The following is a 121,896-nucleotide window of genomic DNA, read 5'->3' on the forward strand; positions in this document are numbered from 1 at the left end:
GCCCTCTGGAGGTCATTCCTCCATCCTAACCCCTCGCAGTGGTCAGTTAGCTCAGACTAACACCCATTGCTTTCCTTTTCTTTGGCGAAATGTCTGGCTTGGGGAGAAGATGCTTGGCTGAGTCTTGTAAAAATCTGTCCAAGAATGGAAACACGTGGAGGGCTTCTCAGCGCCCTCCCACAACATCAAGAGAAAGGGAGGAGGTGACAGCCCCCTCCACCCCCACCCCGCCCCCTCGCGGGGCCCCAGCTGTCTGTCTGCGTCAAATGTTCTGAGCAGAGGTTGGGGGCTTCAGCTCCCCACACAAAGAGAGTTCAGAGCTGTCAGTACCTTTCCCACGATACACTAGGTGCTGAGGAGCAGGTGATAATTGTAGCTCTGTCACCCTTGTCACCTCTGAGCTGGCTGGTTTTTTTTTTTTCTTTCTTTCTAAAAACAAATGTTGTGCTGCCGGGAAATCAAAGTTGGAGTTTCAGTTGAGGAAATACCCATATGCAGACCGCTGCTCTTTCCGCAGAAACCCAGATAGCAAAACACTTCCTCCGAGATTTCTGGCTTGGCCTCCCTATCAGGGGAGAGAGGCCGAGGGTGAGTGCTTCCCAGGGGATGAGCTGGTCCCACAGCCACCTGGGGTGTCAGAGCACCCCCCCAATGGAAAACTCCCTTCACCTATTGATCTTCCTTCCATGCTTTGGAGAAAACACACAAGAACTCTCCACCTTCCTCCCCACTGAGACCTTTCTCATCTCTGAGGGACTCTTTCAGGCTCTGACCCTGCACTCTCCCCTCCAACTTAGCTGCTCCCTGCTCTTCTGACCCTTGCTGTGGAAGGACTCCATTGCTATTCCTCCCTGTCCTCAGGACACACTGTGGTGTAACTGTGAATGTCTGTGTTAAATGAGACTCAAACATCCCAGAAGCACGTACTCAGATTTTCACATTCAGATTCACACACACGAATGCAAACCGAAACAGTCTCCGGTAAGGAGCAGATGCAGGTGTCCATAGTAATAAGATCCCAAGGTAATGGGGCATTTTACTTCGTGTCATGCACTGTGTGAAGCATTTACCTGCATTATTTCATTTAGTCCTCGTACACCCTATGAGATGCCATCCCACCATTTTACAAGTAAGAAAAATACAGCTGAAAGATGATAGGGATCTGAGTCTCAGAGCTAATGAAGTCTTGAGAAAACACTGGAATCCATGTCTGTTTATCTCCAAAACCAATGCGTTCACCACTCCTCTATATTGTTTTACGTAAAATTGCACATAAACTCCAATATAGTTCTTCTTAGAACCACACAGATTCAAAATATACAAACATGCACAGGTAGAGATCCAAGGGAGTCCCTTGCAAGTTGTCATATAGACAAATCAAAATTCCTGACCAAAAACATTCCCCACGGAAATATCATTTCCCAGCCCCAGTTGCTTAATCAATCTTATTTACAACTACATTTCCTTGCAAGAACTATCCTTGCAGGAAAAAGCAGCAAACATTCAATACCTTCATGGTTTGCCTCAGCAATTTAACCTCTCAGAAAGCAGGGGTTGGGGCCTGGGTGCGGCATCTATTTTGAACCTAATTCTGCTCCAACGAGAGTGAACTGCCTGGTGAAGGAACAGGGAGAAAAATTCTGAGCCATAGTAGCTGGGTCATCTCACGGGTCATGCTATTCATGGGGGGCGGAAAGCTGGGCATGGTCTGACATGTACCTCAGACTTGATGAAGGCAGATTGCAAAAACCTTTGCAGGAAAGAGGCTGGTCCCATGACTTCACACGCTCCGGGAAGACAGCTGTGGGGGGTTGACTTTCAAAAATGAAATTCTGACAATCCAATTGCAAATGACTCCGAATGGGAGAAATGCAGTTGTGCAGGATGAATACAGAAGAGTGACACAAGCCCTTAAGTATAATGTCAGCAAGGCGGAAGCCAGCGTGAGCCAAGGATGATGACAGAAAAGGCCTTCCTGGGTAGAGTCAGAGCCATGAGAACAGAGAAGGGCTAGATGCACCTCTCAAGTGCCGGCTGTATGACCTTGGGGAATTTTCCGAACCTCTCGGAACCTCAGTTTCCCGGTCCATAAGATGGGAATAATAGTTCTTCTGCTGCAGGTATGTTGAGAGGATTACAGGGAAGGGTGCATTAGAATCAGACAGACAGACAAAACCTAGCACAGAGGAAAGTTCTCAGAAAGTATCTGTTGTCGGGTCCCTCCTGTTGTCCTCGAACTAGTGACTTAAAATGAACAAAAGCAGCACTCTTCAGCCTGCACTGCCTCCATCTTCTGTCAAGGACACAAGTCCTCAGCTTAGAACATCTAGAATGAATCCACACAGCATGCAGATCGTTGAAATGAGGTTATGCCTCTTGACCCAGAATTCTATTCCATGGCTTGAGGATGACATGCAGAGTGTTCCCTTGTTGTTGGGAACCCTCCAAGAGTCCCCTAAGATAAGGGACAAAAGGCATGCCTGCCTGCCACATAGCAAGCACTCGACTGAAATTTGTTAATGTTGTTGCAAGGGGCAAGAAACAAGCAAATGCCTAGATCTTTGTAAAGGGCCGGAAGATGTGCCTGAGGTCCATGCCAGGACAAACTCCAGATCTGCTCATTAAACAGGTGGCTTTTGTGTCTTCAGGAAAAGCTGCCGTGATCCCCAGCATGGGTCCATCAAGAACCCGTCACGCCTGACATACCTGGTTTTCTTTCCTGATAGAGTTGTTAGATGAACAGCCGAAAAGGGCAGTATCTTTGAGTGGGACTTGGATGATAACGCAGTCAGGGGCTTGGTAACTGATGGAGTGACCGTGTCCAAAGACAGCAGATTAGCTGGGTCAGTACCAACCTGGAGTCCTGTTCTCACTGGCCAGGGAGAACACAGATGGATGCTGACCAGCTGGGGAGGAAACCCGGAGCGCCAGTCCATTTGTCGGTGAGCAGTCGGGATCCAGCTCCATTGCACCAGCTGAATCCCGGGACAAAAAAAAAACAGTGTTGTTTCCATAAAATCTTTTCTTTCGTCAGACTCCAGAGTCACCTGAGCCAGAAGCTTCTGCCCCTCACTCATTCCCTGAATCCATCCACTTGCCAAATTCACAGGTTTTAACTCCTAAATTGTTCTCAGAATTTTTCTCTACTTTCAATCCCAACTATCCTTGACCAAATGCAGGCCCTTGTCAGCCAAGGGTTTGGAATCTGGTCGGAGAGAGCTATGTTCAAATCCCAGTTGATGCTGGTGGCTATGTGATCTTGGGCAAGTTATTTCATCATTCAAAATTTTGGTTTCCTTGTAGGTAACACGAGGATAATAATAATACCCACCTCAAGGGTTGTTGCAAGATTTCTGAGATGACTGCTTGCAGAGCACCCAGCACTGTGCCTGGCATAGACTCGGTAAACCTCAGTTAATATTGCTGGACAGTTGTGATGACCTCCCAGCCGGTCTCTCTACCACCGGCCCCACCTCCCCAGCATTATCTGCCTCTTATCAGGAGGGTGGTCAGATCCAGAACCCATCAGTGATTCTGCCCAGAGTAAACACTGTTACACACACGTGCACACACACGTGCACAGGCACACACGGGCATGTCACACTCATACACACACCGCTCACACACTCAGCATTGCCCCAGGACAAAGTCCCTGTCTGGTACATAAGCACCCTCTTGACTTTTCTAAGCTGCAATGATAACTGCCCACTGTTTCCCTAGCACAGGAGGATGTTTCCCACCTTGAAGCTTTTGAGAGAGCCTTTCCCTCTGCCTGGAACACACTTGCCCTCTGATCTACCCAGGGACCTTCAACTTGTCCATGAAAATCCAAGCAAGTGTCTGCCCTCTATGGAGTCCTCCAGGACCTCTCGAGGTGCCCTACACTCTTTATGCCTAGTAGAGACATCTAGGAGCCTTCCCACCCTCCCCTGCAAAACGCTGCTTAAAATAGCAACTCTTAGGGGTGTCTTCATGAGAACTGAGGGAGATAAAATACTCAGCACGTCTAGGAGAGTGGACCGTAAGAATGCTGACAGGGCTCGAACCTTCCCCTTGAAGGTGGTGGGCGGAACTGGGATGCTCACTGTCTAAGGGGAGAGAGCGGGGACTTAGAACATGAGCCCTAATAATGATAAATAACCAAGGAAGTGAGCAAGTCAGTCATTCTCTCAAGGCCCCTTCTTCCCGCAATGCATGCGGGCACCGTTTGGCCAGGAGTTATACCAATAGTCACACATGGTTTCTGGCAAGGGAGGAAGTCACTTTCTCGATCTCATGGATGCCCCGCATTCCAGTAAGACAAAGATGATCACCCCACTCCTATCCCCAGCTCATGGAGGGGAGGAGAGAATGGGGTGTGGGGGTTAGATGCTCCGATGGTGCCCCAGCCTGTCACCTGCAGCACCTGCTTTCACTGAGGCTTAACCCACTTATGTACTCTGCTTCCTGAGGACCCCGACAGCCGCATGGACCAGCCAGAGATGTGTGCTCACTGCTCACCATGGCAGAGCGACACCCACCAGAGAGCCTGGGCCATCCCCAGCAGAGAAGCCTGGCCTCTGTCCCACATGCCCGGGGGACATTCCATAGCTGTCTCTGCCCCAGGTTGCCAGGGCTTCTGCCTCCTTCATACCCGCGGACAAGACCAGGGCTTTGAAAACCACAGAAGGAATGGACATCTTTCATTTCAGGGCCATGAGACCCAGTGCTGCCAGGCCAGGCACCAGCTTAGGCAAGGTAGGAAAAGAAATCAGACTTCATCCAAATGAAAGGCAGGAAAAGTCACCCGTTAACCCAGAGAGCGGACATACTGCAGACAGGGAGCACAGAGGCACGAGAGTGAGAGACTCCTCCAGAATAAACCACGGACACGTCTGCCACTCAGGGCAGGACAGCTGGGAGCCCGAGACTTGTTTCTGTAAAGCTACTATGCCCAAAGCAAAAGCCTGGGTCCACCAGAGAGGCCAGGACAGCTCCGGAGGTGCCCATGACCGCCCAGGGCCAGAAGGCTCATCCTGGGTCCTAACCCAGACGGGGGTAGGGCAGCAGGCCAGACCCTCGGAATCTAGCAGTGAGCAGGGCCTGCTGGCCTAACACCACCTCCAAGCAAGATCAACCTGGGTGGGGGTTCAGCCAAGCCCGCAAGGCTTGGGATACCTACTTGATGAACTTGACAGCTTTTGAAATATACTGAGTTTTCCATCTTTGCTCCGTCATTCTTCTTTGCAAACGTGTCAGCCGGTATAGGCCAAGCTAAGGATGAAAATGTTTCTCCCTCTGGGTGATCAAAGCCCCCATAGAGCCAGGTGAGGTCACGAAAGTCCAGCCAGAGACTGGTTTAATCGATGCTTCCTGAGCACCCACCTGTTTGCCGAGCCCTGTTCCACGCACAAAGGAGAACCCGTAAGCAGGGCAGAAGGGGCCCCCGCTCTCACGGACCTAACATCCAGAGGGAGGGAAGCAAACAGTACAGTGCTCAACAAATACTATGAAGTGAATTCAGAGTGATCAGGGCGTCCAAGGGTGGCTGTGGGCACCTCTCTAAGAAGGGAAGGGGGTGCCTTTGAGCTGCGAGAATAGAAGCCAGTGTTGTAAAGCCCTAGGGCGAAGGAACAGCAAACACAAAAGCCCCAAAATGGGCCCAGGCTTGGCCAGCTGGAGGAACAGTCAGAGGTGAGTGTGGTTGCACCTGGGGAACGTGGGGGGCAGGGGCAGGATGCGAGGTGGGCAGGCAGGCTCGGCTGGCAAACGGAGCCCCAGGGGGACCTCACCTCTCCGATGTACCCCGGTGCCTCGCTGGCTTCGTGGCTCGGAATGCGTGTGTAATAAACACTTGCCGAACGAGCAACCACGTGAGAGTCTGCTCCCGTCGATGATGAACAGAGCGAGGCAGATGGAAGCGATTGCAGGGGGCTTTCCCATGGTGGACCCCCTCCCACCCTCCAGGTCCCCCTGTGCTCCCCCACATGGTTCTCCTGGCAGGGACCCACCACCAAAGTGGAAAGGGACAGACTAAAATGAAGGTCTTTGGGTTGGGATGTCCTAGAGCTGACTTCCGTCCCTCTTCTTTACAGAAAACATGAGCTTCTGGGATGTGGAGACCAACCCCTATATGGAAAAATGGGAATTTTCCATTTAAGCTACCAGCCAGACTTACTTCCCCATAAAGTTGCATTTGGCACCCAGGGACTCCCAAGCCCTGTTGTTGTCTGGAACTTGTGATGAGTTTACCCCAAGGACCCAGGCTGGGTCTCGGGGCTTCTGGACTGCTGATGCTGGTGACCAGTGGCTCTGCTGTGCAGAGGATTTTGTTTTTTAAGGAGAGGTTTTTAAGCTTTGCTTCCATTTGTCTCGTGGCAGGACTGAGCTGAAGAGTTCAACTGGGATCGATAAACGTGTATCAGCCTGGCTATCTAGTGCCAGGCACTGGCCTGGCCCGGGGATTTGAGGCCAAATTAGGAGCAATCTAGAGCAGAAGAGAGCCACATCAACAGGACACAAAAGCCCCGTTAACAGTCTCGCACTGATCGATAAATGCCTGGGGCTCTTCTCCCACAGAGCCACGGAGTGGGATGTGAGTGAGGATTTCACTCCTGCTCTCCCACGCTGGCTTCTTGATCTTTTGTTTGTTTTCTTCCATGGCCAGAACACACAGACAATGAAGTCTGGAATTCTGAAAGCTTGTGGTTCCCAACAGGAGGATGGACCGTGGAAGCATTATGCTTGATAATAACACCCTCCAAATCTCTGGTGCCTGTAAGACGGCGGGCCTCTGGAAGGTCAGACTGTTCAAGCCAAATGCTTTTCAGGGACCAACCCAGCATCCATGACGATGCTTTTGGAAGAACGGAAACGGCCTGTTTCCCCCAAAGACTTAATGCAGGGGTGAGGGAGAGTGCAATTTGCTCAGCCTGTCTTCAGCCATTGATGAAGCCTCAAGCAGATTCGTACAAACTCAAGGGGACTCACCCAGCTTTAGGAGTCTCAGCCATCTGTTCCTGCCTCCCGTGGCCCCATACAGTCTGTGGTCCCAGAATTGGATCATCCAGCCAAACCTCACAAGCCTGCACCCACCATATGAAGGCCCCGGGGAAGTGCCCAGCCTCTCTTGGGATGACCATGGCATTCGGCACCCAGGGCTCCACCTTGGAACTCTCTCCCCTCTCTCCTTTCTGGCTCCCATAGATAGTGAACTTTTCTAGACCTCTGCTCCCTGCACTTGAACTGAAGCTTTCCTGATTTAAAAGTACCATGAATACAAGAAATTCAATAATTCAACAATCAGCAGTTATTCATTCTCTGTCTGCCAAGGGCCATTCTTCTACACACTTGGACTGATTTGAATAAATTAAACAAACTTTAGAGCATGTGGAAATTACTGAAACTTACAAAGAAGAAAAAAATTAAAATATGATCCATTCGGCAATGATCTAGGAACAATGCGGTTAACATTTGTAGTATATTCTTTTCCAGACATTTTTCTATATATTTTTAATACAGTTGAGATCGTAGTGTAAACCTAATTTTGTGTCATGATTGACTCGGTCCATTCGGACTGACAGAACAAAAACACCATAGAAATACAGTTCTGGAGGCTGGAAGTCCTAGATCAAGGCACCAGCAGATTCAGGGTCAGGTGAGAGCCCGCTTCCTGGTCTTCTTGCTGTGTCCTCACGTAGCAGGAGTGGCAAGGGGGCTCTCTGAGGCATAAAGGCACTAATCCCATTCCTGAGGGCTCCACCCTCAGAACCTAATTACTCCCAAAGACCCCACCTCCTAATAGCATCACATTGGACACTAGGATTTCAACAAGTGAATTTAGGGGGAGGGAGACACAAATACTCAGTCCATCCTAGTGATTTTTAAATATAACACTACATCATGACCGTTTTTTCTCTTTTAGGGTTGCCAAATTTAGCAAACAAAAAACCAGGACATCCAGTTAAAATTAAACTGGAGACATAATGAATAAAGTTTTAGTATAAGTATGTCCCAAATACTGCATGGGACATGCTTAAACTACACAGTTATTATTCATTGTGTTTCTGAAATTAAAATTTAACTGCTGTCCTGTATTTTTATCTGGCAACACTCTGGTTAAAAATTCACAAAAGACTTTTTTTTCTTTTGGCCTCATTTTTGCCATTAACCTCCTTCCCTCCTTCTGCTCAGAATGTACCGATCTTGAACAGGTCACCTGCACCTACCACGGAGCCTGCTCCTGCCTAGACACCCATGCCCCATACTTGACTTCTCACTCACTGATCGAGAGGCCTCCCATCCACCCTACCTAAACACTCTCCATCTCTTCCCATCCCTCTTAACCGGACTAGTTTTCTTCATGGTATTTATCCCCCACATAACATTATGTATTTGTTTATCATCTGGCTCCATCTATGAAGGTAAAAGATGCTTGAGAACAGGGACTTCATCTGTTTAGTTGGTTTTTCTTTTGTTTTCCTGCCATACCCCAGTGTGTAGAACAACACCCACTCGATACATATATGTTAAGTGGGTGGATACATGTGTATATGTGTGTGTATCTGGTTATGGATTCCATTCTATTGAACGATGGTTAACTCTTGAACCATTACCATATTGATTTAATTATTCTAGCTTCGAGAGTTTTTTGTTGTGATGGTTTTGGTTTTTAATATCTGTTAGAGAGGCGCCTGGGTGGCTCAGTCATTAAGCGTCTGCCTTCGGCTCAGGTCATGATCCCAAGGGTCCTGGGATCGAGCCCCGCATTGGGCTCCCTGCTCCGTGGGAAACCTGCTTCTCCCTCTCCCATTCCCCCTGCTTGTGTTCCCTCTCTCTCTCTGTCTCTCTTTCTCTCTGTCAAATAAATAAGTAAAATCTTAAAAAGAAAAAAATCTGATAGAGCCAGGCCTCTCACTAACCTTATTTTACACTTTTTATCCTTGGTCATTTTCAACTGATCGTTCTTCTATCTAACTTATCTCTAAGTTTAGAGGCATGAAAACGGCAAACGATTATAGAGCACTCGTTCTGTGCGTGATAAATGAGTAAGAAGTCACCTGAATATCAGGCTTGAGTATCCAGGCAAAAGGAGGCTCTGTGGCAGTTGTAGGTGACCTGTGTAAGCAACTAACCCCTGAGGCAAGTACTGTATTTATCCCCACTTTGCAGATGAGCAAACTGAGGCATAAGGAACTACTTCAAGGTCAGCAGAGCTGATATTTGAAGCCAGGCTGGCTCCAGAGACCATTCTCTGAACCACCATTCTGTGCCACCACAATGAATTGTTATTGTTCAGGTACAGTTAAATCCAACAGATCTCGTTGTCTGAAACCTGGCGCTGGGTGGTTAGGGCAGGGAGTTAGAGGTCCAGGCGTGATAAAGGAGGGGACTGTGGGCTGTGGGCTCTGGATTGGCTGGTTTGCACTGGAAAGACAGACTCACAAGCAATCTGTAGGAATAGGCTAACTCCTTTCCCCGTCTCCCACCACCTCCCCCAGAAGAAAACAACTGTTTGTCCTTCTGATTCACATTGTTTTAAATCTGCTTGGCAATTTAGGAAGAATGGCCTCTTTATGACAGTCTTCCTATCCAGGAACATAGTATACCTCTCCATTTATTCAAGTTCTTTTTATAAACTTTCAGTAAAGTTTTGTACTGTTATTTATATGAATCCTCACTCCTTTGTTATAGGTATTCCAGATATTTTATGGGTTTTGTTGCTATAACAAACAGGATTTGTCTCTATATTTCCTAATTTGTTTTTATAGATATCTAGGAGCTACATGTTTTTACAGCTTTATTGAGAGATAATTGGGATCTAATAAACTGCACATATTAAGGTGAAAATTTAATATGTTTGACCAATGTAGACACCCATGAAATGATCACCACAATTAGGACAATGAACATATCTATTATCCCCCAAATTTCCTGATGCCTTTTTGCAATCTCTCCCTCCCAGCCCTTCACCCCACGAACAGGCAACCACTAGTCTGCTCGCTGTCCATTTTTGTACTGTATTTTCAGCTACTAAATTGTCATACTACTTTTCATAGTTTTTCAACTTATTCTGTAGAGTTTTCTAGTACACAAACAGACCACTGATACATGATAACGATTTTATTTCCTACTTTCCACATTTACATCACCTAATTCTAGCCCCGGCATAGTATATCAGCAAGAATTCCCAAAACAATGCCAAACCCCATCAGGGACTCTTGCATCATTTCCGACTTTCACCGGAATGACTACAGTGTTGTATCATTGATGCAATGGTAAATCCATTGCAACCCGGAACCAGGCATCAAAACACAGACAGTGAGCTCTGTGACCAGGTGGCATCGTCTTTCTAAGCCAGGATCCGTCCACACACTAGCCCTGTCTCCTGCCTTGTCAAGTCCAACCCACTTTAATGACTCCCTCCTCGGCAGCTGGTAGCAGCATCACTCACACTAGAGCAGGATCACTCTACCTGTCTTTCTCCACTACCAGACTGAGAACTAAAGCAGAAATTGTGTCTTTTTCATCTTATTAAGCAAAACGCCTCGCACATACTAGATACTTCACAAATGTTTATTAAATTAAACTGAAATAATGTTTACCTAAAAGCATGGCTCCCAAACCTGGATCTACATTAGAATCACCTTAGCAAATTAGTGGAGGGGAAAGCAAAAATATATATAAATATATATATTTTAAAACAGATTTTTTAAATTAGTAAATGAATAATTTTTTTAAAAGACTGTGTTTTCCCATGTCTCATCCCATACCCCATAAATTGGAATCTCTCGCCTGGTCCTAAAACCCTGGAATTTGTATTTTTAATAAGCTCCCTGATGATTCTTAACCAGCCAGCCTTGCACAGGCTGATGATCAGTTTGGAGAACCATTGTTTTTAAGTAATAAAAACAAGCTGGGAGCAAAGATCCCTTATATTATAACATGTTGGTGCTAAAGGAATTCTAAAGAGCTAGTCCACTCCTGCATTGTGCAGTGGGCAAAACCTCCAAAAAGTAAAGTGCTTTGCCTAGCACATTTTTGGTCACCCTGGCTCATCCCAGACAAAAGCTGGGACCCAGAGGGTCTGTCTCCACCTTCCCCCTTGACCTCCCCAGAATTCCATCTCGTCCTTGGCAGAAATGAATGTCTCACCCCAGCCTATGTAGCAACGAGCAGCAGGGACAACCAGGGAAAGCATGTTGGAGAACAATTACTTGGGGAGGTTATGAAGACTATAAACCAAACCAAAATTTTCAGCCAAATGCTTGGATCTGAGTTCTGAAATAATTCAAACTCTTCAGATAGTTATAAACAAACACGAAGCCAGACAGCAGGCAATAATCCTCCGGGCCACCTCTGTCGGATGCATTATTTATAAGGTGGGAAATATATTTTGTGCATTTTTTTTCCTTTATAGACATTCAATAAAAACCGCAAGGGCAAACAAAGCAGTTCCTACCACTTGCTCTTCCAACACCGTCAGGCGCCCGTCACCCACGGACTCAGGTCCCTGGGTCCTCCCCCGGGAAGACATCTCCCAGGCCTGACCTCCACGGAGAGTGTGCCTGAGTACTGCTCAGCCAGCGGGAAAGCCCTCAGGCCAGGAGAGGAAGTTGTGGACCATCTGGTGCAGCCCGGGGACTTTACAGAGAAGAAAAGTGAAGTTCGGAGAGGGAAAGCAATGTGCCAACAGCCACCAGCATGGTGGGGCGAAGCTGAGACCAGGACAGTCTTGGGCTTCAGGTAGTGCTCTTGCCACTTTGAAAACTGCACGCTGAATTTTGTTCACCTTATTCCTGGGGAAAAGTCTTTGTGTCTCATCAGATTTACAAAGAGGTCCATGCGCCTCACCTTCTGGAAGTGTCCAAGTCCCCACCACCCCATGACCGCCCTCTCCTCTCTCACTGCTTCTATTCAGCTTCCATCGCCTATCTCCTGCCTTCGTGCAGCACCTTCCTGTATGTTGGCTGCCTCTGGCTGTGATCTGGGCTCTTTCTACCATGCAAACCTATGTCACTGCCCTGCCTATAGGACCACAGTATATCCTGGGAGGTCCTCCACAACCTGGCCCTTTTCTGGCTCCCCAGCCTCAAAACTCACTATTTTGCTGCTCTGCCCCCCTCTGACCCCACAATTGAGGGATGACAGGCGAGCAACCCCCCTTGGCAAAATGATTCCCATCCTAGCAGGTTGGGGCTCGTGCTCAGGTCTGTCCTGCCCTGACCTCCGGCCCGCGCCTTCTCTCCCGGCTGAGGCTGTCCACTCGTCCTTGTCAGCTTTCAGCCCCAGTTAGAGGCACTTGGGTTGCTGGACTCTTTGCCACGTTTGAAATTGGGCCATAAAAATGGGAGCTGATGACGAGTGCTTTAGAAAGACCAAACGTCGTGAAGCCTCTCCCTGCCTCAGCAGGGAGATTTGAACCCCCATCTCTTTGGCATGAAAACACCATCTCTGGATGACAAAACAGTGTCCCACACCAGTGAGGAAGGTCCCTTCATCTCTGTCTTGACCCTCAATAGATACTTCTTAGGTGCTTCTTTAAACCCACGGAAGACCCACCCACTCCTGCCGTAGACGTACGCTCGCTCTAGCAATGGGAGTCTGTTGGGATTCATCCTAGTACTTAGAATTCAACTCTCATGTGTTAAGCATCAATTTTGCCTCAGCCAATGTGCCAAGTGCTCAGATAGGAGCAGAAATCAAACACAGCACCCAATTGTTAGCTATCAGGGAAATGCAAATGAAAACAGTGGAAGACTCTTCACACCCACTGAGATGGCTGTAATAAAAAGGACAGTAAGTATTGGTGAGGATGTAGACAAATCGGAGCCCTAACACACCACTGTGAGGATGTAAAATGCTTTGGAAAACAGTCTGACAGTTCCTCAAATGATTAAATACAGTTACTCTCCGACCCACTGCCAGGTATCTACTGAAGAAGAATGAAAACTCATGTCCACATAAACATGTGCACGTCACTGTTCTTAGCAGCATGATTCCTAATAACCAAAAAGCAGAAACAACCCAATGTCCAACAACTGACAAATACACAAATAGATGGGCTGTATCCACACAATGTAATATTATTCAGCAATAAAAAAGGTGCGAAGCATCGATACATGTGACAACATGAATGAAAAACATTACGCTAAGTGAAAGAAGCCAGACCCAGAGGGCACATATTGTGTCGTTCCATTGATATGAAATGTCTAGAATAGACGAATTTAAAGAAACAGAAAGTAGATGAACAGTGCCCCAAGGCTGGGGGCTTGGGGCGGGTGGAAGTTCGCTGGGCAGAAATGAGTGACTGCTTGCTAATAGGCTCGGGGTTTCTTTGAAGGGAGTGATGAAAATATTCTAAAATTGGTTGTAATGACGGTTATACACCGTGAAGGTACTAAAAACTCCCAAACTGTACACCTCAAATGGGTCAATGGGTGGCATGTAATTACTCTCAATAAACTGGTTATAAAAACAGCCAAACACAGCTTCTGCTCTTCACACGAGACCTCTAGGGTAACCAACTTGCCCTGGTTTGCCTGGGACTTGCCCAGTTTTAGGATGGAAAGCCCCACATCCGGGGAAACCCCTCGGTCCCAGACAAACCAGGACGATAGGTGCCCCCCGCCCCGGGATTGCCCCTACCCACCCGTCGTAGGGACGCCGGGCAGAGGACAGGGCAAAGGCCCCACGTGCAGGTGCCGGTGCGCCAAAGCCAGATGGCAAAATGACACCTACAAGGAAGGAGCTGGGAGGCTGAGCAGGTGCTCCTCAGCAGGGTGGGGGTGAATCCCAAGAGACTCCCATTGCTAGAGGGAGCATGAGTCTACGGCAGGAGCAGGTGGGTCTTCCATGGGTTTAAGGAAGCACCTTAGAAGTATCTATTGAGGGTCAAGACAGAGATGAAGGGACCTGGGCTGACAGAGCGGACCCCACAGGACACCGGTCACCCAAAGTGCTGTCAGCCCTTCTGAAGTGGCTTGGCACCTCTAACAGCTCAGCCAAGCTGCCTGCAAGGGAGGCTTTCCAGACAGCAGATCTGAGAGGCTTCACGACGTTTGGTCTTTCTAAAGCACTCGTCATCAGCTCCCATTTTTATGGCCCAATTTCAAACGTGACAAAGAGTCCAGCAACCCAAGTGCCTCTAACTGGGGCTGAAAGCTGACAAGGACGAGTGGACAGCCTCAGCCGGGAGAGAAGGCGCGGGCCGGAGGTCAGGGCAGGACAGACCTGAGCACGAGCCCCAACCTGCTAGGATGGGAATCATTTTGCCAAGGGGAGGTTGCTCGCCTGTCATCCCTCAGCAAACAGACCGTTTCCCCTGCTAACCTCACACTGTCTTGCTGCGAGGAGCAAGCCTTTCTCACCAGCACTTAAAAAATAGCTCGCAGTTTACTCTGCACACACGACAGCCAGAATTGTTTTAAAACATAAGTCGGTGAATTTCACAGCCTTGCTCAAAACCTTCCTTAGGCTTCCTACCGCCTTTAGAATAGAACCTCAAGACCTCCCCATGGCCCCTCGTGGCCCTGAAGAATCCAAACCCTGACTGCTCCTCCAACATCATGTCTGAGGCCCTCCCCTCCCTCCTTCTGCCCCCCAACACCCTGGCCCACGAGCTCTTCTTCAAACAGCAAGCTTTTGCTTCAGGGCCTTTGCACATGCTGCCTCTTTGACTCGGGATATGATTCCCCCAGATATGCCTGTGTCTCTCTCCCTTACTCCCTTCAGGTCTTACTCCAATGTCACCCCCTTAAAGAGGACTTCCCAGAATATCTTATTAAATAAATGGCACCCTTCTGTTTCTCTCTCTCTCTCCCTTTCCCGTGCATTATTTTTCTTCATTGCATTTGTCATTATATTAAATACCTGTTTGGTTATTTGTCTCCCTCCCTCCAAAAGAGCTAAGGTCTATGAGAGCAGGGACGCTGTTTTGTTTACTGCTGTAACCCCAGGACCCAGAATAATGCCTGCTATATGACAGGTATTCAAATAACATTTATCGAATGACCACTGTTATTCACTCTCCTGTATGAGGTGCTAATCAATCCACCTCCACTTCCCAGAGGAAGCAAGAGAGCTGGAGAAAGATTATGTGACTAGTCCACAGTCATGGAACTAGTAAATGGCAGATCTAGAACATGAACCACAATCTCTCTGAAGCCAACCCTATGTTCTTTCAATGATACCACGTTGTCTCACTTCTGAAGCAGTCCTTTGTGGAACTGCGTGGGCAGGGAGCTTAAAAAGAGCAGAGACTCCTCGGAGAAATAAGGAACCTGCCACCCTCGTGCCCCGCCCCCAGCTCGCAGCTGATGTTTCGTGACACTGAGGCTGGGGCAACACCAGCTAGAAACATTTATCGATTCCAAAGTCAAGTGTGCTCTAAGTGCGGTTATTAAGGCAACCACATCCGAGAATCAAAGTCGCTGGTGACAAGAAAAAGTTACAACAAATCTCAAGGTGACAGCGATCATACTATGCAGGGCTTAAATCCTTTTGGGGAGAAGGCTGGAAAGTAATGGAGAAGTGACCAGACCATTAGTTTAAGTTCCACAGCCAAGGTCGATTCATGGCCTCACATGAAACTTGAAAGAAGTTCCAGAAAATCAGTGAGCTATTTGTTATTAAACAGGGCAGTGAACATGGTGTGGGTGTTCCACAGAAGATTCAGAGCATCAGGAGTGTAAAGGTCTCAGAGTTCAGCTAGGCAAGAAAGGGCGAACTGGTTCTATAAAGGGGCAGATAGTAACTATTTCAGGCTTGCGAGCTTTACTGTCTCAGCAGCTGCTCACCTCCCCTGGTGTGGCCCAAAAAGCAGGCACAGACAATATGTAAACAAAGGAGCATGGCTGGGTTCCAATAAAACTTTATTCACAAAAACAACGGTGGGCCAAATCTGGCCCGCAGGCTGTGCCCGTTCGCCAAGTGCCAATCTAGACCAATTGGCTTCTGTGACAAATGCAGAAACTAAAACATGGAGAGATGAGGTGACTGGCACAGCCCGTTATGAATGAAGGAAAAGAGTTAGAAAGTCATTCCAGGGGCGCCTGGGTGGCTCAGTTGGTTAAGCATCCAACTCTTGGTTTCAGCTCAGGTCATGATCTCAGAGTCGCGAGATCGAGCCCCACGGCGGGCTCCATGCTCAGCGTGGAGTCTGCTTAAGATTCTCTCCCTCTCCCCTCCTTCCCCTTCTGCCTCTCGCCCCACCCATGCTCACTCTTGCTCTCCCTAAAATAAATCAATAAATAAAATCTTTTAAAAAAGAAAGTCATTCCACATTCATTCAACAAATATTTATTGAGCATGTATTACATATCAGGCTATGTTAAACCTAGGAGAAGAAATGGTGCAGAAAACAGCAGAAGGGCTCCCTGCACCCTCTCCCCCAGACCTCACATTCCGATACAGGAGCAGACAGTAAAACAGATGCCTGGGTGAGATCGTGTGGGACCACGACGAGGGTATTAACACGATAAACACAGCGTAGTAAGTCAGCAGGCAGCTTGGCGCATGGGGCAAGTGAGGGGAAGGCAACTAAATTGGTTTCAAGGAAGACAGTTGAGCCCAGACCTAATAAATGGCCACCCCTGGGAAGACCCCATCTATTCAGCCACCACCTTATATAAACACTCATTTACTTCTTATAGCCCTGTGGTTACAGATGGGCAAACCGAGGCAAACAGGGCTGAGAAGCTTGCTCACAGAGTGGCCTGCAAGGATTTCCAAGCCAGACCTGTCTGGCACCAAAGGCTGGACTCTTCCTTTCACAGCAGATGACTTAGGAATCCCCTCAGGAATTTTTAAGACATCCCAGTCTCACATGTGTGGTTTGGGGCCCGACTGTGTATTAAACGCAGATTTAATGTTAACACGTATTATGGCATCAAAACCTGCTTGGATGACTTGATGTTGGAAATGACGATACTTTGCACTTGAAAAATTAAACTGGCTCATTTTAAAAAAATTTTTTCACACTTTGTTTCTCAACAAGATAGAAGTTTCTCGAGCTCTGCAAACAAAACCTTCGTGAATAATATTTATCCCCAACAAATGAAAAGCCAGAATGAAATGCGTGCTTTCTTCTTCATACTGGTTCCCGAAGTACTGGAGACGCTCAAAGCGCTCTGACAGAATTTTGATTAGCTCCAGGCGGCTTGCTGACTTGATCAAGAAGGCCACGAGGCAAGTAGTTCTCATGGTCTTCTGCAATTCCTGCTCGAGTGTTCCTTAGGCAGCCGTCTTCAGCCAGTGGTCCTGTTGGAGCCCACGCTACAAAGCACGACCACTGGTGGGATGGCTTCCTCGTGGGGGCGGGGGGGGGTGCTCATGTCCACCTGCGCAGCTGCAGGACGGGCCACTGCACACGCTCGCTCCAACTGCACCCCACGCACCGACTGTTCCTCCTAGAGGGAAAAGGATGTTTAAGTCATCATTCTGTTCGTTGACTGTTATGAGCCAGAAATGGACACCGGGGCCTTTAATGCCCCTGCACCCAGGTGCGGGCCCAGACCCAGGGGGAGGCAAGTGAGGGAAGGGGGTCCCCGCCCTTGGGGCCCACCCTGTACTTGCAGGATCCTGGCGGTAGGGACCTCCTTCTATCTTGCACCCTACCCGCCTCACACCCTTCATCCTGCCGCCTACAAGTGCACGTGCACACGCACACACACATGCACACTCTCATATGCACACACATATACACATTAACTCAACCTTGCCCCAGGTCAGCTGTTAGGAAATGCTGCACCTCACCCACCAGCTCCTAGAACCACCCAAAGCAGACCTGCATTTCATCTGCCGCCCTGCGGGGTGGTTTGTGCCAATGGCGGTACTGCTGCTCAGCTTGCGGGGCCCGCCCCCATTCTGTGTCTCTCTGATATTGGGTCTGAGGTCCCTTCTTTTATGATACCATGGGTTATAACAAAAAATGTTTTCTTTTTCTTTTTCATGAAATTGTTTTTTTTTTTTTCTTTCTTCTTGCAGAAAGAAAAGAACGTTCGGAGGAAAACACAAATGGCAGACATCACTGATTGCTGAAACCCCCAAAGGCTGCAACCAGTTTTTGAGTTCTGGAGCTCGTAAGTCAGAAGGGTTCCCAGGGGTCCACCGGTCCAGCCGGTCATGGCCACGCAGGGGCCTCACCGGGCTGAGTACAAGAAGACCCTCGGGCAGACGGAGCCAGACAACCTGGGGCTGCTGCCCGCTCATCACAGGATCCTGGCAAGTGTGGCCAACATGCAGGAACTAATATCTACCCTCTGTCCTGTACAGGGGGCTCGGAAGACCTAAATAAAGTAATTTATGCAACAGTACTTAAAAAAAAGTCTTGGGGCACCGGGGTGGCTCAGTCAGTTAAGCCTCCGACTCTTGGTTTTGGCTCAGGTCATGATCTCAGGGTCATGAGATTGAGCCCCACATCGGGCTCCTCGCTGGGCATGAAGTCTGCTTAAGATTGTCTCTCCCTCTCCCTCTGCCCACCTCCCCCCACCTCTCTCTCCCTCTCTAAATAAATAAATAAACAAACAAATAAATAATTTTAAAAGTCTTGAATGCCACAAAATGAAAGAAAAAATTGAACATCGCTAGGAGTAGTAAAACTTTAGAAGCCCTTCACTACCATCCCAACATATAGCCAACCATGTGGAGAAAGTTTATCCGCACTCCTAATTAGCTTCTCCTACTGCACATCTTTTTTGTCTTCTGGAAGCAGATAAAACCATATTCCAATCCTGATGTCACCATTGTTAGCTTTGTGACCTCAGACGAGTCACCTAACCTCTCTGAGCACCTGCTTCCTTATCTGTAGAATAAGGATGTGATATCTACCTCGATGGGCCGGTACCAGGGCTGAGTGAATCAGCGCAGGGCACCCTGGATGTCTCAAGGAATTGTATCATTAAGAAACAGTTTTATTACAAAAACAAAACTTCAGAGTTACTAAAATCCATTTCAACCTCTTGTTCTTCCCCGGAATCAACACCCCTGTTGCCTCTAACCGTCCCCAGTTCTCCATTCCCTGTCTTTTACACTAGGGATTCTTAAACTCTTTGTGGGTTCATGGCCTTATTGAGAATCTGATAAAAATTTCAGACCCTCGCCACCAAAAATTTGTGCACAATTTCAAGAAGTTTAGGAACCTTCTGAAACCCATCCACATGCCCCTCCCCCAGCCAGAAAGTCCATGGATCCTAGCTGGAAACCTCAGGTTTAAGAATTCCCTTACTCTACCCCTCCCCACTAACTTGTAGGCAGTGCTCCAGGAACAGCATTTTCTGGCAGGCTCTGGTTTCTGCGAGGGGCCTGCCTGCCCTCAGATACACATTTTTGGCAGGCCCCAGGATCTGGAGGAGCCTGGGATTTGGGCAGAAATTATCAAGCTGAGGAGAAATGCACTGCAGCACAGCCTGAGTCTGGCAGAAAAAAGGCCCAATTACCAATCTCAGACTTTCAAAATGTCAGGCCCAGCTTATAGGAAATCTTTCACAGTTAAGAGGCATTAATAGCACCGAAGGGACAAAGCTGAGTTAGAGGCAGGAAACACCGGGCTGGCCCAGGGGCTTGCCATTACGGGTCCCCTGACAAAATTGCAAACACCCCCATGGGCACGTCTGGGAGCCCTCTTCATGTGCCAACGCTGTCCCCCAACCCTTAATGGTAAGGTCCACATCCCTTCTGCACACACATCTCGAGGGCAGGCTCCTACTGCCTCTGGCCATGACCACCGTGAACCTCGGTCACCTGGAGCCCCCAGTTAGCCATATTATGAGTCCAGAGAGGGGCCCAGGAGAGGCGTCTGAAAGCAGACAGAGGCCTGGGTGGGCATCCAGCATCTGCACTGCTTCCTTCACAAGCCTCAGAAGGTCACTTCACCTTTCTGAGTCCAAAACCTCATCCATGGAGGCTGGATAATTCCCACCTCTTGGGGTTGTGTGCACATTTGGTGAGGGAGATTCTAGGAAGCCCTCCGTGCATGGCGCGATTCACTGGTATTTTTGCACCTGTTAATACTGCCCACAGGAAAAGGGATTGCAGCAATCCTGCCATTGCACCAAACATGCGGTAAGAGCCTACTGTGTGTAGTTGCAACTGGCAGTAAGACGCACGCAGGATCGAAAGGAGAAGAAACCACTTTCAGATCTTTAAATCTCCATTTCCACCAACTGTGGTGATGCTATTTGTCTTTGCAGATCTCCAAGGAACTCGGTCTCGCAGGGAATATTTGGCTGGTTGCTCCATGGTTGGGAGAATACAACCAGCTTGGAGGGAAAATTCCACAGTTAGACTTTATGTTCATTCACACTGGCCTTTGCCCTAGTAAATCCCAATTAGTGAGATTTGTCTATAAGGGAAGAAACCCAATTGACTCACTGCCTGTGAACCAGAAGATTTAACAGCTGTTTTAGTTAAGCTTTGCAATCCTGCTAGGTAGGTGTCATAATCCTCTTCTATGAGAGGAGACATTCGGCTTAAGGGAGGTCCAGGGAACATTCTTTTTGTTTACAAGGAGACTTCTGGACTTTCAACACAAGCCACCATGATGCTCCACACAGCACTGCCTCAAACCACCTTCAACCTGCAAAGCACTAGTAAGAACTGGGGTGAGCTCAGGCCGGTTCGAAGCAGCCGAGTGAGGGGACGGGAGAGGAAGGAAGGGGGGGACACTCCTCTACCTCAGGGGTCCTGTTAAAGAGAAATTGCATCAGACTCTTCCTAAACATAGAAAGAAAGACTTGAATCTAGTTACTGCATGAGAGGGGAGAGGCTGAGCACTGTTCCAAATCCAACAGGGCCTTCTGGGGACTTGTGGCCAACAGGCAGGGCAAGAGGGAGGGTGGACAGTCACTAACAGGAACTTGGTGAGGTATCAAAGATGGAGGTGGTCGGGAGAAACTTGAGCACACATCAAGGGTCGGGGCCGGGGTAGGGGGTGGTGGAGGGGGTGTTCCTCCCTGAACTGGCTGGGAAGGGTTCTTGCTAAAATTGCACTCACTCAAGCAGGCCAAAGACAGAGCCAAAAACAAGGCCTAGTTGAAAGAAGGCTTAGCAGAGCCCAGCTAGAGCTTGGCTGAGGAGCGAGTCCTTGTCAGTCCAATATGGCAGCCTGCAAAAATGGCCACCCTTCTCCATGCCTTCTCATGTCTGGGCCTTCTGTAATGGGACTCTACAGCAACTCCCTTTAGGATGTTGGCATCAATCGCCCCATCCTTTGAATCTGGGCTGGACTTATGACCCGTTTCAGCCAAAAGACAATAGTGGAAGCCACAGAGTGCCAGTTCTGAGCCTAGATCCTTCTTTCTCCTCTATGGAGGTGCCATGTGAACAAGCATAGGTTGGACTTATGGATGGCTGAGGAAATAAGGCCCAGCCCTCACACACCCCGTTCCTTGCCCTGCAACATCCCCCAGAGGCTGAGCCACTCTCCTGAGCTCCTCTCCTTGGCCCATGGGTCTCCTGGAGACCCATGAGTGGGCCCAGCGGCAACCAGAGGAACTGCCTAGCAGACCCCAGCCCAAAGTGCTAACCTGGAGAATTATGAACTAAATAAATGATTATTGTTTTAAGCCATGAATTTGGGGGCTGTTATGAGGCAAGATAATTGGTACAATTTCAAACATATCCACAAATTGGAAGCATTTGAGGAGCTTTAAAAAATATAGTGGCCTGGGCTTGCCCCTACTCCCTGCAGAGCTTCTCATTTCTTTGGCCCAGAGCTGACCTCAGCATCAAGAGCCTTACAGGCTCCCCGAGGGATCTCAGTGTGTGGCTCGGATTGAGCAGCACTGCCCTGGGTCCTCTGGCCTGGGCCGTCCAGGTGTGTGGAGGAGACAAGAGAGGTACACAGGTCACTAATGACTTGAGCCGGCATGAGAGCCAAAGGGCTATGGATCAGAAGCAGTGCTTCTCAAATCTTACTGTGCATACGAATCCTCTTGTGAAAGTAGAGAGTCTGATTCAACAGATGTGGGGCAGGGCCTAAGAGTCTGCATTTCTAACCCACTCCCCAATGACGCTGACACTACTGTCTGTGAGCCATACTTTAGCTGGTCTGGGAGAGCCTGCTGGGACTCACTCCTTCCCATCACTCTTCAGATGCTTGGCAGCCACTTCTGAGCTGAACTTTCTCACAGGTACTACTGTGGTCTAGAGGAGAGGAAACTCCAAATAATGAGATTTGGGGCAGGCTGTCCCCCAACCCCTGAGGTGCATAGGCAGGCCCTAGGGCTCTTCTTGGTTCTGTCAGACTCCCATGGAATCAGTTCTAGGGTACGGGCCTCTGTCAAATCCAAAGAAGGGCACTATATTCACTTGCTGGGGCTGCCAGAACCCAGTACCACAGGCTGGGAGGCTTACACAACAGAAATGTATTTCCTTACAACCGTGGAGGCTGGAAGTCCAGGATCGAGGTGTCCGCAGGGCTGGCTTCTTCTGAGGCCTCTCCCCTTGGCTCACAGAGGTTGTTTTCTCTCTGTGTCCTCACATGGTCTTCCCTCTGTACGTGTCTGTGTTCTGATCTCTTCTTACAAGGACACCAGTCATATTGTATTAGGACCCACACCAGTGACCTCACTGCAATTTAATTACCTCTTTAAAGACCCTATCTTCAAATAGAGTCAGAATTCTAGGGGTTAGGATTTCAACATATGAATTTTGGGGGGAACAAAATTCAGCCTCTAAGAGGTACCTAACTTTTCTCTTCCCTCCTGTGTGGAACCAGCAACGTGGGCATCTTTAGCTAGCTCCAGTCCTGCCCAGCAGAGCCTGGGATGGGTGGCAGGTACGGGTTCTGAAGACTTTCAAGGGCAAACCAAGCCCTTGAAAGTGGGAGAAAGGCCGGTGTGGCCAGAGTGTGTATAAAATACCTGGAGAAAAATGGCATTTTCTTTCAGAACCACCATACGATAGCGTGGATCTATAGTATGGAAATCTCAGTCTAAGCAAACCAAATGCCTGATGTCCTCAAGTTGAACTAGGAAAATGGTCAAGGGATGATCAGAAAGCACCCAGGACCATACCAGGAAACCACAGAACAGTTTGGATGAGGGCTCCTGGACAAACTCGGGGCTTTGCCTCCAAACATCTTACCGACCTGGTTAACCTCTGAGTCTCGTCTCCTCCCGTATAACACGAGGTTGGTTCCATCTCCTTCGCGGGGTTTGGTGAAGATGAAGTGATGGGATGTGTGTGACTAGAGCCAGATTTATCGGCGCGTCAGTGGGCCAGTGTTCCCAGGCTCTGTCCTTCTTTCTCCACCTCCTCGGCCCCCACCTACCTTGGAGAATTTTGCTCAGCATTTCCTCAGCCCTGGTCTGAGAGAGCTCTGTCTCTGCCCACCCATTGTCTGGATTTTTGCATGGCAGTTAGGACTAATGGAGGGAGAGAGAGTCTGCACCAGAGAGGGAGAAGGCAGCGCGACAGGTTCTCGCCCACTGGGCCAGCCCCAGGCCGGTCCTCCACGGCGGAGACCCGGCATACCGGGCAGAGGAGAAGCAAAACCCGATGTGAGAGAGGTTAAATCTATCGGCCTGGTAAAGATCTCAGGCCGAGGAGAGGCAAGGCAGGGGAAAGTGCAGCAAAAACACTGACGTCTCAGGGAACACTCTGGAATATTTGCCAAGTGAGAGCTTCTAAGGGGGGCCACAGAGTGTGGGTGAAGGAAAGGGGAACAGTGGCAGATTTTACTGTGGCTTGATTCTATCACTTGATGCTGTTTGAGAAATGCCAGTAAACACTGGGATTCCCGTTTAATTACTTTTGTCCGCTAGAATTTGCTTCTTACAATGTGACTCAATGCAGAGACTGGAGAACATGAAGCCCTGGGTTTTATATGGGCGAGATCTGTCCGCATCCATATCCTAGCCACCTGAACATCTATCTCCTCTCCTTGTGCTCAGTTTATGCTATTTCATAAATAGCAATTTATAACTGTTATTATTAGCCACTTGCCAATGCTCTGGGCCCAACATCCACATCCTTCTGAGAAATGACCCAATGTTCTGGAACTCTCCCATCCCCCCATCTCCCCAGTCCTGGTCCTGCTCCAGACTCACCGATAGGATGACTGGGGGAAAGACCACCAGGGCTGGTTAGCAGCTGTCTGAGCCTCCTGAACAAACCAGGAACTATAGACTCTAGGCCAGAGGCTCTCTCTAGCGCAGGAACTCTAAATGATACGCCCCTGAGCACAGTGGAGCTGTTGGCGAGTCCACAGATCCAAAGGCACACCAAGCATGGCCCGTGGGCTAAAAAAATATGCTGTCACAAAGATAAGCTATTTTTGAAATGTATGTGCTGTACTAGATTCACAGTACTTTCTGCTATTCTTTATATATATATATTTGGTTTATTTATTTGAGAGAGAGAGAGAGTGCAAGCAGGGGGAGGGGCAGAGAGAGCGAGAATCCTCAAGCAGACTCCATGCTGAGCAGGGAGCCCCATGCAGGGCTCCATCCAGGACCCCGAGATCATGACCTGAGCAGAAATCAAGAGTTGGCCGCTCAACCAACTAAGCCACCCAGGCGCCCCTCTGCTAGTTTATCTTCTCCATTAACGTCCACTCTCACACAACTTCTGTTGTGTGAAGGGAGACCCTAAATATTTTTTTGATGTAAAATAGTTCTCATAACCAAAAAATGTTAGCAATCTCCAATTTAGAATCCTTTAAGGCAGGAGATGTGCCTTCTGTGGGCTCTGGAACTTTCCAGCCCTCGCCTGGCAAATAGCACCTGAATTTTGTTCTGTGAGTTAATAACAAGCATCTCTCCAGAGACTCACAGCACCTTGAGGCCAAGTGGGGAAGCACTGATGTCCCGAGGGAAGGAGACATCCCTGCCCGACCACCTTGCCGCGTCTCTGGGCACTTCCTCAGGGCTGGCCTCCTTCTAGCTCCGGCTCTGACACCAACTAATATTGGTGTTGCCATGCACACAGCTCATCTCTCCAGTCAGGGACTCAGTCTCGTGACTGAATGGTGAGGAGGTGTCCTTAGATGGTCTCAGAGGCCCCTTCCCGTGTCGAGCTTCTTGTCAGCTCTGCACAGGTGGGCATGAGGAGGACAGGGCACTTTTCCAGGTTCAAGCCCACAAGGAAAGCACTCTCAAAGCAGTGTGAACAAGTGCAAAGTGGTGACCAAACCCTGATACCGGACAAGCGTACTGAGGGGAGGGACGAAGGGAGCAGAGAGCGTGGGTGGTGGTGTGGCCAAGGAGGGCTTCCTGGGGGCAATGCCCTGGGTCCTAGAGAACTTGTCTGCTGAGGAGCAGGACAGAGAACTCTCTTGGTGCCAGACGGGCTCAGATTACATATGACGCATGTGAATTTAAGTTTTCATCCCAAAAGCCACATTATAAAAAATTCCTTCTTCTTTGCCATTATGCAAATCATCTTGGTACCTAGTGATTGCATTTGCATGTGAAGAGGGATGCTGTGTTTGTACCTAATGTATTTGCATGTGCATTTTAATTAATCCACTTGCTGGTGCTGGTGATTAGAGAGGTAAGTATGGAAGTAGGACTCTCTCCTGCTAATAGAATTTGGCACCTCCAGAGGAGGCTGAGTGCCGTCTGCCTGGGCTGTCTGGCCCCACCTGAGGACAGGGCAGAGCTGCAGAGAGCAGGTGAGCTCTTGGGAAGCTACCTTCTGTGAGGAGAAGAGCTCCTTTACCTTCACACCACCATGTTTTCACTTCCATCCGGCTTGGCCAAGGCCACGAGAAGCCATCACGCGGTCTGCATACTGGCAACAGGGCTCCTCTATCTGGAAGAAAGCCTCAAGGTGGTCAACTCTCCCCTTTGCTCTTTGCAGGTAGAGTTAATATTATGTGTGATTTGCATCTAACATTTAAATGTACTCATGAAACTCCAGAAGACACAGCACTGCCTCACAGCCCAGTCTCTGGTAACAGCTCCAGCAGCTTCGGAGGAACACGGACTTCCACGGAACGGAACAGAACTTCCTAAAACACATTGTATCCAGCTACAAGGTGTTTTGCATACCGAGGAAGCAGGTGACTTCTCTGCTGGCTGTCCCCGGTGAGCAGAGGAGACTGGGCACAGTGGTGAGGGAGCCCTGGGACTGGGGGCGGGTTCCCCCAGTCCTGGCTGACCTCAGACTCAGAACTCTAAATGTGTCTTTTGCAGCTGATGATTTTTTTGTTTGTTGGTGTTTGTGTTTTTTCATTGCCTCAAGATCTGCATGTGGAAAGATGAATGAGACTGACCACCAGCTTGACGCCAGGGACTAGGCCTCAGTCTTTGTTTTTTTTTTTTAAGATTTTATTTATTTATTTGAGAGCGAGAGCTCTCTCCCTGCAGGAGCAGGGGGCCGGGGGGGGGGGGAGCAGCAGAGGGAGAGGAAGAAGCAGGTTCTCACTGAGCAGGGAGCTGGATGAGGGGCTCAATCCAGGACCCTGAGATCATGACCTGAGCAGATGGCAACCGCATAACCAACTGAGCCCCCCAGGAGCCCCTAGGCCTCAGTTCTTAAGGCCTCAGTTGCGTGAGTTCCCTTTCATCCATGAGGACCACCTAAGATTCCCTACCGGTGTACTTTTCCAGGAATTGGGGAAAACAGGGGAGCCAGATCTGGAGCTCCAAGTAAACAAACTGCAAAAGATTGTTAATATACATTTGATACATCTGGTGTGATAGTAAACAAGGCTAAATATATATTTGAAAAGAGACTCGAGTCAGCATTTTTTAAATAAGACAGAGTCCTGGCATACGAAGTATATGACTGCAAGAAGATTCAGAGATGGATAGACAGTAGATGACAGACAGACAGACAGATGATAGAAGAGAGAGGTAGATAGATAACAGAGAGATAGTTAATAGATTGATAACAGTCAATAGATAATAAGTAGATAACAGATAGTTAATAGATCAATGATTGATAATAGATTGATGACAGATGACAGGTGATAGATTGATAGATGATTTGAAAAGAAAGAGGCTCTTACTATTCATTCAGAAGAATAAAGAGGGAGAGAAACAAACATTACAGTGTCTGTCACGTGAGTATTTACATTTACCTGAGCTCTGGCTGGAGAACCCACGACTCTGTCCTTGGCTCCCATATCAACTCAATCCACGCTGAATCCCTTGGGCATCTCTCCCATTCCCCCAACTTTAAATCCCATCCCAGCGCCGTGCCTCCCAAACTGATGTCTCCAGCCCAGCTCATTCTTCTGAGCCCCAGACTCATAGCCAGCTGCCTTCCAACACCTCCCCTTGGGCGTCTAGTCGGTCTCCCAAGGTAACGTGTCCAAAACAGTACTTCTGATCCCACCCCACAAACCTACACCAGGCCCACAGTCTCCCACCTCTCATTCTTCCAATTGCTCAAGCCAAAAACTTTGGTACCACCCTTAACTTCCCTCACCCTCCCACTCCCCACCCTGCCAGGAAACCCTATACAGCCTGGCTTCCAACCCTATCCAGAGCCCAACCCCCTCTCCAGCAACTCCACTACGGGCAAGTGGGCCAAGCCCCAACATCTCTCGCTTGGATTATTGCGGATGCTTCCAACTGGCATCACCGTTTCCCCCCATATTCCCGTAGAGAATATTCTCAGCAGAACACCTAGGGTAGTCCTGCTAAACGTCCGCCGGCCCCTGCCCCGCTTTTGCCGTAGCCTATCTCTCACCGGTACTGGAACGTAAGCTCTGCAGGGCAGAAATTATGGTCCACGTTTCTGCACGCCCAGAACCATCCTTGCGATGCAGTAGGCAATCAGAACATCTATGCTGGGTGAATAAACAGGTATTTCACTGGGCAGGGAATGCCCCCAAAGTGTTTTAGATACATTTTTGTATTTAATAACTCTATCCCTATGTATCGACGAGAACACTGAGAGTCAGAAATTAAGCAGCTGGCCTAGGGTGTCACATTTGATAGGTCATAGGGTCAGAATTTGCAGAGAGGCCTGACTCCCGATGTCAGATAGCAAGCCCAGTTCCCGAACAAAAAGAGACTTTCCTCAGAAATTTCACACACCTTGGCGAGGGATGTGACCCAGTGCTCACAGCTCCATTCCAGGTGCATAACTAAAGGGATAGAGGATCTCTCCTCTCTAAGGCGGGTCCGAGGGGTTTGGCTGTGGGTGGACATGGCCCTTTGGGTCTGCCCCTTCAACAGGTGAGCTACATCAGCTCAGGGCCCAGGAATGGGTCAAATGTGATATGAGTCCACCTTCACCAGGGGAGTCGCGGCGTGAGTAATGCCTAAACACTGCTCAACTGTTTGAGGAGGGAGGGAAGAAGACTTTAAATGCCAGGGCCTCTGTCTCAGAACCCCAAACTTCTACCCCAGTGTGATTAAAAGAATCAAATTAAGGTTTATTCCAGACAGGAAAGTCACCACTATCTTGGCAGCTCCTAAAATAAGTAATTACTATGCTTCTAGCCCATGACACGATCTCCTTTGGCCTTCACAGCATCCCTAAAAAGGGATGGTCTTAGTGTCTCTATGGAAGTAGAAGGTCAGAAAGATTAAATAATATGCCTAAGAATAAGACATTAACAGATGGAAGGGCTGGGTTCAAACCCAGGTCTCTGAACCCCAAGTTCACATTGCACACATGGCCCCACCTTTCAGGCAGTTCCAGGGATAAAGAGGTAAATGCAGCTGGACACTAAGACCCTCCAGACACTAAGCTCAGTGAGGCAAGAGCAAGCCCAGACCTCACTCAAGGGGCCAGGGAGGCAGGTGAGGATGGGGTGGAGGGAAGGTCTTCAGGACATGCACAGCGAGAGGTGAGGGCTAAATTAGTACACTAGCCTTCTTGCACCTCCCTGGGAGGGGCCCGTCCTTGACCTTCAGCTCGATTCCCCCAGCCTCCAGCCCAAGCCATTGTTGGCTTCCAGCACATCGGTTACAACTGCTAACTGGCCCGTGCCCCAGGCGGGTACAAACGCTGGGAGAGTTGGGGTGCTCATGTCAAGAGGTTTCGTGGAGAAGCAGCATCTGGGGAGGATCCTGAAGTATCGGTAGGATGTTTACAGGCCTTAATGGGTATGCAAAGGGGCAATTTCAGGCAGGAGCATGGATGCCAGGGGCAGGAAAGCCTGGGTATGTCCGCAGGAGGGCGAGTGGCCCCATGTGGCTAAACTGAGACCACAAGAGGAAAATAAGGGGACAGTAGGGGCCATAGTGCTCAAGGCCACAGGAGACCCCAGCCGCTTCTGGATAAGTGGGTGCTACGATCCAAGCCATATTTTCTGGAGATTAACCTGGTGGCATCCAATAAGGTGGACTGGAAGGGAAGGAGCCAAGAGGCTTGACAGGACAGTGGCAGCAAGACACAGAAAAAGGAATGGATGTGATAGATACTTTGTTCCATTCCTCAGAGGTTCCCAGCTCCCTCTTGCCTTAGGGGACCAGCACAGACATTTTTCTCTGTCTGGGAACTTCCACACGTGACTCACCCTGCCTTGTCCCACCGATCACAATCTCTGCCTAGAAGTGGGTCCCCAACTTCCAAGACTAGTCCAGGCCCCCACTTTATACCCTCCTTTTACTTTTTTGCTACTTGAGGTGCGAGGCTGTGGCTGTGGGGCCATCCCGCCCGCCGGCCCTGGTCCGCGCCCCGCCGCCCCCCACGTGGGCCAGGTGGCCACAGATGCCCCCAGCTGTGACACCAAAGACTCTGCCGGGCTCCCTCCTTGCTGCTTCCAGAGGCAAGTGGTTGGGAGTTCTTTAGACTTCCATACCGCTTTGAGAGGTGCCACGTCCAGGGATGGGGAGAGTGGGCAGCCTGGAAGCTGGGCGTGTTTGGGGGGAGGCACCTGCTCTCCCCATGGACTCCCGGCCGCCTCTGGGGCAGCCCCTCACCTGCCGAGCACTGCGGTCCCCGCAGGGCAGGCTCGCAGGAGTGTTTGTCAGGCCTCCGAAGTGATTGACTTCTAAGGAGAGGTTCGGCAGCTCAGGCAAGCACTCCTGGCTCACAGTGTATTGTGAGTAAAAGAAAAGAAATAACAGGTACTCTTCAAGTGTGGGAGCTGAAAAAGACGCTAATTAAACGTCAGGGCTGGAGTCTAACCCACGTGAATCTACTTCTATTCTGGAGTCGCACTCCTTCTCCGCCCAAAGCCGGGCTCCAGAGCGCCGGGCCTGGGCGGCAAGCTCAACCGGGAGCCCGGGCCAGGGCGAGGGCCGGGGCTGCTGGGGGCCGCTCGGGGCGGCCTGGCCTCGCGGGTCCTCCTCCTCACGCAGAACCCAAACCCGGCCGTGCTGAGGGGCCACAGGGACCTGAGGAACTGGTGAAAGCCACCAGGCAGCCCAGGCTTCTTCCTCATGTCCAGAGCAGAGCAAAGAAGGGGCCAGAGGGGAAGGACCCTTTGTCGGTGTGGGGATGGGAGGGCGCTTGTCTTAACTTCCGTGTGAAGAAGGGGATTTGCAGGCGGATGGCCCAGGGGCCCAGCCCACACACAGCTCTTTGTACTGCCCTTTTGCATTCCTGTCCCTCTTCAAGCCCCCCCAACCCCCCACGGAGAGCGTCCCGGCCCTGTGGAGGTTTTGCTAACATGCTCTGGCTGGAGAGGCCAGCAGATAGGGCGCTCAGGGCTCCAGACCCGTGTGAAGGCCCTCACCACTCCAGCAGGGCCCGGAGCGCTGGGGGCCTGCTCTCCTCCAGTCCGTCCCAGGAGCCCCCATTACCCCTGCCACCACATGGGAAGGAGGAGGGGGTCCCCTCCCCATCCCCTGCCCCACCTACGTCTCGAGGCGCAGGGCTTGTGATGATAATAATAATAATCCCCAACCCCAGCGCCGGGTCCCTCCTTAGCAGCTTTCCCAAAGTGCTTTTCCCAGCCCTTAGTGCTGCTAATCATCATCACTGCCCTGTGAGGACAGATCCACATTCCTGCAGAGCAGCTAAGAAAACGGGGGGCCCAGAGGTGATGTGACTTGCCTGAGGTCAAACAGCAGAACTTGGCGGAGCTGGGACTCCTTCTCCTCGGCTCTCTTTGACCCAAGCCTCCAGTGCTTGGCCGTGCGGTTGGGGGAATGTGCCCTCCGGCAACCCTGGCACACCGGATTCTCCCAGCCCAGGCAGCCTGAGCCTCACACCAAGCACCTCTGCCCAGGCCTGCAAACCCCTCCTCCCGCCAGAGAAGCCGGGCAGGCCCGCTGGGGGCTGAGCCGCCAGGTTGAGGGTCAGAGAGAAGCTCAAGGAGTGAGCTCTTAAAAACCGAAATCCTTATTTTAATCATCCATTTTAACGCATGCTAACCACTTCTCTATTTTTTCCTCCTACCATCCAGAGGCACAGGAGGAGGGGAGGAGGGGTAAGGATGAGGAGGAATGAATGAAAGGCGGACAAATCCCCCCACTGGAAGCCGCCGCATAAACCACTTATTATTAACAGAGGCCCCGAGAGAGGCTTGTTTTTAATATGGTTTGGATTAAGCAGAGAGAAGGAACACGGGCTCCCACACACACCTGGGTGTGATTAAATCAGCCGCGCAGGCTGCTGGCCTCCCCGCCCCACCCCCGGGGCCCCAGGCTCGGGTCATCAACGGGGCTGGGAAGGGGTCCAGCAGCCTCTGCACAAGGGCGTGGAGTCCAGCCCACCTCGGAGGCCCCTGGAGGCCCAGCTCACTCATGCGTGACCGGGACCCATCAGGCCACCTTCCAGAGCAGCCACCAATAATCACCACCCAGGGGTCCTCTCAAAATGGATGTTCTGTGTTCTCTGCAGACAAGAAAGAACACTTAACCAGGAACCTAGTCCCTGCCACTCCACTAACTGGGTGAAATGACACTTGCTCTGACAGGGTTGGTCTGCCAGCCCCCTAAGGACCCATCCAGCTGTGACATTTCATCAGCCAGGAAGCAGGCATCTTTCAAACCCTGCCATCAGCTGCATGCAATGTGATGTCTCCCACCCCTCCCCGCCAGGTACCTGCAGGGCACCCAGCATCTCAAGGCATCTTACACATGTTCGTTAAATTAATAAATAAAGGACCTGAGCAGACTGAAAGTTCTTTGTGTTTAACTGGGCTTTATGCTTTTATTTCAACGCCTTCCCCCTTTGGGGTCCTCGGTGGATATGGCATATCCTGGTTACTGAACAGTCCTAGAGAAGGGGATGAGGTGCCAGGTCAGAGGAGGGCTTAAATATATGGCTTGCATTTATATATATATATTCAGGGACGGTGCTTGAAATACTTAACAACTGCATGGGCACTAAACCAATCAAAACAGATGTTCGCTCTTAACATTCAGTACCTTCTCACCAGTGAGGTTTGGACGCCTGTAGCAACAAGGGTGACTGTAGACACAGGAGGTGTTTACTACATGGCCTGAAGTGAAGGATCTTCTCAGGAGAAATCACAAGCTGGCAGAGCCCTAAGAAATGGGTTCTGACATTGTCATTGCCCGTGGAGGTTACCATGTCTCTCATTATGCAAGACTGTATGCTCGTCCAGCAGGTGTTCATTCTCTAAAGCCCCCACCCCCATGGGAGCAGACACCTTCCACACCTTGGATGGCGGGCTTGGCCACGTGACTTGCTGTGGTCAATGGCATCTGAATGGATGTGGCATACAGGTCCAAAGCTTCTAGAAGGGCTGTTCATGTATGGCAGCCTTCTTGAGCTTCTGCTCTCTACCATGAAAACAAAATGTGCCGCAGTTTGGAGACTCCTTCAGCCTCGTCCTGGGATGAGAAAATACATGGGGCAGACCTGAATAAGGGTCAGAGCCCAGAGCCAAGCACAGCCAGGGCCAGCAGACCCACAGCGGACCTGCAGACCCACAGGTGAGAACAAAATGCTCGTCGTTGTAAGCCATTAGGTTTAAGGGTTATTATAATAGCAAAAGCTGACTCACACCCACACGTCCCTGATTCTTGGCAGCTCCCATCCAAATGTGATCTGAATGTTATTGTTCAGGGCATCATAAAGTGGAGAAATTGATGGGCTTTGAAGTCAGATAGACCTGAGTGCTAATTCTGGCTCTGTCACTTAGCTGTGTGATGTTAAGCGAGTGACTTTAGCTCTCAGAACCCCAATTCCTTCCTCCATAAAGGGAGACTGGCAGAAACCACCTCAGAGGATTGTTATCAGCATTACATATGAAAAATGTGTGTGCATATGTGTTTGGAAGCACTTCCCCTCATGTCTATAAGTCTTGGTGTCTTCAGCTGTAGCAAGTAGATACTGAACCAGGTGATCTCTCAGAGCCAGGTGCAAAGTGATTCATTCATTCATCCATCCAACCATCCACCCACCCACCTATCCATCCATCTAAAGCTAGGCTCTGAGTAGCCTTTCCATGCAAGCACTGGGCTGGGCCACAGGGACACAAAACTAACAAAGACAGATGCGGTCCCTAGCCTCACAGAACCCAGCTCGACCCTCTACCTCTAAGCTGAACTCACTACTAAAGCTAAGAGCTTACATCTCATGAAGGACACAGACATTGGGCGGCTCCTTAGGTATTTAAATGTACATACAGAGGGCTATGGAAGCATGCAACTGGGGACCTGACCTCGTCTGGAGGCAGGCAAGGCTCCCTTGAAGAAGAGATTAGAGGTGAACACTGAGGGGTGACAGAAATCAACCAGGTGAAGGGCAGGTGAGGGAAGAGCGTTGAGGCAGAGGGAACAGCATGTTCAAAATCCAGCACAGCTGGAAAAGAGTATGTGAAGAGGGGAGGGGAGGCCAGAGGCAGATCCTGCAGGCCTTCAAGCCATGTTGAAGACGTTGGGCTTGCGTCCTAAGCAAACTTCGGGAGCCCTGATTCTAAGCCCTTATTCTAAGCCAGGCACAGCCAGGCTTGCTATTGGAAAAGATCCCTCTGAAACACTTAAAACAGAAGGATTCAGAAGGGATGGAAATGAAAGCTCAACATGGAGTTCTGAACAGACTTACCTCTGTTTCTCCCCTAATGTGAGTAAAAGGTGACAGTGAACAGATGAAAAAAGGCATAAAACCACAGTAAAGAGAACAGAAAGGAGATGAAAGCAGGCAAGAGATAACAAACAGAATTTTGGCAGTTAGGGGGGAAATGGTGGAAGGAGCACAGAGAAACTTAGCTGACGACAAACCGCGGGGTCTGACTTCCAGCACGGAGGGCCGCGGAGTGGAGAAGGCAGACACAGAGCTGCTTTCATGCACAGGATCCCAGAAAGGCTCAGGAAGGGGAGGCACCAAGGAGTTCCCAGGCAGGGGGTGGCTGTGGCCGAAAACCATGGCATCGGCCCAAAGTCTGTATAAGCAGCAGTCAGGCCCCCGACCCCACTATCGCCAGGCAGAAAGCAGGGTTAGGTTCTGGAGAGGGAGACCCAGACCCTGAAGGTAAACAGGATGGTCTGTATGTTAAGTGGTGAGACCCCCCCCTTCCCTGGCCCTCCTTCCCCACCTAGCTCCCACAGGTGGGCAGGGAGGTACATTTCCCCACCCCATCCCACCACCCGGGGCCGGAGACAGACACACTCCTCTTTGCACAAACTGACTGGTCAAGAGAAACAATACTGTCATGGCAGAGGGAGGGGGGGAGTCCTCACAAAGCAGCCTGCTCCCTGCCCAGTGACCTCCCACGGAAACCCACCATCGGGCCAGAACTTCCGGTCCACATTATAATACCTCACTCTTAGCAACTAACTGAAGACCAATATGAAGCACAGCATCAAACTAACAGAAAAACAGCTTCAAAGAAAGTGAATCGAGGTAGCAGAGAACATTCCCCAGTATTGTAGTTAATATCCTCACAGAGGTGAAAGGAAGCTGTGGCATCCATGGAAATTAGAACAGGATGCAGAAAAAAAAATTTTTTTAAGTGTGGTGGGGAGGAGATTTGGGAGACAAAAATATATATGTAATAGCATGAATTTAAAAAACTGAGAGAAGGATTAGAAGGTAAAGATAAAAACATTTTTTAGATAGAAGAATAATAAGATACAAAGAGTGAGGAAAGAGAGAATTATTAGAGGGTTTGTCCTGGAGATCAAGTATCCGATAATATGAGTTTTGGAAAGAGAGAACAAAAGGGAGGAAGCTGTCCAAAAGTATACTATCGTGCAAGTTAACTTCCTAGAGCTGAAGAAGATGTTTCCACATAGTAAGGTCCAATCATCAAGAACCCAGCATAACTTGCTATGACGAACAGCGAGTGAGGTACAGAAATGTTGAATCAGTATATTCTACACCTGAAACTAATATCACTGTGTGTTAACTATACCAAAATTATAAAAATAAAACAATAAAAATAAAGAACCCAGCACGATGCAAGACAATGGATGGATCTCCAAGCACATTACTATAGTCAGGATACTAGGTGTGAACATGTGATCTAGAGGCATCCAGATTGGCAGGATGGGAGATGAGGAAGTTGGGGTCACATCCAAAGGATCCAGGATCAGAACAAATTCTCAGCAATACTGGAAGCTAGAACACAATGGTCCTTCAAACTCTAAGGGAAAATTACATCAAAGGCAGGATTCTCTATCTAGCCAAACTATCAATCAACTGTGGAGGTAGAATAAGGACATTTTCAGAGATGAAAATCTTCCAGAGTTTGATCGTCCATGTACCTCTTCTCAGAACACTATTGGAAAATGGCTGTACCAAAATGAGAATAAACAAGAACGAAGCCAGAAGACAGGGGATCCGACACGGGAGAAAAATGAAAGGGGTCCCCAGCGGGTGGCAGAGGGAGCCCCCAAAATGACAGTCTGGGCAGCAGGCTAAGGGGGTGACCGTTCTGGATCAGAACACGGGGCCAGGACCCTCCAGGAAGATATTAGTGGAGTTTTTAACACACTGGGACAAGAATTATACTCCCATCAGAGAGTTGGGGGTAAATTATTGATAAATACAGAGAAAACTATGCAAAAGAGCAAGGAGGTCAGTAGTAACTGTAGAAAAAAACCAGAAAGCTGTACAAGAAAGGAAATGTAGCTATGATTCAATGCATGGCTCAACTCTAGCTAATATTGATACAGTCACAATAACATAAACATTACAGATTTATTTAGTTTCCAAAATTGTAATATAACTGTATTAGCAGAATTGAGAGGGGAAGTGGGGAAGAATAGAGTGAAGGAAATAAATCCACATCTTCCATGGTGGGAAGTCAATAGATTGTAGCTAAAACTGACTGCGTTATTTAGAAACATACAGAGGCACCTGGGTGGCTCAGTCAGTTAAGTGTCTGACTCTTGATCTCAGCTCAGGTCTTGATCTCAGGGTCTTGAGTTCAAGCCCCACATGCGGCTCCATGCTGGGTGTGGAGCCTACTTAAAAAAAAAAAAAGAAGAAGAAGAAGGAAAGAAAAAGAAAAAAAAGGAATATAGAGACAATGCCAGAAAAGCTAAAAGGATTCAAAGTGATTGCCTGGTCTGAGTACAGAAGCTGTGATAGAAAGGACTAGGGAATTTTGTAAATATGTATTTTAAAATATAAGCCCCACAGAATGTTTGCCATTTATGTCTATATATTTCTACGTATTCCCATGTGTTCCCATAAAAAACCTAAATGAAAGGGAAAAAGCAACACAGTAAGTAGCTCCACTGAGCATCTCATAAATAGACAACTACAAATGGTTAAAACAACTGAATGAATGTTCAAGAATGGGGGTGCCTGGGTGGCTCAGTCGGTTGAGCATCCAGCTCTTGATTTTGGCTTAGGTCATGACTTGGGGTCGTGGGGGTCAAGCCCCACATCCGGCTCCGCACTCAGTGGGGAGTCTGCTTGAGATTCTCCCTCTCCCTCTGCCCCTCCTCCTGCTCATGCTCTCTCTCTCTCAAATAAATAAATAAATCTTAAAAAAAAAGAATGTTCAAGAATGTTCAAGTATTTGTAGCTTGGGATTGCTTTTGCAGTGACATTAGGACACATGGATACCAAAATTGTGGTATCTCAGCTTTCAGAAGGAGATAAAGATGATGTGCTCTGGAAAATTGGGATAAATGACTCAGAACATTATCTCTAATGATGGAGAAGAAAACCATAATCTTGAAAACGCATGCAAAGGGTTTGAGCAAAATGATTTCATAAAATAATGAGGGTGGAGGAAACTGCATTTCTAAATTAAGATTTTATATAAAGTATGAGTTTAAACATGCATATGCAAGTGAACTAATTGGTAAATTAAGTTTGAAAAATCCTAAATAAAAATATGCAGGAATATGAAGAAAGGCAAGTGCCAAGTCACATGGGGCAAATGTATATTTGAAGTGGAAAGCAGGGCGAAGGTATCAAAACCAAACAAGTTCTCTTACAGAAAGGGTACAATTCCCCATGAAGGTCTAACTGTCCTGAATATTGGTGCACCAATAATATAACGTCGAAATTCATAAAATAAAAACCAAAACTTTGAAGGAGAAATGGAAACTCATCTGTGTAATAATACTCCCTATCTGCAAGGGTGTGGGGGCAACAAGTCCTCAGATACAGTGCTGATGGAGAGGATGTTCTATGAAGGGCAATTTGCAAAATGTATCAAATCACCAGGACACAGACATATCTTTGGCCCAGAAATTCTATTCCTACGAATTTACCCTATAGATAGAATTGCGCATCGTGAGAGGCCCCTACAAGAACAGCCACTGTAGCCTTATGGGTAATGACAACATAGGGAGAATCATCTGAATCCTGTCTGACTCAAAGGGTGGTCAATGGACCAGAAGCAGCAGCATTCCCCAGGAGCGTGTCAAAAATGCAGAGTCTCAGGTCCCAGCCCAGAACTGCCGAGCCAGGGTCTGCACAAGATCACCAGATGATTCATATGTTCTTTCAAGTTTGAGAAACACTTGTCTGACTATCCACCAATAGGAAGCTGATGCAATAAATTATAGTGCATCCATAAAATGAAATTTTATATCCAATCATTAGAAAATAAAGAACATTTCTTAAGTGCTGAAGAACAGTCCACAAGATACACTGTTGAAATGGGGTGGCGGGGGTAGCATGGGGCAGAACAGCAGGGTAATATGCTACCATTTGTATGGGGAAAATTATTTTTAAAATGTATTACACAGCTATGACCTAATTGGTGCCCCGGACTCTCGTCCTGCCCCAGTTAGGTTAGTATTTTTCCTCCTTCTCATTCCCTGGTAAGCATGGTCAGCACTGAATGTTCATTTTCGTCTTACTCAGCTCCTGGAGGAGACGGTTAAAGACAGGAACTGGAAGAGAGAATCTCCATCATCCCCAGGCCCCATGGAAAAAAAACAACACAACAAATTTTGAAAAAGAAACAGCGGCCCAAAGCAGCCCTGATCTTGCTCATATTTCATATACTTGTCTGATGCCCATGCAGGACTTAGAGATGGGATGGCTCCACAGGCCAGAGCCCTCCCCAAACTCATCCCAAACTCATTCTCTCTCTCTCTCTCTCTCACACACACTTTTGGGCGTCCCCCCCCCCACCAAACAGTCCCAGACTGTTGTGCACCAGCCCCTCCCCACACCCAGACATACCACGTCCACACAGGAGGCCCAGTCGGAGCCCCAGAGAGATCGGCGTGTCAAAGTAGACATTTGTCACTTGCAATTATCTGCTCCTGTGGTCCATAGTCATTTTGTAAGTGACGCACTAACAGCCCCTAAGAGCTGGCTCGGAGGCAGATATTGATTAGGCCTCAGGGTGCAGGCCCTCCCCACGTGGCTCATGGCTAAGCTCTGAAACCGGTGAGCAGCCCCCTGCGGATGGAAGGAGGGTGGAAGGAGAGTAACAGGTGATTAATGGCACCATTTGCTTCCCCTTTTAGCCAAGTGATTGGTAGGAAGGAAAGGTAAAGTGGCCCGGCCATCATCACTTCCCGGCCTGGTAATCGATGCCATGGACAAATCTGTGCCTGTTCCCCAGCAACCCACATCTTGCCTGCCTATGAGTGACAAGAAACTTAATCTTGGGGGTCTGAGGAAGTGAGTTCCTGTAAACTTTTGGTCTCACAGATTCTATGAGCAAGGAACTCGAACAGGGAACAGCTTGAATGGCTTCTCTATGCTCTATGACGTCTGGGGCCCCATCTGAGAAACTCAACCAGCTGGGGTTGGCACAAACAACCCTAGGGCTGGGATAAATCACTGGAGGCTTCTTCACTCTCATGTCCAGTACCTGGGCTGGGGTGACCGGAAGGCTGCGCCCAGCTAGGGTTACTAGCCAGGTGCCGGCAGGGGCTGCCTCATCTGGCATAGGTTGCCTCCAGCATGGTAGCTGGGATCCAGGAGGGAGCACCTCCAGGGGGAGTATCCAGAGACTGAATGTTCTGAGAGAACCAGGCAGAAGCTGCGTGCCCTCTGGTGACTCTCAGAAGTCTCAGAGCAGCTCTTCCTCTGTATTCTGTGGGCCAAAGCGGTCACAATCCCACACAGAGTCAAGGGGAGGGGACAGAGACGCCATCATCGAGGGGAAGCTACAGAGACTTCCCATATACACTCTGCCTCTCACGTGCACTGTCTCCCCGTTCTCAACAGCCCCCACCAGAACGGCGCATTCGTGACCAAGGATGAACCTGCACTCACTCAACACAATCACCCAACGTCCACAGTTTACCTTAGGGCTCACTCTTGGTGTTGCACATTCTATGGGTTTGGACAAGTGTGTAATGACACGTATCCACCATTATAGCCTCATACAGAGTATTTTTCCTCTGTGTTCCACCTATTCATCCCAGCCCTGCCCCTATCCCCTTGGCAACCACTGATCTTTTTACTACCTCCAGAGGTAGGCCTTTTCCAGATGTCATAGAGTTGCAATCACACAGTAGGTGGCCTTTTCAGATTTTGCCTTTTTTCATTTAGTAATATGCAATTAGAGTTCCTTCCTATCTTTTCAATGGCTGGGTAGCTCATTTCTTTTTAGCACGGAATAATAAATATTTCATTGTCTGGATGGACCACGGTTTATTTATCCACTCACCTAGTGAAGATCATCACGGTTGCTTCCAAGTTTGGGCAATTGTGAATAAAGCTGCTATAAATGTACATGTGGGGGCGCCTGGGTGGCTCACTTGGTTAAGCGTCTGCCTTCGGCTCAGGTCATGATCCCAGGGTCCTGGGATCGAGCCCTGCATTGGGCTCCCTGCTTGGCGGGAAGCCTGCTTCTCCCTCTCCCTCTGCCCCTGCTTGTGTTCCTGCTCTCATTATCTCTCTCTCTCTGTCAAATAAATAAATAAAATCTTAAAAAAAAAAATGTCCATGGGCGCCTGGGTGGCTCAGTTGGTTAAGCGACTGCCTTCAGCTCAGGTCATGATCCTGGAGTCCCGGGATCGAGTCCCACATCGGGCTCCCTGCTCAGCAGGGAGTCTGCTTCTCCCTCTGACCCTCCCCCCTCTCATGTGCTCTCTCTCCATTCTCACTCTCTCAAATAAATAAATAAATAAAATCTTTAAAAAAAATGTCCATGTGCAGGTTTTTGTGTGGTTATTTTTTCTTAACCACCTCACGTGGGGTCTTCTAAAAAGGGCCCTTCTAGAGCAGCTATATAAATTAGCTGGTACTCTAAAAAATATAAGGCAGGGAACTAAAATATAAACTGAAGAGTTTAAAATAGTTGAATTAGACTGAACCTTTCCTTGAAGCATTCAGCTCTGGATATAAGCTTCCTCATGGCTTCTAAGGCTACAGACTCAAGGAGACTCAGTTTACTCATCTGTAAAAGGGCAAATAGAACTTTCTCTTTCTACCTAGAAGTTGTTAAAATCACTGGGGGAAAATGCATTTGAAAGCATATTAACTACAGAGCACTGCCAGATGGGTGGCAATTTTTGTGTGCTTCTTCTCATCAATCTCAGCAAAGGATTTGGTGTCAATGACATTTTAGCCAAGGAAATTCAAGAGGGTGTTCGGTCTGAGTGGGCATGTGGGGCAGGGGCAGGGCAGGCCAAGCCAGGAAGGGATGGGACAGGCCTGTCATCAGGGCTCCTGGACTTTGATATCGGGAAGGCAAGAGCATCCCTTTCTCCCTGAATTCCAGAATCTCAGAGGTAGATATGTTAGCTTCTAGTTTCCTGGTCCCAAGGGAAGAATTGGTCTTGGACCACAATCCCTTATGAGAGAAGAGAGTCAGGGCAGAGCTGGAATGTGGACAGAAATGGACCATTGGAGAACTTAGAGAGGAAGAGGAGATCAAATGGAGAGAGAGGCTTCAAACTTTCAGGAAAACGTTATTAGGATTTTGGAGCACTGAGGGGGCTAACTCTGGGTTTTGAGAGAGGAGACCAGCAAAAGTCATCTTCAGAACCATCCTCTGTGTACTTGGGAGGCTCACAAGTTGGCACCAGGCTGTCCATTCTTCATTGTCTCAGTTCCCTCCGCATACAGACTTCCCATGGCCAACCTGCCTAGTGACCTTGCCCTCAGCCAAAGCTTGGGGGTGGGGGGCAGGACACATGGTCACACAGCAAGAAGGCTGAACCTTGACCTTGGGTGAGTTCCAAGGGGCTCTTGGGACTCAGTTTCCTCATAGTCAAGATCCTTTCAACCTCTAAGATCTGATGAAACTAATCAATGGATGACCTTTCCTCCACTCAACAAACTGTTATTGATCATATTCAGTGTGGACTGGGTGCTGGGGCTTGATAGCAAACCAGAGATGGTTTGGTTAGGGAGAAACATCCCTCACCTCTCCCCACACTTCTGCCAGCCTATAAAGGAAAATCTTACGCACACATATGCTGGTGCTGGTGTTCAATTACTTAAGCAAGGAAGCCATTCGAGGGAGGTGGCTTGAATGCCTTAGTGGCCCACACGAGCAAACCCAAGCCTAAGCCTAGGATGCCTCAAGGGCCAGGGATGGAAAGTAAGGACCACCAATCTTAAACAGCTAGCTGGGCCTTCCCAAATAATGCAACCGCTTACGCTCTAACCGGTCAGTGTCCTTGCTTGGCTTCTGCATCTTCTCTATAAAAGTCTTGCCCCAGCTCAGGTCAGCGGAGCACTCCTAACCACTTCCCATTGGGTGCCACCCAATTCCAATCAATTTTTGTTCATATCAACGCTTAAATTTTTAATATGCCTCAGTTTCTCTTTTAACTCTGGGCAGAAGCAGCTGCTTCCTTCACACTTGTTTTCAGAAGAAGCTGTGACTATGTGCTGAGATTAGGCAAAGGGCCAAGTGCACGTGACCACGTGTCCTCCCTTACGGAGCTGCCTGCTGCAGTTCAGGCACACGCTTCCTTCCTCTACTGAGTGAGGTCTCTACGGCCACAGCCCTGCCCCTGAGGCCAGCAGTTGTCCCATTCTGCCACTGCCACTGGGGGAAGGAAGGCGTAGAGGGCTCATTTTGTCTTTGGGCCAAGTCACTCTCTGCAATCCAGCTTTATTAGCGATCATGAAAAGCCTAATAATAATAAAGAGCCCATCTGACTCTTGTGCTTATATCCCAACTCAAAACTCACAGCTAGAGGGCAGGAATCATTGGCACCCCATTCCCTTTCTCCCCACACCCCCCTCCCCTTCCCAAAGACTTCATTCTCCTGGAATGCAGGCTGGTGGCCCGGGAAAGCCAGACCAGCCATGGGCAGTTGGAATCCAGCATAGCCAATGGGATGTTAGGGACCAGCCCGCGCTGCTTGGGAATCCTCAAAAGGCTCTTCCAGCCCAGTCCTGCAGGCCGGAGAAGTCTCCCTGGAGGAAAAGATGCCCAAGAAACTGGAGGGGGAGCAGAAGTTCAGCCTGTGTCAAGGAGGAGGTGCAGGGGACACGGGATGGCTGTGTGGTGGCCATGCACTGCAGGAAGGGTATCTGGAAAGAGCAGCGTGTACTGCATCTGGTTGTAGGATGGAGCAAGGATTTGAGGAGGGCAATCTGGAGGCAGGGAGGCCAGTTAGGAGGCTGCCGCCCCCACCCGGGGGGAGGCCAATGGTGGTGTGTACAGGGGTAGTGACTGCGGGGAGGGGAGGCCTGTGGAAGGATGTGACCAGGAGACCGATGTGGAGTGAGCTGAGGTGGGACAACTGGCAGGGTTCCAACCCTGGGGCATCTTCCAGGTGTAGCCAGAGCTTGGAAAAGGAAGAGGACGGGCAGAGGTAAAGGGAGAGGGAGGCTGGAGCCGCACCCTGATGCTGCAGGCGCATTCCTCTCGCCTCTCCAATGCTCCCCTAATTAATACGCCAGCCGGTGCCGGCCACTTCACCAGTGCACTCTGCTGATTTGCCCCTTGGGACAAAAGGAAATTGGAATTAAGAGGAGACAATGGAATTGCTGCTGGATTATTAACTTCAATGAAGTTAATGAAAGGAGTTGGGGGGAAGGGGCCTCAGGGGGATGGTGACTCAGGCTGAGCTATGCAGCAGAACTGGCTGGGGAGGGCTGTGACTGGTAAAACTCTGCCCATCTGGGCTCCGGGGTCGCAGGGGTACACCAAGGTCGGAGCTTCTGCGGGTGGCAGGATCCCATGGGAAGGGGACAGGAGTTGGGATTGGGGGGAGGGTTGTCCCCGAGCAAAAGGACCACAGCAGAGGGACAGAGGGGGTGCAAGCGTGTGTGTGGGCAAGGTGAATCCCCCCTGAGCCCAGGGAGAGGGGTCCAGGCATTGAGCAGCCCCAAGCACCTCTAGGCAGAGGCAAGGTCCAGCTGTCTGCCCCCGCAGGGGTAGATAGAGGGTTGTGTTTCTCCAAAGGGGACCCAACTAAAACTCCAACTGCTCTCTGGCAGCAGGACCCAGCTCAGTGGTGGCTATCCACAGAGGGTCAGATCCCGGGATTCAGCTCAGGTCCCTGAGGTTACAACACGAATGGAGAAAGTAAAAATAATTACAGCCCAAGCCCATAGAAGAGAATGGGCATCTGGGTCAAGGCACGTCTGCACAAATGCACACACGTGCACTACAAGCCCATGTGGTCATTAATCCACATGTGACATAGACCCAAGCTGAAACGCACAGATGCACCCGTGTGCACTCACACTTGGACTCTCACCTGACCGTGGGAGGATCTAACGCTAATTTGGTAATAACAATGTCCTTTGCAAACCCATTCACATGCCAGCTCTTCTTCCTAATGGCCTGAGACTGGGTTTGTGTCCCCAAAAATGGCTGATGTCCATCCTTCCCTGCCTTCTGTATCACTGGACCACTTGGAGGGGAGGCAGGGGGTATGGTCACTCCAGCAATGTTGCCAGGATGACAGGGCTCTGCTCCCAACAGCGAAGCCCCAATTTGTCCTCCCTGCTGAAATAACGAGATGAGGTGCTCAGGAGGCAGATGCAGTTTCATTTCCAGGGTGGGGTTTTTTTTTTTTTTTTTTTTTTCTTATATGCAGCTCATGAGTCACTAGATTAGCACCTTTCCAATTACTGGGAGGCAAAAAGCCTATTACCATATAAAACCTCCTGCAGAATGACGGCTCTATTCTTTTTGACGGCAACAGCCAGTCCCACAGAGACCTGCAGAGCTCAGCAAGCTGGGAGCCCAAGTTCCAGGCAACTTTTTGTCCTTGTTTCAAAAGTGAACTTTCAAGAACTCACATCACAGCCTCAGCAGCACCTCTCACTCAGAGTGAGAGGTGCCAGGACAGCCCGACTGCGGGCACTGAGGAAGGGGAAGCAAGTGCATCCCCAGAAACTGCACACAGGGCCCGGGGTACCCTCGTACCCCTGTAGGGGCTGCAGCATGAAGGCTCTGGCAGAGCTGAGGAAGACTGCATGCCTCAGAGAGTTTGAGGTTCTGGAATATGCTGGGAAGAATTGCTGGAGATCCTTTCTCTGGAGGCCTTTGGGACAAAGGCAGCCAGCCTCAGAGGGAGGTGGCCTGTCCAGTTTGGGTGAGGTGAGCAACTGGAGATGTCAGACCTCAGTCAGATTCAAGGGCCGCCATACCATCTTAAAAAGCCACACTGTTGTGGGCTGTGGGCTGAGCCGGAACCTGGATCTGAAATCATCATTAACTTGCTATGTGTCCTCACTAAGGGGCCTCTCGGAGCCTTCATTTTCTCTATTGTAAAATGAGGATAAACTCCTTTCCAGCTCTAATGTTCTCTTGTCTCAGTGAAGGTTGTGTCTGGATCCATTAAGACTGCTAGCACCATTTAGACAGCAGCTTCAGGGGGGACGGACCTCTTAACAGTTCAGGGAGCCTGCTCCTTCCCCATTATCTTAATGCCCACGTCCCCACCATCCTTCTTCCCACGGTCTACCCTGGACTCCTAGGATCTTTACGCAAGGTCCTATGCAGGTAGATTGAATGAATGATAGTAGAGATCAGCACCATTTGGTGAGCACTTCTTAAGAGCCAGGCCCTGCATATAGATTATCCCATTATCTCCTCCCATAATCCTGGAAGGAGGGGCTATCTCCATCTCACACACGAAGAAACTGAGCCTTAGGGAATTTAGGTCATTTGACGAGCAGGATTCAACCTCAGGTAGGGTTTGAATTAAACCTGTGCTTGTATCCAGAAGCTAGATCACCAATATACCAGTTGCAGGTCACAGCCTCCAAAAATCCCAGATTGGTGGGCTGCCGATGACTGCAGTCTCCCGCAGGCTTTCTTCTGCCCCTCTAGAGGGACAGGTCATCAGCGTTTACTGGAGGTCAACTCCAGATCACGGCCCCCGTCCCGGGGAGTAAGGGGCTTCCTGCATTGCAGGCTCCTGGAGCCCAGGGACACGCAGCCTCACCCAGATGCGTCCTCTGTGCAGGAAGGCAGGCCTGTGTGAGGAGATGGACAGCACCTGACCCCATGTCCCCGCCCTTCCTTCTACCCGCCTCTCAAAGCTTAAAAGATTTGCAAAGTCAGCTCAGAAAGTTTAAAAGATAACAAAAGGACAGCCTGAGGCAGAAACACAACCAGGAGCCAGGAGAACTGGGAGGACTTAGGGGCTGGTGGGACAGGTGAGCCCCAGACCTTTAGGGGTTCCAGTTTACCCCACTTTCCCTAATTTACGTGTTACAGCCTCGGTACATGTTATTGTCCTTTTGCTTTGGGACTTGGTGTATGCCTTTTAACAACCTATTCTGTACACTTTAGACAGTAGGTCGCAGCTGGTTGTCTTTCTTTCTTTTTTCCTATTAATTCATAACCAAATTCTATGCTGGAACCAGGGACCTCTACCTGGTTCCACTTTCACTGGTGATTTTTATGCTGAGTTTCTTACAAGCTCCAGGCTGGTGGGCCTATGTCTCTCTGCAGTTTGGGGCTCCCCACCATTACTCTCCACGCCAACATCAGAGTCATGCGAGGGAACAGTAAGCCATTCAACGAAGAGACCAATTATTAAATTCTTATGTAGTGTCTTAGCAATGAAATTCCTCTTTCCAGAGACACAAACAAAACCTCCAGCTAATTGCAGTAGCTTTCAGCATTTTTCAGAGCTAGCTTTCACTCAGACAAGAAGATCATTTATGATTATTGATATTCACTTACTTTTTACAAATGGTCCAGCTCTAGAAACAACCTCAGCGCCTAACCACATTAATTGTTGGGTTGTGGTTTTTTGTGTTTTTGTGTTTTTTTTCTGCAAGCTACATCTTCCATAACTCCGTGGATGTCAACTGTATGATTAGAATTGCCTGCATTAATTAATCAATTAAAACATTTCATATTCCTCTACCTGTTCCTTTGAAGTCATTTGAGCTTAAGTGTAACTCTATTGAAGAATAAAAGATCTCCATAAATATTGCAGTAAAAAATATAATTACACTTCAACTGCTCTGCGGATTTATTTGCATTAGTCAGGAAGTTCTCCTATCCTCGGCTTCCCAGCTCTTTCTTCAACCATTAATTAGCCAAATAACCCTCTGGCTACTTGACAGACCTCAAATTCTAGTTTCTTGGAAACCTTCATTGTCCAGTGAGACCGGCCAGGCCCGGAGAAGGAGCATTACCAACCTGTCCTGGAGGAATGGTACTGGTTCCTCTGTCCACTGTACGTGCTGTGAATGAACAATAATCATAATATAAAATAACCATGTAACGAGGATTCACAACTTACCAGGAACTGTGCTGAGTGCTCTATATACATGATCTAATCTATTTCTTGCATCAATTCTGGAAGGAAGGTGTTATTATCCCAATTTGACTGGTGAGGAATCTGAGCACAGCAAGATTACATAAATTGCCCAAAGATACATCATGAGTAAAGGGCAGAGATGGGATTCCAACCCACACTTGTCTCATTCTAAAGTTTATTTATTTCACTTTGCCTTCCACTCTGTACCACTACATAGGCCTGTAATGGCCACAGCATAATGAGTGGCACCATGGTCCTTCCCGAATGGTTTCAGGTCTCTGATGACCACCCCCCAGTGGTTATTCTCCTGGGAAGGTACTCTTGTGAAAAATATTCTCTAAGTCAAATGCATGGAGGCTGTCTGTGGCCCCACCCAGCCCTCGACAGCCATGCTGATCTCTTCTGGTCCATGGACCACACAATCTGGGAGTGTGAGAGCCGGGGGCGGGAGGGGGCTTACACATTCTGCAGTTAACATCCTCAGCTTGCATAGAAGGAAACTGAGGCTCGGAGAGGTTTAGGCTATTTGTCCAAGATCACACAGCCAGTTAAGGCCAGAGCAGGATGGGGTACCTGGATCTGACCATTTTGTTGAATAAATGGGGCCCTTCCCCTGCCACTCCAACCAGACCTCTTTCCCTTTGACTGCATCACACCCCCCAAACAATTCATATGACCTCTTATTAAGTCCAGAAGGTCTATCCAGGCCTGCGATTGTGGGGCTTGGACTATTTCCAGTCTGCACAATAGCACAGAGACAAATTTCACTTGAGCCTTAGTGTAAAATAGAATTTTTTCTGCTGTCCCTTCATTAAGCTTCAAGGCGGGGGGCGGGTGGGGGGGGGCTTCCAGACCCATGATCGAATCTCTATCATCTCAGACTCTGTTCTGACACAAGACCCCCCTCCTCTCCAAATGTCTTAGAGGCCTTCCTCTGCCTCTTTTCTATCTCCATGATATCTTTTTAGGATGCGGTGGCCTGAATTCCAAGCAGGCTCTCTGTCTGTCTGGGAGAGCTGGTCGTTAATCTCACACATTCTCTCTGCCCCCAGGAGCCCTGAGCCCTAGAGCTAGTCCCTCCATGGGTCAGCTCACCAGCCACACTGAGAAACCACAGAGATCTGCAGAGGCAGCTCCTACGGGGCCCTCAGGATCTTCAAGCACCACAGTCCTCTGGAGGCCCCTCTGTCGGCAGCCAGGGGCCCCTTTGTCCAAAGCAGGGCCTGGCCCTCTCTACACAGGCCCTCTGAGCCCCAAATGTCCTCATCTACAAAGTGAAGGACAACTCAATAATATGTGTAACTCTAGGGTCTAACACATAGGAAGCGCCAATAAATGTCAGCCATTATATTATCATTTTGTGATCTGGGAGCAAGTGTTGACTGGAAAAGAGAAAAATGGGCAAGAGGTTAGAGGTAGGGCCTATGGGCAACACTGGACCAGGCGCTCCCAGCCCAAGAGCAGCCCCTGCGCGACAGAAGGCCCACACTCGCCAGCCCAGCTTCACGTTCCCTGAGTCCAGGGCCACAGTCTGGAGGCTGTGATCTCACTGAGGGCAGCAGGAGGTCCAGTGTAGGAACCCAGACCTCATCCACCCTACTGGGACTTTGTGCCTGTCACAGGCTGGATGGTGTCCCTCCAAATTCATACGTCGAAGCCCTGACCTCTGGTACCTCAGCATGTGACTAAATTTGGAGATAGGGCCTTCAAAGTGGTAAATAAGGTAAAATGGGGCCATTAATGTCATTAGGCAGACCTTCATCCAACATGACTAGTGGCCTTATAAGAAGAGATTAGGACACAGAGAGAGACACGAGACATGTGCCTGCACCAAGAGATGACCCCGTGAAGGCACAGTGAGAAGGCAGCCATCCGCAGGCCCAGGAGGTAGGCCCCAGGAGAAACCAGTGCTGCCAACAACTTGATCTTGGACCTCAGCCTCCAGAACTATGAGAAGATAAACTTCTGTTGTTTAAGCCCCCCAGCCTAGGGTCCTTTGTTACGGCAGCCCCAGTAGACAAGTACAGTGCCCTTCTGAAGAGAATGACTTGCTGAAGGCCTGGTATGGTTGAGACACCAGCCAGGACCTCCACATACCCCTTGCTGCTGAGAGTCCCCCCCCCTTTATTTATCTTGCCCTGCCCTTTAGGCAGAAACCTCCAGGGCTCCTGAGGGAGTTGTGTGGGGGTGGAGAGAAGTCTGTGGGAAAAAGGACACAGAAGATCAGCATCTCGTTATGTAAGGGAGGTGCCAGGTCAGCTCCTGGGAGTTGAAGGGGTATCTGCAGCACACAGGTTGTCCGTCCTGAGGCAGCAGACGTGGGATCAGGCCTATCAGGGAAGGGTGGTCTTCCACCTGTGTTACCTTGCTCAGACCAGCTAAGTAGGGCCTGGGAGCAGAGGCCTCATTACTGCCTGCTCCCTCCTCTCCCAGGCCCCCAGGCACCACAGAAGTGGAGAGACTAGAGCAGAAAGCTCCAACCTGGGAGACAGATGATCTAAATGCTCATCTGGTCTCTTCTATCTGATACTGACTGAGTCCCTTGATCCTCTGTCTTTATCTACTAAATAAAGTACCCATCTCTGCCTTCTTAGCTTGGTGTGAGAGTAAGCATGATCTTACCTCTGCAGTCGCATTCAGAGAGCTCACTTGCAAGGTCTCCTTGTCCCTGAAGATTGTTGGAACTTCTGTTATCACTCTCAGCAGGGATCTACAGTTGGAAAACCAGAAGAGCGCTAGCAAGCAGCAGGCAGGGAAAGGACTCAGGGACTTGTGACCTAGAGATACTTGGCAGGCATTAAATGAATTTGAGGTTGGATGTCAGGACCCAGGGACTGACTCTGGGTGGGTGGAAGGGTCTGTAGAGCCAAGAGATTTTTAAAGCCATCTGCTCCCCCCCAGCTCTCATCCCCAAGGAGCCCAGAGTTTTTGGAGAAGCTAGAGATTTTATCTGGACTAGTCTCTGATGAAAATAATCATTATGACTCTATGTTTTTAGGGAAAATTATCATGAAGAGGCCATGTTCTCAGTGATGTCCACCTTGGATGGGATACAGGTGGTGGAGAAAGTCAGGCTGGTCTATGGGAGAACTGGAGGATTGGGTGATGGATGATTTATTGTCCTAAAGGCTGGGTCCAAGACCAGCTTGGGAGGCAGGCGCCATGCAATTCTGTTCTCCATCCAAAAATCTACCGAGGCCATCAGCCAAAAGCTTTGGAAGAGAGAAGGCATGGAGAGAACAGTAAGGAAGAAGCTCGTTTCCCTGCTCATTTCCCCAGCCAAGGGGAAAACTTCAGGAAGAAACAGTGAAATTCAACAAAGACAGAGCTTTCCTCAACCCCTTTCACCCCAAAGAAAAGCCATGTGCCTACCTCTCAAAACCTTTTCTCTGGAAGGGGAATGAGGGAGGGGGAAAGAGAGTCTAAGAGAACAACCATCCCAGGCTAATCTTTCTTTTTAACAGCTTCATGGAGGTCCAATGGAAGTATAACCCCTACACACACTTCAAGTACACAACTGGCTATGTTTTGACATATGTGTGTACCAGGTGAAACCATCACCATAATCAAGACAACAAACATTTCCATCGCACACAAAAGTTCCCCTGGGCCCCTGTGTAATCCATCAATGTGCGTTGTTTTCACTGGGGGCAACTGTGAAAATTGACATATAAAAGACACATAAAGCTGCTATGAACATCCACCAGAGTATGCAAACGCAAGCCAATCTTTGACTACTGTTTGGTCAGGGAAGGGATGGTCTCTTTACCTGTGACAACTATATGTTTTCTAAGGCTTTAAATTCCTTAAGGTCTTTCACCTTCATGACCTCATTAGATACTCAAAACAACATCATCGTGTGTTCAATAAATGCGTATCTCCTCCATGAGATTCCGTGGCACACGATGCTGGATGCATGTTTAAAAACCAGAAGCATGGCCAGAAAGAAGGCCCTCCAGCCCCACTGAGGGCTGTCTCCACCATTCTGCCCTCCCCCAGCTCTGCCCTGCCCTTTCCAGGTGTTTTCAAGATAATCCCTTAGGAAGAGGCCCGCCTGAAACTCCTGCCTTCTCAGAAGCTGGCAGGCAATAATAAGTCCAATCCGCCAAAGGGAAGTAGACTGATTCTACTTAACAGGAGAACTCCTTAGGAAAACCACAGGAAAGGTATTGGCCACAGATCTTTCAGAGACTTACCTAGGCTTGGGCAGAGGAAAGAGGCCTCCTTTCCAAGGTTTAAAAACAGCCCGAGGCATTACTTCTGCTGCTCCTGCCACAGCGCCACTTGGCCTGAGATGTCTGGAAGGTTGCTGCCCACACCAGGCACCCCAGCCCTGCACTTGGACCCTCGTGTGTCGGGGGGCAGAGGTGCCTGAGGGCACCGCATTTCCAGCCTCTGGCTGTCTTCATAGCCAGCTGAATCTCCACAGATGCCAAAACTGGCTCCTGATTTGAATTCAGGACTTGTATTTAATTCATTATCATTCATCTGAAAACTACCGTTTTCCTCAGACTCAGTGGTTAGCGGTTTCCTCCCTTCTGAGACTCCTGGCTTCTCCCATGCCCTGAAACTAGGACTAAAGAGGAAATCTCCTTCCAGGGAGACTCCTAGCTCAAGTTTCAAAGAGGACAAGGAAAAATGTCTAGGAGTCAAGGGAGTGAAAAGGCAGTCCCAGATGGGAGAAAATCTTTGCAAATCTGATAAGGGTCTAGTGTCCTGAATATATAAAGAACTCTTACAAGTCAACAATAAAAAAAAAATTAAAAATGAACAAAGAATGTGAATAGACATTAGTACATGTTTTCTTTAAACAGTATTTTTAAAATTACTTTTAACTTTATAACAAGACTATCATCCTCTAATCTTTTGAGATTTAAGTTTTTCACTTATATATATATTTTAAAGATTTTATTTATTTATTTGAGAGAGAGAATGAGAGAGAGAGAGCACCCAAGAGGGGGGAGGGTCAGAGGGAGAAGCAGACTCCCTGCTGAGCAGGGAGCCCGATGCGGGACTCAGTCCTGGGACTCCAGGATCATGACCCGAGCCGAAGGCAGTCGCTTAACAAACTGAGCCAACCCAGGCACCCAGTTTTTCACTTATATTGAGAAAGATTCATTCATATCAATGTGTTGTTAGTAGTTAACATTATAATTTAATCCATAGGCACTGCTGTCCAAAAGTTGCTGGCAAATTTTTAACAGCCAGCTCTCCAGAAAACAAAATATATGCATTAAGTAAGTTCTGTTCATTAATTCAGACACGAGGGGCGCCCCCACACACACACACCTGGCAATTTTTCTGACCCCCAGCGGGGGCTCCCTACCATTCAACTCAATTCTGACACTATCTACCCAGAAATTAGATCCTATAGGTTAAGAGCTGAGTCCCACAAGTCTGCCCTCTGCAGGTGATCAGCAGGCTACAGATTGGAGGTTCTAACAAGCCCCTTTTATGGTTTACAGGTTAATGGCTCAGTCCTACAAGACTGCCCCCTGCCCCCACTACAGACACCATCTGCCAGTGCAGGCTGGCTGTTGCCTGTGCTTCTGGCTGATCGGCTATAAATCAGAGGTTCCAATGACTCCCTCCTTGGAGTTGATTAATTTGCTAGAGTGGCTCACAGAACTCAGAGAAACATTTTACTTACTAGATTACCAGTTTATTATAAAAAGGATAGAACTCAGGAATAGCCAGACGGAAAAGATGCATAGGGCAAGGCATGGGGGAAGGGTGTGGAGCTTCCGTGCCCTCTCTGAGCGCACCCCTTCCCCCAGACCTCCACACGTTCACCACCCTGGAAGCTCTCTGAACCCTGTCCTTTTGAGTTTTATGGAGGCTCCATCACACAAGCATGGTTGATTAAATCATTGGCCATTGGCAACTGAGTGAACCTCCCTGGAGGTCAGGGGATGGGATGAAAAGTTCCATCCCTCTAGTCACATGGTTGGTTCTCCTGGCAACCAGGCTCCCCACCCCCACACCGCCCACACGCCATGCCCTGCTTTAGATACCTTCCAAAGTCGCCTCGTTAACATAACAAAGAGCACCTTGGGCTGTCAGACCTATTGAAGAGATTTTTTTCCCTGTCTCTTAATCCTCACTTTGCTTACTTGCTTATGGTGCCTTGGACATACTGAACTGCTGAATCTTCATGTCGTTAAGTGGTCAACGTCTCTTCATTTTGTCTCTTGGTTTTGTATCTTTCATAGAAGAGCCCTTCCCTTTGCCAACATTTGATTCCTCCTATAGACTTCATGGGTTCAAATCTTGACTCTGCCTCTGACTGGCTCACTTCTCCGACAGTGAGAAGACAAGTCAAGCACTTAGCACCATGCCTGCATCTGGTTAGCCATCGACATTTTAGATATTATTCTTTGTTATTAAAATAATTGTATAGGGATTTTGAAATACGTAACTGTTTAATTCCTTGGGAATGGATTTCTACGTGTGGCATTAGCTATGGGGTTGTGGTAGTTTCCTTAGGCTGCTGTAACAAGTACCACAAACTGGGTTGCTTAAGAGAACAAAAATTTTATTCTCTCGCAGTTCTGGAAGACAGACGTCCAAAATCAAGGTGTCAGCAGGGCCATGCTCCCTTTGAGACTCTGAGTGGAATCCTTCCTTGCCTCTTCCAGCTTCTGGTGGTAGCCAGCCGCCCTGGGTGTGCAGCCGCCCCTCTCCAGTCTCTGCCTCCATTATCACATGGCCTTATCCCTGTGTGTCTCTGTCTCCACAGGTTGTGGCAGTTTCCCTCTTTTTATAAGGACACCAGGCATATTGGATTAGGACCCACCTTCATGACTTCACCTTAACTTGGTTACATCTGCAAACATTCTATCTCCAAATATGATCACTGTATCAGTCAAGGTTCTCCAGAGAAAGAGAACCAAATATATCCATGTATGACATTATAGTTTATATCATGAAATAGAAAAAGAGAGAGATTGATTTATTTTTAAAAATTGGCTCAGGCAATTGTGGGGGCTTGCAAGTCCAAAATCTGTACAGCAGCAGCAGGCTGGCAGGTTGGAGATTCAGGTGAGGCTTGATGTCACAGTCTCGAGTCACAAATCCATACGGCAGGCCAGCTAGAAACTCAGGCAGGATGTCTATGCCTCAGTCTTGAGGCACAAATGGGGAGAACAAGCCCAGGCTGTGTGTGCCTCTCATGGTCCAGCTCCCTTCTTAACCCCAAATGGAGCAGCTCACACTGATGCCTGGGTCTTGGTCTCCTCCCCTGTTACAATTCAAGCCAAGATTCTGACACTCCCGGGGGGAAATGAGCTCACAGACAAAATCCACCAGCCATCTGAGAAGTGTCACTGTAAAAGAAAGTTTGTTAACTGTACAACCAATACAGGATAAATTAGAACTATTGGAACAAACAGATTAATAATATAAAAGAAATATAATAAATAAAGAAGAGAAGGTGCTGGTAAGATGAAGCAAGACAAAACAGTTATCAAAAAGAACCAAATAGAAACACTGGCTATGAAAAGTTTAATCATTGGAACATAGCATTCAATAGATGACACAAATAATAAAAACCATATTCCACTGAACAGAGACAAGTGAGAGAGGTGATAGGTTGATGGAGTCTCCGGGATGACATTGGGAAGGAAGAAAGATATAAGAGAATTAGAAGCTAATAAACAGGAAAATAAGCTAATAAAAATACAGGTGTCATCATCTGTATAATAGGAAGTCTTGAAGAAAAGAAAGAAAGAAGTCTTAAAAAGGGTTGTGTTGAAGTAAAAATAACCAAGGGTTTTCCAGGATTAAAAAAAAGATGAAAAACACGCAGGCTCATGGGGTGTCTAATGAGTAAGACACGAGAAAACTCATGCCTAGACACATTAGAAGAACATTTAAAAACAGAAAGACAAAGGCAAAACTCTAAAGGCTGCCAAAGAAAAAGAGATGATCCTTCATGAAGGAATGAGAATCTGATAGACATCCCATTTCTGTTCAACAGTTACAACAGAGGCCAAAAGAAGACACATAATATTTTCAAAGTGTTAATGAATTACAAACCAAGGATCTACATTCAACAGAAATAAAGATTTAAATATGCCATAAAAATAACCTCAGGCATAAAAGGGCCAAAGAAGTTAACACATGAAATTCTCTTTGAAACAAAATTCTCTCTTACGGAAGTTACTCCAGTTGGAAGAGATAAATCCATGAGACCGCTGTGAAATAAAAATGAAATGAGAGTCAATAAATAACTTAGAAAAGTTAATTCTAATATTAAAAAGTAGAGGGAGAAAAAAAAGTAGAGGGAGAAAGAGAGATAAAGAGACTGAGAGAGAAGGAGAGAAAAAAATATCAAAAATATTCATAACCACCTGGAAATAAACTCTGGACAACACCAACACAACTACTGAGCAGTGGATGAAAAACAGTTGTTGTCAAGGGTATCCAGTGCAAAGTGAGAGCATACTTATTTCGTTATAGAGAAATATATAAATACTGATAGAGAACTGATGAGAAAAAATAAACATAAATATGATTTTTAATAAGTTTAATATAACCACCAAAAAGCATAAAATTAGAATTCAAGATTTTCAAACCAGCAGAAGAAAATCATATCCAATGAAAGACAAGAAAAGAAAAAAAGCAAAGAGAGAAAAGTAAAATATAGTAAGTATAAATTAGAAATACGGAGTGAAATAAATACTAATATAAAATTAATTACATAATTTGTATTATAGATTGAATTGTGTCCCCACCTCCCAAAAGAGACACATTGAAGTTTTAAACCCCAGTACCTCAGAATGTATCCTTATTTGGAAATAGAGTTGTTTCAGATGTAATCAGCTAAATGAAGATGAGGTCAGACTGGAATAGGGTGGGAACCTAATTCAATATAACCAATATAACTGGTGTCCTTATAAGAACACAGCCATGAGAAGACAGAAACGCAGGGAGAAGGCCATATGACAGAGACTGGAATTACCCAACAGCAAGCCAAGAAATGCCACAGATTGCCAACAAACTACTAGAAGCTAGGAAGAGACAAAGAAGGAATCTCCTATACTTTTCAGAGGGAGTGTGGTCCTGCTGACGCCTTGATTTCAGGCCTCTGGCCACCAGAAAGAACCACGAGAGACAATACATCCCTGTTGTTTTAAGCACCAGTTTGTGGTATTTTGTTAATGGCAGCCCTAGGAAATTAATACAATTTGTAGACTAAACTCACCAATCAGAAGACAGAGACTCACAGATTGGGGTGGTTTTTATTGGATAAGTAATACTCAGCAATGTTTTCTAAAAAGAATATTCATAAACCAAAAGGTGACAGGAAAGCTACAAATAAAAGGACTGAAAGGGAAATGGGGCAATTTAGAGCCAAATAAAACTGGGGAGTGAATTTAATAACAAATTACTGAATTCAAAGCAAAAGAAAAGTCATGAAGAGGGATGTTTTTTAAAGAAAACAAAATCAGAAAGTTATAACAATTTTGAACATACATGTCTTTAAAGACACAGCTTCAAGATATAAAATGCAACCACATAACTATAGAGAAACACATAAAAATTATAATTAGAAATTTTTGTGCAACCATCTAAGAAACTGAGAGAATGAGCAGACAAATAATAAGCAATGACAGAGGATATTCAAATGACATGATTCACACACTTGAAATAATAATTATATGGGAAGGGAGAAGAACTTTACAAAACTGATAAACAAGTGGGAAAGACACATTTTTTTAAAGCACACATTGAACATTTAAATAATTCATTATTTACCAGATCAGAAAGCCATCAGAGCCTCAACACAGCCATCAGAAATCAACATTATACACAATATTATCTTAAGACAATGGATTAAAGTGATAAATTATCAACAAAATACATTTAAAGCCTTGTACACCTGGAAAGTAAATGGCATAATACTCAATAACCCTTGGGTTAATAAGAAAATATAGAGGAGATTGTAAAATACTTGGAAATGTATGATAATGAGAAAAGTGCATGACAGAATTTGAGGCAGCTAAAACAGCCTTAAGAATAAAATTTATAGCTCTGAACACATTTATCAGAAACAAATAACAATTAAAAACAAATGAGCTAAGGTTTTAACTCAAGAGTTTAGAGAATGAACAACAGAACAAATACCAAAAAAATAAGAAGAAAAAAAGGTCAGGGCAGAATTAAATAAACAAGTAGACCAAAGCAGTAACAACTACAAAATAAATGAGAACCAAGCCAGAAGCTGGACCTTTGAAAAGATTGCTAAGATATACTAACCTCCACCAAAAGCTGATAAAGGTGAAAAAAGACACGGGTCTACAAAATTCAGAATAAAAAAAGGAAAATACTTACAACACCAAAGAGTCTAAAATAATCATCAAAGAGTCCTATGGATAGCTATTCACTAGTAAAATAAAAGTAAAGATAAAATATATTAAAAACATTAAAATATTTAAAATTTTAGAAAAATAGTGCTTGCTTCGGCAGCACATATACTAAAATTTTAGAAAAATATAAAATATAAAACTGGCCCAAGAAAAATTAGGAACTTTGAACAAATCAGCAGCAAATAAAGAAACTGAAATGATTAACAACAACAACAACAACAAAAATACCTACCCCTATCACTAGGAGGAAAAAAGGCCTTAGGCCAGCTGGGTTTATAGATGATAGTTTAAAAAACAAGGTACTCCCATCTGGAACAATTTGCTTCAGAAAGTGAAGAAAGAGTAAAAGCTACCCAACTTATCCTGTTAGATTAGTTTTGGATTAATTCCAAACCCTAATAAAAAATAGAAGAAATAACAGAACAGGTCTTTTGCAGTTATAGATCCCAAAATCTTAAATAAAATATAAGCCAACCAAATTCGACAAAATATGAAAAAGTAATAGATCAAAATTAAATAAGGTTTATTCCCATAATGTAAGGATCATTTGACACCAGAAATCACTGGATATAATCCACACACTAGACTGAAGGAGAAAAATCAAATGATTTCTCAATAGATTTTAAAAAATTTGATTAGAATTCTATATATATTTATGATAGAAACCCTCAGAAAAAAAATAAGAGGGAACTCCCGTAACTTAATAAAGGATCTATACCCAAAATATATAGCAAATAACATACTTAATGGAGAAGATTAGATTAGGCATGGTGTTCATTTTCACCATTTTCTGGGTATCCTGGCTAATGCTGCATAACAGCACAACAATGAGAAGTTGTATGAATTGAATGGGAAGTGATAAAACTGCTATTATTTGCAAATTATATGCTCATTTATGAGGAATATCAAACTGTAAAATCTAGTAAGAGTTCAACAAGGAGGCTGCATACAAAATCAATCTACGAAAATTAGTATCATTTCTGCAGACCTATAACAACTATCTAGAAATGGGGTGGGGGGAAGATGTGATTCACAGCAGTAATGAAATCTATAATGTAGCTAGGAAATAAGCTAATAAAGAATGCACATTCTTCTAAGGCATAAGTTTAAAATGCTATTAAATTTTTTAAAGCTTATTTAAAAAATGCAAAGAAGATGACTCAATGGAGAGCTCTATTTTTTCCCAAATTAATCTATAAAATCAATGCAATCCAATTAAAATGCAAGTTGAATTTTTGGAGGAACTTGACAAATAATTCTACACTTTATTTGGAAAAATAAGAATGTCAGCTAGCAAAAATCAACTTAAAAACACAGTACTCCAAATCACTGGTCATTAGAGAAGAGCAAACAAAACCACAAAGAGAGGCCATGTGTCAGCCGTTAGGATGGCTATCATAAAAACACCAGAAAACAACAGTGTTGGCCAGGATGTGGAGATATTGAAGCCCTGATGCATTTCTGGTGGAAATGTAAAATGGTATAGCTGCTGTGGAAAACATTTTGGCAGTTCTTCAAAAAGTGAAATAGAGAATTACCATATGATCCCACCATTCCACTTCTAGGTATACACCCCAGAGAACTGAAAGAACAGATATTCGTACACCCATGTTTACTGCAACATTATTTACAATGGTAAAAAGGTGGAAACAACCCAGGTGTATATCACAGACAAATAGCTAAATAAAATGTGATAAGTGCATACAGTGGAATCTTACTCAGCCATAAAATGGAAGCAAATTCTGACACATGCTAGAACATGGATGAACCGTAAAGACATCACGCTAAGTGAAATAAGTCCATCACAAAATGACAAATAAATACTGTATGATTCCACTTAGAGGGGGGTTCCTAAAATAGGCAACTTTCCAGAGACAGAAAGTAGACTAGAAGTTACCAGGGCCTGGGGGGAAGAGGGAATGGGGAGTTATTGTTTAATGGGTGCAGAGTTTCTGTTTGGGATGATGAAAAAGTTCTGGAAATAGGCAGTGGTGATAATTACACAACACAAAAGGACTTCATGTCACAAAATCATACACTAAAAAATTGTTAAAATGGTAAATTTTACGTTATGCATATTTTACTACATAAAAAATACAATAGAAAAAATGACCAATACACAACAGTAAAAGAAAATATAAAATCCGTAGGATTAAATAAATGAAAACTCAGCTGATGTACATCATCCCAGTCCCACAGACAGAGGGAAATTCTGGTAGAACAATAAGGGAAATGAGGGAGTCAGAAACATAGACTGGAGGGAGAATTGGCTCTTTCAGGTCACTGGCTTGTTCATGGGCAACATCCCAGGATCTAAAAATAGAAGAACCATCTGCAGTTTGCCTCCTGGAGCTGGGACTTGGACGAGCCCCAGCATAGGCCCTCATAGACTGGTGGCCATGATGACAGCAGATAATGGCCAGGAGCCAAAGCAAATATGCTTCCAAAACCAGGACCCTCACAGTAAAACTAGAGAACCAGGAAGAGGCAGGGACATTAGCTCTGTAATCAGAAAGCTGGCTCTTGTTTCTAGTCCAGATTCTGGTAGCAGTGTAGGGAAGGGAAAGGGGAAGTCTGGAAGAGAAGTTCAGAAGTCAGATGGAGTCTCCATTCTTAAGGCTACATACCATATGATTCCAATTATTAGACATTCTGGAAAGGACAAAACTACAGAGATGGCAAAAATAGATAAATAAATACATAAGTAGCTGCCAGTAGTTGGGGTGGGGAGGGATGAAAAGGCCGAGCACAGAGGACCTTTAGGGCAGTGAAAATGTTGTACAATGATACTCTAATGATGGATATGTGTCATTTTTATACATTTGTCCAAACCCACAGAATGTACAACACCAACTGTGATAAGTCAGTGTAGGTTTATCAGTTGTAACAGAGGTACTCTCTGGTGAGGGATATTGATAATGGAGGATGCTCTGCATGAATGGGGGTAACTTCCCCTCAATTCTGCCATGAACCTAAAACTGATCCAAAAAATAAACTCTTAAAAAGTAAAGGCCCTTGTAGTCCTGAATTTGAATTGGAAGTATCAGTATTAACTAATGATACGGGTTTTAAAAAAATTTTCTAGGGGCGCCTGGGTGGCTCAGTCATTAAGCATCTGCCTTCAGCTCAGGTCATGATCCCAGGGTCCTGGGATTGAACCCTGCATCGGGCTACCTGCTCCAAGGGAAGCCTGCTTCTCCCTCTCCCACTCCCCCCTGCTTGTGTTCCTGCTCTTGCTGTCTCTCTCTCTCTGTCAAATAAATAAATAAAATCTTTAAAGAAAATATTTTCTAGCTTTGCCCACTGAAAAGACCTAAAAACGATGGCTAAGCCTATAGCAATGAGCACCCCTAGAACTAGATTATAATCTTGAAAGTCATTTCCCACTAAAATGAACCAGGGCTTCAAGGAGAAATAGTTGATTCTAGGTCTTAGACAGAAAATTTACAAGATGAGCTTAGAATATCTTATCATACCAGAAATCTATCAAAGACAACTGGGGCCATGTCTAGAACACTCAGGAGACAACCTGAAGAGGCTCTAATAGGCCAAAGATGGAAAAATTTGAGCATCAGTAAGAGTAACTATAATTATTTAAACACATTAAATACGTTTAAAGCCATGAGTTCACAATGCTACATTTTAAAAAAACCTCACCGGTTGATTATCTTTGGAGAATGCTAAGAAACCAACTCATTTGAAAACTGGCAAATAAGAAAAAGTCAAGGGGCGCCTGGGTGGCTCAGTCCATTAAGTGTCTGCCTTCAGCTCAGGTCATAATCCCACGGTCCTGGGGTCGAGCCCCGCATCGGGCTCCCTGCTCAGGGGGAAGCCTGCTTCTCCCTCTCCCACTCCGCCTGCTTGAGTTCCCTCTCTTGCTGTGTCTCTCTCTGTCAAATAAATAAATAAAATCTTTAAAAATAAATAAATAAGTTTAAAAACTCAAGATCTATCTTGCCTTTTTTAATGAACTATCTCAAGAAAAGCAAATAATTGATAAGGGTAAGTTTCTTTTTTGGGTATATGGCAGCTAATAAATGAAAAAGGCATGCTAGAATTAGAATATCATGAATTTGCACTCTCCAGGGAGAGAATGGATCCAGCCCATGGTAGCTCCATCCAGTATGGTAGCTAGCAGGCACACGTGGCTACTGAGCACTTGAAATGTGGCAAGTTTGAATTGGGATGTGCTTTAAGCATAAGATCCACACTGAATTTCAAAGACTTCATATTAAAAAAGAATATAAAATAATTTTTAGTAATTTTACACTGATTTCATGTTGAAATGATAATATTTGAAATATATTGAATTAAATAAAATATATTTTTAAGATTAATTTTACCTGCTTCTTTTTACCTTTTTAATTATGGCTACTAGAAAATTTAAAATTACTTATTTGGCTTGAATTATATTTTATATATCTATATTTCATATAGGATATATATATTGGTAGGACAGATGGAAGCAATACCCACCAATACAATAAGCACTAAGAATACAAAACAATAGCTAACCAGATGTTATATGCCTTCTGATAAAAGTATACATCACCTAGGATGTATCCTTACTTAAAAATATTGACCGTGGGGGCGCCTGACTGGCTTGGTCGGTAGGGCATGAGACTCTTGATCTCAGGGTCATGAGTTCAAGCCCCACATTGGGTGTGGAGCCTACTTAAAAAAAAAAAAAGCTGACTCTGAATCTGACAAAGACTTTATATTTAGCTACTAAATTCAGTAGATATAGATGGCAGAGAGACAAGGTAAATGACACAATGAGCATGCAATCAACAAAATCCTGAAAATAGGAAACTAACTCTACAAACAAATTGCCCTGTTTGGACAACAGATAAATTGCAAAAGAGGGAAAAAGAGGAAGAGGAAACCAAGCAATGAAAAGAGATTTTAAAACAGATCAACTAATTGCAAGGTGTGGACCTTATTTGGATCTTGATTTGAAAGAACCGTAATTATAAATAAATAAGGATACAATAGGATTGATTCAAACACTAACTGGATATCTGGTTACATGAAGGAATTATTCATAATCGAGGTAATGGTATTACAGTTATTTTTACAGATTGCTCAACGTGTAAAGATACAAACAGAATATTTATGAATAAAATGGTAACATCTCTAGGATTTGCTTGGAAACAATCTAGGGATGGAGCCATAGGAGTGGTGATATTATGAAATGAGACTGGCTATAGGTTAATTATTGGTAAAGCAGGATGATGGGCCTGTGGCTGCTTGTGATATTATTCTACTTTTGTATACGTTTGAAATTTCCCATAATAAAAAGATTTTTTTAAATGCTAAATGTGAGGGGTGCCTGGGTGGCTCAGTCGGTTGGGCATCTGCCTTTGGCTCAGGTCATGATCCCAGGGTCCTGGGATTGAGCCCTACATCAGGCTCCCTGCTCAGTGGGGAGTCTGCTTCTCCCTCTGCCTGATGCTCCCCCTGCTTGTGCTCTCTCTCTCTCTCTCTGTCTCCCTGACAAATAAATAAATAAAATCTTTAAAAAAAAAAAGAATGTAAAAAAATGCTACATGTGATAGTACTCATTATTAAAAGTACAAAATCAGAGGAAAAAAATCAATAATTTTACCATTACCATAATTTAATTTAATATGAACAGGGTTAATGATTTATTGTACTTCCTTCTGGTTTTTTTTTTCTTACATGGTTTACATGTATGCCTTTTTTCATTCGGTTTGCTTAATATTTTATTCATTCAGCAAATGGCTGTAGCTGGCAGTAAATATTTATTGAGTGAGTGAATGAATTATATTTTTATGCTGCTACATGGTCTGTGCATCTGTCTTTAACAGCTGCATGATGCTTCCTTAAGTGGATTACCTCATTTGCTCAAGTTCACAACAACAGTTAAGAGCTCAGTCTGTGAACTCTGACCCAGGTTCAGATCTCAACATGTAACGTCATAACTATGTGACCTGGTGCAAGGTACTTTAATTAATTAAACATTACATTTTCATTTTCTAAAATCAGCATAACAATAGCATTTAACTCAAAAGTTTGCTGCAAGGAGAAAAATAACTAATAGGTGTAAAGCACTTGGCCTAGAGCCTGATAGATGATAAGCACTCAATCAATGTTGTTAATAAAAAATGTTTCTTTTTTCTCTCTTATTCATAACACCAAGGTAAATATCTATATGAATATAATTTCCCCTAAGTTCTGGATTATTTCCTTAGGCTAGAATTCTGGAAAAGAAATGACTAGATCAAACAAAATAAGTGAGAGCTTGTATGGCACTTGTCACACTTGCCAAATCGCCTTCCCAAAGGAGTGTACCAATTTTCAATGCCGTGTGTCTCACCATCCTTGCCAACACTAGGTATCATTACTTTAACATTAATTTAATAGAAGTCATCTATATTTTAGGAGTTTTGCTTTTTGCACAGTGTCCAATTCGTAAGAACAGTTAATTTGCATACAGTCAGTATCACTGTATTTGGGGGGGGTTTCGCTTCAATTTCCTTTTGGGATAGGTGATTAGGTGACCCAGCTGTGAGAGGAAAACCAGAAGGAGGAATAGGTTTAGGAGGAAGCTTGTAATTTTAGATTTAGGCAAGTTGGGTTTGAGGCACCTGTGGGATTTCTAGATGGAAATGTCCAGGAAAGACTTGGAATTACACTTCTAGAGCTCAAGAGAGAAATCTGGGCTCCAGATACAAAGTCTGAAGGTATCACCAGGAGCAGTGCACACTGCGTGTCTAGATGAGATTCCCCAGAAAGTACATTTAGATTGAAGAGAAGCAAATGATAGAACAAACCCCTTACATTCATAACAAACACTTTTAAGCAATTGCAGAATTTCAGACTGCAGTTATCTTAAAAATTGAAAAGGGAGAGAGAGGGAGAGAGGGGTCAAACTCATAACCATGTTCCTTTATGAGGACAGGGAACTGGGATGGAAAGAAATGAGCCTTCTCAGTAATGTTCTTGTGTGTGTGTGTGTGTGTGTGTGTGTGTGTGTGTGTGTGTGTAAGGAAAATATATCTTTGTATTACTTTCAAAATCAAAAATAAATTTTTTTAAATTGGACAAGTGGATTATAAAACCTACAGGGTTTTATACATGTGGGTCTTACAAACAAAGCAATATGCTTATTGCATGTGGTCCCAGGAAGGGGGCTCCAGTGACTGCTCAGAGACACAGCACTCAGGAAATACAGTGCATGAAAGATTAATGGGACTCCCAGGCTGAAAGAGTTACAAAGCCCAAAGTTTCTGGATGATTCAGTCAGAATCTGTCCCAGAACTCAAGACAGAATCCTGGGTTCTCGTGATGGACAAAGTTGACTCAGTTGCCAAGTCCGGAAGGACCAGGCAACACCCTGTTCAGGCACGTGATGCGTTTTGTTTTTTTAATCTAGGGCCAGGTTCAGAAATTCTTCTGCATGCCAACCTTATGAGAGCTTCGCTGCTAGCAAACGTGAGGGGAGAGAATAACCTCTGCTGCCAGCTCGGTGTCAGAGACTCAACCGAGACTTTCATTTAAATCTCGCATCACTGGATGTGGGTATTGTTCATGGCTCTTCACGGAGGAGGAACTGGAGCCTTGGAGTTTCCAGTTACTCACTCAAGTTCACAAAGCCAACAAATGACAGTGCTGGGATTCATATCCAAGTCTCACTAACTCCAGATGCTTATTTGTATACATTAGGTTATGTTGTATCTCTGTTAGCAAGCACACAAGTACTGACATTGAACGTGACTCAAAAGTGAGTCAAGACGGCACCTGATTGACTCAGTTGGTTAAGTGTCTGACTCTTGATTTCGGCTCAGGTCATGATCTCAGGGTCGTGGGATGGAGCCCCATAGCCTGCTTGAGTTTCTCCCTCCCTCTCCCTCTCCCTCTGCTCCTCCCCACCTGCATGTGCACGTGCATGTGCGCACCCTCTTTCTTTCTCTCTCTAAAATAGGAACGTGAGTTAAGAACATTCACAGTTATTTTTCCTATGTCAGCGATCTTTTAAGAATGCCCTGTTTCATGTTCTAATTGGGTGCCTTGCTGCTCAGTGTTCTCCTTGGACCAGCACCATGGGCTTGACCTAGAAGCTTGCTAAAAATGCAGGCTCTTGGGCCTGACTAAATCAGGATCTCCACTTGGACGAGGTACCCAGGCGATTCTTACACACACTGAAGTTAGCAGGCAGCTTTGGTGCACCTGAAGAGTTCAAAATGACCCAGCTGATTCACGCAATTGTAAATAACTAAATGTTAACTTATTCACTGATCCAAGCCTCTTAGCATAAATGCTCTGCCCCACTATTCTGCCTGTTCTTTCTGTTTATAAATTTTGTGTTAGCTGATTGAATGCTTTAAAGGTTTGGTAAAACCTAAAGGGAGACCTCATTGGGGTCTGTGGGCTGCAGATCGGAGAGGCAATTCAGGTTTCTGGCCTCCTATTTGAATCTCCAGGGAGTTCTATCTTCTAACAAAGATGCAGCAAGTGAAACCTTCCCACCCTAGTTCTCAAGGCTTCCAGATTCTCTGAGGGTGAGTCTGTGAGCCCCATTTCAGAAGCTGGTAGACCTCATCCAAATCGGCGTGCTCCTCACTCTCTCCCAGATCCTTTGTCATAGACTGACCAAGTGACAGAGTTCTGGTCAATAGGGTATAGGAGAAAGTGATGAGGGCCACTTCCAGACCTGGCCCCCAGCAAGTCCCACACCAAATTCCATCTGAGAGCCTGGCAGAACCACAAAACAGAAGGAGCCTGGCTGGGCCCAAGTCACTACTTGAAGGGCAGATGCCCAATAGCATAACTCAATCCCATTTATGTTGATGGGCCACTGAGATTCGAGGGTTGTTCTAGCAGCTACGGTTACTTAGGATGGTTAGATAGCTCTACTAACATATCGTAGCCAGCTGGAATCCAGCCCAAGGAAACAGAGGGTAAGATTTTCTGAATATTTGAGACAAGAGTAAGTGAAAGTAATTGCTTGTATATTGGTGAGAGTTACTCTAACGCACAGAATGGGCTTTTGCTAGAAAAGAAATGTTTAAAGCCACGTTGGCTTTTATACTATGTGTTTAAATGAGTTTTTCAACTGGTAAATTAAAGTTCTGCATTACAATAGAGATGAAAATCATAACTAAAGTTAGAGAATTGCCAATGTAATACAAGAAGTAATTATTTATAAGGGTTGGGGGGAGGGTAGTAATATACTCAGTATTTAGACACTTCCAGAAACAGCCAAAGATTCGTTTTTTTGTTTTTTTGTTTTTTCACAAATGCTGACTATATATTTGTTGTTAGAATTAATGGCCCTATTTTATACACTTAACTGGATACAATTGTGCTAAGTTAGAAATCTTATCTCAAGTGGAATATAAAGTAAAAAGCAACCTTGAAATAGCAAGAGTGCATATAAAAGGTACTTTTGAGACTTGGATATAGAAAATTACAAAAATCATAATTACATGGAAAGAAATTTATTTCCAAGAAAGGAAACTAAATATATATTAGAAGTTGTTTGTGTTATATGAAATTAGATCAAGGGTTTCTGTCCGAATTCACTCTGATTTTTATCAACACTGACGTTATGTTGAAGGCAATGTGTTAATGTTTCAGTAAGAGTCAAAATATTAAGTGGTTGTCAAAATTGTTTAGCTGTTTGCTTGTACAATAATTTTTAAACAAAACGGGTTTGTTATCACTTGTTATTTTGTCATGAACCTGCAGACTCAGTGGAGCCCCCTTCAGGAGGGCCCGCGATGAGCAGTTTGGGCTTGATGGTTTTTAGGGCCAGGAATGACAGAAAGCAAAAGTATTTTTGGAGGATAAATCTTTTCATTGAGTGCAGGGTAGATGTACTGGAAAAAATTCAGTCCTTTCTTCCTGAGTAGGTAAAAACCCAGTCCTCCCTCCGGTGTGTCTCCTTCGCACCCACACAACTACCAAACTCACAATTCTTCTGACCCCAGATATGTGGGGTGGGGGCGGCAGCGAGGGGTGGGGGTGGTTTCCACTAAGCAATTCTCTGTACACCAGCTGAGTGTCCTACAATTTCACTCAATTCTGACACTATCTACCTGGAGACAACATCAGATCCCACAGGTTAAGGGCTCCGTCCTACAAGACTGCTCCTCACCCCACTTCAGATGCCAATCACAAGTTTAGGCTGTCATCTGTTCTTGCAACGGATCAGCTGTAAATCAGAGGTTCCCAGGATCCCCCTCCTCAGATTCCATTAATTTGCTAGAGCAGCTCACAGAACTCAGAGAAACACCTCCTTACGTTTTACCGCTTTATTAAAGGATATGACAAAGGATTCAGATGAACAGCCAGATGAAGAGATACATAGGGGGCTAAGAGGTCCTGAGGGCAGGAGCTTCTGTCCCCGTGGAGCTGGGGCGCCTCATTCTCCCAGCACGTGGATGTGTTCACCAACCTGGAGGCTCCCTGAACCCCATACTATCGGGATTTTTACAGAGACTTCCTCATGTAGGCACAATCAACTATTACCTTCATTTCCAGCCCCTCTCCCCTCCCTAGAGAACGGGGGACAGGGCTGAAAGTTCTAAGCCTCTAAGCACGGCTTGGTCTTTCTGGTGACCAGCCCCCTTCCAGGAGCCATCCAGGAGCCCACCCAGAGTCACCTCATTAGAACAAAAGATGCTCCTAGTGCTCTTACCACTTAGGAATTTAGAAGGGTTTGGGGGGCTCCGTGTCAGGAACAAGGGACAGAGATCAATGTGTGTATTTTCTATTACCTCACAGTAGACGGCATGAAGAAGAAACTGGAGGTATCACTAAGGCCAGCTTCAGAGATATACAAGGATTCAGAGAGCGTGAGGACTAGAACAATAGCAGTGGAACTGGAGAAAGAGGAAAGAAATACGTTGGGAAAAAAAAGACAGACAGGAAGTCATAGCAGGAGAAGGAGACAAAATATTAAAGTCTTACAGCTCGGTGCCAGGGAGAAGGACAAGCCTGACAGGGGCGTTGGAAGGGGTTGTGGAATAGGAAGGAAGGTCACGATGAGATGCTTTGTTCATAAAGCTTGGGATGGCAGGGAGGTCATTTTTGGTCGGAAAGCTATGTTCCCACTGGAGGAGAAGCAGGAACATGAGCGATGTGTCCATAAAACAAAGGCCTAGGCCAGCCTGAGAGAAGCTTCCTGGAGACACCTGGAAAGTATTCATGAAAGAGCCCAGCACCTGGCATCAGGCAGTTCTGCCTCTGAATCCTGGCTCAGCCCTTGTGAGCTGCGTATGCTTAGGCAATTTACTTAACCTTTCTGAACTTCAGTTTCCCCCTCCGTAAGATGAGATAAACAGTAGGTCACCAAACAGAAGCTATTCTTTTCTCTTGAACTGTAGGACTATTTCTCAAACTCATCTCAGATATAGCCATTCCTGGGATCACAGGGGAAATCATTTCTTAATCCCCTGTCCTTTGGCCCATCTGTAAAACAAGAAGTGTTTGCATCTGTGGTTCTTGAATGTTATGTATGCATCCAAGTCATCTATGGAATATTTTTTAAAATACAGATTCCTGAGCTCTCATCCAAGAACTGCTGATTCAGCACTTCTGGGTAAGGATCCATCAGTATCTTTCTAGTCAAGAACCACTAATCCATGTTAAAACCTGCTGTGGCGATTGAACAAAACTATGGTTAGCAACCCATACCGCACAGTTCCTGGCATCCAGTGTTTGCTTACGATGTGGCTCTGGTTGCAATGGTGAGATAGATGCTGATGTGAGTGGGAGTGAGATGGGCTGGGGTGGGGGTGGGTGATGGTGATGGAGGGTGGGCCATGCCAGTGGAATTGGGGAGTGATGGTAGTGACTGGTGGTTGGGGGAAGCCAGGTCCTTGGAGGTCCCTGATTCAGCAAGAAGATTCAGACTACCTCTAGTAGAGCATGAGCAACTCTACAATTGTTCCATCGGGAAGAAGTGTTCCTTCTGGCTTCCATCAGGGATTTCTTTCTGGACTGAATCAAAGAAGCAGCAGCTCTTTGGAAACCATATTCTTCTGTCTTGAGAGGTAAGAAATAAAACTGAAACCATGAACTGCAAAACTGTACTATGACTCGCAAAATAGATCAATTGTATGAAATTATGTCTTACGACACAAACTCAAGTTCCAGAGACAAGGCTACTGACAATTCACTTATTTGCAAATTCTGACCAATCCTTGCCCAGACCTCTCTTACTAACTCTCCTCTACAACCACCCTATCACAAGAGCCCACTAACTTCCCGCTCTTCAGCCACTACTGAGATTCTATCAACATGATGCTCCCCCTCTCTCAGCATGTTGAATAAACCCCATGTTGCAAAATCACTGTATTTCCCAGGGATTTTTTTATAAGGGGACTTCAACAAGGAAGGCAGAGACCATGGCCCTTTGCTCTTAGAATGTCAGGTCATTCTATTGAAACAGCCTGTCCAACATCTGGACTCACTGAAAATGGAAAATGGCCCATTGGGGAACAAACACTTTGAAGAATTCAGTGAGTTACTTACTCCCTGTCTGAATCAAACTTCCAGGTGTTGAAATAAATCCTTAAAGTTAAATTTATTTGAGTCTTTTCATACTCAATTTGCAAAGGGATCTGGGGCCTAGAGGAACCATCAACTGGACACTTACCTCCCCACACTGGGAGCCCTCTGAGCACTTCTTGAAGAGAAAAAGGCCAGTGGAAAAGCAGGGGCAACTTAGTTATATCTGCAGAGGCCATTTGTCCAACTAAGGTCAAATTTGTAGGTTCCCAAGGACCCAGACATATTTTGGGGGCCACCATTCAACCCCCTACACCTCCTGACATACATTACAAAAGTAAGAGACTTTTGTCATCCATATAAACCTAGGTCTAAATGTACCCCTTAGAGCCCATCTTAAGAAGTCATTTTATTCAGGCACCTGGGTGGCTCAGTTGGTTAAGCGACTGCCTTCGGCTCAGGTCATGATCCTGGAGTCCTGGGATTGAGTCCCACATCCGGCTCCTGGCTCAGCGGGGAGTCTGCTTCTCCCTCTGACCCTCTTCCCTCTCGTGCTCTCTATCTCTCATTCTCTCTCTCTCAAATAAATAAATAAAATTAAAAAAAAAAAGAAGTCATTTTATTCTTCCCAGCAAAGTTCTTAATTTTACCTACTTAAGAAAACTTTCCAAGTTACCACCAGCAAAAAGGTGTCCTTATCTTTTCTAGAAAAGCCCAGAGCTTCAGAAGCCAGATGTTAACAGGAAGCAACCCATTTCCTCATCCTGAAAGCCCTGTTCCCCTCCACCTGCCTGGCCGTTCTCCACTAAACCCCATGCTACTATTTGAGACTTCCTTGAAACCCCCCCTCATCCACCCCATTCGCAACCCCTCAGAGATTCAGTCAGCTTTCTGTTGCCTTCACTACATAGCTGTGAGCAGCTGCTCACTTCAACTCCCATACCACCACCTGCCGTCCGTCCACCTCGGTATGGAGGGGGAGAAAGGCAGACAGTTTGACCTTGAAGGTCCCTAAATTCAAACCACAGAGTTGAAGTTTTTTAGCTGGGAAACCACTGTCTCTCTTGCAAGACCCCCACTCGGCCTCACTTTCTTGCTCAAGGACATCTTATCTTCTTATTCCCGCCCGCTGATTTACCCCCTCCCCTCTAAAGGACTCAGAGAAGAATTCTTAACTCCTTTACCCAGCTCCTGTTTCCTCACCAATAATTAACTTTATGATTATTTAATGAAGACACACAGAGCATTCTTAGCAAAGTACCACAAAAGCCTGATTCCAAATGTTATTATTTACCATCACATTACCAGCCAGAAAGTGAGTATAATGAGAAAGAACTTTCTATAGGTCTCTGTGCCTTCCCTGTTAGAGGTAGCAGATGGTTCTCAACCAAACATAAAATACCTGGTCATGCTTAATTAAAAAATATATATATGTGCACAATGTGTACACCAAACCAAAAGGACAGAGATGGAAAACAAGTCAATGACCATTACTACTCCAGCTTATATTTTTGCATTCAAAGGCACTGGTTCTTGGGCACTCAAATCACATCATGCCATAATAAAATCCATACTGAATTTGGAAAAAAAGACAAACCTGTGTGTGATATTTTTTCTACCAGACATCAAGCTCAAACACTAGACTGTTCAGTTCAAAACCAAGCACATGTCAATCCTGCTGCCTGTGTGGGCCTGGGGCCAAAACATAGCTGGTGTGATAGCCTTAAAAGCCTCAAGTCCAGGGGCAAGGCCAGCACTGCGGATTCCAGGGATCAATTGCTTCAAATGACTGCCATCCTAGGACTACCTTCCCTACCTCCCTTGTGGGCTGGCTTTAACATTTCCGCAGTGGACGATCACCTTAGTCTTCACCAGAATAGCAACCAAGTTTTCTTTTCTGACGGTGCCCAGGGGAGCAGGTGCTTCACCCCGACTCCTGCAGGTCCGTGAGCTGCAGAGCCAGCCCCGAGTCGTCTGCTCTGCTCAAAGCCTGACCGGCAGGGCAACACTAAGGAGGCCACAGGGCCACTCTCCCCTAAGAGCTGGCAGCAGAATTCAAAAGGTTTCAAAGACTGTAGGAAGTAGAAAAATATCAAACGGGGGAAAAATAATCCAGTGAGTTGTTCTGTGATAAGCCTGCCCTGAGGAGCCTCTGGGAGCCATTATTCGGAAGCCTAGAAGCAACGCCTTCCCCAGCGCTGCTTGCTCTCACAAATACTGAGAGGCCAAACAAAAATACTCAATTTCAGAGCTTCTAGGAACCCCCACAAGGCTAGGGTTCTCTCCAGCAGCACAATGGTTCTGTGTAGGAGGAGCGATCAGAGGCCAACGGCAGAGGCAAGGGACATGAAATCTAAGAACCATCCCATGAACACCATGAACAAGTACAGCTGTTAGTAGTCAGCACTGCTGGGCTCCCTCAAAAACCCAGATAGCTCCAGACTGGACAGGTTTTCATTCATTTGTTCATTCATTCATTCAGCACCTAATGTGTGTCAGGGGCTACAGCAGTCCTTGTCCTAGCAGAACTGTTTCACAGGAAGATAAAAATACTATTTGGGATCATAAAACATCAGATCTGTTTTCTTGGAGACACACAAGTTGAGGTGGTGAGGTGCACAGAGACAGACAGGAAGATGGTCTAATGCCCGAAGCAGGAGTGGGTCCTAGAGAAAGTCATGTCTAATCTGAGAACTGCAGGTAGAGAAGGACCTCTTGAGGAGAAGGGACAGGCAGGGCATGGTGGACAGTGACAGTGACCATGGCCACATTTCATGGCCAGAAGGTCTGTGGCTGGAGCAGAAAGGAAGGGAAGGGGGAGGCACTTCGGTGGGGGAGGTGACTGGGTGGTGGATTATAGGTGCTTTAAGGAGTCTGGACATTCTCCCAAGGGTATCTGGATAGTCTTAAGTGAGTGGGGCGGGGAGGGGAACAAAATGGAGATGGGGAGCAAATGATATAATTAGATCTGCAATTTAGAATCGTTTCTCTTAGAAGCAGCACCTTGACCTTGGGCTCTTCTTTGATGTGCTCAGCACTGGTGTCACAGCAATTGGTAAAAAAAAAAAAAAGTTTAAAAAAAAAAAGCAGAAGATAGGAGACAGAAGATGGGAGGAGTCATTATGGGAGCCAGCACGAGACCTGAAAGGTCCAAGGCTCTCTAGAATCCACTTCTGAAGGGAATGCCCTCACTCCCTCTAATGCCAGGAAGGAAAGGCCACCCAGCCTTCCTGCACCCAGACGGGCTCCCTCCTACAGGCTGCCCACAGGCTGGGGCTTAGGTAAGCATTCCATTGTCTTCCAGCCAACCACACCCCATTGCAGTAGGTTGAGTCTGTGTTTATAAAAGATGCCCAGAGACCCTCTCCACACTGCTCCACCACCATCAGCGCAATCCCAAGAGACCAGCCCCTCTCTCCTGCCCACAGTCAGCACATTTTCAGGGCGTGGCTGTTGGGGGTGCTCTGGGACATCCCTGGGGAGCACGTGGCCTGAACACTGAGCTGCCATCAGTGTTCAGGCTCCTTTCCCGAGGGGCCTGCCTGCTGCCCTGCTCTGCCAACAGGGACACTGTGAGTGGACCCTGTGAGGAGGTGGCTCCAGGCCAGGCCCCGCTTGGGGCCTTCTGGGCAACCTTCCACAGGTCTCAGTTCCAGCAGGGTTTCCCACTCCCATGACAAGAACCTGGACTTGGGGGTTTGAATCATTTAACCTGAAGGAGAGATGGAAAAGTTTGGAGGTGCATACAGTAGTGAGAGAAGAGTAAAGAATGGATTAAAACTCTTCAAACGAAAGGAAAATGAGCCACTTACTTAGAAACAACCTATTGTCAGGTTCCAACCGGAATCCAGAAACAACCAGAGACCTGCAACAGCATTTTCCTGTGCAATTCAGAGCTCCTAGAGGTTGGGCAGCTTTAAGAAACTGCCTTATTACTCTGAAAAACAAACAGGGTTCTAGAGGGGAGGGGGGTAGGGGGATGGGTTAGCCTGGTGATGGGTATTGAGGAGGGCACGTTCTGCATGGAGCACTGGGTGTTATGAACAAACAATGAATCATGGAACACTGCACCAAAAACTAATGATGTAATATATGGTGATTAACATAACAATAAAAAATTAAAAAAAAAAAATATATGAAGAACTCTTAAAATAAACATTAAAAAGACAAAAGACAACCCAAAAAAAAAAAAAAAAAAAAGAAACTGCCTTATTTTCAGTGAAAATGGATGCTCAATAAGGCTCCAGAAACACACGTATAGATAGAATGATAACTCACATTTGCATAGAGCTTTAGAGTTTGCACAATTTTATCATTGTCATATTGGGTCTTTTTCACAAATCAGATGAAGTAGAAAAGGAAGGTATTATCACTTGACAGATGAGGAGCTGGGAGGAGTTTAAACCAAACAGGTGTGGCAGAAAGGATGTGAGATTCGGGTCTGAAAAATCAGGATTCGAGCCCTGCCTCTCCACCAACCAAATCTGTAATAATAATGATGTTTGTGTATTAATTCTTACAAAAATGGCTGTATTTCCCTTATACCCAAGTTCCCAGGGAGGGGATGGGTACCTCACTGCTGCCCCCATGCATGGCCAACACAGGTCACCTTCTCTCCATGGCTCCCAACAGATTGTTGCTCTTTCAGTTAATGAATACAGAGTGCTTTGAGTAGAGCCTGGCCTATAGCAAGCAGTCTATGAATGTTAGCTGCTATTGTTTATCTCTCTGTCCCCAACACCCAGCACAGTGTCTGGCACATGCCAAGCACTCAATAATGCTGAGGGCATGACCGAAGGGCCTTCATCGTCCAGTGCAGGAGACAGACATATATACACATAATGACAATGCACTGAAGCGAGTGCCATGGAAGTTATGATAAGTGTGTGTTGGCAGGGAGTGCGAGGGGAAGCTGCTGGTCATGGGAGGAAGGGTGAGGGAAGGTGCACTGAGGAGGTGACCCATGAGGCGGGGCTTAAAGAAAGAGAGAGAGTGCGTGCAGTAGAAAGAGTGGAACACAGACATTCTCGCAGGGAGGTCAGTATGTAGAAAAGTCCCTAGTTATGATATAGCAACATGTGCTCAGAGAAGAGCAAATAATTCAGTCTGACTGGAAGGTAGAGTATGAGGGGAATCATGGTGGAAGAGGCTGGAGCTGGTAGCCGGGGCCAGACGTGAAGAGCTTTGAATGTCAGGTTAAGGAATTTGGATTTTATTCTCTAGCAGTAATTGAGAGCCAGTGAAAGCTCTTTGAAGACAATAAATGAATAATTGTATTGTAGAAAGGCTGCTCTAGGGATAGTAGGCAGGACAGATTTGAAAGGAGTGAGACCAGAAGCAGAGGGACCAGTCAAGAAACCTTACCTTGATAGTCCAGATAAAATACAAGAAAAGTTTCAACTAAGGTTGGATCCTAATATAAGGTTGAATCCCTTGGATGTGTCAGCGGGAAAAAAAAGGAGGCAAAGATGGTGCTGAGGTTTCAGACTTGAGTGACTGGGTAACTAGAGGCACCACTAACTGAGTTAGAAAACATTGGCCTGTGAGCACATGAGGGTTTCCCATGTAGACTCTATGTGCTGGAGGTACTATCCTGGTGTGCCCAGTGAGCTGTGCAGCTAGTGCTTGAAACCAGAAGAGTCTGTGAAGAGCCTGAAGGACAGCCCACCCTGGAGCTGTAGGTTTGGGATTGTCAATGGACAGGTGATGGCTTGAGCCATGAAAAAGAATGTGATCAGTCAGGGAGAGAAGGTGACCTGGATTGGCATGGGAGCCATGGCCAGGTGCTCATTCTGCCTGAGAACTTGGAGATGAGGGAAATACAGACAGTTTTTTAAGAATTAAATAGTAATAAGCAGACAGCGGGTGTGAGGAGCTATGGGAGTTAATAACCAAGTTGTCTATTGTCAAGCACCCTAAGAATTGAGAAGGCCTAAAACACTGATCAGAACAACCTGGTGTCACCTCCTTCCCTTGGACCTTGTCTATAGCTATGAGGCCTGGGCTTGCTGTAGGATACCAGCCTGAAGACAAGTCAGTGTGCCAAGAGCATCTCAAAGAAACCGAGCAAGAGCCACCACATTCCACCCCTAGCCTTTTTCAGTTACCTGATCAAATAAACCTCTTTTACTGCTTTTGGTTTATTTGAGTTGGGTTTCCTGATACTTCAGTCAAAAGCATCCTAAACTGGTATCTTGGTGAGCTTGGAAGCATGGCAAGAGCAGGTAATGAATGGGTCCCAGTGGGGACACAACTGTCTGGGGACCAGGGGACTCAAGTCTAAGGGACAGACCATGCTTTCCCAGGCTCATTGCCTACACAGGGTCTAGATCTTTGGTTTCCCATTTTCAGAGCTCTGGACTCATCAGGGATACAGTTTCTGTGGCTCTTTCTTAAGAGTGAAGAAGCATCTTTCCAAGCAGACCCCAGTAAACTTGCCCCTGGGTCTCACTGCACCAAGTGGGTCACAGCCTTTCCTGAACGAATCCTGAGGCCAGGACTCATTCACATTGGTGTGGATTCCTAAAGCAGAGAGAATGCAGTTATTCTTAGGGCCAATAGGCCCAACCTTGGAGCGGAGGATGGGGGCTGCCTCCCTTCCAGCACATGGGGGTGGACAAAGGTTGGGAACCTGAACAAAACTGGGATAACTACCAAATGAAAGGGAAGCGGATGCCAGGGAGGCAACTAAGACTTCCACTAGACGAACCAACTTTACCAACTTTGAATACAAGCTGGTTTCCTAGTTAGACCTCCCTGAGGAGAAAATAAAAATACTGCCCATACAAATATCAGGGCCCAAGTTTTATTTCATATTAGTAAGGTTGCTTTCATTTTCAAGCAGCAGCTATAACAGATAAACCCAGAAATCTCAATGGTTTAATACAGTCAAAGGTTTTCTTGCTCAAACTCTAAACAGCAGCCAGAATGATAGGAGTGGTCTGCTCTAGAGATGGCAGGGTCCCTGCCTTTGTCAAAGTGACACTGAAGGTCATCCGTGACATCAGCGTTCAGCCAGAAGAAGGTGGAAGATAAAGTAGAGGATCGAGAGGGAAGTACTATGGGCCATGCTTCCATCCATGGTTACATGCCCCACATGACTGCAGGGAAGTCTGGGGAAGGTCCTCCAACCATGTGCTCCAGAGGGAGTGGAAATGGATGTGTAAGCAGTGGCCAGTCTGTGCCCTGGCTACCTTCCCTGCTACCACCCAACCTTACCCCACCTGCTCCCTCCACACCATTTCAATTGCCAAAGAGAGAAAAAAGAACAGTAGAGAGGATGGAACGCTGGAGAAAAATAACATGTAATCTGTGAGCCAAGTAGAAAAAGAAGCAATGAAGAAAACAGAGAAGGGAAATCCAAGAACTGAAGACAAATACCAGGAAGGTGGGCACATACAGTTCAAAGAAAGGAATGCCAAAAGGGAAACAAGAACCCTTAAACTGTCTTCATGCCTCAAGATGTTTCAGAGGATTGAATGAGCTGGGAAAGTGGAAGCGTTTTCAAGGTGGTAAAATGATGTAGTCATGAAGACATGACTTCTGATACCCTATGGGTTTCTTGCCACCATCAGAAGCCCAGCCTGCTGGCAACATTCCCAGCCTCTGGAATTGCCAGTCCCACCCTGCTCCCTCACTTTCTGCACTCCCAGAAGATCTCCAGCCAGGAAGATTGGACAACGACACCCTATGACCTGAAAAAATGCCCCCATGATTCCACAACCTCAGGTAGACCTTCCATCTAAACCGCCAAGAGGTCATGAGGGCTCACCTCCCCAAGTTACAATGTCCCTAGGCCCCTTGCTCACACTGGACTGGGACTGGACTACACTTGCACTGGAAGAGGAGAAAGAGAGAGAGAATAAATACAAGACATCTCTTGTACAGGCGGCAGGATGGGAGGGTAGGAGGAGTGTTTCAAAAGCTTTTCTAAATTTAATTATATGTCATTTTCTAATTGTACTTCATAATTGTGTAATTATCCCCAAGTATTTTTCTTTAAGTAATAGAACTCATAATTACATGCTAATTGAAATGTGTAATCTCATCATTAGGATATGTAAATACATAATAGTGTGAAGATAGGTAATTAAAATTCCAGGGATGACTCTGCCATAAAAACCTGTAACATGTTCCCACTTCTGTCCCAGGATTCTCTGCTCCAACAGGCTTTGAAATTCCACCTGGATGGGAGAGATAAGCCCCAGGATCCAGGAAACATGGAATGAGACAGTGCATTTACCAACAAACACAGGCCGTCAGGCAGTGAGATCGCCTGCCTGCCTCTGCACAATCCTAAATGCCCAAAATTCCTCTCTGGGATTTCCCGCTTTCACACTCTTCCCAGCAGGAAGGAAGCCTAGACTTTCAGAACAGCTAAGTATGGGCTCTCTGATGACTCTACCCCACCTGAATGCCGAGCTCAGGGAGGGCTAGATTGGCCATGACACCAGACCAAGGTGATGCACAAAAGGAAGAATATATATCCACCCCCCACCACCGTATTAGTCAGGGTTCTCCAAAGAAACAGAGCCAGTAAGATCTACATAGACATATTTAAGAGGAGATTTATTCTAGGAAGTGGCTAATGTGGTTATGGAGACCGAGAAGTCCCATGATCTGCTATGTGCAACCTGGAGAAGTAGGAAAGCCAGTGGCATAATTCAGTGAAAATCTGAAGGCCTGTGCAGTGAAAGCTGAAAGTAAAAGTCCTGGTCTGAGTCTGAACACCTGAGAACCAGGAGCGCTGATGTCCAAGGGCAGGAGAAGATGCATGTCTCAGTTCAAGTAAAGACAGTGAATTTACCCTTCCTCCACCCTTTTGTTCTATTTAAGCCCTCAACAGACAGAATGATGCCCACTCATGTTGGTGAGGGTAATTTTCCTTACTCAGTCTACCAATTCAAATGGTAATCTCTTCTGTAGACACCCTCACAGACACACCTGGAAGAAATGTTTTACCAGCTGTCTGGGCATCCCTTAGCCCAGTCAGGTTGACACATAAAATTAATCATCATACTTCCCCTATCCCCTAAACTCCTAACCTCTGTGATACCCCAAACCAATCACAGATCAAAATCTGAGATTTCCTCCATGGGTAGAAGCTGCCCCTTTAGGGTGGCCCACTAATCAGGATCACCCTGTGAGAGGTTTCAGCCAGCTGGACAGCCCCAAGAGGCAGGCAGAGAACCAGGGACACAGACCAGAAATGTGAGCTGACACTCGTGGCTTCCCTTATAGGGCGGTAGGTGTCCTCATGGAGTAAATTCAAGAGCTAAGGAAGCACAGATAAGGAGGGGCATTTACTCAGACATAGGCAATGGGGAGGATGTGAGGACAGGCTTCCTGGAGGAAATGATATCTCAACTCAAGCCTGAAGGGTGAGTGGAAGATGGACCTGGTAGAGGAGTCAAAGTAAAGAGGGTGTGAGGTAGGGGTGACAATATGCACCACAACTGGGAGGTGAAAGTGTGGCCAGTTTAACTGGGTATAGAGCATGAACCAGAGGGTGAGGAGAGAAAGGCCAGAGAGGAGACAGGGCTGGGCTGAAGAGTCTTGTAACCTTCATTAAAGTTTGGACTCTCCAAAGATAATGTTATTGACTAATTTGGAAAAAGTATAAGGCTGGAAGGAGGGAAAGATGGACAAATTGGTGGACTGATGGAGTGATGGCCTGAAGGAGAGCTACAAGCTGGCCTCCACGAAGGCTGTGGTGTTTGGTTCTCCTTCTGATTCCCTAGTCCCATGAGACCAGTGGCGAAGAGGAGCCTAAACCCCTAGACCCGGTGCTCTCCCCAGTCTGTGAGTTCATCCTGAGGACATGGAGATGTTCCCTTTGTCCATCCAACACTTCTTAGCAGCTCTAGTCACTTCATATAGACACACACACTCCAAGTGCCCCACAACACACAACAGCACTAAAGGCCCTTGGCCTCCAAATCCCAGAGGAAAGACCTCTCCAAATTAACATACTTAAAGAGAGAATTTCTTAACACCAGACATACAGATTGATATTTTTTTTCCCATCATCATATTTAAAAATGAGGATTTCAAGCAAGCCACTATAAGATTCAGGGTGTGACCCTCAGAAATCTCAGAGGTACATGGGTCTACAGCCCAGATGTGATAGGGCACACACTCTCCTGGGAAGTGGGGCACACACTTGCCTCCTGAGTACAGGGCCTGTTGAAGTATGGCTTGAGTGACAGAGAAGAGGAGGGAGGGTGGGTCTCTGCAGGGAACCCAGTGGAACCCCTTGGTGACAGCTTTGGTGTAGGAGGGAAGAGGAGGGGAGATTAATGTCAGAAATTGGAGAGAAGGTAAGTGGAGCCCCTACCTGTGTGTATTTTAAGCATTTTCTCTGTATACCAGTCAGATGAGGGTTGAATTATGACTTGACTCAGGGTCCCCAGATGCCAGCAATCTGTTACAAGACCCCTTCTAATCACTTACACTGAAGAATACTTATTACATGTCCTTTTTCCTTTCTTCTGAGATATCGTTTGATTAACATGAAGAAGTCAGCCCATGTGCACACAGAAATCCCCACGCCGATGTTGGCGGCCTTGTTCCACCATGATGTGCTAGAAGGCTGGGGATAAGGCATGCGAACAGAGGGATCCTCCGTACCCATCCCTGTGCTACTCTTGAGAGGACAATGGGGACCTTCTCCCTGATATTTTCTTGGAAGCCTGGAATCTCTACAGTCACTGAGGCCTCAAATGCCAGTCCTGGCCAGATGGCTTAAACCCCATCCCATTTATTCAGAAAAGTAACAGTTGCCTTGACTTAGACATATTCTTTATGAAAGTTTCTATAATTGGCTGCCTCAGAGAGACACACAATGGGGCTTACATTAGTAACAATACAGCAGCGTATTAAATTAAATTACATTTCAAAAGCCATTATCTACCTCAGAAGTCTTTCCCAGTAGGTCTGGAAGATGAGGCTGGATGGTTCCCAGCTGAGTCATTACCCAGGGCCTCTCTGGCGAAATCAGCGGGTGGGAGGGCAGGAGCAGATGGGACAGAGGGAGTCACCGGCCACCTGAAAATGGAGCTGAGATCCTTGGACATGTCTTGTGGCCTGAGACCCTGTCGTCTAGCTGTGGGTCCTCTGTCTTGGGTTGTTCGTCTCAGCACCTCTATGCCAGAAGCCGTGGTTGTGACAGATGGGGCATGGACTCCCGCAACACACAGGTATGAATTCAAGTCCTGGCTTTGCCGCCATGAGTTGAGGGATGTAGAGAATTTTACTTTACCTCTCTGAACTTCGGTTTATTTCAGTAAAATAAAAATAGACACACAAATCATCAGACTGTTGTGAAGATTAAATTGGACAGTGTCATTAAGTACCTGGCACATGATAGGTAAGCAACAATGGTCTTTTCTGGCCTCCACTGGACATAAAATATGTCCTACACTCAGGGCTCTTTCCTTGCCCCAGAAATTATCTCTGTAGCCACCCGTTGGCTGGCTCATCTCCCTCTTATCCACCCTAATAAGAAAATGGCTAGTATTTACCCAGCAGTTACTAACAAGGAATCTGTAAATGTTGAGTGATAAATTTGGAGGGCTGGGGGGAGTGATCAGCGAATGATGTCCTAGAGTCTCATAAATAAAGCCATTCATCATCTAGTAGATAATGAGATACAGGGGTTGAGTGAGGGGGTGAGTGAGACTATGGAGTGGAAGAGATTGAAGATTCCAGAAGCCATGCACCAACCACTATTCCATACTGCCTGTCTTTAAAAGTTTAGAGACAGTTGGAGAGAGAAGACATGCAAATACAAACCAGGTACAGCCACAGGATTGTGAGGTTATGATTAGCTGGGGGACCATAGAGCACTGTGTGCAGCCAATGCTAGTTCAGATGGCCAATATTCAGCAACGCAAAGATTAGAGGAAACAAGTTTGAGAAAATAGTATGAGGGCTCAATTATTGCGAAGCTCTTCTGTTCTGGTTCTCCCAAGAAGCCACGTATAGAATCAGAAATGTGGATTTTAATCCCAACTATTCTGTTGTTATTGTTGTTGTTTTTTATTTAGAGAGAGCATGAGTGGGGAAAGGGGCAGGGGGAGGGAGAGAAAGAGAATCTCAAGCAGACTCCACGCCCAGCACAGAGCCGAACACCAGGCTCAATCTCACAACCCTGAGATCATGACCTGAGCCAAATCAAGAGTTGGACACTTAGCTGACTGAGCCCCCCAGGGGCCCCCAGCTGTTCTCTTTAAAAGTTGGTAACATTGGACACATCACAACCCTTCTGAGCCTTAGTTTTCTCAACTGTAAAATGTGGATAAGAATATTGGTTTGGGTTCCAAGATTAAAGAAGAAAGTGATCAGTGAACGGTATATAGATCAATGATTCCCAGGCCTACCTGAGTACTAAAAGTACCTAGAGTGAAGGCTGAAAATATAGATTTCTGGGGTGACACAGTTCTGACTAGCAAGGGCAGGGCAGAGAACATGTTTTCTGACTGGTGCTCCCTTTGACTGAACCTAGCCAGAAGCTGGCCACCACGGAAGGTGGGTGAGGCACCTTGTGGGAGTGTTTCTCCTGGCACATACAAACAAGGGGACAAACAGAATCATTCACACTCTCCCCTTCTCAAAACCTGGTTGCCTACTGCCTACTAACCTGAGCCTCATCTCCCTAGCTGAACACTCCAGTCTTTCCAGACTCTTCTTCCACTCACTGCTCACATACTTGAGTCTGAAATGGGAGTCAGTTGGTATCACTTGTTTTCTAGTGCTTTTCATCTTCTCATGCCATCCCACCTGCTAGAATGTTCTCCCCAGCCCCAGCTCTGTTTTCAGAGATCCTACTCGACCTTAATTTAAAGGCTGTCCTGAGCTCTGTCTCCTCCATCACAACATCTCTGATCACCTCCAGCCAGAAGGATTCTTCTTTCCTTCTGCTACTATGAATTTCATGTGTGGGTCTTGTAGGACTCATCACACACCATCCCACACCACACCAGCCATCCATCCCCACCATTCCTTGTGGTGAAGTCATCTGTGTCTATCACTTCCCCTGTGTGATTAAAAGCCCCATGAAGGGTAGAAACTGTATCTTATATGTCTGCATTCCCTAGTTCTCAACACTGTCCTGCTCAGGGTGTCTCGCCTTCCTTCCCCTAGCTCACGGATTCCCATGCCTTCTTTAAGGTCCAATCAAATGCTAACCCCTCTATCCATAGGGCTGGGCAATGTATACCTGGCACCATACCCCACCTAGGGAGGCAGGGCTGTGTTAGGAGCACACACTTTCAAATCTGAGTTCAAACCCCAAAACTCTATCAACTCAAAAACTGTGTAACACTGAGAAATTTATTTAACTTCTCAAAGCCTGTTTCTTCATGGCACATCTTATAGCAAATGAGTTCATATACGTAAAGCATTTAGCACAGTGCTGGGCATATATATTCAATGCTGAATTAGTGTTAGCTTAATACTAATACTTCACTCTAAGCTCCCTGAAGACAGGACCTGTGTCTTGATCTTTGTTTCCCTGGTGCCTACACAATGCCTGGTATATAGTAGGTGTTCAGTATATGTCCGCGGGCTGCATGAATGAATTTGCATTTAAAATTCAATAAATGCCGAATTAATGTATTGATTGTTGGTTGGTTATTGGTTGGTTGGTTGTTTGATTGGTTGGCTGATTGGATGTATGAATAGAGGTATGGATGGTCCAATAGTAGGTACTTTACTGCTGATTGGTTACATGAATAAGTAACTCAGTAGCTATTCAATATATGTTGGCTGGTTAGTTCATTGCTTAAAACGAATGAACAAGGAAATGAATGAATAATAGGTATTTAATAAGAAGGTTGGTTGTTTGCATGGTTGAATTAACAAACAGATTTTCCACAAATAGCAGATGTTCCATAAATGTTGGCTGGTTGAGTGAGTGACCAAACATCCCTAAAATATAACAACAGCCTGGAGCCAAAGCCAGAGAGGCCACAGCTAGAGGATTGGAGGGGGAGAAGGGGGATAGAGCCTGTCCCCATCAACTGCCTCAGAGGTGGTTCCCTTCTGCCTACCACTTCTGAAGCTCTCCCCTCCACCCCACAGCTGTTTCTGCATATGGCCTGGGGCTGCAATGTATAGATGGGAACCTGCGCATGGGGAGAGAACTGGAGATGGGCCACCCCACCCTCTCCTTCCTACTCAGCCAAGGACCAACCTGCACAGGCCCCAGAGGCCCCCAGTGCTGGCCTCCCTGCCTCACTCCTGGGGCGGGGCCGGGGCTGCACCTCTGAGCTCTGTAGGAGTGAATTCAATATTACCTCAGCTCCCCAGGGGCAGGGGTGTCGGCTCATTGGCTCCCATTCCTTGGCCCTGCTTTTCCCCTGAGGCAGCCCCAGCCGTTCACGTCTCTAGTTAATGAATTATTTTGCAACACGTCTGGAGATGCATGAACTAGAAATCTTACGCATGTTGGAGGATTTTGCCATTTCCATTAAATATGCCATTCATTTGGTGGGTAATTAAATGTGCAATAATGGGCTCTAATTTCCATTTTAAATGACTTCCTAGGAGCAGCAGAAAGGGAGATGCAGGGTGTAATTTTCTGGAAGAGCCTCCCCCCCAACCCTAAAGCTTTTTCGCATGCAGAAGAAGGGAGAATTCAGTAAAATAAAATTGGTTTTGATCCTGTTCCACCTGTGAGTCATCTACAATTACCCCTGTTGGGGAAAGAGACAAGAACCTACAACACCATAACAAACCCCCACCCCCAAAGCCCCTGGGGAGCCTGGGGACAGCCTGAAGGGGGGAGGTGTTGAGCAGCAACAGTAGCTGGGGCGTGGTGAGGAGGGAGCATCTCTGTAGACCCCAGACCTTCCTCCTCCTCTGCATACTTCCTACACTGTACAAGTGTGCTGTATGTGAGCACACACAGCACAGGGTTGGCCTTCTAACCCTAGAAGCACCTCTGAGCCAGCTGCAGGGAGGTAGCCAAGAAGCAGGAGGGAAGTAATGGAGTCCACACAAGGAATGAAAAGAGCCAGGCGTGAAATGTCCCCTCATCAGGAAGCAGCATGAGCTTTGAAGTCAGAAACATCTGGGTCCAAATTCAAGCTCCACCACTCGCTGTGAGAATACAGTTGAGTTACTTCACCTCTCTGAGCCCTATTGTTCATCTGTAGGATGGGAGTAGTCAAACCCCACCAAGAAGATAATTGTAATAATCAAAGGATAAACCAGGGATAGAGGCCCACGGTAGCAAACTCTCAATAAATCACATTCCCTCCTGCCCTTCTCCCCCTCAGCTGGCATAGAGGGCCAGGCTTGCCTGGGTCAACCTGCAATTCCAGGGTCCCCAGCAGGCACTCACCCTCTGAGAGGTGCCCTGGTTTCCTCCCTGCTCTACAGCATCATCCCTTGGACCAGCTTGCACTGGTCCCGTTCCTGCCCCTCCCTTGGTCTCATGTCCAGGACAGCCCCAGCATTCCCGGGGCAATGGGCCTTTCAGCCTTTCCCGAGGCAGGCCTGAAGTTGCAGAGAGGCTAAAGAGTCCTGAAGGAACTGCGCTCCTGATGCAAACACAAAGGTGGCACAAGGCACGAGGCAGGGCTGAAAAGGCCAAGACTGGGCCAGTGGTTTTCTAGCATGGTCTCTAGTGAGACCACAGACTTCCTGGCCAGCCCCCAGACGCAGCCCTCCCTCAGTAAATCTTCAGAGGCTGATGCCTGGAGGCCTGGAGCCAGGCTGTCCTGAGTTTGGAGGGCCCAACAGAGGGGCTGTCCCTGACTGGGTCTCTCCTCAGCTTGGCAGAGCCTTGTAAGCGTGGATGAGGGTGCCGGGATGGGGCTGAGGGCACTAACTCATGCTGTCTCCCTGCTCCTCTGGCTGGTCCACACTCTGGGCATCTGGAAAGGAGATCAAGTATATAACTCTGAGGACACAAACCAGGTTGTCTCAGGATCTCAGTCCAGGAGATGGACTGCATAATGGCCTGGCTAGAAATAGACTTGGGGTAGAGGTAGAGTGAAGACAAAATGAGAAAAAAATAAAAATCTGGTTGACTCAAAGCAGAGGCTCCACTCAAATAAAAAAGGAGATATGGATGAATGTGTGCTGGGAGGGGTTGTGGAGTCATTTCTGAAGTGAGAGCAGAGACTAGAACTGAAAGGGACCCCGAAGACAGTTACCCAACTACAGGGCCTGAGCCCCATTCAGTGAGGTGAAGGGGGCGGCCCATATCTCCCTCAAGCCCCTCAGGGTCTGCCCCAAAGTTCTTCCATTCACTGATTCTTCCCAGCTCTCACTCTTTGCTTACTCAATTACTCAACTATTCTTTCTGTACTGTCAACTTTACACAAAGCAGATTCTTCTTATGACAAACATCATGGGTTTTAGAAGCAGGCAGACCGGGGTTGAGTCCCTGTTCTGTTTTTATGACTTTGGTTCAGTTACTTGAGGTCCCTGGGTCTCAGTTCGTACATCTCTGGAATAGGATCGTCTTGCAGAGGAGAGGAAGAAGTACCAAAGCACTTACCGTGACGGCAGGCACACAGTTCTGTGTGAACTAAAAGATTAGTCATTGTTGTTACTATGAACACAATATGCTAAGATGCTGAGGTGCTCAAAACACGATTATCCCCTTGGAAAATCAACACCTAAGATATACCATATAAAATCATGTCCCCAAGGAAAAGAGTGTTCTGTTCTTCTTATTGCCTATAGCACACATGATAAGGTTTTACACATAATAGGAATTCAGTAGCTATTTGATAAATGGAGTTAAATTCCTTAAGGATCAAGGATGAGCCATTTGGTGACAGTTGATAGAGAATATGACTTTATACGGGGGCATTGGGCTGCAGAGGTGGCCATTTTAGTTTCGGCATTGACACAGACCCAAATTTAGACAATCCATGAAGTCTACATGTGGACAGTCTCCAGAGGTTGTCTTTATGGTATTTCATTTGAATTTTTCTGAAAGATATAGGACATAAAACATTACATGTAAGCTGTCAGGTATTATCAGCATTACAACATTCATCTCTTCTCTTTTGTGCAATATTTAATCCTTCCTGGAGAAATGCTGATGTGCAAAGCAATCATCTGGGGCAGGTACTGAGGGGGAGCCAGGCAGAATTCATAAAATCATAGGGCTGGACACAAATCTGGAGGCTCCTCCCACAATACGAGACCATGAGGGCAGAAGGGACTTAAGAGATCACCTTTATCCTTCCCGCTCATCTGACAGATGAGATCACAAGGTCCAAGGAGGCTCCGTGTTTTGGCCAAGGCCACTGGCTGGCTAGTCACAGGGCTGGGACAGAGTATAGTCTCTTGACTCCACTTTGATAATCTTTCCACTACACCTGGCTGTCGTGTTCCCTGAACATGAATTCATCAGAGACAAGAAGATGACTGCTTTCCTTCCCCAGGAGGCCAGAGGGACGCCAAGAGCCTCACTTAGCAAGACAGAGCCAAACGCAGCTCCTTATGAGAAAGAAGGCAATGCGGTGGAGCATGGCTGCACTCAAACAGATCCCTGCTCTTCCTAACCCCCCAGCCACCACTCTCTCCACTGGCTTTCAAAGAGATGGATGCTGTTAAGCAACTTTACATGTGCAATTAAGCCAGCTGCTCAGGAGACTTAATCCTAGACACAGTTAGAACGACGCCCGCTTTTAATAATGAAAACAATCTGAGGAATATTTAAGCGAGTCACAGTGCAGTTGCCATATGTAAAAAAAAAAGGATGGGACCTGAGAGATGGCCCCCGGGGAGGGCTAATGGCCATGGGGCCAGGCTCTCCCAAGGTCAGGAAAACCTTCAGAGCCCCCATGTGCCCTCTCTTCCCAGCCCCGGCCCAACAGGAAGATGCAGGAGAGCGACAGGCAGCAGCAGAAGTGGACACACTGGGGGCCTTTGGGGCATGGAGGACATTGAAGGGCCTGGGAGCTACATGTGGACCCAGCACCTGCCTGCCCACCCGCGCAGGGTCCCATTCCACACACAGTCCGTGCCTTGTTCTTCTCGATAGCTGTTGCAAAGTCTCAAGTGAGCATTAAGGGACCTCCTTCACCATTTGATATCCAGAGGCTGACACAGTTCTAGTGTGCAGTGAGCATTTAATAAATGGCGGTGAAATAACTGATAACTTTCAAGCATTGGCTTTCATTTCCCTGGCAACTTTATAGAATATTTCTATTATGTCCATTCTTTACTTAGGTATTTGTGACCTTTCAGATGTGGGTGGCTCTGAGCACCATTTCACAGATGGAAAGCTGAAGTCTGAATCAGTGAGGGGGACTTGCCCTGGATTACAGGGTAGCCAGAAAAGCCAGGAATCCAGTAGGTCTTTTGCCCTGTACTCCTTCCATCACATCAGGTGCCTCTCTGCCCTGAGCTGTTCCATAAGAATAGTATTTAAAAGGGTGGGTGGCTCAGTGGGTTAAGTGTCAGACTTGACTTCAGTTCCGATCATGATCTCAGGGTTCTGAGATGGAGCTCAGAGACTCAGGGAAAGGAGAAACTAGAGCAGACGGTGTCTGAGACACTTGGTGGAAGTGGAGCCCAACATTGGGCCTTGAAGAAAGGTGAGAATCTGGCTGGGTGAAGGGCGCAGGAGCTGGGTCAGAACAAGGGAGATGGAAGCTGGGTGGATTTCTCAAGCAACTATTATGTGTTTATCACAACTATTATGCCAGATGCTGTCACATCCATCACAGCTCATTCCACAGAAGAGAGAAGCAGCACAATGTGAGGGCACGGGGACAGGGGAGAGATCAGACTACAGCAGAGGGCCTGAGTAGGAGAGGAGTAGAATGAGAGGCAGAGTCAGAGGAGTTCAAGTTAAGGCAGACCTTGCATGCGGGGCTGGGACACCACCCCTAACTTCCCATGTGCTTGCCACAGCACTGTTTCATGATTGCTCCATAACGTGAGCTAAGCCAGGAGCGACCTCAGAGCAGAGACCGTTTCCTACATCTCTGCAGTGGTTCCCAGATATCAGCATGCCTCAGAGGCACCTGAGGGCTTATTCAAACACCAATGTAAGGCCCTGCTCCCAGAGTGTCTGATTCAGTAGGTCTGGGTTAGGCCTGAGAATGTGCATTTCTAACAAGCACCCCGTCTCACAAATGGCCCCCGTTATGCTTGCTTCACGAGGCGGTTTTCTCCCACATTGAACAGAGCTGGCTTGTGTGACCAATAGGGTATTGTGGAAACAGTGGTGTGTGACTTCCAGACGAGGTTACAAAAGACACTGTAGCTGGCTGCTTCTCTCTCAGACTGTTCTGGCCACCATAATGTGAGGACACTCAAGCAACCTTGAGGAGACGTGCACAGGGCTTGGAACCGAAGCCTCCCACCAGCAACCAACACCCACGTGCCATGTGAATGGGCCACCTCGGAGGCAGGTCCTCCAGTCCCACCCAAGCCTCCTGACTGCAGCCCCAGCGGTGTCATGATAGGCCCGAAGCCAGAAGCTACAGAAACTATGAGGAATCATAGACGGCTATTGTTGGTTTATGCCACGAAGTTTTGGGGCCATGTGTTAGGCAGCCGTAGGTAACTAACACACCAGATGGTGCGGACGCAGCTGCTCAGAGACCAGCGCTATTTTAACCATAGTACCTAGCATGTGCCTGGCATACAGGATGCACTCAAAAAATGTTTTTTTAATTAATTAGTGAGTCAGTGGATGGGTGACCGAATGGATGAAGGTGAACGACTTACAGCTACAAGTATCAGGGAGCCATGGAGTGTGGGAATGTTAGGACGTCAGAGATATTTGGGGATATTTGCTGGGAACAGTCTGTGGAACTGCGGCTTGCTGGGGGGGCCCCTGATGGCAAAATTGCCAGCTTAGGGTGCAGTGTGCACTCTAGGTTCCAATGTCTCTGTCCAGGGACTTGCAGGCAAGGGAGGCTAGGCCTGGGGACTGCTCTCTCCAGTTCTCCTTCCAGCCTGCAGAAGACCTGGGCCTGGTCACATACTTTGTGACCATGCCCAGAAGACCATGACCATCTTTCATCCCTCTCCCGGCTCTCCTTTATCAGCCCCTCTGCCCCCCTTCCGCCCGTCCCCTCTTCTACTCCTCCAACAGCTTCACCTTCCTCTACAAGCCTGCACGGGAAATATTCTGCTGCTGGCCCCATGATGATTCTGCCTCCTCCCACCCTTGGATGTTTTCTCCCTTCAACATTATTCCCATAAAGTAGTTCACAGCACAAAGCCACAAATATTTCCCAAGCACCAGCTGCCTATGCCAGCCAGCACTAGACTGAGTATCTAGAGACAAGTAAGACCCATTTACATGTGAAAGACTTCAAAGTACTCGGGACCAGCATCTCTGTTTCAGCTCAAATCCCTCTGTGCCAAACTCCAACCTCCGCCCACCCCCCACCCCCATACACCATTGCTATCTCTTTGGGGCTGGTGTGGGGATGGGGGCTGTGACCACCAGCCTAAGCTGGGCACCACCTCACTCAGTGGCAGAAACATGCAGAAAAGTGTTAAACAAGGGTGCCTCTATCAGAGAGGACCTCTCGTCACAACCCTAGCCCAGGACAAATTCTCTGCTCCTCTAGATATCTGATCATTGCATTTGCAACTAGCCTGGAGTCTTGGAAGAAAGCTGACTTTACTCTGATGCTTCACCAGCTCTCTCTCTCTTGCTCTATTGGTTTCAGTCACTCTGCCAGGGCTTCAGACTTGTTTATCTTCCCTTGCATCTTGGCTCAGGGTATTTGTGTAGCAATACTCAGGATTCAGTCGGGATTTCTGAAAAACACCATATCTGATATGCTACAGAAGCTTGGGGGTACCTGGCTCCCTTCTAAGCAGAGTTTGGGATGCTGAGCCGTTTATTTTTAGCATTGTTATGGTCAGGGTAAGTGAGCCCAGCCAAGCCCCCTTCTCTCCTGTGGGTCTCAGAGATCACTTTCCAGGATGCCCAGAGTCTCCAAGACAAGTGGAGTAAGCTTCAGGGGAGGGAGCTGAGCCCAGCCTCAACTTCCAGCCTGTCCCAAGCCTTCCCCATAGGAGCTCTGGAGTTATTTGATGATACAAGTAAACTTGTCCACATGAGGAAACAGCCCACATGGTTCCACAAAGGATACAGACCACCCGTGTCAACTCAGGCAGTGCCCACTGTAGGAACATTTCAGCTCTGCCTATTCAGGCTCTCAGAGTCTGACTTCTGGCCCCTTCCCTGAGGCTGCTTTCTGTCATGAAAGCCCCTCACACCTAGCAAGTCCAAATCAGAACGTTTGATCTTCCCCCTCTATCTGTTCACATTCATTAAGATCGCCAATAAGCAGAAAATCTTTACGTATTGGGAAGCTATCCAGCTCCTGGTGGGTACAAGCTTTCCAAAACCCTAATGTTCACGTGAAACTTCAAACGGCATCATTGTCAACCCATCCGTTGCTTCCCTCAACTGGCAGGCTCACTCTCTTGCTCTATTGATTTCAGTCACTCTGTGCATTTTTGTTAATGTCTGCGAAATATCAAATCTGAAAAACCATAGTTTTTTCTGTCAATATATCTCATAAGTAAAATGGCGTTCTGTGGCTAGTTCAGCTTGCAACTCAGTCATACAAGTGTTTTTCCTAAACACCCCCGCTGTCTTTCAGTGTGCAGCAGAAGGGCACTACGGGTGCTCCACACATACTTAAAAAAGACATACATATCTTGTCTCAAAAGTCAAAATTTAATAAAATTAGTACTCTACTCTTCATCAAAGATACTCTTTAGTGAAACTGGATTTTTTTTTTCAAATGTGACTACATGGTAGTGAAAAATATGGTGAGAAACCACTACAACAGTTTGGTGGCATTGTCTTGACCTGTGCCAAGGCACCAGCAGTTTTAGCCACCACTGTTTTTGAAGCGTCAACACTACGGAAAGGGTGAATGAAATCTTAGTATTATCATGAAGAGTTTTAACCATACAGATCCCCTGAAGGAGTCTCAGACCCAAGAGGTCCTCAGACCATACTCTGAGTACTACTGGGATAGAGCAAAAGTGATTAGCTAGGACAACCAGATTCCCTCTCTGAAATTGTTTAAACCAAGAAACACTTAACCATCAAGGTGGCTAGCAGGGAGAAGTGAATTTGAGAACAGTAGCACCCTAAGATCAGAGCGAGCAGGCTCCTGTCTTGGTTGGGCCTCACACCTCAAGGGGCCAGTACTTCCTCTCTCATGCCTACGACCTGTGGTGAGGGAGGCTAGCAGTATCATCTAGATGGAGCACCCCAAGCCTGGACTAGGACTGGCAAAAGCCCTGTTCTCTGTTTCTTCCCTTTGGGGACCTCACAGACCTTCTACCTCATATGTGGGATTAACAGATTCCCTGACAGCTCTAGACTCAGAGCAATGAGGTTGTCACAGGCCCTCATAGGTGGGTCCTGGTTCCAGGAGGGCAGCCTGGTAAGAGGATTGCTTCTGTTAGCCAATGCAGTATTTCTTTCATGGGATTACAGAAGGTTAGGTGATCAGGATGGTATTGTCGTATTTCTTTTGGTGACATTCACTTCTGTCAGACACAAGATGAGTTCGGGGCTTCAGCCTACCAAAGGTCCATCACCAATCCTTGGGCTCATGTGTCAGCTCTCATCCATCTGTGTTCATCCATGGTACTCTCTTCAGTCTACAGCACCCAAGGACAGTGGGGTCACCCATGCTCCCCCACCATTGGCATCTCTGCTTTCTGCAAGCTCCATACCACATGTCACACCATCCTCTGGGTAAGGCTGGGCCATCTCCTCCAACGGCTTTAGAGATAATGGTTCCACCATGCCAACAGGTCCTTCTTATCAATGTCTTCTCTTGATTCTGATGGATGTGGTGACATCATATTCTTTCAGGTTAGTCTTCAACCATCCAAGACAAGGGACTTTCCAACTTCCTCCACCTGTGTGTCCTTCATGTATCCTCCCTGCAGGTGGCAGTGTATAGAATACTGGAGTGGAGTCAATGCTAAAAGAGATCATATTTTAAAGCACCTGAAGAAGTCAAAAGAAGACATGATTGGAAATGTCTTAAATTCACCTTCATTTTTTTTTTTTTTAAGGATACTTGTGCTGGATATAAACTTCTTGGCTGGCAATCTCTCTTTCAAGACTCTGAAAGTGGAATCCCACTGCCTTCTGACCTCCATGGGTTCTCATGAGAAGTCGGCCGTTAACCCCATGGAGATCCCTTGTAAATGATGAGTCACTTCTCTCTTCCCGCTTTCAAGATTCTGTCTTTGGCTTTTGATCATTTGACTATAATGCATCTAGGTGTGACTCTCTTGGAGATTGTCCTTCTTGGAGTTTGTCAGACTTGTGTATGGATAGATTAATGTTTTTAGTCAAATCTGTTTTTAGCCATTATTCCTTTAGATTTTCTCTCTGTCTCTTTCTCTCATTCCTCTCCTTCTGGGACTCCATTTATGTAAATGTTGGTGACTTGATAGTGTCCCACAGGTCTGAACCCTGAGTTGGGTCAAATAAAGACAAGCCTTGAGAATGGTTCTCTCCCAGGGAGCTTCCATATGACTCAAACAATAACACTTCTTTGGGCATAGGGTATTTTGGAGAGTCCGAACCCATTCTGCCCTCTTCTGTGGCTACTAAGATGCTGGTTTTCACAGAAAACATAGTTGTGAGGCTGCTGGTTTCCGAGATTCCTGTGGTGCTGGGGAGAGGGGGGATGGGAATAGGACAAGATAAAATACTATAAAAACATGGTGTTCTTGCTGACATTTGGCCACTTCTTGAGTAAATTATCCTCAAATTGTTGTATATCTTAGTTATATTCCAGAATTCTAGAATAGTTGATTTTGACTATTTCTGCCAGTGTTCTCATTGCTTTTATGAAGAAGATTTTTGGAGGTCCCTCCTCCAGTGTTCTAGAAGTGCGTTAAACTGAACACCCTGGTAGTGGTCCTATTTGAAAGAATCTCAGTGAGGGAGAACATGAGCCATGGCTCAAGCCAAAGTTATAAGGAAACAGAAACTGAACAAGATGAGGAAGAGCAAACAGAAGCTATAAAGTGAATGAAAAACACAGAGTATCGGGGAGGCATGTTAGTTGGTAGAAAGAAGAATAAGAAGTAGATACACCGAGTTGCTGAGTCACTTAGTGGCCAAACATCAGAGGAAACGCACACAAATTTCTGCTGCTGATGTCCCTTCAGACACCTTGAAATCAGAACCACCCACCTGTTTCTGCTCTTCCTGAGATCTGTTCAGCCTCTCTCGGGATCTTTAAAATAAAGTCCCTATAAAATGAAGTAATTCGACTGAGTAGCAACTCCTTCTAACCAAAAGAGGCTAATAAAACAGCCAGACAGAGAAAAGGGAAGGAAATCCCGGGCACAGATTTCAGCACATGCAATGGCACAGCCAAGTCATAAAACAGCCTGGAATGTTTGAAAAGATAGAAAACGAGAGCCAGAAAAGAGGAAAAAGCTGAGAAGCAGGAGAAAAGAAATAGTCAATATTCAGAAGGGCAAGGATTGTATTTTGTAGTGGTTAAAGGAGATGCTAGAGGAAGCTGGAAAATGTTTGGTCTGGTGATTTCTGTGAGGCGAGGGCAGTGCACAGCTTTATATCCTGGATTTCCAGGAGTATGCCAGGGTTTGATACTCCCTAAGTTGGGTTAATACCCAGAGAATCCAGTCTGAAAGGACCTGTTCTTCAAAGCGGAAATTCTCAAAATGTGCCGCCAGGACCAGCAGCATCAGCACCACCTGGGAATTTGTTAGAGATGCAAATTCTCAAATCCACCCCACCCCATCCTACAGAATCAGAAACTGCATTTAACAATCCCTCCAGGTGATTCTGATACATGCTAAAGAACCACAGGTCTACAGGCTGAGGGAGGTCTCTGCTTGGACCTAGTGGGGAAAAGTCCAGGTAGAATTAGAGAGACACACATGCCTGGAACTTGGCAAGGTGAGACATTCACCCTCTATGAGCCCACCTGCATGCAGCTAAGACTGAGGAAGCCTCACTCCTGGTCACAGGACTCTGTGTATCTCCATCACTGGCTTAGGGTGGAAGTGTGGAAGAAGGAGATAGAGAGGGGAGCATTGCATGTGGTAAGGGCAATGAACTTGAGCCCCTCAATGAGTGGAGGGATCCAGAATATCCTAGATCCAGACCTATCTTAGCATTATTGTAGGTCCCCACCTTGGTTTTCTAGCTGATCAGAGCTTCACTGTGCTGATTTCAACATAAACTCAAGATTGTAGAAGCAGGAGAGTGAGCTGTCCTCCCCCAGGCTATGTCCCTTATTCCCTTAACCTGGGACGAGAATGTTCAGGATTGACTTGGTCAATTCTGAGACAGTTCCACCTCTACTCCTACCTCAATGGTAGGCCTACATGCAAAACCAGCTCACTTAGTCTTCAGCAGCTTTGATCACATCGTTTATCAATCCTCAACATTAGAATCAATAGGGGAGCTTTCAAAAAAAGTTTTAAATCTGAGCCCCAGCCCAGAGCAATGAAATCAGAATTTCTGAAATAGGCCCATCACTGGTATTTTTAGGGTGATCTTTATTTTTTAGGATGATTAATTTTAGGGTGATTGCTGTGGTGAGTCTAACACACAGCCAGGGTTGAGAGGAACCACTGATGACTGTGGTTCCCCTGCGAATCCCATCCTCCTGTCATGAAGGGAGAGCCCCATGTGGCAGGGGCACGGCAGCCATGACAGAACACACCAAAAGCTGCAAGTGGCTGCATACCGAAAAGGTTCCAAGAGATGGAGTGAGGGAAGTGAGACTAGAGAAGTGGGAGGACCTGGATTTTGCTGTAGTGTGTGTACCCAACTCAAGAGTTCTGATGTTATCCTGAGGACACTGGAGAACTGTAGACAGACCTGGGCCAGGGAAGTGTATACCTGGAAAAATCATAAGGTGGTGGAGGTTTAACATGAGGACCAAGTGAAGGGAGCCGGTACTGAACCGTGTAGTTCATACGCCTGGCTCAGCGCCTGATACAAAGGAAGTGTCCCAAAAGCACTGGTTCCCTCCCTGCTCTTTTCAACTAGGAGCAGTGGTCTGGCCACATGGAAAGAGACGACACACTCATTCTCAGAGCCGCGGTTAGGTTGGAACCAGCTCCTTGCTCATGGAGAGGGCTGAGCTCAGCACACTCTCTGGGAGTTGACACCTGGAGGTGTGTGGGCTGTGAGCAGGGGTATGAGATCTCTGAACATAATGCTCAGACTAACCCCGGGGAATGGGTACAGAACACTGGAACCTGAGCAGAGGCCCTCGAGGGTCACGTGGCAATCATGACTTATGCTCACTTGGGTGCGCAAGGCCACCAGGAGTCCGGGAAGGCTGCTGAACTTCCCAGTGGTGACCCCACAAGGTCAAGCAGCTCCCGTGAACTTCTCTATTCCCCTCACTAGTCCTTTTGCTCTCCATGCTCCAAGAACTCATTTAAATCCTTCCTTGATGTGATTTTCATTCTCTGCTGTGAACACCAGAGATAACAAGCTCTCCTAGTGGGAGATTCCTTTTGTTCATCCTAAAATAAACTCTTTCCAAATTCAGCTTTGAGACCCAGCCAACAGGTCAGCTGCCACCCTGACCATGACCTGCTTCTAGTGTGTGCTGCTCCTGCCAATGCATGCAGCCCTGACTGACGTGTCTTCATTTATTCAGTCTGCTCAGCTTGGCATTTGTTCTCTAGAAAATCCAGCCTGGCCTCTCAGGACCTTGTCTTAATAGACTGGTTTTGCAATGGCTGTCCCCACCCTGCTGTTTCCTATCAATTTAGCCGCTTTGCCAACTCACTTTCATTACAATCTCCTCTTAAGCTTCTCAAGCTCTTACCTTTGGTGGAGGCTTAATTGGCTGCTTCTCTTTACTTGGAAGGACCAATGCCAGAAAAGGGTGGACCTGAGGAGGACCTGGGAGCCAGGACCACCCCTTACCCAAATTCTCAGCATCCCACCACCCTTTCTGTACTGGGTCTGTCCCACCCAGTAACTTGGTATCTTGGATCCTGCAATTAACAGGGAGACAGAGGCTGCCTGGCTCACCGACCCCCTAGGACAGTTTCCTGACTCCATGATACCTGATGCTTCATGATAGGGCCCAAACCCATCTCCAAAGAATACATTTCAACAAAGTTCACACATATGTTAAGTCCCTTTCCCCACCTATACTGCATATTGAACAATTTCTGCTAAAAGACCATCCTGAACATCAGGAGAAGAAACTTTGTTCGGGGTGCCTGGGTGGCTCAGTTGGTTAAGCGTCAGACAAATGCAATGTTCATTCCAATTAAAAGGTATTTGAGCTCAGGGGTCTAACGCAAACTCTCACCTTGAAGAGGACAAGACAGCACAGTGACTGGTATGCAGGCTCTAAGGACAGACTATGGATTCAAAGCCCAGCTCTGCCACCTACTAGCTCTCTGACCTTGGGCAAGACACTTCACCTCTTTGTGCCTCAATGGGGATAATGATAGTGATCATCTCATAGGATTGTTACAAAGGTGAAGAGTGTCGATACACATAAGGTGCATGAAACGTGCCTAGTACACAGCAGGTGTTCAGTAAAAGGAGCTGGTACCAGTTTCCTTTTGGGGGGGCTTCTGTGCTTCGGGGAAGTTCCGTAAGTGTACACGGGTAGAAGTTTCCAAACGGACATGAGGTCTTTCGATAAACTGACATTTCGCTTGGGTTCTCCCAATGCCCACAAATCACAGATGAGACAAGTACCAAGATTATACAGATGTCACATGCTGTCCAAAGGAAAGACAAACCCAATGTACCCACCCCACCTTCCCGCTCAACCAGTTTTGAGAGAAGTGCCTGTCAACATCCAACTGAAGAAATGTGTATTAATGTAAGCCTAACTGTGCAACTTTGGCCATGGGAGGACCAGCTGCTGTCACCCGGTGAATGACCAACACAAATAAGACACTTAATACCCTTCACTCAGAGGAGGAATAATCTCGTATGTCTTCAGTTTCCATATGTGGCTTGGGGTTTCTCAAATAATTGATTTAAATCTCATTTAAAACATATTTTAGCCATCTAAACCATAATTAAAATGTGTTATATACCCAGTTTTGGTACTTGGGGACCACCAGCCCATTAACCTAGCTTACAAAATCAATTCATTTTTATACAGGCCTCTGAATGCAGTTTTCCTCTTTTAATTAAGGCGTGTCCTGAGACTGAAAGTCAAGCTGTGCAAAACCCATTGCTATTACCAGCAACCTCACCGAATAAGTCAGGATTCCTTGGCGCTATGCAGCCAAAAGCAAAATCCGGAAATAAACTGGATCTGTTATATTCACTTATATAACTCTGTAATTTGACGCATAGCCCCTGACTTCAACTTCTTATACTCATCAAAATGACATCACTGTTCACACTGATTGATTTCATATTAAGTAGGTATTGCCAATTTGGAATTATAAAATAAATGCATGCTAATAAAACACTGCTGTGTGCCACAAATTTAAGAGCTCCAAATGAAGATTTTTATCTTTAAAGCAGTTTGAAACCTTACACTAATGGTTAGTGCCCCTCAAAGCCCACCTGCATGTCTCTTCCAGAATAATCTCTCCATTTGACACATATACCCTCATCATATATGACTGTGACTCTCTCCCACTTCAGGAGTCTCAGAGGCTCCCTCCCCACTTCCCATGAGACAAAGTGAGGACTCCTTGGCTTGGCTGCCACATAGTCACTGGTATCAGACCCTGTTCTGGGTCTGCAATCGAAGAACAACTAGCACAGAACCATTTGCCGTTGCCCAAGAAATATCAGGTATTGCTGTTCCCTCGGTCCCAAAGGCTCTTGTTCTGTCTTCCCCTCCTAGCCATCTCCCCGCGCCCAGCCCAGTTCAGTTCCCACATGCATCAGTCAAGGCCCAACTCAAGCACAGTCTCTTTACCCAGGCTCATGCCTTATCCGATGCTCCCGTAGCATCTTACCCCGGGTCCTGTACTGAAATGGTTGGTGTACATCTCTGAGCTCCCTGTCTGACTAGGAGTTTCCGCTGAAATAGTGAGATATTTACCTCTACATTCTGGCACACAACAGGCAGGTAACAAAAACGAAGGAAAGGCCGATGGGGAGACGGGAGAAGGGAGGACACAGGGAGGGAGGAGGGGGTAGGCAGAGGTGAGCAGAACAGATCGGGGAGGACTGGATCCTTCATGGTGACCATCCCGACAAGGCAGACACAAAACTAAACACAGCCTCTCGTGCCACGCTGCCCACCTCCTAGAAGTGTGCAAGACCTTCCAGATTAAGCTATGTTCCAGACTATTCTGTTATGTGCTCTGTCAAGATAATAAAGACAGACAATTAGGCAGGGCACTGTGGGGGCTGGGAGGCTTAGTCTTTTCTACTAAAAACATGATTCAACCAAGGCTTGCCTTCTTGTGAATCAGAGGCAGCATTTTGTTTTGGGCTTTCTAGTCTGCACAAATATGTTGGTATGGAAACCACACTCCTGAGGTTATGATCGAAACATCACTTGCCTCCACTGGCTTTCTTAAAACCTTACATGCTGATAGTAGGTGGGAAATTTCTACATTTACCACATCAGTTCTTTCTGGCAACAAGCATCTATCCATAAATGGTTGTAAAATAATTGTAGCAAAGTCTTTCAAAATAGTTCCCATTTGTGCTCTCTCAGCAAATAACAAATATAAGGAGTTTTGAGTGCTTGTCCGCAACCAGATCGTGAACCCCTTGAAGACAATGCTATTTTATTCAGTTCTGGGTGCTCCAGGCTTAAATGGGGCATGACACCAAGGAGACATCCAGTAAATGGGGTTTGACTAGATAAACATGACAACTGGCAGATGTGCCAACATGGATTGGAAGCCATAACCTTTTCCATTTGCCTAGCTCTCTGCAATCGCCAAAGCCTTCTTGTTATTTAATTTGACTTGGTTTTCCCATCTACTCCATGGGTTATGCAGGACATATTTTATTAGTCCCATTACATAGAGGAGAAAAGAGGAACTCAGCAAAGTCTAGAGACAGCTGGGCTCAATAACAAGCGACAAAGACCAGATCAGAACCCAGACTCCAGGCTCCTGGGACCAGCACTCTTCTCTCCCCACCGACCTGGCCTCCCCTAAATGCCTCCCACACATGGTGCAACAGATACCCAAGCCACAGGCTCCACATCAGGCTCAAGACCCTGAGCTTGCTCTTGTAAATACAAGACACTGTTTTATGAGTGTCTTCTACGGTGATTTAGTTTGATATGAATCGGCGAGGGCTGCCGTTAACAGAATACCACAGACGGCATGGCTTAAAGAACAGAAATCTATTTCTCACAGTTCTGAAGCCTGAAGTCCAAGATCAGGGTGCCATCAAGGTCAGTTTCTGGTGAGAACACTCCTCCTGGCTTGCAGATGACCACCTTTCCACTGCGTCCTCATATGGCCTCTTCTCTGTGCTTATGAGGAAAGAGAGAACGCTGGTGTCTCTTCCTTTTCTTATAAGGACACCAGCGAAGACCTCATTTAACCTTAATTACTACCTCCCAAAGGCCCTGTCTCCAAATACGGTCACACTGGGGGTTGGGACTTCAACACATGCATTCGAGAAGACAATCTGTCCATACCAGCTCTCCTAACTGCGTACGGATTGTATCCTGGCTCCTCCCCCACAGACATTTCCTGACCCTACACATCCATTTTTCTAATTAGCTTTGACTCACCTTCATTTTTTTCTTTAAATTTTTTATTGTTATGTTAATCACTACACATTACATCATCAGTTTTTGATGTAGTGTTCCATGATTCATTGTTTGAGCATAACACCAGTGCTCCATGCAGAACGTGCCCTCTTTAATACCCAACACCAGGGGGTGCCTGGGCGGCTCAGTCGGTTAAGCGACTGCCTTCGGCTCAGGGCATGATCCTGGAGTCTAGGGATCGAGTCCCACATCGGGCTCCCTGCTCAGTGGGGAGTCTGCTTCTCCCTCTGATCCTCCCCCCTCTCATGGTCTCTCTCTCTCTCTCTCTCATTCTCTCTCTCAAATAAATAAATAAAATCTTTATAAAAGAAAAATACCCATCACCAGGCTAACCCATCCCCCCACCCCCCTCCCCTCTCGAACCTTCAGTTTGTTTTTCAGAGTCCATCGTCTCTCATGGTTCGTCTCCCCCTCCGACTTACTCCCCTTCATTCTTCCCCTCCTGCTATCTTCTTTCACCTTCATTTTAATGAATTCTGTTCCGTTAGAGAGTTCTGGAATACAATCCATTCGTACACTAGAATTTTTCCCTGTGCTTATCTCAGTTCATTTCTGAGTGGCCACATGAGTGGGACTCCTAAAGGATCATTCCACTTCTCCACTGAGCGTGAGTGCAGGGACTGCCAGAGGAGCTGGGCTGACGTGGCGGTCCCTGGAAGGTGGCCAGGGGTGCTTTGTCATGCTTTAGAGGAGTGGGGGCACACGGGAGAGGGGGTCTACTTCTGCCATCTCACCTCAGTCTCACTCAGGGGATGCAATAAATTTCAGGTGCCACAGAGACCAGAAAGAGAAGCCGGCCCTGCTCTGGGCTGCTCACTTTGTAAGACCCTGTCCTGTAGGGCCGGCACTGGATGAGGCAGGAGCCCCCCATCCTTGTGTGATCCTGAGAGCCACGCCTCACTTGCCTCACCCCAGGCCTGACCCTGCTGTCGTGGCCCTTTTTGACCACTCCCTCCCTCAAGGGAGAAGCTCACAGGGCTGAGGTAATGTGCCCACTCAGAGTCCATGTGCCCCCTTCTAGACCCCAGAATTCAAGTGGTTCTGAGGCACAGGCCTCTTTCCCTGAGGGCAGACCCCACTGGTGGGCACAACCCTAGGCAGGAGGAATGCCCACCTGGCTGTCCACAAGGCTCTGTGTAGGAGGGGCTGGATCAGGAGGTGGGAAGGAACGTGGCCGCATGCTGGCTCTCCCCGGCCCGCCATGCTCCAGGAAAGAATCCAAGGATTTGAATCTGGTCTTCCACATCTTTAAGAAGGTTTATTTGGTCATGGCAAGACATTTTTAATTTAATTATTTGCTAGTTTGATGTCTTACTTTTAACTCTTTAGACAGGTGGTATATGGCCTTCCACCCACACTCCTGCCCTAAGCCCCACAAATCTTTTTTGTTGTTGTTGTTGATATATTTTTTAATTTTTTTATTGTTATGTTAATCACCATATATTACATAATTTGTTTTGGTGTACTATTCCATGATTCATTGTTTGTTCATAACACCCAGTGCTCCATGCAGAACGTGCCCTCCTCAATACCCATCACCAGGCTAACCCATCCCCCCACCCTCCTCCCCTCCAGAAACCTCAGTTTGTTTTTCAGAGTCCATCATCTCTCCTGGTTCGTCTCCCCCTCTGACTTACTCCCCTTCATTCTTCCTCTCCTGCTATCTTCTTCTTTTTCTTTTTTCTTAACATATGTTGCGTTATTTGTTTCAGAAGTACAGATCTGTGATTCAACAGTCTTACACAATTCACAGCGCTCACCGTAGCACATATCTTCCCCAATGTCCATCACCCAGCCACCCCATCCCTCCCACCCCCGACCACTCCAGCAACCCTCAGTTTGTTCCTGAGATTAAGAATTCCTCATATCAGTGAGGTCATATGATACATGTCTTTCTCTGATTGACTTATTTCACTCAGCATAACACCCTCCAGTTCCATCCACGTCGTTGCAAATGGCAAGATCTCATTCCTTTTGATAAGCCCCAAAAATCTTCAAGTGGACCAGGCAGAAGCAGTCTTGAGAGGCTGACTTAAGATTCAGAAGCCCCTGTAGGGAAATGACCACACACACACACACACACACACACACACACACACACACACACACACACACACAGAGGCAACTACAGGTCTTTGTTTCTTGTATATGACCATTGTGATGGTCATTGTGCTCATTACCAGGACCATGAATGATTACTTCCCAGTAATTTATGATCATGCCTGCCAGGGTAAAGTGATGAGGTGGTGTGTGAGTGTGTGTGTGTGTGTGTGTGTGTGTGTGTGTGTGTGTGTGTGTACTGGGGAGGGAGTAGCTAAAGGTGGAGGCCCTGTACATGGAAACTGGCCAGAATTAGATCCACGTCTTCAGGGTTAGGGGAGAAATTCTGTAGAGCCTCACACACAAGTATACACACAAATACACACACAGACCACACAGATACACACAAATATATAAACACATGCAGACATACACAGATGCACACAGGCACGCACAGGCACACAGGGACACACAATATGGATCATTTCACTTCCCAGGGGCCACTCCAGCCCCTCAGACTTTGCTCTCTTCTGCTACCTCCCACCACCAGTTTTGACCCCATTAGGATTGACTATATAAAAAAATTGTCCATCTTTTGTTGACCCCAGAAACAGTACAGTGTTGCCAAGATATGGGTTGTATTGCCTTGGACGTGCATGTGGGGGTGACATGGGACCCTGTCCAAGGCTGCTTTCAGCTGAAAGGTTCCAAGTCCCAGCCCCAGCCCCAGGCCCACCAAGCCCCAGACCGGGGTAGGCCATGATAAAAGTCATTTCTTGATTGTTCTCATTACCAGGGCCATGAACGACAAATGAGCCCAGCCTGGAGCCCTTTCTTTTGGGGTCCTCATTGGCAGCACACCCTTTAGGTCCACCATGTGCCCCAGGGTGTAGAGATTCTTGGACCCAAGCTGCTTGCTCCGGGTTCACGCAGGCAAGAATGTGGGAGCAGGGAGGGGACACTCTGGCCCCTGGTGGTTGGAGAGTTGGCCTAGATAGCCCCTCACAGCCTGGCCTGCATCTCCACCCAGGGTCCTTGCAGAAAGACTGCCAAGAGTCTTTCTCCCTGAGTCCTAGCACCGTCGCCACCTGCTCCAGCCCCTCCTCGCCCAGATCCACTGTGCAAACACAGGGCCACTGCCAACGGTGGGAACAGTAAATCTTCCCTCACTCTTTTATTCATGCCCTCACCTCTGCAGACAGTGCTGAGGAAAAACAAACCCCACAGAATCCCTGCAGGCTCCAGCAGCCTGGAAGTCTCTTCTTTGCTCTTCTATGATCCCCTCTGGATGGCAGAGGCTGGAGAAGAGGCCCACCCACCTCCCAAGGGGACAGCACCCCCTTCTCCTCCTCCCGAGTGGGCTCAGTGAGCACCACGTGCTGAGCCCTGTACCAGCTCTGGGGAGCAGAAATCAGTGAGACCTGGGGAAATGGGGAAATCAATATTCATGGCTTCCAGGAGCAGCACTATATCTACCTCAGCTTCCTAACCTCCCCCAAATTCTGGGACTGGGCGCGCCAGGCTAGCAAGGTGAGGTACCGCTGCCCAGGCTGCCATCTGAGGAACCGCCACAGGAAAGGAGCTGGGGCAGCAGGGCCAAGGCAGCATCGGCAAAACAGTCCAGACCTCGAGAATTCCCAGGAACCTTCTCTTCCTCCAACTCTGGGTCCCCAGGGCAGGTCTCTTTTAAGCCCGGTCAGGCTGAAGGAGGACTGGAGGAGGCCGAGGGGCACTAGGTTTTACAGACTGCCTTTTGTGCAAGCGGACTTAGTGTGACCCACTGTCCTGGTTTGCCCAGACAGCGGTTTCTGGGGACATAGGGCGTTCGGTGTTAAAACCAGGAGCATCCTAGGCCAACTGGGAAGGCAGGGTCACTGTGAGGGGCCGTGGGAAAGGAGTCTCCCTCCGTGAGCCTGGTACCATGGCCAGGGACAGAGGACGGTTTGGACCAAAGCTGCCTGTTAGTGGTTCTGCTATACTGCACTCCTCCTCCTCGCGCACAGGGAGGGGCCGGGGGGCGGAGTGGGTCCTGAGGCCAGCTTAGGAGCTGTCAAGAGAAAGGTGGCAGCAGGAAAGTGTCCGTGGTCTTTGTGGGAGGGAGGAAATTCCTTCACCGTCTTTAGGAGCTGGGGCCCATGAGGCCCTGCACAGAGCCTCGAATGTCAGGAAGGAGCCGGGGAGCACTTGAAACACTGCCAGGTCAAGGGGCTCTACCTGTCCCGGAAACCTCCACCCCGACACAAATGCCAGACAGACGGACGTGGGGAAAAACGGCTTTAAAATTGTGTGCCTGGTGTGGTCCGCACCCCCGCCAGGACCCAGAAGGCAAGCCCCAAGGGAGAGCAGCTGTGAGTGCTGTCCTGGTGTGGGCCTGAGGAGCCAGAACACGCTTGGTCCTTTACATCTGGCCCAGCACCACGCTATGGTGCTCTCCACAGTGGGGCAGATGTCTCTGGAGGTAACAGAGGTTTGAGTTAAAGCTGAGAGGACAGATCCCGTGGAGACTACCTGGCCCAGACTCCCTGTTTGACAGGTGGAACACCAAGTTCAAGTGAGGCTGAGTCATTAGCTCAGGGCAGCACTCTCTTAAGTGGTTGGAGGCCCAGATTGGGACTCTACCCCATCAGATGCCAAAGCCAAAGGTTCCTTGGAAGGGAGGAGGCTCAGAAGGTAAGCCCAGCCCCTGTGAAAGCCCCTGCTTTCCTAGAGCTCACACGCTGCTCTGAGAGAGGCACACGAGTGGAAGATCGGCATCTTCTAGAGCCAGAACTGCTCTCTCCATTCTGTCTGTCCCCAGCTTGGTCTGCTCCAGCACCAAGTCCAGACAGAAACCTTCCAGTAGATTCCCTGGGACTGCTCTGTCCCTGGGGCCCCTGGAGTGCTATAAGTCTACAGAGGGTGCCTGCCTGCTCCGCATCTCACTTTCCAGGTCTTGGAATATGTCAGAAAGATCAGCCTTGCCCTCGGGAGTAGGATGCTAGTCCCGATCTGCTACTAGGAACCTTCTAGAGGTGGTGGTATTGAAGACAGTTTAAGCAGCCATTAACAACACTGGGCTCCAGTCGGTTAGCAGGAAGCAAAGGCCCGAGGGGGAGGCATACCCAAAGTGCATTCTGATGTGTCTGAGTAGAGAGGTGGGGGCGGGGGAGGGGTATCCAGACGAGGGGTGCCGGGAGAGGCTGAATAGTGGCAGCAGGTGTACCTGGGCTCTCTCTTGAGTAGCCAGGAGGGTCCTCAGTGCATGGCCAGGAGAGGGCAGAGCACAGAAAACAATGGAGAGACTGGGGAAAATCATCTCCCAGCAGCTCCTGTACCAGCTTTTAGCATTGATAGCATTTCCAGCTTTGTCCTATTATGGGTGAGCCCAGCACTTCCAAAAGTAAAAGGTCTATCAAGGAGAGAGAGCCTGCACCCCCACTGTACCCTCCAGACCCCAAAAGCACGGAGAAGGAGTAGCCAAGAGAATGAGGAAACCCTGGGCATGGCCACCAGGAGCGACCTGCTTGGGAAGTCCCAGGGGCTCGCCAGCTCTGCCCAGGCAGGTGGGACACGGAATCCTTGGGCAGGAGAGACGGGTTTCCTGCACAGAAATGCCCTGACTTATTCCACGATAGGCCCTCGGAGCTCCCTTAGCAATCGCTGCCTCGCCATGTAGCCCTGTGCCTGGCTGGCCACTGTATAATTTATGCAAACAAGCCTCATCGCTCCAATAAGGCCGTCAGGCTTCTCTACCTCTGCATTCCCTACAGAGCTCAACGCAGCTGGGCACCCAGCTGGTCCCCATTAAAATCCTTCTGGACCTGAATCTTCCCACCTTTCCTTGCCCCCAGCTCTACCCCTGCACTCTGGCAGCTGCCCCCCCCACCCCAGCACGCCTCCTCACTTTCCTAAGAGCTGGATTGGCAGATGCTAACAAAGGAAGGGCAGGTGGGAGCCTCTGAGTCTGCAGATCCAACTGGCAAAAGATACTAGGAGCTTCTGTAGGTAAACAGGGAACCGCTATTAGCAAATTCTCTAATTAGGGTTCTCTTTATCATCCTCCTGTGGAAGATACTCATTTGTGAATCTCACGGAGAACTGGAAATCTGTAAGAATATTGCCTAAGAAGGGTCTCTGGCAGGAGCCACTTAATTTCCCAGGTTTTGCTTTACCTCACCTATAAAAAGCAGGGATGGCAATGCATTCGTGTAGGCAGGCAACTCAACTAGGTGATAAAGCACCTTCCAAGTCTACACTTCTGTGCAACACTGGACCATCTCATTCATCCACATGCAAAACACCGATGGGGATGAGGAGTAAAAAGCCCCAGGGTTCCCTGGCACTTACTCGTGGTGGGTCTTGGGGAGATGCTTAATCTTTCTGAACTGATTTTCTTGCCTGTAAAATGGGCACAGTGATCATATCTTCACTGCGTAGATATTATGAGATCTAAGTGAGATACACATGAACAGCGTCGATAAACTGTAATATCCAAATGTTACTGATTATTAACCAGCTCTAATGACTATGATAAATAAAAACCTCCCTTTAAATAAGCCAATGCGGGCGCCTGGGTGGCTCAGTTGGTTAAGCGACTGCCTTCGGCTCAGGTCATGATCCTGGGGTCCCGGGATCGAGTCCCGCATCGGGCTCCCTGCTCAGCAAGGAGCCTGCTTCTCCCTCTAACCCTCCCCCCTCTCATGTATTCTCTCTCTCTCATTCTCACTCTCTCAAAATAAATAAATCTTTAAAAAATAAATAAATAAATAAGCCAATGCTCCTGGGTGACATGAGAAGCACCACAAAGATCACAGTTGATGGATTTGCTGGTAATTCTTCCCTGCCCAGAGGGATAAGCTGTCCTGAAACTGCCTCTGGGGATGGGGACTTACCAGAGTCAGAGAAAATGCTCAAGCTCAGGGAAGGGGCTGCAGGTCTACGAACACAGGGTGAGGCTATTTGCCACCCGCCCCAGCCTCTCCCATGCTACTTCTGCAGTTTGAGAGCAGACTCCCAGCAACCTCCTCCCAGGTGACAGAGCGACATTTAATTGAGGCCCTTATGTTTAAGTGCACTTCATGGAAAGGGAGCAGACCCTCCAGGAATGAATATTCATTTGTACCACCCCTCAAAAAAAAAATGCTGATAAACTCACGAAAAAAAGTGTTGTTGCTAAACGCTAATTGCATTTCCTTGGGTAAGCTCCATAAAAAATACATTGCAATTTTTAGAAACAAGATGCCAAGTGCATTTTAATTGCTAAAGAGGAGAGAGTGGGGGAGAAGCTAAACCAGGAAAATGCTAACTGGACATAAACTCAGAAAGAAATCTCCCCAAGATGGAAGGCCCAGAGCTGAGACAGGAGCTCAGGAGACATAGGTCTTGGGAAGCCAGAACCTCCTAAGAGAGCACTAACTTAACCGCGCTCAGGCCTGTGGCAGCAGCCCACCCAAACAGCCGCGGCTATGTGCTGCAGATAGTGCTCTGTGGATTTAAGAGATGTAAAGAATTAAATAAGTGAATGCCAAAATTCTAGAGAGATAAGCAGGAATCTGTTCCAGAGCTTTAAGAAATATGTATAGGAGGAAAATTTTAATTCTATCCCTTAGCGCGCGCGCGCGCGTGCGTGTGTGTGTGTGTGTGTGTGTGTGTGTGTGTGTGTATATGAGAGAGAGAGAGAGAGAGAGAGAGAGAGAGAGAGTATGAGAGGGAGGGAGTGTATATGTGTGTATGAGAGAGAGACAGAAAGAGAGACTGAGAATGAGAGGCAGACCGAGACCATACATCACTTCACTTTAATAACAGCGCTCCTTGGACCAGTTCACCGAATTGTCATTTTTAAACCAACGCCCTATCCCAGCGCCAACCAGAGCACTCTTACAAGCCCCCCCACCCCACCCCAGAAGCGCCAGCCAGAGCCAGGAGGGAATAGGCAGTAGGTGAGAATGACTGCAGAGTCAGGAGGATCCTTGACTCCATGGACTTGGCCTTGCCTTGAGCCAGGGGCTCCTCTAGAGAGGCACCTGCCCCACCTGAGAGCACATGGAGAGAGTTGGTCTCAGGGCATCCCTGAGCATCCTCCCAAAAAATGCACACAAAAAGATGGTGGGGCTGGGGGCGGGGGGGGGGGGGAGAGGGCAGAAGGGCAGGCACCGAGCTGCTGCCAGCCGCCTCTTCCTCTCTCACTCCTTCCCCATACCCCCCAGCTCCCCCATCTTCCCAGCCCAGCCCCACCCACTCTCCTGTTACTGAGGCTCTCTGGTGAGAAAGAGGGGCTCAAAATCAGGGCCCTGGGAGGGGAGAGGCCCTCCCTGGATGCTGGCCCGTGGGTGGTGACTGTCTTGTGTGGTAGGAGGTCCATGCCTTCTGCATCTGAGGCTGCTGCTTCTCCTCCATCTAGTGGACCTGCCAGAGACCCAGGAAGCATGAGGCTGTAGGCGGGACCAGGGAGGGAGTCCTTGGCCGACAGAGGAAGGAGCCAGACCCACAGCGTGGCCCAACCACCTACCAGCCCAGTAACGTTCATTTTAGTAAATCACTTCACCATTTGGAACCTTGATTTCTACTTCTATCAAATGCAGCTAAAAATATCTGCTTCTTGGGGCGCCTGGGTGGCTCAGTTGTTAAGCATCTGCCTTCGGCTCAGGTCATGATCCCAAGGTCCTGGGATTGAGCCCCGCATCGGGCTCCCTGCTTGGCGGGAAGCCTGCTTCTCCCTCTCCCACTCCCCCTGCTTGTGTACCCTCTCTCGCTGTCTCTCTCTCTCTCTCTCTGTCAAATAAATAAATAAAATCTTTAAAAAAAAATAAAAAAAATATCTGCTTCTCGAGATTTTCTGTAAGGTTTCAATGAGAAGGTGGGTGCATATGTCCCCTGTAAACTCTAAAATTTATTACCTACCACCTGTGCCTGTGCCCAACCCTGCAGAAAGATGCTTTTCTTCATCACGCCCTGCATTTGTAAAGTTCTTTATACACATAACCTGTTTCCGTACACATCTTACTCGGCCCTCCCACTCAACGGATGAAGTTGAGGGCCTTGACCAGTGTTGCACAAGAATTAACCCCTTGCTGAACGCAAACTGCTAAAGGCCGAGCTCTCTCCATAGTGCAGGGAATGCAGGCACTCTTAACTGCCTTAGAAATCAGGAGCAAACACGCATATGAATAACATGCGGACCACCCTCTGCAAGCCTAGCTAGCACTGGGCAGATGGCGCCTCATAGTCTTACCTCATTCACTCATCAGAGGATCACTCCCCACAGGTAGCCGTGGTGCTATTACCAGGAAACTGAAGCTTGCCAAGGTTAGGAATTTGCCAAAGCTCACAGAGTAAATGGCGGATCTGGGCTACACATCCAGGTCTACTCCTACCTAGTTAACACTTAAATCCAGAGAAATCCAATGGATTCAGTGTTACAAGCATCACTTCCTCCTCCCCATTCTCCAGCCCCAAGCAGGGCCCAGGCCTAAGAGGTGAGGGTCACAGTTTCCAAGGGTTGGGTCCTTTACAAACCCGACCGCCCCACGCCTGCCCCCACACTCACCCTTGCAGTGTCATGGATCCAGTCCAGGAACTCAGCAACCTTGGCGTAGACGCCTGGGTGATTGGGCTCGGCACAGCCACGGCCCCAGCTGACCACCCCCACCAAGTGCCAGGTGCCCACGTCCAGGCACACCAGGGGGCCCCCACTATCACCCTGAGGGCACAGAGACACCGAGAAAGAGGCCATTAGCCCTTCCTGGTGGAGGGAGCAGAGCCTCTGTCCCCGGCTCCTGCTGCTCCCAGCAGGGGGCCTCCGCTTGCCTCCCTCCTCCATAGATCCTTAGCACGCTACTCGACTTGCCTAGGCACCCCTCCTCCTAGAGTGGCTGCTCAGAGCAGGGGCCAAACCACCACAGGTCCCCCCCGTTCCCACCCTCCACTACAGTCCCCCTCCTTGCTGTACCTGGCACGCATCAGCCCTCCCGTCCATGTAGCCAGCACACAGCATGCGGGGCGTGAGTGCCCCACTATACATGCAAGAGCTGTTGCAGAGCTGGGTGCTGAGCAGGGGCACCACCGTGTCCTGGAGCGTATCTGAGTTGTGGGCTGCAGGAGGTCCACGTGGAGATGGAGGGACACAGAGCCAGGCCGTGGGGCACAAAGCAAGGCCAGGAAGACACAGCAGCAAGAGGGAAGGTGGTTAGAGGCCCTGGAGACATGAGACCCAAAGAGGGGAGCCCAAGGTGGGAGCTACGGACCCTGGGAATGAGGCACGGGGCCATCAGATGTAAGAGTGAAGAAGAGTAGAACTCACATACGCCCCCCCCCAATGCTGAGGCCACAGCACTCCTGGGATGGAGTGGCTTCAGGGGAAACTCATGGAATGTTCTCCCAGAAAGACCCAGGCCAGGGAGACCAGGGCTCCTAGGTCTGGCCAACAGTGATACCAGAGTAAAAGGGGGCTGGCACCGCCATGCGGCCGGGGGAGGGGGAGGTGGGAGAGAGAGGGGGGCCTCATCTTGGGGACAATGTCCCGCCATCCCCCCCACCCCTATTTTCCCCGGGGCCCTGGGAGCTGACTCACTGTGGCTGGGGTCGGTGTGGCCCCAGCCAGACACCCAGCACCGCGAGCCTCTTGGAAAATCTTGCTTCTCGGCTGGCAGGCACACAGCACCCACGCTATCTGTGGAGAAGCAGGTGGTCCTGGGCCCCACTCGGGCTCAGCTTCCCTTCCCCACAACCTCACCCTCAGGACTGGACGGTCCTCCTCACTCCTCTCAAACAGTCCTGGCTCCCCACCTCCGCCAGCCAGGCCTCCTGTAAGGCTGTGCAGGTCATGCACTACACCACGTTGGCAGGGAGGTCACCACTGACACAGAGGACCATGTATAAACTGCCACGTGCATGGTGCCTTCTAGGTTGGGCAATGGACACACTGCACACCCCCTGACCTGGGGACTGAGGGAGAATGGGAATTTCTTCTGGGCCTTTGTGCCCAATTTCTCCTAATGAGGACTCATTTTGGATTTTCCTTAGGGTGTTTGATCCCTCTTGGGGCATTGTTCCCAAAAGTGTGTGGCAAGTCCTACAGGGTTGGGCCCCAAACTTGTTCTACAGTAGCACATAGCCGTGCCATTAAATAAGCACTGATGTACACGGGGAAAGAGAATTCCCTTCTTAGGGCTCTTTCCGCCCCTCCAAGGGCATCCAGGACAAAGATTCCATCCAGTGCCTACCAACCTCCACCTAAACACAAACAGCAGGCCTGCCTGGGCGCAGCAGATCTGCAGAGCGCAGCTAGCTGGAACTTGAACGTTATCTTGTTTTCACTCGGTATTTTTACAGTTGTTACCTATTTGCTACAAGTAATATGGGTTCTCCAGTTAGGTCGTAACTCAAAGTTCCCCTTTCAAATGTACTTAAGTCACTCTAGAAATACTAACTGCTGAGCCACAGTTTAGAGGGTGCACATATGTGGTAAAATTTGTGAAGGGCATGGAGCAACAACTGTGATTTGGGAAACCCAAGGCTACAGGTGACGGGAGGGAGGAGCGCAGAGCGTGTGTGAGCGTGCGTGCGTCCTTGTGTGAAGACTGCATGAGCGAGTGTGTGCACGTGTGAGCGCGTGCGTGTGTTTGTCGGTGAGGATGCAGGCACACGTGCATGTTGGGGTGGGGGGGTGCTTTCAAGAGCAGCTGCTGTGGAGAAGCCGGACCCCGGAGTCAGGACACCAGGCTCTGGAACGGTTTGCTCGGTGATCTTGCAGAGAGTCACTTTCCTCACTAAACGTCATCGTCCGTCCCTCTTTATGCAGCCTGCCTCATCTACCTGTCAGGGCTCCTACAAGGACTGAAGGAAAGACATTTGGGAAAATAAAGCTTATTAACTGTAACAAGTCACACGGTGGCTGGGACCTGGGGCCAGCCTGGGGTGAGGGGCCAAGCTGCCCGTTGGTAGATGGAGCAACAAGGAAGCTCTGCTGGGGACGTTGAGGCAAGGCCCACTTGCAGCCCAGCTATGCAAAGGGTCAGAAACTTTGTCACCAAAAGAGCCTCCGCAAGAGCTGGTGCAAGCTTAGGTCCAGGCGACGCCAAAGTTCACTGTGGTCACCAAATGAACTGAATGTGTTAAGGTTTGCGGCCCCGGGAGGGAACCTCAGAAATGAGCTCTCCCCTCAGCCCCCACCCGCTCCCCAGGGCCTGCCTCGCTCACCACAGCGCGCAGCTTGCTCGCCCCTGGCCAGCGCCTCACCTGAGAAGTTGAGCGGCGTCCGGAGCCGCAGGAGGGCGATGTCGTAGTCGTGATTCTGGGTGATGTAGAGAGGGTGAGGGATGATCCTCTCCACCACAGCCCCCTGGTGGGGCCTGACGGCACTGTGTCTGACCAGCCCCACATGGACCCGCCAGCTGGACAGGCGGGATAGCCTAAAACTGCACACAGGAGCCATGATGAGCCCAGGGAAGGGCGGGGCAGAAGAGGCTGACCTAAGTGAGGTGGCAGATGGGGGAAGCTGGCCAGAGAAGCCATTAATGGATGCCCCCATCGCCAGGCTGGGAGCTCCCAGAATCTGGGACCGTGCCTCCTAGTAGCCCTGCAGTGGCTGCCAAGATACTAGGCACGCAGTAGGTGCTTAATAAATGCTCCAGACCAGCCAGAGAAGGAAGACACTGTGGGTGATCTGCAACTCCCTTCCCCTCTGTCCTGAATAACCCTCCTCCATGTTTTATAACAAACATCAAAGGGGCTTGTGTGATATCCTAACTGCAAGTCAGAAAAACTTCTATGAGTCCTGTCTCTCCACCTACTACCTGTGATCGTGGGGAAGTCACCTCACCTCTCCCAGCCTCGGTCTCCGAGCAGTATGCTATCTGCCCTGGCTGCCACCAAAAGAAGAGGTCCAAAGAGCTCATTCACTCATCATTCATTCCTACACTGCTCCAAGCAGTATTTATGAAGCACCTATTATCTGCCAGGACTGTTCTAGGCCAGGGGGACATGGCAGTGGGAAAATCAACGAAGAGACTCAGTGGTAAACAAGACTGAGAGTCTCTGTTCCCATGGAGCTTCCAGTCTAAAGGGGAAGAAAGACATTAAACAAATAATTACATGGAAGGTGATCTAATTACAGTTGTGATAAACATTAAGAAGCACAGAGTGCTGTGAATGGGAAAGGCTTCGAAAATCTTCAAAACTGAGCAAATACAAAGAACCAATCTTTGTGCTATTGCTGCTATTCGTACAGAGCTGTTCTTGGCACGGAACAGTCCGTGCCTCTCAGAATGGACGCGGGGAGGCAGACAGTCCGACGTGGACATGTTATACGGGACATACCAAGGGCCAAACAGAAAAGGCCGCTGAGGCGCTCTCCTTGCCAGCAGCCCCCGAGACTTGCCTGTGCACACAGTGAGCGGCCGTCACCACCCAGTGCGGGGCTAGCACAGAGCCCCCGCACGTGTGCCGGGAGCCCAGGGCCACACTGGCCTGCCAGGGCCAGCGCCCAGGAGCCACAGCCTGCCCGCCGACTATCCGGGAGGCCAGGGGCCCGGCCCCACACTCTGCAAACAGAGAAGCACGGGGGAGATGGTGAGCCAGAAGACAGGTGGGTGCCAGCATAGTCCTAACCTCGGCGAGTGTGGCCCAGTGTGGACAGCTCTCATTTATTATCCCTGGCCCTAAGCTTGGGGGATAGGACAGTCGAAGTGCCGATTACACATCGGGGTGTGTCTGCCCCATCAGGCTGCAAGGTCACTGAGAGCCGCGACCACGCCTACAGTGTCCATGGAGCCCCACCACCTCACGAGAAGCCTGTCCCACAGGAGGGATCAAAATGTTGGTGTGTGGATGGATGCATGGAAGAGGAAAGAGGAAGAGATGCACAGATGATTGGGGGTGGGGGGGTCAGATGATAGAATTTCCACAGATTGTCTCCCATGTGGCCCCCAGTTTGTCCCCTTCCTTGGTCTCCTGAAGGTGCCAACCAGTTCGTAGCCAACAGAATCCCCTTTGCGGCTTTCTAGATGAAAGGGGGCGGGAGCTTCGGAATTCATGTCAGGTAGTGCCAGGAAGTGAAGCAAGGGGACGATCCGCCCAGATCAGGGCCTGGTAGGGGACAGGACAGAGGCTTGGACAGGGCTCTGTTGGGGCAGAAGGGGACCAGCAGGCAGAGGGGCAGGTGGGCGAGGAATCCCACCCCAGACCCAGCTGAGCCTCTCTGTGGGGCTCACCACGCTCAGGACAGGGGGGAGACTCCTTCCTCCCACTGCCACCTTCCCGGATATGCCTGGATATGACTCACCAGAGCATCTGAGGGAAACGATCTGGCCGGAAGCACAGCTGTTCCTACAAAACAGAGGTGGCAGCAAGAAGCAGGGCAGGGGCCCACCCGAGGCCATGGAGGCCAGGGACAGTTGTCTGGTGGAGACAGAAGAGGCCTCCGGTGCAGCCCCCCATCTGCATCCTGCCTCCATCCAAGCCCCTAGGCCCCTCCTCATTAACAGGTCTCTAGGACAGCAATGCTACTCTGTCCCATCACCCCAGAGCACCAGCAGGAGGTCACGGCCCTTGAGGGTTGTCTTGCACAGGGCCCAAATCCAGTATTTGTAGATAGGAAGTCCAGCTGGGCCCACTAAGGGCCCCTGAATGAACCTGGGTTCAGGAGATGGATAAGGGAGTGAATGAAGAATAGCACACTTCACCCCATGCCCCTCCAGGGCTCACTCTGTTCTCTCTCTCTCTCCAGCCCCTTCCTTGCTCTCCTCTCCCCCTCCTCCTTCCTAGCAAAACCTCAATTCCTGCTGGACCAAAGTCCTCTTCTCTCTCCTACTCATCCCTGGCCCCAGCGGCCCAATGCCTTGATCCCTCTCGTGTCCCAAAGCCACAGGGCTCGGGCTCTCCTGGCAGAGTCAGTCCCCACTCACATGAACTCAGTTTGTGATTTCTGACTGGGAACTGTTCCTCTGTGTCCTATCTCACATGGCCAATGTCCTCACCACCACGCTCCCATGACCCGAAGATTTTTGCTAAACTGTTCACCAGAAGTAAGGGATCCCACTCAACCTCCTCAGAAGCCCTACCTGGGCAGCCACACCTCCTCCAGGAGGCCTTCCAGTCTGGGAGGGAGCTGAGCAAACCCCCGGGAGCTGTTGAGCTTGATATCAGACAGGTTCACTCCCTTGTGGTGAGTGAGTCTTGGTGGAAGAGGGGAACAGAACAGGAGGAAACCGGTTTACTGCAGCACAGGAAATGGTACATAATCATGACCAAGATGTGCATGAGATACCATCCCCCCAGCAGTACAGTCATGGAGCAAGACTTTGACAATGACCTTTTCTGGGATTCATATTTGTTAAAAAGCAGGGATACTCAAAGGAGAGAAACGAGCTGGGGCCCCACCATGCCCAGAGGCCAGGACACGGCCAAAATGACCTCTTGCCCGTTCCTGAGCACTTTGACGGGGACGGGCAGATAGAGGTCTCCGACTCCCCTTTCTCCACCACCACCAGCCCTCCACCTTCCCTGGGCCCCAAGTCTGGCCCCAGTTACCTGAGATGCCCAAGGCTCTGGCAGATCCGCACCCCCAGGGCAGAGCTCCAGCCCTCGTGGCAGACCAGGAGCCAGTCTGGCTGTGCCCTCACCTGTACTTCCAGCAAGAAGTCCTCAGTGTTTATTCTGAAAGATACTGAAGGCACGGCATGGAAGTCACATCCTACCTGCTGTAGGGTGGAGGGGCGGGTTGGGCAGGGGGAGCTGGACCTGGCCATGCGGGGACTTGAAGAGGCCTCAAGACAGCATCTGGGTCACCTAGTGTCGGGCTCCCTGTCCCCCAGGGCATCAGGCCAGTTCTGAGAACAAAATAGCTCCTATTTATAGTGCTGCGTTCCAGTTTGGTGTTTAACCAAGTGCTTTTTAAACGTGCTCTGTCAGTCATTGTCACGGCAACCCTGTGGGGTGAGTATGACCATCCTCCCATGCTGCAGAGGGAAAACTAAGGCATGGAGGTTAAGCGACCTGCCCCAGATCACAGAGGCTGCACATGATGGATCCAGGACTTAAGTCCAGGTCTTCCCGTGTCGTATCTTGTGGTAATACTAGTGATGGTTACCACTGAGCATCTGCTTTCTCCAGGCTCTGTGCTAGGCTCTTTTATACATTAGCTCATATTATTCTTACAACTTTACGTAGTAAATAGTTGTATCTCCATTTTGTAGAGAAGGAAATGGAAGTTCCGAGAAGCAGTGTTGCCCAAGGTCGCACAGCTGGCAAAAGCAGGCTCCACGCTGACTGTTTAACTTCTATAACTGATTCCAGCCCCTGCCTGGGCACCTAATCTCCTGATCCTCGACTCATGTTTGGTGGGGAGGGGACAATGAGAAGGGGGTGGGGTGGGGGGTGGGCAACGAGGGGCGGGTGGGGACCCCTGCTGGCTCCACCCTAGCTCCCCACACGCACCGGTTCCCCCTTCCCCATCCTGCTGGCTCACTGTGCCTCAAATGGCAGGTTGTCATCCCTCCTTCCAGCCTGGGCTCCTGGCCGTGCCCCCCCAGGGAGTGCTGAAAGCTCCAAATCTGAGATGGACTTTTCAAGGCTGGACCATGTCGCTCCCTTCCCGCCAGAGGAGGAGACCCAGATGCTGGCAGTGACGTCAGGGCCCTTCATTCTCGTCCTCTTACCCCTGGCCGGAAGTGGGGGTCCCAGAGCTATGAAGGGGCTCAGGGCCGGGGGGGGGGCAGTCGTAGGCTTGGGGGGTTGTGGCCCACCTGCTCTGGGAAGCACGGGGAGTAAGGCTTCCTCACCGCTGGCCCCGGAGCAGCTCAAAGGGATCTCCTCATCCTGCAAGGGTCCGGCAGCAGGCTGAGAGGCCGCTGGCCACACATACAGCACTTCAGAGGACAAGGACAGGGAGAGGGTCACAGACGAGAGGCTAGGAGAAGGGAGGGACTCCCACCTGAGAGGGCCAAGGGGCAGAACAAGACCCCTGCAACAGAGAGAGACAAAAGCAGCTGCCTGGGGACTCCCCCTCGGCCACCCAGCCTCAGGCGGGCCCCCACCTAACTCAGCACACCCTCTCTCTCCCTGTCCCTGTCTCTCTCCCTCTGACTGGGAAAGACTTCTAGAGAAAGTTTGACTTGGGCCTCCTGGGTCATCCACTCAAGTACCTTCCACTTCTCACGGTAGGACTAAAGCACTCTGAACACAGAGCCTAAGTCCCTTCCTTCTCCCTGCTGTCAGTTCAGAGTAGATGAGAAAGACAGGTCCCGGCTGCCTTTTACATCCGCTTGTCTCTTCCCACAGGGACCCCCCAGGCCCTGTTCTTTGGCCCTCCCCAGAGCGCTGAAGGGTCCCAGCACTGACCGAGAAGCCAGGAGCCGACGCTCACACCAGCCAGCAGCGCCAGGGCTCCCAGCCCTGCACAGCAGTGCCACCCTGAGCACCGGTGCCCCGCCCGAGAGCCTGCGGGACAGGGCAGAGGAGTCTGTGTGCCCTGCTCCTGCCTGCCAGCCTCACTCTGCCCGAGGCCCCACCATGGGGCTAGGCAGCCACAGGGCAGTGGCAGGAGTCTGCCCCACTGCACCTGCCAACCCCCCCCGCCCCATCCCCACTGAGGCCCCCAGAGCCCACTCAACCCCCAAACTGGAAACAGAGCAAAAGCAGGTCTGGGATAAATAGTGAGGCAGCCTCTCGCCATCAGTCATTAGGGGCTCTCTCAAGAAGGACCTGGGGAATGTAGGAAGATTACCCATCGCTGTCCCCACCCTGTCATTTCCCTATAGCCCAGTCCACCCTACTGGGTTGCTGCTGGGCCTCGGGCCTCCGCAGTGGGTCTCTCAGCTTTGCTTTGAAGATCCCAGGTCCTGGGCCCTCCTCTGCATCCTGAGCCTCCATGTGGGGTTGGCCATCCGGCATCAGGCTCTGGGGAAATAACTGTCGGTCACTCAGGATCCCCACACCAAAGGGAGATCAGCCCACTACAAGACCCCACTCTCTAAACTCAGCTGTGCATTCACTGCCTTTTTTTTTTTTTTCATCTTGGAGACTCTGTGTGTTCCTACTGATGCCCCTCCAGGCCCTCTCTGCTCTCCCGGAACCCCTAACCCCACCCACCTTATTCTCACACAGCCAGTAAGTACCAGAGTGGGTATTCAAACCCAGACGGGGCCAATTCAGAAACCCACACTCCTCACCACTCCCTTCCCTGGCCTCCCACAACCATCAAGGGCATCTGCTGAGTCTCTCAACATCCCTCCTCAGGCCTCTAGGTGCCAGCCTTCTTCATTCTCCCCTGCCCAATGCACCATCCATTCATTTATCCAGTAAATAAGATTTAGCCCAAGTGGCTGGGCCACAGTGGGGGACACTATAGGGAGTTCAAAATAAATCAACATGGAACACACTCCCTAACTGCCCCAGAGAATTTGCAGTCGGGTCCTGATATGTTAAAAAAAAAAAAAGAACATGTTAAATGACAGAAGAAAGGAGAGGTTACTTCTCACTGGGAGATCAAAACAGGCTTCCTAGGAAAGGCAGCCTGAGACAGTCCCTCATAGATGAATAGGGCTTGAACGGACATATATGGGCATCGGGTACTCCAGGCAGTTGAAGAGGCAAAGGAATGGGGGTGGGAAAGCATAGAGCAGAGGAAGCTATATGTTTGCCTGATGCTCATGAGCCATGAAGAAGAGTAATGGAAAATAAGATCTTGCAAGAAATACCAGACCAGCAGTTCAAAGCTGGGTCTGCAGCCTACTATGTGAACTTAACTCCACACCTCTCCAAACTTCAGTTTTCTCATTTGGAAAATAAGAGTGATAACCACTACTACCCAACAAGTCATCTCCCTCCTCTAACATCTTATCTCCACTCAACGTCCAAGCCAGAGCAATCCTCCTACAATTCAAACATGAGCAAGCTCACCCCATTTTTAAAGTACCCACTGAATCTTCCTATTCTTTAAGAAAAATCCAAAGTCCTATGGCACGGCCCACAAAATCCTCTGTGCCCTCACCCTTCCTCACCTCTCCATCCACACCTGCCAGCATGATTCCCTCCACAGTGGAAGTCGGTCATAGTAACACACATGCCAGTCCTCTGGGCCTTCACGTGCTCTCATACCACAGAGACTTTGCATCTGCTGTCCTTTCCCCCATGTAGCTGACTCCTAAGACCCAGCTTAGATGTCACTTCTCCAAGAAGCTTTCTTCAATCTATAAGGCACCTGTTGTGTCCCTATATTGTGCTCATTTACTTCTCTTTCTCTCTGCCCTTCCTCTCTGGTCTAGTCTCCCAGAGCCTAGCTCAGGGCCTGCCACAAAGTGGGAACTCAGTTAATGTACATTAAGGAGGAAGGCAGGGGGGGAGACCACAAAAGATTATATGATCAAAAGGGTTTTATAAATTATAAAGTTCAATGCAAATGCTAAGTATAATAATAATATTAATAAGAAATATGTAAAAGCAATGGATCCTTTCTTCAAGGAACTTAGGATCCAGTAAAACAGACAAGACCCCTTAAAACTTAAAATGACTCCAGGGGTGCCTGGGTGGCTCAGTCAGTTAAGCATACGACTCTTGATTTCATCTCAGGTCATGATCTCAGGGTTCTGAGATCGAGCCCTGCATTGGGCTCCACACTGAGCATGGAGCCTGCTTAGGATTCTTTCTCTCACGCCTGGGTGGCTCAGTTGGTTAAGCATCTGCCTTCAGCTCGGGTCCTAATCCCAGGGTCCTGGGATGGAGTCCCGCATTGGGCTTCCCTGCTCAGTGGGGAGTCTGCTTCTCCCTCTCCCTCTGACACTCCCCCTGCTTGTGCTCTCTCTCTCTGTCAAATAAATAAATAAAGTCTTAAAAAAAAAAAAGGATTCTCTCTCCCCCTCTCCCTCAGCCCCTCCCTGCCACCTCCTCACCCACAAGTGTGCATGCACTCTCTCTCTCTCTCTTAAAAAAAAAAAGTTAATATGACTCGTCTCCCCTGAAGACTACAACTTATCCTGTCAACACCTAGAGTTGTACCCAATGATCATAAAAACTTGAAACACTGACTCCAAGACAATGTTGGCTTAGATGGGATTTCCATGTGTTACATGGAATGTTCTTGTCATATTCCTCAGTCCCGCCTTTGTGTTCCATTAACTTCGTGCTCCTGACCCTCAGGCTAGGAGAAAAAAAGGCCTTGGAAGACTCTCCCAGATCAGTCACTTCTAAATCACCCTGGAAATCATTCTGATGGACCCGTGAACACCCTTGCCAGTTCAGCTCACAAGCAGGGCAGCAGCCCAAACTTCTGTATGAAGCAAGACACCACCCCTACTCCCCATCCCCCATACCAGTTACAGCCCAGGATCTATAGGGCTGGTCCTCCCACCAACAATAGGGAGAAACATGGGGTCTTGCCTTGCCCCTTACCATATACACTCTTTCTTGGGTCTAGAAATGAGGCTCAAGGGCACAAGCAATGAGACTGGAGAACCACAGGCTTGGAAGAGTCAGTCAAGCACCTATAAGAAAGCAGAGAAGTGGCAACGGCATTTGGGGTTGGGGTTTCTTCTCTGGGAACATGGTTTCTCTTGAACTGATGTCCTTCTGGGCAAAGAGGCAATGCTTGGTCTAGAGAGAATTCCAGGGCATACCCAGGCTTTTCTCCTGTCTCAGTATCAAGGGAGCTTGGCTTTCAGTTCAGCTTCTGGACTAACTGGCCTCGCCCCAGCAGTTGCTCTACCTCCAAATCCATGTGTTTGAGCTCATGCAGTAGTCTGCAACAATGGTCTGTAATGGTGCAGGATCTCCTGGTCCTCCCTTTGAGTAGGAGTTCAATGTAATAGTGATTTGCTAAACACTGCCTATGTGCAAAGCACTTGGATAGGCCTATGGGGCACAGGAGAGGAGAATAAAAGTCAGTCCCTGGGGGTAAAAATAGGAGGTTGGCCACACAGGGCCCCCTCTACGATCTAGCCTAGAAGCCCAAGGGCGGGGGCAGGGAGAGAGAAAGAGAGAAAGAGGGAGAGGCCAGGTCAGGGATGGCACAGATGTATGTACAGCCTTACCATTCGGGTCAGTGGCACCGAAGTAAACCCTCGGGGTCTCTAGGCAGGGTTCTGCTCCTGTTCTTGGATCAGCATTGATTAAATAGCTCAGCCAGCTTGGTTGGAGGGTGAGGTCTCCCTAGTTCACATATGCCCCTCCCTTTATCCCTTTATTCTCCCCCTGCCCCCCCCACACACAGACATGCACCAGAGAGACAATAAATCTGCTCAGAAACCATGAATAGACCCCTTGTTGCAGGAAAGGGGGCCAAGGGCTGGGCTGGGCAGCTTCAGCCCCTCCCATCTGCTAACTAGAAGCTTAGAAACAGAGAAAAGGGTTACAGGGAGGAGGGGAGGCCAGCTACAGTTGCTTAGCAACGAGGTCCCTTGTGCCAAACAGTGTGCCCCATGCATGCTAGCACAATTCCCC

General features: G+C 48.0%; 1 protein-coding gene across 16 annotated transcripts; it reads right to left on the reverse strand.

Moving 5' to 3' along the window:
• Window positions 1-16,291: 16,291 nt before the first annotated feature.
• Window positions 16,292-121,612, reverse strand: TMPRSS5 (transmembrane serine protease 5). 16 transcript variants are annotated; one of them, XM_027581488.2, is made up of 16 exons: window positions 121,488-121,612; window positions 120,850-120,941; window positions 118,236-118,359; window positions 117,802-117,900; window positions 117,207-117,329; window positions 115,993-116,128; window positions 115,524-115,637; window positions 114,746-114,789; window positions 113,843-114,005; window positions 112,702-112,880; window positions 111,035-111,133; window positions 110,414-110,556; window positions 110,012-110,164; window positions 49,497-49,584; window positions 46,754-46,797; window positions 16,292-17,387 (listed from the first exon to the last, which is right to left on the reverse strand). In XM_027581488.2, exons 2-16 carry the CDS (start codon window positions 120,850-120,852, stop codon window positions 17,226-17,228), a joined length of 1,674 nt encoding a protein of 557 aa, XP_027437289.2. In that variant the 5' UTR covers window positions 120,853-120,941; window positions 121,488-121,612; the 3' UTR covers window positions 16,292-17,225. The 16 variants fall into 16 exon arrangements, 12 of the variants coding, with proteins under 12 accessions (XP_027437289.2, XP_035579049.1, XP_035579050.1 ...); XR_004819444.1 differs by lacking the exons at window positions 16,292-17,387; window positions 46,754-46,797; window positions 113,843-114,005 and adding exons at window positions 100,023-100,143; window positions 100,810-100,940; window positions 101,561-101,692 and having other exon boundaries at window positions 49,536-49,584; XR_004819445.1 differs by lacking the exons at window positions 16,292-17,387; window positions 46,754-46,797; window positions 49,497-49,584; window positions 113,843-114,005 and adding exons at window positions 80,888-80,993; window positions 100,023-100,143; window positions 100,810-100,940; window positions 101,561-101,692.
• Between the last annotated feature and the right edge of the window lie 284 nt (window positions 121,613-121,896).

The sequence above is a fragment of the Zalophus californianus genome, chromosome 11 (genome assembly GCF_009762305.2).
Source record: "Zalophus californianus isolate mZalCal1 chromosome 11, mZalCal1.pri.v2, whole genome shotgun sequence".
Taxonomy (NCBI): Eukaryota; Metazoa; Chordata; class Mammalia; order Carnivora; family Otariidae; genus Zalophus; species Zalophus californianus.

Excerpts from the sequence above, each read along its gene's own strand:
- TMPRSS5 (XM_027581488.2), bottom strand. Across the intron at positions 117,330-117,801 it reads CGTCGGCTCCTGGCTTCTCG|TGCTGTATGTGTGGCCAGCG; the intron begins GTCAGTGCTGGG and ends TGTCCTCTGAAG. Across the intron at positions 112,881-113,842 it reads GCCGCTCACTGTGTGCACAG|TTTTAGGCTATCCCGCCTGT; the intron begins GCAAGTCTCGGG and ends TCCTGTGTGCAG.